This window comes from Amblyomma mixtum, chromosome 5 (assembly GCF_055824585.1).
Source record: "Amblyomma mixtum isolate Tamu chromosome 5, ASM5582458v1, whole genome shotgun sequence".
Lineage (NCBI taxonomy): Eukaryota > Metazoa > Arthropoda > Arachnida > Ixodida > Ixodidae > Amblyomma > Amblyomma mixtum.
Window position 1 is genome coordinate 70,956,432 of NC_143016.1, and position 127,454 is coordinate 71,083,885.

Below are 127,454 nucleotides of genomic sequence, written 5' to 3' on the forward strand. Positions count from 1 at the left end.
AAAGAATACTGACACACTCACTAAGCTAAAACGCACGGTAGAAGCGACGGCGCGATTAATCCGCCGCATAGCTAACCGCAGACAAGGGGTGAGGGAAAGAGATTTATGCCGACTAGTGCAGGCCTTTGCGCTAAGCAGGATACTCTATGCCACCCCTTATCTCAAATTTTCGAAAGCAGAAAAGGACAAATTGGATAGTATGATACGGCAGGCCTATAAGGCTGCGTTAGGACTCCCACTAAATGCCTCAACCGAAAGGCTTATGAGGTTAGGAATACATAACACCTACAACGAACTGAAAGAAGCCCATTTAATGGCTCAAACAGCGCGATTAGCCAATTCCAGAACTGGCAGGAGTATTCTTACCAGGCTCGGAATTAACTTTCAACCTACGAATAACGATGCTAAAGTAGACTTACCCCGCGACTATAGGACGGCCCTACTAATCAAACCACTCCCCAAAAACATGCACCCCGTACACCATGAGGGTAGAAGACAAGCAAGAGCCAAAGCCTTACATAACAAATACAGACAGTGCGCTGGAACACTTTATGTAGATGCGGCAGAATACAAAAATACCAATGCCTTTGCAATTGTGGTTGTGAACGAGAATGGTGACCACATCGTCTCGGCGACAATCAAAACGAAATCCTCTGAAACGGCAGAAGAGGCGGCTATAGCCCTCGCCCTAGCGCATACCCAAGGGAGCATCATCTTCAGCGATTCCAAAATGGGTATCAATAATTTCGCTAAAGGGCGAATTACAAACATCTCCCTTAGAATCCTTAACGTAACCAAATTCTCACCAAATTATTCCCAATTGATATGGGTCCCAGCCCATTCGGGGAATCCGGGGAACGAGGCAGCCCACAATAAAGCCCGAGGTTTCGTCGACCGGGCAGTGGATGAGTCTGGCTCCCTGAATTTCACGAAGGACTCCATGATCACATATCATGATCTCACCAATCATTTTAAACTAGAGAGGAGAATTTTCCCCCCTCCAGACAAAAGACTTACTAAAGAACAAGAGGTTACGTGGCGTCGTCTACAGACGAGATCGATACGCACCCCATCACTCCTCGCGCACATTTATCCAGATCTTTACAACCCAAACTGCAAACACTGTGGCCAACGTGCTACCTACGATCACATCCTGTGGGACTGCAAAATAGAGCCACCTCCGGGTGATCTAGTTACAGCTCCTTCTCTCGAGCGGTGGGAGACCGTGCTGGCTAGCTCTGACCCCAGAACGCAAGTTTTGGCGGTGGAGTGGGCTGACAAAGTCGTCGAGGGCTATGTACTCTCGACCACTTAACGCGACCTCTTGCCAAGCTCTTCCCGGCGAATAAAATGTTTTACAATCAACACGACCTCTTAGCACCAAGCTCTTTCCGATGATTAAAATTTTTTTGCATTCAGACCTGGAAGTTCAACTCCGAATCACGGAGCGGGCCGAAGAGGTCTCCGAACAACGTCGTCGGTGGGCCACCTGGCGTCCGGCCTAGAATAGGAGCCCACCGCGGGGATGGGAACACCGCCCCAACCCGCGCCTATGACCTCTTCTTTAATAAAGTTGGCCTCCACCTCCGGAATCTCTAAGTTCCTACTCTCGAGCAGTGGGAGGCCGTGTTGGTCAGCTCAGACCTGGGCATACAAACCCGGGCAGCTGAATGGGCTACCTAGGTTGCTGTCAGCCGTGGACAGATAGTCACCTAGCAAGGATCACATGCATTTTGCCTTTTCTGACGAAATAAATGTTTTGAACTCATCCTCAGTGCTCCACCCCGACCGAACTCGTGGCCAGACAGCGAGTGGTATCTTTCAATGAAAATGCGTCTCAGTATAAGGAAAACAGACAAATCTTCCCCGAACCACGCAAATCATTAAGTAAATTGCCACAAGTCTGCTGAAGGCAACTCTAGACAGACACGTACTTTAATCCGTACAAGTATACAAAATGCCCCCCCCCCCCCCTCATTTCCCCTAATAGTAGTAAAAACTTTTATTGACACAGGGAAACTTGGGGCACGCAGTCCCCTCGGCCCCCTCACGACCCCACGACATTCGAACGTTCATGTTCCTATGATCCACGACTTCGGCAGCCCGGTCCGTAGCGGTCTTCGGCCAGACCGGGTTCTCAGAGCGTAGCAGGGTTTCCCAGTCCCCCCCGCTGGTGAGGTGCTCCAGGCACCGCGGGGGAGGATCCGCCGGGCGTTAGAGTTGAGCTCCGTCAGTTCGCCTTGCGGCGACCCGAATGTGAACTCCACACAATTTATGCTTGTGCCATCGAGATGAACCGCCGGAGGGCCTGCAGCTCTCCGTCTAATCCCAGTGGGGGGCAGCGCTGTTCAGCCTGAACCCGGAAATTCGACTTCGGGTCACGAGAAGGGCCCAAAAGGATAGCCGGTCGGCCACTGGGTGTCTGGGAGGAACAGCCTTTTCGTGACCCCCATCTTTCTGAAAATAAAGTTGTTCTCTCTCTCAGTGGGCGTGGGTCCACCTGTTCTTGAATTCCTTTTTGCTTTTCGCCTTTCTAAAGTCGAGATCAGATAAAACAAATTGTATTGTTTGTGCTCAGTGTGGGCAAATAGGCCTTGACACAAGGGCAGTGGTCAGAGCTAAGCTAATCGCTAACTCGCTGTTATGTTGCGCGTGTGTGAGCCTAGGCGTGCGCGAGCCTAGGCGTGCGCAGTGGGGTGAGGCAGATGCTCCCCACCCTTTCCTACTAGGCATGGGGAAGTGGGGAGCAAATCTTGTACTATATTGTTTTCTACTACCCAGAAGACATGAAAGGGTGCTGCCATGAGCTTTGCCCCCGTTCCCCCTATATTTGAGAGACCTGTTCACGCCTACGTGCCTGAGTGTTCTGCAGTCATCAGGAGTGCAGCTGAATTTTGAGCTACACGACATAATATTTTAGAACAACACAGCACCACCACCATTTCCCGGAACGGTAGAGTGGAACCATTGTTCCAGTCATTTCGTGCTGCACATTTCCCTTGTTCGCTACCTCGTGTCTACAAGTAAACCGAATCCGACAATGCATGAAGTATTGTAAGAAATATGGTTAATGAAGCACTGTACTGCAGTATTTAGAAGCGCAGATTTCGCAGAACGAGTGCTGTGTGCCAAACGGTCAAAAGAATCGCTCGTATGGCAACCTGAGCAAGCATTCACGACCTTCGTTTCTGCATGTGCGCTGAGGTGCAGTTTCCGAGTAGTTTACACAATCAAATAATTCGCTTATTATATTTTTTTAGTGTTGAATATTACGTCTCCAGAGAGCTTACCCCAGGTCGCACGGGTGTAAAAACTTGACTTTTATGATGTTTGCACAGAAGCAGCTTGATGCAAAAAAAAAAAAAAAAAAGCTATGTGAAAACAAGATGCATGCAAAAGAAAAGCCAGCAAAACAACGCAGCGTTCGTCTCGTGGTTAATGCGAGTAGCTTTTCGTAAAGGCCGTTTTAAACGCGCAAGCTTTAGTTATTACGTTTTCACTGAGCTGCTTGGGAGTGTGTTCCATATCGCGAAAGGATGCATAAGTAGCGCTAACGCAAGCGGGAAACCAGCCGAGCTGCTTGACGTGGATCGCGAGTCGTGTTCTAAGCGCCGCCAGTAAAGGCCTCAGTTCCCCCTCGTTCATGCTGCTAGCCCTGTCACGCGCAGTGTCGTGTTATCCGACGCTTGGCCTCAGGGGCAGTTCGTGATTTCCCAGAGGGGCATATGTGTCACCCTAAAAGCAGCAACAGGAAAGCAGACACTGCATCTACATTGTCTGAGGCAATTACAATGGCTAACGGTTGTTTTCGGATTTCTCGATATTTTTAAACACGTTTGTTTGCTTTTTTTTTTTAGAGGTAGGTAGTAAACAAGTTAGTTTTGTGCTGTTGTGAGTAATCCGTACCCGTAGTGCACCGATATACGCCTCACGTGCTCCCTTGGGGGCTCCACAAGATGATATGAAAGTGGGGCAGTCTTTGTGTTGTACTATAGAACCTAGGATAAGCGCGACACAAAGGGCGGTAAAGCTCCCGAGGGGCCCCTGGCTCCCTGTTTCCAGCATATATGTCGACTTCTGTCATGAGCTAGGAAATGTTAGAATGAAATGCGTAAGTATATGTGGACAGATAATCTGCGTAAAATAACGCATTTATTCTCATGGACCACTTCTACGCTTACAATCCATCGCAGTGAATGCGGAATTTAGATCGTTACCTATTATTTTAATGTTGAACTCTAAGACGAGCGGAGCTGACAGATTTTGAAAAGTTTTCTTGCGGTAACGTTTTTTTTTAACAGCCTCTATATATTTATTTATTTATTTATTGAGAAGGTTTAAGGCGCTTTATGGGGACGACAGAGAAGCTTGCAGTCCGCATTCCAGTATGCTGGACCTCAAGAGGAGTGTGACTCAAAATTCCGGGAAACGTACAGGCACTTATTCATATAAACCTGTTAACGTTGCCTCGGTCCAGATGGTGTATAAGTAAACGGCCCTTTATAGCACACTTGACAAACCTTGGTATTCAGGGCGTTCATTGTCGGGCGTATTATATTACAGGCTTCCTACTCGTTTCCATCGTATACAATGGGTTCGGTTCCAGTACAGAGCTCAAGTGGCGTTGCCTGAACGGCTGTTGTTTGCCTCATTTTTTTTTTGTACCGATGAGGAAAGGTATGGAAATCAGGATATATGGCGGAAAACCCTCGTCAGGATCTTTCAGTTTTTGAATTAGATTTGCGGTGAGTGTAACTGCTGTCGTCAGTGGAGAGACTTCTGTGTTAGTACTAAAATGCGATAAGTATTAAGAAAAGCCGGCATCCGGGACGAAGACAATAAGGAACAGTCAGAAACGTCGAGTCAATGCTCGGTCGGCTGCCAAAACTCAGAAAATGGGGTCTAAGCATGAACAGAACACGCGGGCCTAGAAGCTTGCGCAAGCGTGCGTAACCCGATAAAAGCACGCCTTTCAAGCAACGCAGTCCTAGAGCTTCGTAAATCCAGTGAAATGTGAGGCAACGTTTTCGGGGTCAAGAAGGTTTAGACGAGCGAGATAACTGGGTTCCGAGGGGCGCACCGATAAAGAACGTCCATCGGAGAAGCTCCGAAAGGGCAGTAAATTTCATATCGAGTCAAACCGTCTGCTCTATGCAACAGCTCTAGAGGCGAAGACGAGCCTAGTGGTTGGATAGAATAGGCCATACACGACGGCTCCAAGTAAGAGAAAAAGAAAAGAAAACCAATGCTAAATGATGTAGCTCGCGCTACGCGAAAGGGCAGATGGGTTATGCTCGCATAAGTGTCATCGCTCTCTTAGCGACTGCCTTTATAGGCGACCGTTATGTTGGAGCATGTTGACGCAAGACGAAGGTGAAGATGCCGTCTCATTTGAACCATTTCAACCGTTTCCAGACTGCCAACATCCCTCCGACTTTTAAAAGGGCGCTCACCTTTCGTTTTTAGTTCTTCCACCTCGTGCTCTTCGTTTTATTACACGAATCATTTTCCTTTTTATCTTTTCGTTGCACTTGGATATCGTCTCACGAGTGCTCCGTTGTCTGCTTGCATCATTGTGGGAACATAGTTGATTCTCCATTTCGGGTTTTCCTTTTCCGGCCTATTACAGGCGCTTCTGTGCTTACACCATTTTATACATCACTCTTAGCACAGGCCGCAGTCGAGTTTGCAGACAGATTTATTTAGGCCAGCCACTTTAGCGACTACCGTTGCAGTGGTCCGCAAAGTATCGTTTTGGTTTCGATTCCAGAGGTACACATGTTGCAATGAGTATTTATCTCTTGAAATCCAGAAAAAGTAGTTGATCCGTAAGGCCTTGCTTCACACTTCACGAATTTTCTTCTTAGACTTCTATACATACAAGAGACAAATGATATGTCTTTTCTTTTTGCTATAGTCACCACGCCTTGAATAATTTAGTGCGTTGCACTCCCTCGTTAAATACAGACAGCCTCAAATGACTCGGTAACCACTTCGACCATTTTAACTTTAAGCTATTGCAAAATTTCAGTGATGGTCAACATGCAAATGCGTACTATGTAAGTGGACAGATGTGCAGTCACAAAAAGCAACTCAGCAACTATATAAGTAAGCCAGCTAGGCGTGGTTTTCCCCTTCTCTGTTCGTAGAAGAGCACGATTTTCGAACCGCTGCTCGCAAAACCGAGCAGGCAACGATGCTAAACATGTTTGTAATCAAAATATGCAACCGAATTTCGTGCTTACTCCCTAAATATTCTACAAAACAACAGAGTAGATTTTTTCAGGCTGCAGCAAAATGTGGTTCTCTCTATAAACAAGTGCTTTTCATTGCGAAGTCAAGTTTTTATCTGACTATTATATAGAACTTGAAGTGCTGCTTTGAAAACGATTTTTTTGTGTCGTCGCCTCTTCACTGTAGTAAGATTCCTATATTACGGTAGCTTCGAAAGAGGCGTCTTTGATGTGAATAAATAAAAAATAACGACAGCTACGCAGGATTGAGTTGTAGTATTATTCACACGCTTCCCGAGCAGATTAGAAACCATGCATTTACAAGCTTTACAAACCTCGAGAACCCCACCTAGGCGTCTGAAAAACACGAGACCTGTAGGCCAGAGTGATCGAGGAGAGAAAAAGCAAAAATATGGGCTTCTGAATGTTTAGAGCCATTGAAACCTTTGGAATACAGTCAAGCCCACTTGTAACGGCCACAGATATAACGAAAGGTCGATTGTTACGAACAAATGATAGAAGCAGTTGATAGCCAAAAGGTGTTAGAGTCTCAGCGAGCACAGCACGTTTCGCCTGAAAAGATTTCGAATCCAGATGAAATATATAGCAGGACTACATGGAGCCTGGCGTTCTTAACACATCGTAAAATTGGGCTTAGTTGGAATGGTGACATGTCAAACGCTGTTTTGTTGTTTGTCTTGGTTAAGGTAAAGCAGTTACTGAGAAATAAAAAAAAAACTTCTGACGAGCAATCCTCGTGAACAAGAACAAAAAAAACAAAGGGCGTTCAAATGAAAAAAAAAAAGAACGTTGCATAACACTATAAATCTACGCATTTGTGTTTGCCATCGATTTAAATTGCACAATGGACAAAGACACCGGCCAGATCCCCGGATTAATGTGGAAACGTGAAGCTGAGATGCGCATTTTTCTTAATACTTTCCCCTCTGACCACTGCTTTCTAAAATATTGCCGCATGCACGAAATGTGGTGAAGCTTCTCCAGCTAAGCCACTGCGCATTACCGCTTATGATTAAGTTCTCAAGTTTGTGGCATTATTTCGCGCATTAGGCTACGGGCGTTGGATCTGACTATTCCCTTGATACTCGCACTGCAATCGGGACCTTTGCGAGTACTACTTCCTTATCCCCCAAGGAACATGACTGCATCTCTTGTGTAGGAAAGGCCGCCCTTCGATACGACCTCGTAGTGTCCTGCCGACAATTTTCATTTCGCAAACATGTCTTTTGCCTCTCTGCAGTGCTAGAAAGATGGAAGAGTGATGTATCTGCTGGACTGTGTGGCAAGTGTTTGGAAGACAGGAGGGAGTAGGGGTGTAGGACGGTGAGGAATTTTGATTATGGATAAGGGCACAGATTCGTCGTCCTTAGCAAAGCCTTCAAGCCAGGGACAAACCAGAACCACACTTAGTTATCGAACGCTGCTGTCGTTGCTGCCGGAACAAATAAGTGATAAAGACGAACTGACATCACGCAGTTCCGGATGCTAGTTTTCTCCTCTTAGTTGCTCTTATTTCGTCATTTCCGCCTCCCTACGTGCCTGTCGTGAAAAACGAGCCTTGAGCGAACTCTTTTCTTTGGAGGAAAAAAAAATGATGAACAGAAAACCGGATGATTGAGGCTGACAGGCGGAAGAAATCTGGTCGCGTTCGTAAATACGTCTGGCCAGTCAAGATGAAAAGAGTAAAATGAACCAGAAGTGACCGGGAAAGAGGCAGCAAAAAGAAAAGAAAAACACGCAAACGAAACCGGAAAGGACATTGATTTGTTTGTGCACATCCGGCCCAGGCTCAGGGGACGGTCAAAAATCGAAGCTGCCGGCTGCCCATCTTTGTGCCCGCTCGCCCTATGCAGTGGATTGTGAAAGAAACTCGAAAGTTGAATGTTGGTCAGAGTGCTGGAGCTCATCAAGAAATCAGTGCGCGCGTGCTGCCACAGATATCGGTAGGAAGGCCCTTTCTGTTTGCGGTAACCACAACAGTCCACCAACCCTTCCCTCTTTCGCTCTCTCACACACCCTATACATACGGATGCACCGGGTCGTTCATGTCAGTTAGTTGAAGAACGGTGTGGGCCCGGGGCCTGATCCCTAATCTAAAAAAGTTTCCGTGCGTTTGCGGCCAGCTGACCAGCGCTGCCGGGCCTTATTTCCGGCAGATGGTGTGAGCAACAGTCGCTCTTCCCCGCAGCCAGTCGCCGTAATGAACTACTATTTCCCTCAGATAGGCAGTCTTCGTTAGAGCAATAGCCATGTCCTCTTAACTACCCGCTGTGGGTTTGAACATTTCCGAACTTTTTTTCTTCGCATGACCAACTCTGCTATTGTTCTTTTTCTGCTTTGTCTCACTTTGGACCAGAGCACGCTGAAAGAGGACAGGAAGATGGGATTCTTGATAACACAAAATAAAGAGAACAAAGGTTGAGGGGAAGCCTCAGCCCACTAGACAAGTTTTCGACAAGAGGACGTGGCTTCATCTGTGCGATCACAACAGTGTTTTTTATTTATCTCTGACCGTATTCTTTCACTCTGGGCTTAGATGCTAAAAAAGCTTAAAAAACGTCTCTTTTTTGATAGGAAATGTCTGTGAATTCCTCGAAATTGAAAAAAAAAAACGAAAACAAAAGCGTGACACAGGAAATCCGTTTTTGCGCCTCATAAGAAATCCACACCAGTTCGTAACGCAAAAATACAAAACGGCCTCATAATTTTGCTTTAACTATTCGTTGTAATAGTTTAAATTGTATATAATATAAAAAATACAGAAAGATATCTTGAACTGATTTACGCTTATTATGTCACTTCAAATTGTAACGTCGTCATGCTCCTGTTGTTGTCCGCGATATATAATGGCGCATACCCACAACGGGGATTGGCCATGGCCAGGTGGCGACTCATGTCTCCTCCTCCTCGCGGTTATATTGGCCGTTGTTCCTCTCGCCATCTTCGGATGTTGGGCCATTATATCTGATAGTTTACAAAGACTAAGAATAAACGTATTCAGCAAAGTTATTCCAGAGGAATACTCTTAACCATACATGAGGATGTTAAATAGCAACAAAAAGCAGATTTAAGACTTTTGACGCGCTTTCATAACCCTGCAAAAGGAAATTAATCAGAACAGAAACCGCACAAACAAAAACAGGACCGCATTATTTGCGGAAAAAAAATGAAGTTTTTCCATGCGGTTTGGGAACCGTTTATAATGCATATAATGCAACAGAAAATGAAGCAAGGGTGATGTCATAAAGAATAAGGAGTGTCAGTTTATAGGACGAAGTACCTATAGCAAACGCCATGGGCGAATGCTAAATATGCGGAGTTAAAAGTGGCAATGATGTTTGCAAGCGTGCGAAGTTCACGAAGCGTGAAAAGTTCAAGCGTGCAAAGTTCACGAAGCAGCAGCCTGAAATTTGAGCTTGAAGACCCTCTACTTGCGTGAGCTGCGATGGGAGTATCCCTCATTACTTCTGCTTCAGTTGTTTTTTTTTTTATTATGATGGGCTTGAAATGTTGGGTCAGAATGACAAAAAAGAATATTAAGGGGTTAAGGCGGCAACATTTCGCGGCACTGACTACTTTCGGCGCGAGAATGTCCCGCGAAGACGGACAGCCTGCGTTAAGACGATATGATAATGGTTCCTAAGTGGAACCTGGCATGCGACCAGTGAGGCGCTAATGAGTGCTTCCCGGCTGAAATGCTCCGGCTCAGCAATCCAGCTCAACAGACCGCACCGATGTTTCTCTCGTAGTCCTTAATTTAGAATCTGTACAAATTAAAAAAAAAATCACCCCTTTATACCTAAAGCGGTGGAAATATGGGTAAAATTACGATTAAAATCACTACACAATTCACTTCATTCGTTTTTGAGCGCTAGCAGCACACGTGTGTCTTTCATTGAACTGCTTGGTTGCCAGCAGGAACGGACAGTGGTGCTCGCTGTACACATTCGCCCACTTTCTTGGCAGGAAATGAACGGCCAAGCTATAAATGCACACCAGCACGTAAATATTTTCTGACAGACGTGCGCTACTCGAGACTAATGATCTCTGTAGCGAATGTCTTTCCGCTCGTCTCTGAAAGGCTGTTTCCTATTTTCGTCTTGAAGAGGAAAAACAAAAAAGATTTCCTATTCTACACAGATTCTTTTTTTTTAAAAGAAACTAATTACGATTAGACAGTGTGAATATGCATAATTTCTCCACGAAAAATCAAGTGCGCCACTTTCCCGACCATTCAGAAATAAATGAAGTAGCGAAATCGATTAGGCAACGCTAGAAAGCAAAGTGCAACATCAGACGCTCCCTGCTCATTGATTACCATTTTAGAGATGATTCACAAGCGTCTTAGTGTTCACTGTCATGCTTAGAACAAGATGTAAGGCCACGCTTCACTAACGCCTCGTTACTTTTTTAATTACTGCAGCTTGAGGCAACTGAACGCCTCCGGTCTATGCGGAGAGTTCTCCGAGCTCCTCGCCCGTGTTCTTTCGCAAGCATACACAAAAGCGCGGAAGTCATTGTCGGATTCACAGCATCGCTATGGCGGCCGAGGACCCCCAGCATTGTTAAGCGGGCGCATCCGCCAGCTTACCAAGATAGCACGCGTGGCGCGTATAAAGAGTAGTAGGTGGCAGGCGGCGTCGTTTGATCCGGTCTGTCGTTTCCACTACAGCGCATACTCTTACCACTTCCGCGGAAAAATGCGAACCTGCGAAAAGGTTTGCGAGGGGCCCTTTCGTTTGCAGGCATTCATGCCAGCACCGAAGCGTCGCGAGGCTCGTTTCCTGCCTCCGCCATCCGACAATTCCGCGATGGACCAGCAAATTACTCGCCCTGTCAGTTAGCGAGAAGAACTCGTCATCCTTCGAGAAGTGGCACGCAGGTGCAGCGGCGACAAGCCGGACGTGAAGACGCGCGTGCAGAGTGCAAAGGGAGAGAAAATCACGCGGAGAGGGCGAGAAGTCCCGCGTGGAGAGGATATTCGGAAGGTTTTCTTGATGTGTTTGTAATTTTTTTTTGCAAAACTCTGGATTCCAAGTTGTGGCCAACCGACATTGGCTGTAGCTACTTAGTATTAAAACTTCATTGGTTAATCAAAGCGTAGGGCGGACCTCGGAACATAACCGCCTTAAGCTCTTTGTTTGCAAAACGTATAAAAATGCTAGAAAAAGCACTGGACAGCAGTCTGTGCGAGGACTCTGTGCTTGGCACGTACTTCTACACGTACCTATGCTTTAACCTTAGGTCGATAAGTAAGGTCATCTAGAGTGTTTTCGCTGTGTGAGAATTTCCCATTAAGTTAGTTTGCTCAGATTCTCTGCGTGACTTTGCTTCTGTAACTCATAATTTTTACTTGTATGTTCATGTAAATATAAAACTCCTTTAACCTTCTGCATCTGCACATCTTGCTTAATGATCGCCGAATCATCCACGTTTGGAAGGGTCTGAGCCCTTCCGAAGAACCCAACGGACCATTCAAGAAATTACTCCTGTGCTACTAACTGCTGCTTCATTTCAATTAATTCGTGAATAACGCGTTTCTTCTGTTTGATAGGGAGTTCATGCTGCCTTTGCAGACAAGTTTCATGGTAGATGAAGATATACAAGACTACTCGCTCGAGGAATCCGTGCAGCACCTTGCGCACTCCTCAAAGAGCCTGTCAAGCTGGCTTTGCCTTACTGTGTTTATTATTGTGGGGAAGCCAATGTGCTGGTACTTAGCCTTGTCCATTTTTGCAGCAATCAAAATGCTAGAACGAGGCAGTTCTTCTCTCAACAGGTTAATGAATGATCGCTTTAATGAAAGCGGCGGTCCCACTTTTATGTGAATATTCATTTTTTTTTGCCAAAATTGCCGGCGGCTATGGAGGAAATATTTGCAACTGCTAGTTAACGACGGGCTGGATATGCCGAAAGGAACGCATACTTATTAGACATAGTTTTAATGTGAAGGCCGCACACCATAAAAGAGGTCTACCTCGAGCTCCGCCTAGACAAATGCCTTTACCCTCCCCCTCATCAATCGCTCACGGTGCCGGAGGCTCGCCTTCTTCGGCACATCCAAATGAATGCAGTTATCACCCCGTCTCGCCTCTTTCTCTATCGCTATCGATCGGACCCTTCCTGTCCCAACCGCCCCTGTATGTATGCGGACCTGGCCCATTGCCTCTTCTATTGCCCGGCTGCTCGGCAGTCGGGTTCCTACCCCCACCCCCTTTCTCTATCCATCACCACCTGGCTCGACTGGCTTGGCGCTGAAGGGGAGGAAGAAAAGCGACTTCTGGTCGCCCAGGCGGTCGACATGCTCGGCCTGTAAATTACGGCCGAATAAAGGTCTTGTACGACTACTACTACTAGTCCCATTACGAGAATAGCCAGCGGCGTGTGTGTGTGTGCTCGCAGATGGTTCAGAAAGCCCCAGCAGTGGCAAGACAAATAAGGTGACGTGATCAAGCGGCCGTAGGAAGCACACAGCAAGCCGAGAACCACTATTTAAGACAATCATATTCATTCCGTGCGTCTATATATATCCCCACTGGAGGACCTCAATGTGGCGCCAGTTTTACCGACTACATTCCTACCAAAATTGTGAGCAACCGTTCATCGTACAGTGTTCCGGGTGATGTGGTATGATTTCTCGTTGCATATAGCTTAACATGCGCTCGTAAAGTTGGAGATTAGCTTACGACGGGAATTCAAGCCCACAACGTATATACGTTCAACTGTATACCTTCCCAGACTCTCTACTTATCCCTTAAGGCGCGGTTGAGGTGTCCACCGAGATGTGCGTCAGTTACTGTGTCATATCCTTCCCTCAAAAGCTAATTTTCGTATCAAAATTGTGACGGAACCATTCGTTGTACACCGTTATGGTGGTGTCATACGGTTTCTCGTTGCATACAGCATACGTCTCTTAGATTGGAGGCCAGCTCACGACAAGTATTCTGGCCGAATGAGCGAGTGTTTCACTCGGATCTTTGGGTACCCAGAGTTTGTGGAATCAGCGTTCGGAGGCGTGCGTCCGTTTCAATTCTCAGTGCGCAACCTGCGTCGAGGTCAAACGCTGACGATGACACACTAATGCTTCCGCCTGCAAAGAACGTAAGTAGCCTTAAGTGACCTATGAATTTTTCGTCGCAGTATACGGATTCAAAATTGGGCTATCATGACCACTTGTAACATGGAGCCGAGAACTGATGAAGCCACTGTGATGCAGTTTTACACCATCGTATTTTGATTTAGTCTTACAGAGTCATGCCTCGGTTCAGTTAGCGGTATTCACAAATAAAACAAAAAATCTGAGCAGATATCCTCTTTAGTCTTTTTGAAGTGGCGGGCCTTTTCAAGTTCACCTTACGGAAACATCTTAGCGAATAAAACCGCAGTCGTCAATGAGGCTTGCTGCACTTCACCAGTGGTCTATGATTGCTTAAATCACACCGCTGAGCTAATCTCAATCTTCTTCTGGCGCTGTGACCTTCTTTTTCGCATGATAAAGTTAACAGCACTAAATTTGGACGGGGTTTTTAGTTTTAATTACTTTTATAGTTTCACTTAGTATTCATCGATCTGCAGCGACTTTAGCGTGCACATGCTTTTAACAAATGATATCCGGCGATGCTGCAGTGCGACGAAGTGGCATGAAGAGGCTGACTAAAAGGCTCAGTTGTGCATACTGAACTCGCACCTGATGCAACAAACAAACTCGCTCATACATATTTAGAGCCTCACATGAAGTGTTTGACGAAGGTTTTCTAATGTCAGAAGGTAAATTTGGATAATTATTTTTTTAACATTCCTAGGCAGCTCCTTGTGGGTAATTTTGTTATGCTACGCATTGAGCCACAGCATCGACAGCTGCGGATAAAAGCCTACCAAAAAATGCCCGAAAAAAAAAAAAATGGAACACGGCCAATAAACCTCGCAATTATTAGTCGTATCCATTATTATCACCCCATAGCAGCGATGATGGGCCGTCGACCATCGCTGCGTCAACAATTTTGAAGGCATCTTACTCTACAGGGAGCAGGAACGTCGGGAAAAAAAGAGATTGAACAAGGAAGAGATTGGTCTCAATAAATTAGCGCATGACGTGTATCCCGGAGCAACTTTTTTTGGCCACCGAATTTCAAACCTTCAGACACGCCGGCACACCACTGTTGAGCTGTTACGCTTCCGTTAAAATGATGACGCGATCTTTGATCTTTGGAAGATCGCACCGCAGACTAGACTAGAAAAGTTGCAGTACCACGCTGAACAAAAATGTTAATGTGGCAAGCAATGTCAGAACCAGAGGAGTTTTGGAGAGCGGTGGCCTTACTGTTTCTGCGAAAGACGTTCGCAACTGCTGCAAGATATTCGCTGATGCCAGCGTGTTTGCATGGAGAATGAGCTCCACGGCGGCCGTAGATATAGAAAAGAACACAAACTAGAGATGAAAATCCTTTTTAAATCTGTAATTCCCGTTGTTCTTTTCGCCTAGAGCGCAGCTGAACGCGCATCACTTTCCATACAACGCGGAACCGTTGGTAGAGGATTTAGTGAACAGTCATCCGATGTGAAGCAGCACCGACGGCGACAGCGAAGGCTCCATGGGCACGCCTTGCGAATGATCGGTGTAGATATCGGCTGCCTCTGAAGAACAGAGATATAATGATCTCTGAGTCGCGACACGAAATGGAAGGCAAGAAAAAAAGCGAATAAAAGTAGCCTTCTACTTGACGCTTCATGTATGTGTGTAGATAATGTTTTTTCGCAGTTTCATTTCAGTTCAGTTCTCTCTTTATCGGGTAAAGTGACGCATATGTGCTAGAAAAAAACAATAAAGAAAAGATGAGCACAGGGAGAGAATCTTTGTGCGGATTTCGCGTTTTTACAGTAGTTACTCTTCGTGATGTTTCTCTGAAAATAACAAAACACAGGGCATGACATCTGAGAGGAACGTAAAGTATTACACATGCACTCGGGGTTTTCGGTGCAACCGCGTTGTGCGTTAGTCTCCACAAAACCGAGGCTTGAGGTGAAGAAGACGGCAGAGGGGGGTATAAGAGTTGATTCTTTGCACGCGCCGTCTCCAGAAGGGTGGTGGAATGCGTGCGACGCGCTGAGTAGGTGTTCGCAAATAAAATGTTTGGCCCGCTGGCTCACAGTCTGGGAGTGTTGCCTACATTTTGAGTGTCCTGTCGACCGGTTGCAAGCGCGGCGCGCTCAGCGCGTCGGCACGTGCTCTATTGGTTAGGCGGGAGCACGCGTGCGGCGTTTAAGGGGATATCGATCTTGGCGGTCCATGCGTCTCGGTACGCGTGACGGCGGCGGTGGTGGAGCAGAGGTTCGGGTGCTCTCGTAAATTATATAGATGTAGTCTAAATTAATCGGCTGGTTCCTTACCACTCTCATCCTTTATACTACCAAGTGCCTTAAACATCAGTGTTGCCTTCGCAATGAAAACCAATCAACCGATCAATCATTCTGTGCACCCTGTTTGGAGATGGAAGACTCGATATTGATGTTGGGATGAGAACATTCGAAGAGTGGTCTGAGAAGGGTGGTGATCAGTGTAATGAGAGCCATCCACGTATCTACAAAACATGTGACATCGCATTCCAAGGGAGAAAATTCAGACGTTGCGGTGCTCTCGCGAATGGGGATAAGGAAGAAGGTGCTAACTTCACTGCCATTTGTACGCAACTGGACAAGCAATCCGCTCGACAAATGCAGCAGCGCCGCATGGAGTTTCGTTACGCAGACACTTCTGCACGATTTCATAGAATTGCGTAAGCTGTTATGGCAACCAATGCTGGGAAGAATAAAAACTCGCAGTAATCCTCTATTCCTCCCAAGGCGCTGTTAGCAACTTTGAATAAAGTAATCATAAAATGATGGGCGAGGGGCATAGAGTGCCCCACGCATAAAGCGGTTTATTAGCTATTACCGCCATTCCGCAGACGCTGTGGGCTGCTGTTGTAGACCAACCGCACCGTCTAGAGTGCGTTCACACGACGACGGCGACATGGGACGCAAGCGGTGGAGGCATGTCCAGGGCACAGTTCACTGCCAAACACGTAGCGTCGGCGTCGATGCGCCGGACAAATGGCCGGAGAATTGCGGACGAATGCGATGAACTGCTTCCCAGTCGTGAACGCGCAGTGTCCACCACGCCAAAAGCCACAGCCAAGTCGTGCTATTACGACAATCGCAGTCACACTTGCACATCATGGTTGAGAACAACAGTTGAGCTCGTGCACAGCAGTCACCAGTGCGGTCCGGGGTCGCTAAGAACGGCTTCGAAGCAGGCAGTGTAAAGAGTGGCCGTCAGTCGGTGAGAGCAGAATGAGAACTGATTCAAGAACCGCGCCTATGCTTCTTGCAGTGAGTTCATCCACAGCATGGAGCGGCGCAAAGAGCTCAGAAGTGTGGAGAATTCGAAACCACAGAAGCTCGATTAGTATAACGCAACAGTGGAAAATACGGGGACACTGTTGACGATGGGTTCGTTTTTCCCACTTGCGAAGGCCCGTGCCAAATAGCTGTGTAATCCTTGGCAACGTCCGTGGCTCCATGCAGATGACCTTGTCTGAATTCATGAAGTGATGAAAGTATGCAGAATACATGCCTGCGCTTTTTCGGATAAATAGATTTTAAATTCGATTTCATCGCAATCGTTCATTTTGTTTGCCGAGGAAAGTAATTGCCGATATTATTCAATTGAGGCCCTGTGGTCAGGTGACCGGGGATGCTCTCCCGTGTCCTCAGACACAGGGCCGATACTGTTTCAAAACGAACTCAGTCCAGACGGAGATTAATGATAATGAAATTTCCCGGCAGCTCGTCGGTTTGAACTGTCGCGGTCCGACGAGCTCCCGTATGAGTGATGTGGCGCGCACGGGGCCCGCTTCTCGGGTCTTGGCAGGCTGCCGTGGTTTCGTATCGAAACACAGCAGCTTGCACCCGAGAGGGCCCCCTATCCAAGCACCGCAGTCTCACGCTCCAGCTTGTGGGGCGTGCGACACTCGCCGAGGACCCCGCGGGCCGAGGGGTCGTCTCCATGCCGAGCATTACGCCGCTGCTCGCGATCGCCCCTTCGGCAGCGGGCCTCAAGGCGGAGACGACAGTCAGCCCGGACGAGGTCACACCTGCGTAAGACGGACATACAGAGTACACCTGTGGACATGAGCAGGCCTAAAACGAATGCGTTGTCAAGCCGTATACCTCAGTAGCATTAGTGATCACTTTGAGCGTTGTTCAGTTGAGTCTCTGTACGACTATTTTGATTTAAATGCTACTTAATGACCAAAATCCTACTTTGCGCAACTACACAGAGAATTTGTAAGCCCGCAAACCTCATTATCAGAATTATATTCCTTGATGTGGCAGAATTTCAGAATTGAGGCTTGTGAAAGCTCCCTGCAGCGACTTGCTGTGGCCAGTTATAACAAGCGCAGTTAGCCGATCATTACTATATCAGGTCTATAACGCAGCTCCTTTGCGTTCTAGAAAACAATCTGTGCCACTTTTAACACTGCGTATAGGGAAGTATCACGGTCTCACGGAAGTGCCAGATGCTACCGATATAGACTGCTCGTGAAAATGCTTCGCGAAAATCCTTCAAGATCATGTCTGACTTTCAAATGCAGCTACTTTTACTCGAATCGGCGCAAGAGTGACTTATTGAGAACACTTTTTTATTCCATACCTTCGCATGGAGAAACCCTAGTCGGGCCCTAGTCAAACCCGGTTTTATGAAGCTTGCCGTTTCAGACTTTCTGAGAGTTCTCTCACTTATGAGTAGTGCAGGAAGCTTCAATTTTGAGTTCTGTGCTCTACGTATAATACTACCGAGACCCAGCCGACAACGCCGGCGCGAGCGGCGCTTTGTGTTACTGCCCTAGATTTACTGGACCTTATTTACACACTTAGGTGCATACGTACTATCAGCAATAAATGAAACGCGAACAAGACAACTGAACCACACACTGCAAAATAAGCAGATCTTAGCCAGGGGAAGCTGAATATTAGCTCCTGCTATATTCATTTTGAAGGCACGAGGACTCACCTTTAGAAGTGTCATTCAACCGCGCTTGTATTTCCAATACAGGAGCTAATACGTTGTTGTTTTTGTGTTGCCACCTCAGTTTTCTTGTTCGCGTTTCATTCGTTGCTGATAGTACGTACCAGTAAACGTACATATATTGGAGCACATTCAAGGTAGTCGCGTTAGAAATGACATTTTATCATGGCATTCACAGAACGGTCACAAGTTTCTAGTGTTTTTCTCCTGATCCTTGTCCTTTTCGTGAATCATGCGTGCCCTGCTTCACTTACCTGCAACGCGGATCAGCACTGAGCTGTTTGCTGACTTGCTGCCGGTGCGAATCGGCGTGGTCGTAAACTGCCGGTACCTCGTCGATGACGGCGTGCAGCTGGGTGTTGGCGCTGTCTCCATGGTCTTGTTCGAGGAAATTGAGGGCAGGCTGCACGGCCGCGCCTACGTCCCCGACCACCTGCATGAATTCACAGCGAAGTCAATTTCAAGATGACAGAATACCGGAGCCACATCATCTCGCAGCCACCCTACTACAGAGCTACACTGTAACGACTTCACTGTGATTTTATTTCGTTATTTTCTTGGGTGAAGCGAGACCATATTGTCGTTGCAGCCAGGCTTCAGCCAATCACAAAAAAAAAACGAAAAAAGAAATGACGGCTACAAACCTAACAGTCACCGAAACCAAGGAGCAAAGGGGATGTTACTTTTAAATTGTGGTGCTCATCAATCGGATATTAATACGTAATTATTTAAAGGCAACTGATCAAAAAGCGGAAGAAAAAGAGCCAGAAGCCGCCGGTGGGATCCGAACCCACGACCTCCTAATTTCGTGTCCGCTTCTCTACCAGCTCAGCTACGGCGATGGCTGTGCAATCTGCTTTAGGGGTATGTATTGCGTGCAACCTAAACTTCAGTGTTCACCAGCGCCACCCTCGTCCACAGCGGCGGACATAGTACGTCCTGTATTACACCGAGTTCCACGTACCAATGTGATCAAGCGGTGAGGGCGGAAGCTGTGCGAGGACCCTATTTGCTTCCTATGGCATCAAGACTGTCTAAACCGAGGCGCTCGTTGCTATTGAGAAGGAATGGGAAGGGAAAAGAGGGTCTCCTTATGACATTCATAGGTTGGGTAGTGTATGACGTATGTCATGCGGTATGACCTATACATGGTGTTGGGTAGGATTGGGTAGTTTATACGGATAGCTACAAAGGATAGCCAGCGCGTTTGCGCACTACAGAAAAGCGCCGCTTCAAGTAAGATGAGGTCAAGGATAATTACAAGAAACTAGAGCGCACACTAGGCACACTGCGAATCAAGTCACCTACCACTGTGCTCATTGCCAGCTTCAGGTGCAAGGATGAAATCGGTACGCAAAGACGCCACATGCGAGACGTCAAAGGCGAAACGCCAGTCGACGACTAGGCACGCTGCTCACTCTTTTGGCCTGCATACCAGTACTGGGAATCAGCACGCCCGGTATTTTCCGCATTGAACACAGCCAATTCCTAGGTGTTAAATTTGAATTTTTTTTCTAAGAAACAGATTTAAATGTTTGCGCCAGCACCCACGTCATTGCATTCGCCTTGTCACAATCGCCGCACCAAAGAGCTCAGCTACGTTCACTGAAGTAAGCTCGGGTAAGTCCGGAGGAGCGCCTCGCCGGCTGCGACCAATGGGAGGAAGCTAGCGTAAGTTACCAGGGTAAGCTCGGCTTAGTTCGAGGAATGCCGCGCGAGATGCAGGCAGTAGGAGGAAGCGCGGGTAAGTTCGGAGGAGCGTCGCGCCAGCTGTTCGAGAAGTTGCTTGGGTAGAGTAACATGGGTCGCACAGTCCCTACGGGTGGTTGTGACAGGAACAGCCACCTGCCAGTACAGTGGCGCAAAGGTTGGTAGTGGTATGAGGACTCGCCGCCATCTATCTATGAATCAACACAAACGCACAAACCACCAACGGTTTGGTAACAACTACTGCTGCATTGATTTTGAGGAGAGGAAAGGAAAGATGCGTAACTGGTTACCTGGGTCAGTGGACATCACAGTCGCGCTTTGACGTACATGGCGGTAGGGACGCATGCGGCCAGCTGCTACAGGAGGGGTGATGAATTTTTTTGCGAGTCGTGCTTCGGCCACGGGCTTGCGACGACGGCGGGGTTTCGCACAAGGAGCCAAATAACACACTAGCTTTAAAAAGGAGACGAATGGCGTTCTAAGCACGTATATAACCCGGCTGGGAACGGTTCAAGGAGCACGGAGAGCGGCCATGCTGCTCCATGCTGGAGAGCGGCAAAGCATTTTTTGGGGACACCTATACTTTGGGCGACGATGCAGACCGCTATTTTCTGGAACGATTACTCTCTTACAGATAAAAAAAGCCGAGGCAAGTCGCCGCTGTAAGAAACATTCACGTGATCCACAAGAGATGCTGGACGCTCAAAAGAGGATTGACACGCGGATGCAAACCTCAGTCGCGACCCCTGAGCATGCCGACGAGCTCTGGGTACCCTCTCGAGGCATGGTCAGCGGGCGTGGCTCCAGCTTTCGCATGGACCGTGTGCAGGTTGTGGCAGAGCTCCAATGGATGACCGCGACGTTGTTTTAGCGTTAACCTGCAAAAAGATGCAGATTGAGAGACAGTCCGCTAGCAAGCTGTTTTGGCACTAGTTTTAGAGATAGTGAATTCGCAATCTTTGGTCTAGCGTTATGAGAAAGAAAACGAGAGATCCAAAGATTGTGCATCATTGGTCTCCCTTCCTTGTGTCTGTGCCTGTTTCGCGCCTTTGACCAAAGATGAACAGTTACCAGGAGGGTTGAGCGGCTGGTCTGCGCAGCTAGCTGCCGGAAGTACAAATTCTGACAGTGGGCTTGGCCCGAGGGCCATCTAGAGCGGCCCGAGGGCCCATCGTCGTCCTGCTTCCTCTTTTAGCCTCCAACCTGACTTGGTCCTTTTTAGAGTCATTAAAGTGGTCACCTCCCTATCAACTAGCCCAACAGGGCGCTTTTTCCACAATAGAGTACCGGCATAAAACAAAAAGAAATGTGCCGTATAAACAACTTGAATTCAATACGAAGGGTACTAAGGAAGTAAGAGAAAGCTTCCAAGAAACCGCTTTACTTTAAACGTTGCATGCCCGATGATTGAAGGAGCACAGCAAGAGACACAAGGTAAACGATGTAAAAAGTAATTACTCTTGCTCCATGCTATCAGAAGTGCCGAGGCGGATTCCGACGGTGTGGTAACGTTAAGCCCGTAATTCGACCAGAAAGAAATACGAATAATAGAGACTACCTATAAAGAGGCTAAAGCGTTCGAGGAAGTTATCGAGACACCGCAGACAAAGAAAATGAAAAAAAAAAACCATGCTAAGGTTTTTACCTGACTTGCAATCAGCGTGGGTGTGATGGCGACGTGAGTAGGAGACGAGTGACTGAGGATGCAGGCGCCTGTAATATGTCCGAGGGACGATTGAATGAGGCACCAGTGACCTGAAATCAATGAAGATGTTATCAATGAAGATGTTCCGCTAGGGAAGTGTTCATTTGCATATTGATGACCATCTTAAACACCTGATGGCACTTCGAGTACCAGTCAAACGCGGAGCTTCATCCCGCGTCTTTTCAGACCACTGGACGAGAATAATTAGCTTATACTGCTCAGCACTGTGAGTCTTGATTTATGGGTCTTGCATGCAGTTCCGAGCGCGGAATTTTCACCATTCCACGTACGTCGCGGTGGTTCAGTGGCTTTGGCTTTCGGCGGCTGACCGCAAATTTGTTAGTTCGATCTCGGTCACGGCGTCGCATATCCACGGAGGCGTGTGCTGTGCGAAGTTAGCGTACGCTAAATGTGGTCTAAGTTAATCCGAAGGTCTCCACTACGGTGTTCACGCTACGGGGCGTGAACCGCTACAATTCACAATTTACTATTTCTGTCACGTACGATGATGTTGTGGGTAGTGGTTTTGATAATTAAGCGTGGGGATTACACAAAAAGATTAAATTGCTGTTCTACAAAACGCCCCAACTCAGCAAAAAGATTTTGAACGCGCAAATAACCAGGTAGAGCGGCGCAAAAAAATTTTTTGGACGGAAATCGCTCTCTTGGCGAGAGAAGAGACGTGTTCTATCTTTTGTAAGGAAATAAAAGGCACAGTAGCTTTTTTGCTGTTTCACAGGCGCGGTAGCTGTTTCAGGGTTCTCAGAAAAATCCTCCGCTGTGCCTCAGTGGTTAGCGCGTCGGAGCACCAGGGTTCGAATCCGGGCTCAGCAGCCGCGTTTCGATACAGAAAAAACGCAAAAGGCACCCGTGTCCTCTGCGTTGTCAGTGCACGCTTAAGATCCGCAAGCAGTAGAAATTATGTCGGAGCCCTGCACTACGTACGGCACCTCTACTTTGACTCCATCCTTCCTCCCTGCCCTCACTGCGCGTTTGAGGCGACACCCTAGAAGTGAGTCACTGGAAAAATTTTCAGTGACACTAGAAGTGAGACAGTGTGCCATTTCGATTCCTCAAAATACACTAATGCGACATTTGAGCGCAGCTCATCAGCTGCTCCAGCTTTTTGATAGATTGAGGCTAAATTTTCGAGCAAGGCACGTATGTACAATTACATACAACTTGCTATTTTTCACACAGCAGTAGTAGTAAAAGACTTTTAATCGACCATAATTTACAGGCCGAGCATTTCGACCGCCTGGGCGACCAGAAGCCGCTGTTCTTCTTCCCCTTCAGCGCCAAGCCAGTCGAGCCAGGTGGTGATGGATAGAGAGGGTGGGGGAAGGAACCCGACTGCTGAGCAGCCGGACAATAGAATAGGCAATGGGCCAGGTCCGCATAGATACAGGGGCAGTTGGGACAGGAAGGGTCCGATCGATAGCGATAGAGGAAGAGGCGGGACGGGGTGATAACTGCATTCATCTGAATGTGCCGAAGAAGGCGAGACTCCGGCACCGTGAGTGATGGATGAGGTGGAGGGTAAAGGCGTTTGTCGAGGCGGAGCTCAAGGTAGACCTCTTTTATGGTGCGGCGAAGGGTGAGTCTCCCACCGTCCTCCGAGGGCTTGGGCCAGGGGATCAACGGTGCCCGGAAAAGTGTGTCGCGGGCGAGCTGATGGGCCAGCTCATTGCCGTCAATCCCTGAATGCCCAGGGACCCAGCGGAGGAAAACGATGGAAGGCTGCAGTGCGGAGACCGCTCGTTCGACCTCCTGTTGGAGAGAAGGGGTCAGGGTGCGTTTCTGTATGTGGTGTATAGCGGCTTGTGAGTCCGAATAGACTGTGTACTCTTGGAGAGAGGGAAGGAGGGAAAATGACTGGAGGGCATGCGCAATGGCGAGGACCTCGAGGGACAATGCGTCTGGAGGGTGTAGATACGGCCCGCTGGTGTGGGTTTCAGGAGCAGGGAGGTGTGGATGGTACAGGGCGTAGCCGCAGGAACCTCGAGGAGCCACGAAGGAGGCATCCGTGTAAGCTACACCCTGGGTATCAAAGAGAGGGGAATGGTGCTGTGCGGCCGCATGACGACGTCCGGCGTGCAGGACGGGGGACATGTTGGTCGGGAGGGGAAGGATACGAAGATTGGGGGCGGGGGTGGGAATAGGAGAGGTAAACGGGGAGATTGGAATGGGTGAGATACCCGCTTGAGTTAATAACCACTGACCCTGACGGGTAAGGGAAAGCCGGGCAAGCTGCGAGTCACGATGGAGACTGAGAGGAGAACGAAGAGGATGGAAGAGGCCTGTGGCAAAGAGCTTAGTGGTAGAGGTAGTGATAGGGAGGTTGAGAGCTGCCTTGTAGAGGCCCACAAGGGCAGTCTCGACAGCGTTAAGTTGAGTCTGAGTGAAGGAAGCGTAGGGTGCAAAGTACAAGACCTTGTTGAGGGCCAGCGCGTGGGCAACTCGGCACGCGTGAGCCTCGTGGAGACCTGAGCGTCGAGTGACCACGCGCCGCAGGAGGTGAGTTACAGAGTGGCAGGAGGTGCGTTCCTCTACCACTACGAGCGGACGTACGCCACATGCGCTCCGCAGTTTTTGGGCTTTTTGGCCCGGTCAACTCAGCGGAACTGCCAAAATTTTGGTGGGAGGCGACGCAGGAAGAGAAGCGGACCACGACGACACCATTTTCAAACCGGTGGGCCCAATATTTTTGGATTTATCCGGTCTTGAAGATCAACCACGTGGACGCATGAGCTAAGCCAACGCTAGGCCTAGCGACTAGGCTTCACGGGCGGCGACTTCCGCGGACTCCTCGACCTCGGCAGGCGACGGAGGCAGCGGAAAGATGGCCCAGACGCAAGACATCCATGCCAGACATGAATTTTTGGCAAACCGAATTATGGAGACCCAAGAAAGAATGGAGGAAGACCAACGAGACGCCACCGCCGGGGGATCCCACGTACAGGGCCCGACGGTGAACACCCAAATCCCGGGAGGCAGCACCCTAACAAAAACAGCGCAGGCGAGTCGCAAATACGATTCGGACTCAGACTGGACAGTAGCCATGTCGCAACGGCGGCACAAGAAAATACGGAAGAGCCAGGAAGCGACGGCAGGCCACGTGACGGGGGATCCGAGCCCCTCAAGCGAAGGGAAAAGCACAGGCGACAAACAAAGCACCGCCAAGCAAGGCGAGAGGGAAGGAGCGCCGAAGAGGAGACTCCCTCCCCTACCGAAAGAAGATTTAAAGGTGATCCTGAGGCCAAAGGGACTAGCAGTGCGAGAGCTGCAAACACACCAAGTGGCGCGAGCGGTGGTTGCAGCCACCGGGCATGGATGCAAGGCAGAAGACCTTATAATCCGGCTGCGCAACGGCTCAAACATCATAATCGTCAGCACGAATAAGGAAGAGACAGCCAAACAAGTCAGAAACATAGCGCAGCTCAACTTCGGTGGAAGAAGCTACCAAGTCACGGCACACGTGGCGGCGCCGGAGGGAACGCTACGGGGAGTCATCCACGGGGTAGACCCGGGAACCCCAGAAGAAGAATTAAAGGCCAACCTAAGGACAAGAACGCACGGAGTGAAGATTTTGGCGGCACGAATGCTAGGGAGATCCAGCACAGCAGTCATTACCTTCAGCGGCCCAATCCTTCCCAAGCAAGTCCTGCTCTACGGGGGAGAGATGTGGTGCCACCCATATAGACCAACGAGGCAGATATGCTACAACTGCTACCAGCAAGGGCATCGAGCAGATGTATGCCCAAACCCGGAAAGCAAGGCGTGCAGGCAATGCGGCCAAGCAAATCCGGAGACGCAACACCAATGCGTACCGAAGTGCCTCGTGTGCAAGGGCTCCCACGTCACAGGAGCAAGGGAATGCACACAGCGACTAAAATCATTCGGAGAGCTACGAGCCTGGGGTCAGCAGCAACGCGGCCGCAGCCAAGGCAGAAATGGAGGACGACGACCACGCTGGTTCCGGAACGAGGACCAGGAGAAACAACCTGACTACGGAAGCGAGTCCAGGGGACGCAGCAACAGCCGCAGCCGGGACCGGAGCCAGAGCCGGGGACGAGGCGAGGCGAGCCAGACCACGGCCAGCCAGCAGCAAACGCAGCAGAAGAAAAGCGGCGGAGTTAAGGTAAGCTGGGGAGGCGGCTCTCCCAAAATACTTTTTGCTCCGCACGAGGAAAACAACACAACAGACACCAAGGCAGAAAACGAAAGCCTAAGAGCAGAAATCAACAACATAAGAAAGGAGAATAGGCAGCTAAGAAAGCAGATCAGCGAATTAATCGCAGAACTACAGGAGATACGGAGAACAGGTTTCTCACCAGTGAGAACGGCAACACCACCACCACAAACTATAGAGAACCCACAAAACATGGGGGAGACCAACACGGCAGGGGAAGACCTAAAAACACTCATGCTGCAAATGCAACAACAAATGCAGCAACAAATGCAACAACTAAGCCAGAAGATAGCTTTGCAAGACCAGAGCTTCCGTAATTACGTTAAAAATCAAACAACACAGAGAACACTAAACGACGCCAGAGACCGCCTCTTTAATGAGCGGAGGTTCGGTACAGAAACCCAAGGGAACAATAGTAGCTGCAACACAGCAACATGGCAGGAGGACAACAACTAGAGATTTGGCAATGGAACTGCAGGGGCTACAGGCGCAAGCAGGGGCTCCTGCAGCAATTCATTAGCAATAGGGGAACCCCACCAGACCTAATCTTATTACAAGAAACAAACTGTACCCCAACCCTAAGAGGCTACTCATGCCAGGAAAAAGGGAAAACAGCAACACTCATTAGCGACAAAATAACAGCAATAAATCATGGGGAAATAGCAGACACACAGCTAGAACACGTGATAACTGAAATAATTCCCAAAAGGAAAAGGAAAGCAAAAAGCACCTTTGTTATAAACATATATAGCCCACCTAAAAACAGGGGAGACTTCATCAAGCTTTTCGCGGAGGCAAAGAAACTTGCAGGGCAGAACACCCTAGTTATAGCAGGAGACTTCAACGCGAAAAGCCCGCAATGGGGCAGCAAAAAAGAGGACATAAAAGGGCGGAGCATATGTACAGCAGCAGAAAACACAGGCTGCGAGCTACTTACGGATGAGAGCCAACCCACAAGGCAAGGCAACAGCGTAAGCGTAGACACGTGTCCCGACCTAACCTTTGTCAGAGGAGCTAAACAAGCAGAGTGGGAAAACACACAGGAGAACCTAGGCAGCGACCACTTTATAATCAGAGTGGCCATTGAAGCCGAAAGCATCAGAAGGAAAATAGGCAAGGCAAGACTGACAGACTGGGACGCTTTCCGCACCCACTGCAAAAGCATCAAAGGCGACATCACGTCTTTAGAAGAATGGAGCCAACAACTTAAACAAATAAGAGATACATATACCAAAGAAGTTAACCGCACAGAACAGGCACCAGAGGTAGACAAACGACTCCTCGGCCTATGGGAGGCAAGGAAAAGCCTAACCAAACGCTGGAAGAAACAGAAGCTTAACAGGAAACTAAAAAAGAAGATAGCAGAAATCACCCAGCGAGCGGAAGAATACGCAACACAACTGGCTAGACAGGGATGGCAACAATTCAGCACAACACTGAATGGCACCCTAGGCACGGCCAGAACGTGGCAAATACTAAGGAAGCTCATGGACCCATCGAAGAACAAAGCAGAAAGTAACAAATCGATACAAAGACTGATCCACCAATACGAAGGGACGGAGGAGCAGCTAATCCAAGCAGTAAAAGAGAAATGCTACGGAAAAGAACAGGTGCAACGACAAAGAACACGACAAAGGGCAACGACAAAGAACACGGCAGCGGGGGCGGACAAGATCCAGAACTCGTTGATAAGAAATCTCAGCGATGAAGCGGTAGAACAGCTCACAAAATACTTAAACAAACTCTGGGAAGAGGGAACGGTTCCGAAAGAGTGGAAACACGCGGAAGTCGTTATGATACCCAAACCAGGCAAAAAACTGCAGATAGAAAATCTCAGACCTATCTCGTTAACATCGTGTCTGGGCAAGCTTTTCGAAAGAATCATCACTAAAAGAATACAAAGACACCTAGAAGACGGAGGATGGTACCCCAACACCATGTTCGGCTTCAGGGAACATCTATCGACCCAAGACGTGCTGCTTCAGCTCAAAGAAGAAGTACTAGAAACAATGCCAAGCAAAGGGGAAAACGTAGTCATGGCCGTGGACATCAAAGGGGCCTTCGACAACGTATCCCACGCAGCAATCATGGAAGGCATCAACGCCACCAACTGCGGAAAGAAAACACACGACTACGTGAGAAGCTTCCTCACAAACAGAACTGCAACGGTGGGTTTGGGAGACCTACGAAGCGAGGTCTTTCAAACGCCATGCAGGGGAACTCCACAGGGCTCAGTGATATCACCAGTGCTCTTCAACATATCAATGATCATCCTAGCCAAAGAGCTCAGCCAGATACAAGGAATCAGACACGCAATGTATGCGGATGACATCACCATATGGACCAGCGAAGGCTCGCTAGGAAGCAAAGAAGAAAGTCTACAAGCGGCAGCCACCTGCATTGAAGGATACATGAAGAAGAGGGGACTAAGGTGTTCCACCGAAAAGTCCGAACTTCTCAGAGTAGGAAGGCACCCTACAGAGGCTAACCTCGAGGTGAAACTAGAAGGGCAGAACATACCGGAACAAAGAATGATAAGAATACTCGGTATGTGGCTGCAAGGTAGCAGGAAATGCAGCCACACACTCAGCCTGCTACGCAAAGCGGCGGAGCAAGTAGGCCGAATGATAAATAGAGTAGCCAGCAAAAGGCATGGCATGAAGGAAGAAGACACAATCAGACTGGTGAACAGCCTGATAGTCAGTCGAATAACATACTCACTACCATACCACGTAACCATCAAAGCTGAAAGAGAGCAAGCAGAAGCTATCCTTCGCAAAGCGTACAAGATAGCCTTACATCTACCAAGGAACACGTCCAACGAGAAGCTAATGCAACTAGGGCTAAACAACACTTTTGAAGAGCTGAGTGAATGCCAAATAAAGGCACAACTTCAAAGACTCAGCGACACAAGAACCGGACGAGCACTTCTGACTAGGTTGGGTCGGGAGACGGAGAACCATCACAACAACAGGGCAAACATACCAGACGCACTAAGAAGAAACATAAGCGTACAACCCATCCCCCGCAACAGGGTCGGGAGACGGAGAACCATCACAACAACAGGGCAAACATACCAGACGCACTAAGAAGAAACATAAGCGTACAACCCATCCCCCGCAACATGGACCCAAACCTCCATGCCAGCAGGAGGAGAGCCAGAGCAGAATACTATGAAAAAACAATAGGGCACAGGGACAGCACGGTATACACCGACGCTTCCCCGTACTATGGTGAACGAGGAAATAAAATGGTGGCGGTAGTCGTCAACCACCAGGGAGAACACATAACGAGCCTCACGGCCAGGGCATCAAATGTAGCAGAGGCGGAGGAGATAGCGATAGCCCTAGCAATGAGGGAGGGGGATAGAAAGGGGAGACCCTTGAATATTTTAACAGACTCACAAGAAGCGTGTCGAAACTACACAAAAGGAAGGGTAGGCAAAACGACACTCAGGATCCTCAGCGAGGGGACACCCTCGGGGAGGAGAGAGAAACATAACATAATTTGGATACCAGGCCACGCGGGGGTCTGGGGCAACGAAAGGGCGGACGAACTAGCTCGAGGGCTTACTATCCGAGCTGGGGGGTCACAAGCCCCGGAGGAGCTCTGGACTAGCCTAGGGGCTGGGTACTCTGAAACACTAAGTTTATACAGGGGGCTAAGATACAAATACCCCCCACCACACAAAGAGCTAAGCAAGGAAGAAGCCGTAAAATGGCGGAAGCTACAGACAGGCTCCTTCCCCAACTTATATATACTAAGCAAGATGTTCCCGACACAATACCGCGCCACATGCCCTTGGTGCGAAGCGAGGCCAACACTATACCACATAACATGGGAATGCGACAGAAACATATCGTTCCACAAACACGACACACCAAGTGCGGAGCAATGGGAGAGCCGGCTCACCAGCTGCGAGCTAGAGGCCCAAAGGGCACTCATAGCACACGCAAGCGAGGTGGCCAGACTCAGTGGAGCCCTGGACTAGGGGACCACCCAAGGCTAGGAGGCAACCTCAAGACTTGAAGAGAAGACTTGAAGAAGACCTCCACCGCAGGCTAAATCTTATAAATCAATAAAGTTTCTACTCACTCACTACAGAGTGGCAGGTGGTGACAGCGCGGTGAAGGGATTGCACATTCTTAGCCGCATGCAAAGGGAAGCCAAGAACTTTGCACTGTGTGACGACAGGAATGGGAGAGCCAGAAAGGTGGAGAGAGACGAAGTGGTTGTGTGAGCGCTGGTAGGAGGAATGGTTGAGAAGGAGAAGCTCGGATTTCTCAGGAGCAGGAGAGAGGCCAGCGGTGGTGAGAAAGGAGTCGATGAGATCTAGGCCACGTTGCAGGGTGTCCTGTACGTGACCGGGAGAGCCAGATGAACACCAGAGAGTGATGTCATCGGCGTAAAGTATATGATGCAGGCCGGGAATTTCAGCTAGCTGGGAGGCGAGAGGGGCCATAGCAAGATTGAAAAGGGTAGGAGAGAGAACAGCATGAGGAGTGCCTCGGGTGAGGTTGTGGGGGTCGGACAGATAGGTGTCGACTCGAAAGCGAGCGACACGTTTAGAGAGGAATGAGCGGATATAACAGTATGCGGGAGCCACAGTCTAGGGAGGCGAGTTGGGAAAGGATGTGGTCGTGGCAAACACCGTCGAAGGCCTTGCGAACATCGACGGTCACAAGTGCGTGAATTTGAGTGGGGGTAGGTGACAGAAACGTGTGCTGGAGAACCAGAAACATGTCCTGTGCACAGACGTGGCGTCGGAAGCCGATGAGAGAATGAGGGAAGAACTCCCTCGTCTCGAGAAAATTAGAGAGGCGAGTCAGGGCCATTCGCTCAAGGGTCTCACCAACACATGATGTCAGGGAGATTGGGTGGAGGTTAGAGAGAGAGAGAGGCTTGCCCGGCTTTGGAATCATAGAAATGAGGGAGGAGGTCCAGGAGCTGGGCAGGCAGCCGCTGTCCCATGCATCATTGTAGGTTTTAAGGAGGAATTCTTTGGCGCAGTCAGGAAGGTTGCGAAGTGTGGTGTATGTAATGGCATCCTCACCGGGAGCCGAGCGTGTAGCATTAACAGACAGAGCCGATTCTAGCTCCCGGAGAGTGAAGGATTGGTCTAGATCGGGGTTAGGTCCACCGCAGTACACCGGGTAGGAGGGTGCCAGAGGGGGCGGGAGATAGAGAGAGGCGAGCTGATCAAAAACACCGGAGGGAGTTCCTTGAGTGAGGGCTTTAGCTAGAGTGGGAGCAAGGGCAGGCTTAGTGCCAAGGAGGGATTTGAAGAGAGACCATGTGGATCGCGAGTGCAATGCAGAGTCAAGACGGTCACAAAGAGCACTCCAACGAGAGTGCTCGAGGGAGGCGCAGTGGGCGACGTTCTCGGCCCGCAAAGCAGTGATCCGGGAGGAAAGTTGGGCATTGTGTGGTTGGGAGCGAAAGGAGCGTTGAAGACGTTTACGGCGACGCCATAAACGGAGAAGGTGAGGATCTGGGTCTTGGATTGGGTAACGAGAGCGAACGCGACGGCTACTGGACGTGAGCGCTGCAGAGATGCGCGACGTCCAGTCGTCGTAGGACTGAAAGGAGTCGGAGGCGAGATTAGTGCGAAAAGCATGCCAGTCAGTGTGAATAATCGGATGACAGCGAGGGACGTGGGAGAGAGAGGTGGTGATATGGATGAGAAAGTGGTCACTTAGAAGAGTTTCGGCTGTCACCTGCCAGTGAAAGGAAAGTGAACCCCGAGAGAAAGTGAGGTCGGGTGTCGTAGGGCGTTGCGAGGCAGTGCCCGCTCGAGTAGGAGAGCCAGGAGTATTAAGAAGGGTGAGGTGGCGTTCCTGGGCCAGACAATGGAGGAGGCGGCCGGGTTTGAGGGTTTGTGGGTAGCCCCAGAGTGTGTGAGGGGCATTAAAATCACCACCAAAGAGATGGGAGGTAGAAGAAAGAGAGTGAAGGAATTTGCCCAGAGCAGAGAATAAAGAGGAAGTGACAGGGGGGTTGTAAAAAGACAAAAGGACGAGTGAGATGCGGGAAGAAGGGTGGTAATAAACCACACCAACTAAATATTTAAGGAGGGTGGAGGGGATGTCAATTTGCTCTACGAGCACGTCACTGCGTACATAAATAGACGCAAGTGGTGTGGCCGTAGTGGCATGGTAGGCGCGGTAGCCTGGGACATTGCGGGCCGTCCGGGTCTCCTGGAGAAGGAGAAAATGAGGTAGGGAGGGGCGGGTGAGTAGATACTGGTGGAGGGGGGTCTTACTGTGGCAAAGATTTCGGCAGTTCCACTGCACAATCTCGAGGTCCTCGCCAAACGCCATTATGATAGTGGAGAGGAACGCGATAGTACGCGTTCCTTCTTTTTTGCCGGGGGCAGTGACTCATGGACGGATTGGAGCATAGATGCGAAGGATTCCAATTGCTTTGATTGTGCTTGGAGGGTGGTAAGGATCTGGAGTACCGAAGTTTCCAGCTGAACCAAGCGAGTGTGATGTGCCTGAGTGGTGGTTTCTACAAGGTCAGCCAAAGGGGCGACCTGGGCGCTGGAGGAAGGAGTGGTGAACGTGGCAAGGTGCTCATTTAGCTTGCTAAGCTGGGAGGTAAGAGAGGAGGTGGTTGTCTGGAGGGTTTGAGTCAAGGCATGTATCTGCTGTTGTAGATCGTGGGAAATGCGCTGCTGCTCTCGCTGCTGGCGTTCCAGCATTGCGAGCCGGAGGTCGAAGGAGCGGCTCTCGTCAGTCAAGGATGGAGAGGGTGGTGTAGTGGAAGAGAGGGACGCTGGCACCGAGGATCCTTACTATGGCGGCGTAGGAGCCTGGTGGTGACGTGATCGGAGATGATGGAGATTCATGATTAGAGGAGGAGGAGGAGGCGGGGGAGGGGGGAGGGTTGGTGGGTTGAGTGACCCGGCGCAAAGCTAGGCGTCGGAGGTATTGTTGTGACTTTGGGCATCCCACCGCTGCCACCAATGTTGTGACTTAGGCATCCCACCGCTGCCACCAATGTTGTGACTTAGGCATCCCACGGCTGCCACCAATGTTGTGCCATAGAGGTGGTCCCGTTGCGCTCGCCACCCGTTTCGTGACTGAGCGTTGCCAGCTCTCTTAGCGGTAGCGAAGACTCCGAGTCAGGCGTCGGCGAGACTAAGAAAACGCTTTATACACTATGTACAGGACATAATATAGTTCAACATCGGCACGGGGGCCGAGAGCTATACAACGCGACTGTTCTCGCACAGCGACGATCAGCGAGACACCAGCACGTCACACCATCCGACTCCACTCGTGAGCAGCACTCGACTCACGGTGGGTCGGTCACTCGGTCACTCCGTCAGTTGTAGCTGCTATCCAAGCGGCAGCGGTGGCGCTTATATAGCCTCAGGAACGGTGGCCCCTCAGAACTGGCCAATCCAAAGGCAGCACTCGACGGCAGCCCGAAAGGACCAACCAGCGACCGCGCCGGCCACCCGCTTCAAATTTTGCCGCGCGCGGTGACACCATGGGGAAAGGGAAACCGGCGCCTCGTAGTCTGGCACCCAGCGACGTGTCCAGGCACGTTGCTCGCCGATGCTTCTCCTTAGACACCGCTGACTTACGGCGCAGCATCGTGGCTTGTCAAGGGAGCGTTAGGGCGCGTTGCCTTGCGGCGCATCACCAGGGCTTGTCAAAGGGACGTTCGCAGGAGAAAGTTTGCGACCTGCAGAATTGGAATCCGGGCGGGTTTCCCGGCATAACAGCACCCCCGCCATCAGATAAGGCGCCGGGAAGACGAGCTGCTTCCACGTGGCTCGGATGCCTGGCGCGCATCTTCGTCAGGCTCTTCCAAGTTCACGTCCAGGTAACTTCACGAGCACCAGGTCCCACTCGCAGGCCCGGAGCTCTGTTCTCCTCGTTGTCTCCAAGGCACCTCGACCAGCTTCGCTGAGGTCGTTCCGATTCCCTTTGCTTCTCGCCACTGGTCATGGTTGGTCGTTCTGCAGACTACAAAACCGACCGGCAAAAGGCAACACCCAACACGAGCAAGTGCCCTCTGTCTCCCGTCAAACACCAGATTAACCTAACTAAATTGATGTCCCCATTTATTCCCGCTGCAACAAGAGGCATGTGTACGATCTGGTACACAAGGTTCAAACAACCATTTTGCAAAGTATCAACACATCAAAATAGCAGGAGCACTTAATAATCAACAATAATAATGAAAATAAGATTGGTCCCCTTGAAATCATTTGGACCGAAAACACACTACTGAGGAAGCAAATGAGGTCATTCATTTTTGCCCCTTTCTTCCTTCGAACATGATAGTTTGCTGCAAAGCGAGAGAAGGTAAGTAACGAGGAGGTCACTGAAAGAAGCGAGGCCTAGAATGCACGACTTAGAGCATCGGCGTTCGCGTTCAACCTTCCCTTCTTATAGCGGACAACCAGATTGTGCTGCCGGAGGGTCATGCTCCACCTCAGCAAACGGCCGCTTTTAGACGACATGTTACTTAACCAGGTTAGAGGGAAATGGTCCGTTTCCACAACAAACTCTGAACCGGAGACATAACAAGCCAGCTTCTGAACTGCCCGCACAAGGCAGGCGCACTTTTTTCAGAGGTGCTGTATGCCTCTTCCCTACAACTTAGTTTGCAACTCAAATACAAAATTGGTCGTTCATGACCACTAGCATCTTCTTGGCATAGCACCGCTCCCATTCCGCGATCGCTCGCGTAACATTCAAAGATGAAACCTTTCGGAAAGTCTGGTGCCGTTAGAACCGGCTTATGGCTCAAGGCTTGTTTCATCATTTAGAACGCATTCTCTTCCTTCGAGTCCCACGTCACCTTAACGGGCTCCGATTTTCGAAGCGCGTCTGTCAGCGGGTTGGCAAGGTCAGAGTAGTCTCTCACATATTGTTGGTAATATCCAGCTAAACTGGTTGGCTGGGGAGAGTTTACAATAACGGCTACCTTGATGTCGGAAGGTCTACGCCGGCCGCGCCCCACCACATGGACCAAATAAGTCACTTCACTGTAACCTAGGTGACATTTAGCTGGTTTCACAGTACGGCCTGTCTCTTTAAACCTGCAAAATACGACTCGCAAGTGCTCGAGATGTACTTCCCAAGTGTCCGAAAAGATGGCAACATCGTCGAGGTATGGCAATGCGAACCCGCCGAAACCATGAATCACTCTGCCCATCAGGCTAGAGGAACAATACGGCTCGTTTCTAAGTCCGAAGCTCAAATTTTGGTTTGCATCCATCTTTCCTTTTACATCTGAGTGAATGACCAAAAAACCAAACACTAAATACAAGAAAGATGTATTGTTAGAATCCACAAACTTCAGCCGCGCCCTGCGCGGTCGCGGTCGGACGGCCGCTCGACCAGGCGACGCTTCACAGAAGCTGAGGGGCTGATTAGTCACGCCTCTCCGCGACATGCGTCCAAAGCCTAGGCAGCGCTTGGGAGGCTTAAAGCGAGAGGGGCGCTTCCTCCTTTCTCGGTCGCAGTCATGTCGTTTCCCTTTCTGACTAGCGCGTGCACTGTGGCGCTCTTTTGTGTGGCGACCGCGCACCCTTCTCAGGAGTCCATCACGCCCGTACCGAATCCTAGGAATTCTTCTGCGGTTCTTCCACAGCGGCGTAGTACGCTTTAGACCAGGCTGCGCCTGGTGAGTCCGCTTTCCTTTTACGCGACGCCTGCGAACTCTTGGGCTCCAAGGTGACAATTTCGGACTCTTACGCACATTGCCGGCCCTCGATCGTACAAGCTTCTTCCGCACTTTTCCCTTTTTAGCGCAACCATTCACATTGGTTTTTCTTCTACGCCGCCTCTTTTTGGGAACTGCCCTAGCGGATCTGTTGTGCGATTCTCCGGTTATTTCGGTGCCCTCATCCTTCAAGCTACCAGCCTTCGTCTGACCAGCAAAATCTGGTCTTAAAGAATTCATGCACTCGTCCCGAGCAAGACTTTGCTCGCGCAGCCACAAAACCTGCGCTTTTCTAGCAGTGCCAGGCGACGGTTCACCTGACGAACCGTTCGGTGCTATTTCGTTTGAGCACAATAGCTCGTTTTCCGGCAGTCTGTCACAAGACGCTGGAGTTTGACATTCACTGAGCTGATCTTTGTCTCGATGCAGCGCTGAGCGGCATTCCTCGCCTACGATCGAACTCTCAGTTGGCGCTATCAGTGCGCCACTGCCCGTAGCGAACTCAGAGCGACCTGTCTCAATTTCCGCAGAGAACAGCTGCTCGCTCTCCTGTGGCCTACATCTTGGCGCTACGCCTTCATCTTTCAGGATCGCAGCGGTAATCTCTGTAGCATAGCACTTTACAGCTAACGCTGCGCTCTGGCTTGGCGCTTCAAAGTCACCGTCATGTGAGTCACAGCCACGCTCTGGGCCGCAGATTAGAGCCTCAATGTGATTACCCTCGCACACGTGCTCAAATTTCTCGAGGTATCTATCCATATCCTCGCCGACGACCACGGGCGGCAGTTGGTCGCTTATTCTTGGCCCGTTAGAGGGAACTGTCGTAGAAGCAAGAATAGGCGTTGGCGAGGTTTCGAGGAGCTCCAGCTCCATCATTCTTACCTCGTGCTCTCTAAGCGCCTGGCGCTCCCGCCTCTCCTCTTCTTCCCTTTCCTCCTCGCGACGTTGACGTTCCTTTTCTCTCTTTTCCTCCCGTTCACGCCTTTCACTGATATCAGCCCAGGCCTCTTCGGCTTCCTCAGCCGTCACGTCCGCAGTCCTCATGACCTCAAGGATCGCATTCTTTCTTTTTGTTGAGCCCAAATCAATGCCCAACTCTTCACAAATTTGGAGAAGTTCTTTAACCTTGTAACTCTCCATCGTTCACACTGCCTCTTGCTGTTTGCCCTTTTAGAAACTACTTGCCGTACACTACTATATCGCTACTAGTTCGGTACGCGCAAGAATTTCACACACTGCCTTGTTTACCCCTTCAGCATCCCTTGGTTTTCAAAACACTCTTCCTAGGCTTGAAACACACAAGGTTAACGCAATGCTATACCAATTCTTTCTCTAAGCTACTATAACCTGTGTTAGAGAAAGTCTGGCGTTTGAGGAAAACTTCAGGCACTCACCGCGCCGAGGTAGCTGATGTCGGTCGATCCCATAGCTGCCATCCAATGTTGTGACTTTGGGCATCCCACCGCTGCCACCAATGTTGTGACTTAGGCATCCCACCGCTGCCACCAATGTTGTGCCATAGAGGTGGTCCCGTTGCGCTCGCCACCCGTTTCGTGACTGAGCGTTGCCAGCTCTCTTAGCGGTAGCGAAGACTCCGAGTCAGGCGTCGGCGAGACTAAGAAAACGCTTTATACACTATGTACAGGACATAATATAGTTCAACATCGGCACGGGGGCCGAGAGCTATACAACGCGACTGTTCTCGCACAGCGACGATCAGCGAGACACCAGCACGTCACACCATCCGACTCCACTCGTGAGCAGCACTCGACTCACGGTGGGTCGGTCACTCGGTCATTCCGTCAGTTGTAGCTGCTATCCAAGCGGCAGCGGTGGCGCTTATATAGCCTCAGGAACGGTGGCCCCTCAGAACTGGCCAATCCAAAGGCAGCACTCGACGGCAGCCCGAAAGGACCAACCAGCGACCGCGCCGGCCACCCGCTTCAAATTTTGCCGCGCGCGGTGACATCATGGGGAAAGGGAAACCGGCGCCTCGTAGTCTGGCACCCAGCGACGTGTCCAGGCACGTTGCTCGCCGATGCTTCTCCTTAGACACCGCTGACTTACGGCGCAGCATCGTGGCTTGTCAAGGGAGCGTTAGGGCGCGTTGCCTTGCGGCGCAGCACCAGGGCTTGTCAAAGGGACGTTCGCAGCAGAAAGTTTGCGACCTGCAGAATTGGAATCCGGGCGGGTTTCCCGGCATAACAGTATGCAGCTTTAGCACACTCGCGTTGCTTAGCAAGGATGAAGGGGCAAGTGGGGTCGAGGGAGGGGTGGGTGTTCACCTGGCAATGAACGCACCAGGGCTGGGCACACACATGAGCGGAAGCGTCAGCGGGTAGAGGAGCAGCACAGCGACGGCACTTGGCCGGAACGCTGTGCCGGGGGCATTGGTGGGCGCGATGGCCTAGAGTGAGACAACGGGTGCAGGTGGGAGGCTTAGGTTTATGAGGACGGCACCGGAAGGCAACGCGTTTGAAATAAACAAAGTGGGGGATGACGGTGCCAGCGAACGTTATGAGCACTGATTGAGTGGATCCCATCACACATTCCATCCTCAAGAAACACTCCATTAGCTCTTGATTTTCATGAAGGAATCTTTGTGATCGGAGAAATAGATGGATATATGCTCGACTTGCTGCACCAATGCCTGGTTCTCAAAGATGAGGCCTGCGCAAGTGTTTCGCGAGGTTGTCACAGATGTGCGAGGCGTTACGAGCGAGAGGAACGGGTTGTTCTCCTGCAAAGTCCCCACCAACCCTGCCACCCTGGCAGGTGGCAGTTAATGGTTAATCGCGAGAGTTTGCTAATCGTTGTTGCCGTTATCAGCGCTCACGCATACAACCCACATTTCTTTATCACCCCACGTACCTAAAAGCGCAATTCAGGCGTCTACTGAGCCAGGGAGCCAGTTATGCGCACTTCCTTTCCTTAAAATGATCGGAGCGTAAAGCGTTGTCAACGCCAATGCCAATGAACACAACGAACGCCGACAGCATAAGGCTTCGGTTGGTTGGTTGGTTGGTTGGTTTATTGGGGTTTAACGTCCCAAAGCAACTCAGGCTATGAGAGACGCCGTAGTGAAGGGCACAACGTTGTCAATGGCAACGCATGCAGCGCTCATCTGTCACTACCACCACGTAGCTTAAAAGCACGATTGAGGTGTCCGCTGTTCCAAGAGGGCAGTTATGCGCTTTCGCTCTGGTTCAGGTGTCCACCGAGATGCCTGAGACAGATACTACCCATTTCCTTTCCTTAAAAACCAATTTAATAAATTTAACCCTCTGCTTTCCAAGCTCCCGTTCCATGGTTTCGCGGCTTAAAGGGTGTCTACTGCTGGTTACAATGGACAACGGCAACGGCGACGGCCACGCCGCGAAACGCCGAAACGGGCACCAAAGAGCTGCGCTCTAAAAGTCGGCAAAACTGTGCAGTCATGCGCGCTCTCATTGTTTTATCCGGCGCCCTGAATTATTCCGGGAACGAAAGACATCTTCGTGCTAGACAAGCCCGGTCACATCGCTGCTGAACCGATGAAACTAGTACCGCTTAGGACTGAATGAGAGCTAAAGCCTTACGCCGAGCAGACCGTTCTCTGCCTGCTCCGGAGGAACACCACATCAGCGATTGTTGCGAAGAGAAGAATGAGGCTGAGTGCAAAAAGGTTCCCTTACTTGTCGGAGGTAGCCTTGGTCAGCTGCGAGAACGCTCGAAGGAACGGCTCCTGAGCACGAGAGGAACGCGCGAGGAACACGGGGAAGAACGCGTGGCTCGAGCTGTAGGCGAAGCGTGTGGCTGAAAAAAAAAAAAAGATAGGAGGCCAAGGCTGAAAAATGAGATAAAAGAGAGTTTGCATCGAAATCAAAAGATGTCACTTTAATTTGTGTTTTTTTTTTTAAAAGAGAAAACTGGTTTTGGAGGAAACCAAATGGCTCAAACATTCTCGGTGGAGACCCGAACCGCGCCGGAAGTTAAGGCAGGAAGGTGGGAGTTGAAGAAGAAAGAGAAAAAGAGGTGCCCTAGTAGTCTTAGCGTTGCGCAAATTAAACAGCTCCATTACCATTGCTTTCTTGTTTAACATTTTGTACACCTATCAGTTGCCGCCTGTGTCTTGGCCAATCCCCCGCAGTGGGTACGCGCCATTATCTAGAGGACAACAACAACAACAACAATAAACAGCTCCTTGTCTTCTGTCATAATTATGACAGATTCATTATCGTTGTGTTCCTCTCTCACCGCGCCTACAACATCTCAGGCACTTCGGTTACTCAAATGCTTGGTTCCACCCCACGTGTGTTCATTACGGTTGGTCTGGGTGCCTGCGCACAGAGGAATCCATTTGAATGAGGTTGCCGATACCCTGGCGAAGGCATCTCTTCAAAGCCCAGTCGTATCTGTGCTTCCACCCAGCGCATATATTACGGCGGCCAGGTTTCGCAGGTATCTGCTCTTGAAAGAATTCGCAGCATCAGCGCTGACCTCCTCTCCCGAATTCCGGCATCTCCTTTACCCGTGGTGCAGTAAAGGATGGCGATCACGCAAGCTTGAGGTTTCTTTCACGCGTCTACGTTGTCGCGTGCCTCACTTAAACTTCTACCTTTATAGATCTGGTCTGGCGGTCTCCCCATTGTGCCCGTTTTGCGGAGAACCCGAAACGATAGATCATTTCTTGTTGACCTGCCGCCGTTTCTCATCTTTACGGAGCCGCCTGCTGGAGCTTCCGCTACGACAGCTTGGTCTAAGTCTGTGAGCCGGGGTTGCTCTGTCTCTTGGCGCTTCCTCCCTTGGGCACAGCAACTGGAGTGTGCTCTCCGCCATGCAAAACTTCCTTACAGACACTAAACGGCTGCCGTCTTAAGCTCCGCTCTTTCTCATGATCAATATTTCTCTGGAACGAAAGCTTTCTGAAACGTGGGATATTTAGCCCCGTTCTCTATTTCAGTCACCGATCTCACAGCATTTGTTTAGCCTATTTCAATTACAAATCTGAGAACCTTTCATTTATTTCCTAATTGCTATTATTATCATAATTATTTTATTTTCAACACCATTATTTTCTTGTTTAACATTTTGTGCACCTATCAGTTGCCGCCTGTGTCTTGGCCAATCCCCCGCAGTGGGTACGCGCCATTATCTAGAGGACAACAGCAACAACAACAACAACAACAACAACAACAACAACAACAACAACAACAACAACAACAACAACAACAACAACAACAACAACAACAACAACAACAACAACAACAACAACAACAACAACAACAACAACAACAACAACAACAACAACAACAACAACGACGACAACAACAACAACAACATCTCCCAGCTAACAGGGCCCCTTTCGTTGCGTCGTCCAATCTGTCAGCCTATACCCTATTAATACTCCTTTTCCTCTAAAACTCCTAATCATTCCAACAGTTCACCGCCTGTGTCTTGGCCACTCCCCCGTAGTGGGTATGTGCCATTCCACTTGAGGCCAACCAACCAACCAAGGGCTCCGGATTAATTTCGACCACCTGGGGATCCTCAATGTGCAATGACATCGCAAAGCACACGGCGCCTTCGCGTTTCGCCTCCATCGAAATTCGACCCCCGCGGCCGGCTGACAGCAGGAACGGACAGCGGCGCTCGCTATACACATTTTCCCATTGTTGGTACTGAAGCGGGAGTTGCAGCAAGTGCAGGGGATGGTGGCCCGAATTCCTCTTGTAATAGTTTTTCTCTCTCTCTCTCTGCAGGGAATGAATGGCCAAGCTATAAATGCACAAAAGCAATTGAATATTTTCTAATAGACGTGCGCTACCCGAGACTAATGATGTCGGCAGCGAATGAATTTTCGCTCATGTCTGAAAAGCTGTTTCAGATTTTCGTCTGGAAGAGTAAAAATAAAACTGATTTCCTATTTCTTCGCCACTGGTAGTTTCTTTTTAAAGAAAGTTCTTACAGATAGATGTCGTGCGTAATTTCTCCACCGAAAATCAAGTCCGCCACTTCGCTGAGTGTTCAGAGGTAAATAAAGTAGCGAAATGCATTACGCAGCGCCAGAAAGCGAAGCGCAGCAGTAGATGCTCCCTATTCATTGACTACCATTTTAGAAATGACTTCCAAGCGCCTTAGTGCTCACTGTTATGCTTGCAACCAATTGTACGCACTGGCTTCAGCTTAATTAATACGTAGATAACGCGTTTCTTCTGTTTGCCTCTGCAGACGAGCGTCGCGGGAGAGAAAGATATACAAGACTACTCTACTCGCTCACGGAGCCTACGCAGCATTTTCGGTACTCCTCAAGAATCCTGTTAAGCTGGCTTTGCCTGGGAAAGCTACTGATCTGGAACGTAGGCTTGCCTATTTTTTGCAGCAATGAAAATGCTACAACGAGGCAGGTCTTCGCTCAAAACCTTAACGAATGATAACGTCAATGAAAGCGGCAATCACACTTTTATGTGCTTCTTTACTTTTTCGCCATAATTGCTGGCGGTGATGAAGGAGAGATCTGTAATAGCCAGTTAACGACGGGCTGGATACAGAAAAAGTAACGCGTTCTAACTGATTAGACATTGTTTTAATGTAAATTACTAGTCGCATTACGAGAAAATCCGGCGGCGTGTGTTAGTGCGTGTGCTCACATATGATTCAGAAAATCCCAGCGATGCAAGAAAAATAGGAAGACGCACACAAGCCCAGCACCGCCATTTCAGACAATCGCGCGTCTGAATGCGGTGGACCTGAATGTGGTGCCAATATTCCAGATACATTCGCAGCCAAATTGTGAGCAGTCGTTTGTCAGACAGCATTCCGAGTGGTGTCATACGATTTTTTGTGACATATAGCTTACATGTGCTACTCAAGTTGGAGGCTAGCTTGCGACAGGGACTCAAACGGATAACATATGCACCTTCAACTGTTTGCCTTACCAGACTCTTTACCTGTTCTCTTGTGGTCTCTACTGAGATGTTCGACAGCTACTGCGCCATTTCATTCCTCAAAAAAAATTTGATTGTACACCATTGCGAGTGGTGACGTACGATTTATAGCATGCGTCTCTTAGTCAGGCTGGAGGCGGGCTCACGATAGGTATTCGAACCGACACTCGGACATTTCCGGACTCTGAGCTTGTGGTATCAACGTTCGTTGGCGTGTCATTGTTTCATTTCTCAGTGCGCAACCTACGTCGTGGTCGAATGCTCATAATTACAGGTTAACGCTTTAGCCTTCACAGCAAGTAAACACTCTTAAGTGCTCTCTGAATTTTTCATCGCAGAATACATGATTAAAGCTTGGGTTATGGTGACCAGTTGCAACATAAATCCGAGAACTGATGAAGCCACTGTCGTTGTTTTACAGCATCGTATGGCGATTCAGTTTTACAGAGTCATGCCTCGGCTAAGATAGCGGTATTCATAAGTGAAACAAAAATAATATCTATACAGATACCATTTTAAGCCTTTTTGAAATGGCAGGCATTTTCAAGTCCATCTTAGGGAGACATTTTAGTGGATAATACCGCAGTCGTCAATTGGGCTGGCTACACTTCATTTGTGGTCTATGATTGCTTAAATCACACTGCGGAGTTAATCGCAATCTTTTTTCTCTCACTGTAACTTTCTTCTGAACATGTAAGAGCCGAAAATTTCAACGGGGTTTTCAGTTTTAATTACTTTTATAGGTTCGCCGTAGTATTAATCTATCCGCATCGATCTCCTCAGCGTGCAGATGCAGCATGAGTTCGTCAGGCATTTTTTGGCAGCTGCAATGTGCGCATTGTGAAAGAAACCTGTTTAGAGCACAGCTCTTAGGCTCCCGTTCTTGCATTGCGCGCCGTAGCCGTCGTAGGTGTCGTCGGCGTAGGCGGTTGTCCATTCCTCCGCTCTCGCCATGGCGGGTGGCGTTTCACTCTTCTTCTACCTGCCACGGCGAGAGCGAAGGATAGGAGATCCAGAAAACGGCTGCCGCGGGAAGATCCCCGATGGTGGCTAGCAGCGTAACACGCCATCTTCCAGCCGTGCAGAGCTGCGCCAAAGTCGCACTATGCAGTCTATTGTAATCGTCTGTCAATTTTTCTCCTTTAATCGTGTAAGGTTGTGCGGCATTCGACCTGAATCTGTCGTGACGACGATATCATAGAGGTCGGTGGCTCAGTAGCTATGGTACTCGGCTGCTGTCCCGAAAGACGCGGGTTCGATCCCGGCCGCGGCGGTTGAATTTCTTTGGAGGAGAAATTCGAGGCCCGTAGTAAATTTCCACAGGTTCTTCTTCTTCTTTGCACCAGAGGTGCACCGCCAGAGACGGTTGGTTTCAACTCGAAGACTGAAACTTGATCTCTGCACCAGCGGTGCCCCGTCAGAGACGGTCTCAAGATGTGTTGACACGCAGGGATAAAGAAAGGCAATAACTGAGGTTTATGTACAGATATTTACAGGATGTACAAGTTGGATACAGCGGCAAAAGGACAAACAACAACAAACAGATGGATCTGGCTAATACTAGGGGAGGCCCCTACTCGGCGTTGCCGAAGATGCGTAGCATCTCACCTTAGCGCAGAACCTCGCTTCCATCTCCGGGGCCCGGTTTTAAAGCCCTAAAGGCCCGGCCCACATTTCGTAGCTTCCATCATGTTACCATGTTCGCATGATTGGTTTAGGGAGAGCCTGACCAGCCCTCCAGCTCCCGTAGGGTGAAGAACCCTCTCCACCACAAAATAAAAACAAACACAAATACACATTCGTGCCAGCACGTGCGCGAATCGGTACCGCGGGGCGGGGGGACACCCGAATTTCCCGGCGCGTTCGCAAGCGGCCGCGTTCCGAGAAAGGAGACGCTCCGCTTTGAGCGCCCTCAGCCGCGTTCCAATGACCCCGCGTACACTACCGACCCTTTACACCCGTGTACTGTGCGATGTCAGTGCACGTTAAAGAACCCCAGGTGGCCGAAATTTCCGGAGCCCTCCACTACGGCGTCTCTCATAGCCTTAGTCGCTTTGGGACGTTAAACCCCATAAACCAACCAACCATATCATAGAGGTGGGCTGTTGTTGTTTTTGTTGTGACTGAGAGAAGGATGAAAAGGAAATTGCACGGGCCTGCCTACTGGCTCGATCCGAGCCACCACCGCTGCCTCGTGCAGATAAAGGAGAGTCAAAAGATCAGAGGAAAGAGAAAAAGGAAAGAAAAGACGCGCGTCGCAGCAACAACTGCGTCCGCCGGAGCAGACGCTGCTCAAAAAAAATTATGGCTGAGGCTTAGCTAAGGTTAAGCCTAGTCAGATGCGAAGCATATTGGTGGCTAGGCTTGGTAATACATGGCTTTCCTCGGTTGCATACTTGGTCATTTTAATACAACCACTAGAAGCCTTCGTCGTGGGGGAAGACAACGGCATGGCTACAGCGGAACGCCGACTAACCCCGAGACGCGCGTTGGGTGAGCGCCTGGATTGCCACGGAAGCCGCGTCTGCCTGCCCGGTGGAGCGAGCGTTTCACCTACACCGAGTGTGAACGCGCGTTCGAAATGCGCGGGAATGCCGCTCGAGGACATTCCAGCGTCTGTGCGATGGCATCGTCACGACGACGTCACAGTGTCACGTGGCGTGACGGCGTGATCCACGGCGACGGCGCGAGGTGGAGGCCGCCTTAGTGTACTGCACGGGCTCGGGCCGGCCCGAAAGCCCGGGCCGGGACATGATTTGTTTTGCCGGGCCTGGGCCGGGCCCGGGCCTGAAGTTGCGGGCCCGGGCCGAGCTCGGGCTTAAAGCGGCGGACCCGAGTCGGGCTTGGGTCCGTACAGAAACGGCTAGTGTCCGACTATTCATTCACTATTGCAGAGTGAAGTACACAACTGCGGCATTGGAGCAGCAACACGGATGAGCTATGGGTTATAGTAGGCGCTGAGAGAAAAAAAACTTAAGCTTTACTACTTGACTTCATTTTCTTATTTCCACGCCGCGGTGGCTTAGTGGTCAAGGCGGTTGATTACTGAGCCGGGGAACCAGGGCTTGCTCCTAGCCTCGGCGGCCGCATTTCTGTCTAGGTGGCCAGCATGACAGCCACGTACTTTGCAGTATCATTTCTCGTTGAAGAAATCCAGGTGGTCGAAATGATCCGGAGCCCTCTGCTTCGGTGTCTCTCACAGCCTGACTCCCATTGGGCCCTTAAGCCCCAAAAACATAGGGTTTATGTTACAGCTATATTTTTCTCATGTGAGAAAATTCACAAAGTAAAGCGCATTTGGTTTTCATTTTGATCAGCTGACCGGAACGTCTCGTCAATGAAACAGCCACAAAAGCTCGCGACAGTTTGTAAATCTCATCTCATAACCACATCTATCCCTCCTCGCTTCTTGAGCCTGGTTGTCATGACAAGTGTTTTGCCCTGTAAGTTATCACGCGGTTCGCGCGTTATCTTCTGCTCCAGCAGTAAGAATAAAATTCAACCGGTCTTATAATTGGCCATTGATCGTTCGTCTTCCCAAAACATACCTATACACTATTAGAAATGCATTCGGGAAGAACATATTGGTTTATGACGCTTATAGTCTTCAAAACACATATCGTGAAATACTCAAGCCTTTTAGCTTTTCGTTTCTGCTGAAAGGCGACCAGTTCGGCTATGAGTTCAACCTGTGAGGTCGCGTTCACTAAAATTGTCATCCCACTGCTTGCTAGGTAGCTTTAATGTTTATACTTCCGGGCGGCAAAATATAACTGATTAAAATCATGGGGGAATGCAAAGTAGTCTATTACGCGCGTATGCAGCCCTTTTTATTTGGCTCTCGGAACTTCCTAGTTTATCTTTGCGCACCAACACGACATCACTGTCCAAAAGACGGGCCTGGCGAGCACTACTCTTAATCACTTCCTTCTGGGTTAAAAAGAACCAACTTTCTGCAAGCCAAACTGTTTTCAGAACCTTTGTCGGCCAGTTTCTTATCGGTCTAGTAGCAGTCTACTTGCTCACAGTGAGCAGTATATCTCAAGCGTAACTGTGAAACGGGCCGGGCCGGGCCCAAGCTGGGCTTCACTCGAGGATTCACGGGCCGGGCCGGGCTCGCTAGAGCGACAATTTAGAGGGCCTGGGCCGGGCGCGGGCTTGAAGCCGCGGGCCTGGGCCGGGCTCGGGCTTCAGGTCTCGGGCCCGGGCCGGGCTCGGGCCTCAGATTGAGGCCCGTGCAGTGCTCTAGGCCGCCGCCTCTCTCATCCGATGTCACGTGGTGTGACGTCACGGTGTCACGTGGTGTGACGTCTAGGGGTCCTACGCCGACGGCGTGAGTGGTAGCTCTAGCAATATGCTTCGCATAAAAACAGATAAGCGGCTGAAGCCGCGCTCGCCGAAGCGAGAACAGATAGAACGTCGGAAGTGTTTTTATAATATCGCGCACTCGAGAAACTGCAGCAGGTGCAAATAAAGAAACACCTGGACAGGGTTAACTATTTTGCCTTTCTTAGGGCTTTAGCCGCGAATATTTTGCCGCTTTTCTACTCCTACTGTGGAGGATGAAAAAGAGGAGGAACAACTTTATTTTAAATAAATAACAAAACGTCCTCAAGGGTGGGCTCCTACTTGTCCAAGAGTCCACTGGCCTGGAGTTCACGCAGAGCTCTGTCCACTAGACATGTTTGGCCAGCTGGTTGAGCAGATCGCAGTGCAGCCTCCCGTGAGGAGGGGGATGGTTTCGGTATGCGGTAACTGCCATGGACTGGGGGCATTCCCCCCGGGAGTGCATGAGGGCGGCCTTGGACATCGGACATGTTGAGCAGTGTGTTTGGGTCAAGGTAGGGTGGTACCAATGGAGGAGGTATGGTGACATGTGGCAGTTTGTCTGCAGTTGCCGCCAGACCGCACTGTAATTCATACTAGTGCGCAGTACGGATATTGATTGATTAAAAACATCTTTAGTTAGTACAAAATTGAACCATTATATGTGTTGCATTCGAATTTGCACATAAAGCCATCCTCCCGTCTTCGGTCTCCCGGATAACAGGTGCCCTGTCGTTGCGTCGTCGAATCTGTCAGCCTATACCTTATAACTACAACTTTTCGTCTATAAACGTTCCTCTTTTCAGCAGTTCACCGTCTTCGTCTTGGCCACTCCCTCGTAGTGGGTATGTGCCATTTTATTTGAGGCCAATCAACCAACCAAATCAAGGAGGCACTTTGTTGACCTAAAGTGCGGTGAGGCGAAAGCCTTAAGCGCAGTGCTGCTGCTTATGTCACCGATGTGTGGTTAAGATGTTAAGCTTCGCCTCTTAAGAGTGGAATCGACAGCGTCTTGCAACGCTGCCAGGGTCCACAGAATGCCATCGCCCATTAGGCTCTACCCCTTACTCGACAGTAAATTGGTAAATTGGTTTTTGAGGAAAGGAAATAGTGCAGTATCTGTCTCACATATATCGGCGGACACCTGAACCGCGCCGCAAGGGAAGAGATGAAGGTAGGAGCGAAAGTAGAAAGAGAGAAAGATGTGTCGCAGGGGAGGTCTCTGGAATAATTTAGACCACCTGGGGGTCTTTAACGTGCACTGACATCGCACAGCACACGGGTGCCCCTTGCGTTTCGCCTCCATCGAAACGCGGCCGCCGCGGTCGGATTCGAGCCCGGGTACTCCGGCTCGGTAGACGAGCGCCTTACCATTGAGCCACCGGGTGGTGGTGAAAACACTTATTTAATCATAGGGAGAGGTGTTGGGGGTCGTGACCTGAGGGGTCACGCCCTTACAACCACTAGGTGGGATGCCTAGTCAGGCACCCCATTGGCGTTTGCCGCATCCCGCGCGCACTGCGTTAAGGCCCTTTGGGCCTCGAGGGTGCAGCTACCGGACAGGGTCGCCTCCCAGTCCTCTAGGGTGGGGTTTGGGATAGGGGGTAGGAATGGGTTCTGCTGGCAGGCCCACACCATGTGGTAGGTGTCAGACACCTCCCCACAGAGTGAGCACCGCCTGTCGAATTGAGGATCGAAATGCTGTAGGGTTGCCGGGCACTACATCATGTTGGTGAGCAGGCGCAGGAGTACGCGCTCGTTGACCTTCCCCAGCCATTTGCACGGGGTGGGAAGAGTTTGGTGTGTGGATTTGTAATGATCACATATTTCCTTAAAAGTGTAAATCGGATTGAAATCGAAGTCCTGGTCGGCGTCAGCTGCCTTCTTTCCGTGGAGGCCTTGGTGACCTGGAACCCAAACGAGAGATCGGTGCGCGGGATCCGAGTCTCGGCTACAATTTTGCTAAATGCGATAAGCTAGGGGAGTAACCCAGCCTTGCGTGATGTTTCGACAAGTCCCTCGCGAGTCGGTGATTATGTATTTGGAGTAGGTGTCAGAGGCTGCCAAAGCGATGACAACCTCTTCTGCGTGAATTGCTGACTGGGCCTTCAAAGTAAGGGCTTCTACTGTTTTACCCTCGCGGACGACCGCGGCCGTGTACCATCCCCGGACGCGTCCACGTAGAAGACTCCTGGTTTGCTCCGAAAATGGCGGTCCAAGGCTTCCGCCCGCGCCAGGCGCCTGCTATTATGATCCTCTTTGGACATATTGGTGGGGAGAGGCCACACGTGGAGGGCGCGTCACCAGTGTACGGGAAGGCGGCATCTCTTCTCTGTGAATTGAGTGTGCTGGATGTGAAGTCCGGCTAAAAGGCGGCGACCCGACCCTGCCTTTGTAAGACGTGTGTATTGGTTTTAAAGGTGGGCCTCCCGAAGCTCCCTAAAAGTGTTCGCCATCCCCAGTACCATAAGGCGGCTGGCGGAAGAATTAGTGGCACTTGACGGAGCCTATATGGCATGCGTCCCTTCGCGTTCTCGCGGAGCGCTCTCCTCCCCATTGAGCCACCGCGGCGGCTATGGTAAATTGGTTTTTAAGGCGAACGCCTTTAATGCCTCATACTTTTCATTAGCAGCCGTGTCGGCAGTCGCATCGGCAGGTTTGTCGGCGTTTCGGCGACGCTACTTAAAGGGCAACTCCGGCAATTTTTCGATGTGCATCGATTGAAATGAAATTTTGAATCTGTATTCTTTATGATAGTCTGATATCTCATGCAAAATTTCGCACCTGAAAGCGGCGTAGTTTTTCCGCAAGCGAATATTGAAGACAAGCGCTCCTCGACGCGAGCTGACGCGAGCGGCACCCACTGATCGAGCAACTTCTACAGGCCACCCTGTTCTGTGACGTCACTGGCGGGGCGGCGTGTCAAGCTGGTTGGGCGCGCGCTGGCAGTGCAGGGGAAAACTGAAAATTGGTTTTGAGGAAAGTAAATGACGCAGTAATGAGTACCCGAACCGCGACGTAAGGGTGGAGTGAAAGAAGAAAGGAAGAAAGAGGTCCGTAGTGGAGCTCTCCGGAATTATTTCGACCACCTGTGCAATTTCGCGCCATCTCAACGTGCCTGATGGGATGTGTACGCCAGAGTGATGGGTCACGGCAACGTCTGTTGTGCTGTGAGATGCACAAACTCTTGATCTGTGACAACGGGCGTGATCTAGCGTAGGTTTCCTAGCGATAAGAACCTTCGCGACAAGTTGGTGAGAGCTGTCCGCCGTGTAAACTGGTCTCCGAGGAAGCATTCCCGTTTGTGCTCGGAACATTTCGCGCCAGATTGCTATGAAGACAGCGTGGTGGTGGTGAAAACTTTTATTTTGTGAAAAAGAGTTTGGGAGCCACAGAGTGGCCCCGCTACATGGTCGGCGTCCCTAGTCCGGGACACCGCACGACGAGGCCCCGTCTCTCGCCCGTTCCACCAGAGCCCTTTGGGACTCAAGCGAGGAGCAGTTGAGGAGGGCAGTCTCCCATGCCTCTCTGGAAGGGGTAGGGGAAGGGGGGAGGTGGGGATTTTGAGTACATGCCCACACCATGTGGAAGATATCACAGGTCTCCCCACAGTGTGGGCATCGCCCATCCGTGTTAGGATAGTAATGTTTTATTATTGCAGGACAGAGTAGAGTACCTGTCTGCAGGCGCCTTAAAGTTCGCTCCTCCGTCTTACTCAGCCCTTTTGCAGGGGCCGGGAAAAGGCGGTGGTTGTCGCTATAATGTGTTAATATTTCCCTGAATCGCAGCAGCGGCTGGTTAGTCTCCGAGCCAGAAGAGCTGGGATGAGGAGCCCGGTGAGTAAGCGCTCGGGCAGCCGCGTCAGCGGCCTCATTACCTCGTAAGCCCTGGTGGCCAGGAGCCCAAATGATTCGTTTGTGTGTTGGATCAGTGGCAGTCCGTCGTAGAATACAAGCAGCTAAGGGGGAGATCTCCCCTGCCAAGTAATGTTCACATGCTTTTCGGGAGTCCGTGATGATTATTCTCGAATTGGCGTGGGCGGCAGCAAGCGCTATCGCTACTTCCTCGGCTCGCATTGAATTCAGGGCTCGAAAGGAGAGTCCATCAACGTGCATTTCCTGGTGAACGACAGCGGCCGAGTAAAATCCCGTGGGCGATGGCCCTGCTACGTCTACATAATATACACCGGGTCAGCTTTGGACTCGCTAAGGCTTCGCTCAACTGGCGCTTGAAGGCATATTCTGTACCAACGTTATTCTAGTACAACCGTCTATCGCAGCGGCCAGCTGAACGAAGCGCGGCCGTCAAGAAGAAGCGGCATGTTGGATTGTAGAACTGTAGCTGGCGTGAACTCACTTCCAAAAGCTCGTCGTCGAGATAAAGCTTCGCAGAGAGGACTGTTGGTGATGCATGCCCCTGTAAAGACGTTGTGCACCGCGGCAACGTTCCGGCAGATTCTTTCATCAGGCTGGGTCGGCCGGCACTGGCCACACGAACAGCTGTCGGCGGGAGCATCTCATTAACTTTTGTTCTGACGACTCTGTCACAAATGCATGCACGAGAAATGACTCAAGTAATCACTTCTCCGAGTTCAGACCGTCTCCGTGCTGCAGGTGACGCGGCCTGTGGTGTGACTCGGCTGGCTCGCGCGGCGGTGGATCATATCTGAAAGGCGACTCGTCTAGTCCAAAATCGTCGAATGAGTCGTCTTCTAAAGACTCGCTGGTCTCGGAAAAGCTGTCCTCCGCGCTTTCAGTCATGTCGACAGCGCGGCTCAGGGTAGTTGTGTTATCTTCGGGGACTTCACAGCGCGGCGAACCCGCTCGTGACGTCACAGTCAATACCGCACGAAGGCACCTCCCCGGTTTCGGTTTTGCGGTTTCGGTTTCGAGTTTTGCGTTTTTTGCTGTTTAAAACTTATTTTACGGTTGCTTTTGAAAACCTTGTATCGTACACGTTACAGGAGGTTCTTAGGAACACAAAACAGCCATTAACTTAAAATGGCTGAAAAATCGCCGGAGTTGCCCTTTAAAAAGGATCTGCGTCGAGGCTGGGAATCGAACCAGGGCCTTTGGCGTTTGAAGCGGAGGCGCTACCACTCCGCTACGAAGGCTCAAGGTTTGAGCATTAATAAAGGCACATGTAGTGAATTCATGGGTTTCATAAATAAAATAAAAGGAAGAAAAAAATTAAAAAGAAGGAAATGAAAATAGAATAAGAAAAGGAACGAATATAAAAATAAAGCTATGAAAAATGAAAGAAAACAAAAACAATAAAATAAGGAAACAAAAAATTAAAAAGTAGCGAAAAATTAAAGTAAAAAATAAACATAGGATACGAAACAAAAACAAAAATATAATAGATAAAATATGAAAACCAAAAATAAATAAACAAACAGTGCGCCAGGAAAAGCTTTCGCTTGCAGCACTTTAGAGAGCCAAAGTTCCCCCTGAATTTTTGAGGAAAGTAAATGTATCTCTCTCGCATATCTCGGTGGACACCTGAATTTCGGCGTAAGGGAAGGGAGGAAGATGGGACTGAAGGATGACGCTGTATTAGCCAGACACGCCTTTGTTCATTTCAAACCATAGAGCTGGCATGACAGAGTGGTTAGTCTGCTTTTCTGGCACTCTGGAGCCCTGGTTCGGTTCCCGAATTCGACCAATTTCCTGCTTGGTTTTATTTATTTATGTGGTCTGACTAGAAATGTAATTAGGTTAATTGCTTCTTATCATTGTTCTAATGCCATCAATCATGCCCTGTCACTCTCCTGTCAAGTGACGGAACTCTCTAGAATGTTCGACACAATGTCTTATGAAACGTCTACAAACGTATATTAACGATGATTAACGATAGTTAAATATGACGTCTCCTGTTAAGTGGTGGAACACACTAGAAAGTTCGACAGTGTCTTATGAAACGTCTACAAACGTCTATTAACGATGATTAATGATAGTTAAGCATGACACATTTCGTGATACTAGTTAATGTATGGTTAGTGATAGTTAACGTGACCTTAACTAGTACACTGATTAGTTAATGTTAGTTAAGGTACACGCGCAGTGCACTGTCCCACATGTCACTTCTTAACTACTACTAATTACCAATTAGTCATTAAGTGCAATGATATAATCATGAAATCTGTATCATGTTCCGATGTCTCTCGATTGCACCCGATTAACTATAGATTGGCTATTGATTGGCATATGCCCATATAAGGCATGCATGCGAAACGCGGACACATTTGCTAACACGTCTTGGTCACGACAGTATGAGGCATTAAAGGCTTTCGCCTTAAAACCCGCCGCGGTGGCTTAGTGATAAATGAAATGAAATTTAAGCGCACACGAAAAACGCACACAAGAGGAGATACACACAGGACAGGCGCTCGTCTACCGAGCCGGAGTACCAGGGTTCGAACCCGACCGCGGTGGCCGCGTTTCGATGGGGGAGAAACGCAAGAGGAGCCCGTGTGCTGTGCGATGTCAGTGCATGTAAAAGATCCCCATTTGGTCGAAATTATTTCGGAGACCTCCACTACGGCACCCCTTTCTTTCTTCTTTCACTCCCACCTTCCTCCCTTCCTTTACGGCGCGGTTCACGTGTCCGCCGAGATAAGTGAGACAGATACTCCATTTCCTTTCCTCAAAAACGAATTTAACCAATTTACAATCTAGCCTTCGTCCTAAAAAATTGTATTTGAGGAAAGGAAGTTACGCAGTAACTGTCTCACATATCTCGATGGACACCCGTCATTCGTTTGTAGAGGAAGGGAGGAAGTGGGAGTGAAAAAGAAAGAGAATTGGGGGACCGTAATGAAGAAAATGAAAATTGCATTGGAAGAAAGGAAATTACGCAGTAACTGTCTCGCATATCTCGGTGGACACCCGTCGTTCGTTTGATGATGTAAGCTGCTCTCGTCGATGAGACCCCAGGCGCTGGACGTAACGCCCGACGGACGGTAGAATGAGCCATTAAAGGCTTCCGCCTTAATAAATAAAAGTCTTTCAGGTGGGAGCGTGGATTAGCCTACAAGGTTTTAACTGATCGAGTTTAGTGGCTACCAAGGCGTCCGGTCGCATACAAAACTTGTGAAGCAAGCACTCGTCGGTACGGAAATGCAGCCACTGCGTTCGCCGGGTTCCTCTGCAAGTTTCTATGCATACACATGAGATGAAAGGTACACACCTGACAAACTGCTGTTTCAACCAGTTGATTGCACACACTCATGCCCCTGCGCTATGATGTGAAGCACGCGTGAGTGCCCCGGCCATATTTTGATTTCTTCTTCCACTGCTCCTCTGCACCCTTGTGACCAAAAGCTAGGAGTCCACGCTCGCATGTGATGCCTCACAACCCGCATATCTCTTATGCTAAGTTTATATAAAAAAAGAAAACAACAAATGACATGACGGTCACCACGTGTCAACGCAATATTCAGCGACAGCTGCTAATGCGATATGTTGTGGTTGAGAATATGAGCGCGACTTCTTGTCTGTGTAGTTCTATGGCGCCCTTTTCTGTATCCCACACACAAAATTTTACGCACCAGGGGATCGAGGAGTAGGTACTGGGAAGGGGGGAGGGAGGGTTATAGCTGGCGTCGTCGCTTCGGAGGACGTGTTTGTTGCGACGCGCGTCTGTTAATTATTTTATAGCGGAAGCAATACTGCGCCAGGTCTAACCGCTCGTTGCGTGGTCTGTGGACACCCCTGCTCCTCGAGGAGCCGCCGCAGCGCCCAACAGATGGTGTGACGTCAGCCTCTCCGTTGCTATGGCGACGCGTAACGTCAGCTTGCTCTCTCCACCGTAGCCAGGAGCAATCGGTCGTGCCGCGCTCTTCGAGGAGTCTCGCCATGGAAGTCACCGACGAAGAGTCTATATCTGAATCTAGTTGCTCTACTGCTTCTGAACAGTTTAACTCTAAGGCGACAGCCAAGCAAGCTAGGAAGAATGCAAGAAAGAGGTTGCAACGTTCCTAACAAACTGAAGAACAACGAGAAGAACGACTGCGCAAACGACGAGAAGTCGAAGCAGCTAAACGAGCTGTATCGGTTCAGAAGCTGAGATTAGTCAAGCTAAACGGAATGAAGCCAAGCGGCCACAACGTGCCCAGGAAAAAGAGGAACAACGAGAAGAACGTTTGCGAAAACGACGAGTATCAGATGCCGCCAAGCAAGCCACTTCAAGTTCAGAATTTGAGTCCAGCCGTGCTATACGGAATGAAGCTAGGAGACGAAGACGTGCCGAGGAAACAGAACAACAACGGGCCGAACTTCTTGGAAATGGGAGGAGGAGAGGAGAGGTTTTCGCAACCAACTAGGTTTAACCAGAGCTAAACCACACCAATTTTTTCTCTGACATCTTTCAACTCTCATCTGTCTGCACATGGCAGTGATTGTGTCTCAGCTCGAGCCAGTCGGCAGGCCCGTGCACTTTCCTTTCAATCTTTCCCTTAGTCGAGTTTGTTCTAGTAACGTTGGTCGCAGCAACAACGACAACAACGACAACAACAACGCACCAGCGTCAGCTCATTCGGTCGAAAGTGAGTGAGTGAGTGAGTGAGTGAAAACTTTATTAGCTCTAGATTCGGTTGTATTCGGCGGTTTTGAGATGGCTTCGTCCATCTTGCTCAAAGGTCGGTTGCCCTTAGTCCAGGGCTCCGCTGGATGCTGCTGCCAGTTTTGCTCGCCGAATCAGACCTTCTTGGTCGACCCGGCGATCGCTGGAGAGCACTCCCTCCCATTGTTCCGCACTCGGGTTTGTTATCACTGGTACCACGCTTATTCTCTGGCATGCCCACGTTATGTGGTACAGCGTGGGGGGTTCTTGGCACCAAGGGCATTTGTCATTGTATTGTGTTGGATACATTTTGTTGAGTACGCGTAGGTTCGGGTAGGAGCCCGTCTGTAGCTGCCTCCACGCGACAGAGTCCTCTCTGCTAAGGGGGTTGTCCGGTGGTGGATACCGCTTGCTGCAGCCCTTGTAATAATTTAGAATCGCCGAATAATCTTGGGGTACAGGTTCGTTTCCCTCGAGGTCGCCTACGTTGGATGCTCGGTAATAAGTGTACCCTCGAGCTATCCTGTCGGCCTCTTGGTTCCCTGTTACTCCCGCGTGTCCCGGCGTCCATACTATCGTATGCCTGATTGGTTCTTCGTTTGTTTGTCGTTGTGTAATGTGGCCCCCAGAGCGGAGTATGCGGAGCGCTCTGTGCCCTATTCTGCCGCATAGGTAGTTGCGGCATGCTGTTTGTGAGTCTGTAAGGATTTTTAGAGACCGTTTAGATCGATAGCCCTCCGCTGCCGCTAGAGCGACGGCCGCTTCCTCAGCCTCGACTATCGTACAGTCTTGTAGTGATGCGCTGGTGATCTCGGTGATCTCGCGTAGGGTCGAGTCAATCACCGTTGTTACCGCTGATATATTTTGCCGTACTAGTAGCGTGTCCCACCAGGCATCGGGTCCAGGAGCGCCGCCGCATTGCCGAAGGAGGAAGGAAACGTGGGCCGGAGACGGGGAGTAAGGGAAGTGAAGAAAAAAAACTGTATTTACATAGTTACAATATTAATTACATTATTTACAAGAGCGGGACTGAGAATGGCTCTCAGTGGAAGGGGAACGTCTTCGTCAACCGTAGTCGACTGGAGCTAGCAGGCTTCTTTCGGCCACACTCACGGCCGAGTTAAATATCGTTCGGTTTCCCCAGATCCCTGGCTGGGGAATGATGGTCGACGAGCACTGTCCAATCGGATGGACCGAAGGGGACGTTCTTGTTACTACCCACGGCTGGGCAGGTGCGGGTTTTTCCACTCTCTCGCAGCTGGGTCGATGAGAGGGGGAGATGCTGACTCATCCAGCCCTGCGGGAAAGAAATCTCCCGAAGTCTTCCAGCAGGTGAATGAACTTACTTCCCCGCCGATTGCCCAGAACGCGAGTCGGGGACACAGAATTCTTCAATTATCCGCCAGCGCGACCGGCGCCGGCACGTCGCCTCCACTGTGGTCGCTCGGACAATACCTCCGGCGCGTCCCCGGCCTTCGCCGCTATAGTGGTCACCTCCGCTCAAGGAATTTCGCTGGGGTTACTGCTGACAATGGCCCTTGACATTCTTGCTACACTAATCCGCTGAGGCTCGGAGGGGCATTCCAAGCATCCCACTTCCCACCGCCGTCGCGAGGTTGTCGGCCTCGATGAATGTTCACGGTAGCTGCTTGATCGGGCCCACGTGGTCCGAAGTACGGTCACAACACCGCATTGCTGTTGTGCTGCCCCGCTGTTCTGGTGTATGTGGCTGCGTCCAGGTATACCGTTGTTTCTTGGGGTGCTAATGTCTTTTGTAGGTATTCAGCCCTTGCCTCTCTGCGTGCTTTGTGTAGGTTAGGATCCATGTTCCGGGGTATTGGCGTTACATTTAGTGTGTTGCGATATTCGTCCGGAATTGTTTCTGTCCTCTGTATTTCTTGAATTTCATCGGCGCGGCCCAGTTTCTTTAGGAGCTCCCTGCCAGATGGGGTCTGTTGTAGTCTGGGCAGTTGGGAGACTAGTTGTGCCTCTCTCAATTCATCGAAAGTGTTGTGTAGTCCTAGGGTTAGGAGCTTTTCGGTTGAAGTGCTGTGAGGAAGGTGGAGTGCGGTTTTGTAGGCTTTGCGTAGAATCACGTCCGCCTGTTGTACCTCACTCTTGATGGGATTGTAGTAGGGGAGGCTGTATGTCACTCGGCTGAATACCAGGCTTCTGACCAACTTGAGTGTGTCCTCTCGCCGGTGTCGTAGTGGTAGATGCCGGCACCACGCATCGAAGAAAAAGTCTATCATGCCAACTGTTTGCCGCAGAATGTTCCAGATGGTGTTATACCAGTCAGTGTTTCGAGCTGCATAAAGGTACTAGTTAAGTTAGAGAGCTTGAAGCAGGAATTCGAACCGGCGACCTATAATGGGAGCTGCGGGCGTCTACCGAGATGTGTGAAATAGTTGCGGCAACTTCGGCACCGCGCATCGGAGAAAAAGTCTACCATGCTAACCATTTGCCGCAGAATGTTTTAGATGGTATTACACCAGTCAGTGTTTCGAGCTACATAAAGGTACCAGTTTAGAGAGCTTGAAGCAGGAATTCGAACCGGCGACCTATAATCCGAGCTGCGGGCATCCACTGAGATGTGTGAGATAGTTACGCCAACTTCCTTTCCTCAAATCTAATTTTCGTTTCCTTCATTACGGCACCTGTTTCTCTCTCCCTCTCTCTTCATTCACCCCCACCTACCTTCCTTGACATACGACGGGGTTCGGGTGTCCGCCGAGATGTGACAAAATTACTGAGGTTTCCTCTCCTCAAAAATGCGTTGCGTTCAAAGCTGTTTCCAACGGGCAAGGCGTCGCGCCGAACGGGCGATGGCGTTCCTTGGACACCCTGGCAGCGCTACAACACGCTGTCGCGTTCCACTCCTAGAGGCTGAAGCTTAAGTGCCTTCCAATTTTTCTATTTTCTTCTTGAAAAGTAAAAATAAAACTGATTTCATATTTCTTCACCGCTGATAGTTTCTTTTTAAAGTTCTTACAGATAGATGTGAATCTGAATAATTCCTCCACCAAAAATAAAGTGCGGCCCTTCGCTGAACGTTGAGAGATAAAGTAGCGAAATGTATTAGGCAGCGCCAGAAAGCTAAGCGCAGCAATAGGTGCTCCCTATTCATTGACTAGTATTTTAGAAAGGACTTCCAAGTGCCTTAGTGCTCATTTCCATGCTCACAGCTAGTGGTACATGCTGGCTTCAGTTGAATTCATAGATAACGCGTTTCTTCTCTTTGGTAGGGAGTTTCTACTGCTTCTGCGGAGGAGCTCCAATGTAATCAAGGCGGTAAGCTGGGATAGTTGGCGTGTCATCATTAATTAAAAGTACAGTGCATAAAACAAGGACAAAGACATAGAAGGAGATAGGACGAGCGCTAAACATCAACTGATAATTTACTGCCACAAACAGGTACATAAAATCACTTCGGTGGCACATGCGCACACTGAGTCAGAACGAGCACAAACTAATCAAAATGTGGCAAACTGCTCCTGAGATACACTTCTTCCTTTTTGGACAGGGCAAGTGGTGTCGTGCTGACACATTTATCACCTTCCCTGTTAATGTGATAAGCCTCACAAATATCACGGCCTAACCTTGTGCCTCCCCTACCAAGCGCACACGTGGCATCAAACGCCGGCACGCACCCGCACCGCTTACAATGCGTGGCCAAATGGCCGCCCCCCGCCAATGAATCTACCAGCGTGCGGTGCTCTCGTAGCCGGTCATTTAGGCAGCGTCCCACGTAGGACCTACCACAGGGGAGGGGTATGCGGTATACGACGACGCCAGCACTGCAAGGAACGAACTTGCACTCGCGGTTTATAGTGCAGACCGGTTTCTTCCTCTCGTTGACGGCTTTGCAGATGCGCATCAGCTTTTCGAGGGCAGTGAACAAGACGTCCACACCACACTTCCCTCCAACTTTCCTCAGCCGGTGCACGTAAGGTATGGCCGTACGCCTGAGCCGTTTGCAGCTTGCCCTGGCTGCCACGCCAGGGCGGCCAACTGCCCTGACTTCTTTCAAGAGGCAGTCCGCCACAGCCGTCACTGTTTTTTTAGGGAAACTGGCCTTCTGCAACCGGTGGACTTGCGTTTGGTTTGCAAGCTGATCCATTTTATGCTGGCATGACTTCTGGAGAGCACCACGCAGGCAACTTTTTGCAATGCCGCGTTTGACCAATTTTGAATGGGCCGAATTAGACGCTAAATTTTTTTTTTTTGTGCGTGGCTGGTACGACCAATAGATGCGTCCAGTCTGCCAAAGAACGAACATAACTCGAGGAACTGGAGGCACCCGTTCATCGTTAACTTCATGCGTGAATCTCAGCTTGCCAGAACAATCCCCAAAAAATCTCTAAAACACATTTTACAACTTGTGGTTTGTCGCTCTCGTTATCAACATTCACAAAAACAATAAAGTCATCCCCGCACCTAAAACACTTCAGAACACGTTTTTCCTCTTCCATGCACGCTGCAACGCGCTTGTCAAATTGACCTAAAAAGATTTCACTAATAATCGGTGCTATGCAAGAGCCTATGCAAATTCCACCTTTTTGCACGAACTGGTCGTCAAAACAAATGTAAGTGGATGAGAGCTAACACTTAACCAAGGCTACAAGGTCATTTACTGAAACCCCGCTACTATTTTGAAACTTGACAGCCCCCCCCCCCCCCCCCCCCCCCCCCCCCGCTATCAATCCGCTCTTTTCCAGCTTCTAAAATCTCTATTTGGGGAATGAAAGTATTTCTCAATATCCATGGATTGGGCGCATTTCCACAGGCGGTGCATGAGGGTGGCCTTGGTCGCCCCACAACTTGAGCACAGTGAGGGTGAAAGTTGTTTGGTACCGATGGAGGAGGTAAGGTGAGCTGTAGCAGTTTGTCTGCAGTTGCCGGCAGACCGCACTCAATATTGTCTATATTGAAATTGGTGTATGGTACGGATGGACCTTGACGAAACCAGTAGTATGCTAATAGGCGCGAACGAGCACCCATTAAGAATTGTAGGCGCGGTGCACGGTGGGTGCGATAAAAATTGGTTTAGATCTCCAGGACAATCTCTCCAGGATAAAACATGCTAAATTTTATAAGGAAACTGAACGCGCAGCGCAGTCGTCTTGAACTTGCTGTGAATGTAGCGAAGAACCTAAGCGCGTGCTGTGGTTCCGTAGAGTATTGTAGTAAAGCGGCTTACAGCCGCTTTTGTCCACGTTACCCTTTGTTCGCAACTGGACAAGCTATCCACTTGACAAATGCAGCAGCGCCACATGGATTAGCAAATATCACCTGGTTAACATGGAATAGTTCCGCTATGCGGATAGTTCTGCGCGAATTTTCTTCCTAAGCCTATCACGATAACCAATGCTCGGAACAATAAAAACGAGAACTATCCCTCAAAAGGCACCGTTAGCAACTTTCAATAAAATGACCATAAAATGATGGGCGAGGGGCATACTGTGCCCCACACATGAGGCCGTTTATTAGCAATTACTGCCACTCCGCAGCCACTGTGCGTTGCTGTTGTAGATCGGCCGCAAATTTTACGGCTTCCCACGGATTGCCAACGCGATCCGACTTTAAAGCCGACTTTTGTTCCGTCTGCAGTCAGAGTGCAGTCCCACGACGGCCGCGAGATGGGATGCAAGCTGTGGAGGCATGTCCAGGACACAGTACGCTGCAAACATGTAGCTTCGGTGTCGATACGCCGTGAAAATGGCCAAAGAACTGTGGAAGAATGCGCCAGGCTGCTTCCCAGTCGCGAACACGCAGTGTCCACCATGTCAAAATTCATAGCCAAGTCGTGCTATTGCGGCTGTCGCTGTCACACTCGTACATCATGGTTGGAAACAGGCGAACTCGTGCTCAGCAGTCACCAATGCGGTCTGTGGTCGGTAAAAACGGCTTCGAAGCAGGCACTGTACCCAGTGGGCATCAGTCGTTGAGAGCAGGATTAAAACTGATACGAGAACCAGGCTTAAGCTTCTTCCAGTGAGTTCGCCCGCGACATGGCGCGGCACAGAGTGCTCAAAAATGTGGAAAGTTCGAAACCACACAAGCTCAACTGGTATAACGCAACAGTGGCATATAATACGTAGACACTGTTGACGGCGGTTTCGTTCTTCCCAATTGCAAAAGGCTGTGCCAAATAGCAGTGCATTCCTTGGCAACGTCCGTGGCTCCATGCAGACGATCTTGAACGATGACAATATGCAGAATACATGCCTGCGCTTTTCCGGATAAATAAATTTTTAATGCGATTTCTTCGCAGTAATTCATATAGTTTGCTGAGGAAAGTAATTGCCAATATTATTCAAAATCAGGCCCTGTGGTCATTTGACTGGGGATGTGCTCGGGTGTCGACAGACACAGGGCCGACAGTGTTTCAAAACGAACTCAGTCCAGACGGAGATGGATGATAATGAAATTTCCCGGCAGCCCGTCGGTTTGAACTGTCGCTTTCCGACGAGCTCCGGTATGAGTGATGGGTGCACGCGGGCCCCCTTCTCGGGGCTTGGCTGGCTGCCGTGGTTTCGTATCGAAACACAGCAGCTTGCACCCGAGAGGGGCCCCCTACCCAAGCTGCACCACCTCACTCTCCAGCTTGTGGAGCGTGCGCCACACGCCGAGGACCCCGCAGGCCGAGGGGTCGTCTCCATGCCAAGCATTACGCCGCTGCTCGCGATCGCCCCTTCGGCAGCGGTCCTCAAGGCGGAGACGGCAGTCAGCCCGGACGAGGTCACACCTGCGTAAGACGGACAGTGTATACTTGTGGACACGAGTATGCCTAAGATGAATGCGTTGCATGACATGTGCATCAGGAGCATTACTGATCACTTTGTGCGGTGTTAATGTTTGGGGTATTTATAGTATTTGTAGGATGGCGAGCCCCTACAGTGTGCCAACTACGCACAGAATGTTTGAGCTCGCAGCAAAACTTATTTTCAGAATTGGATTCCTCGTTGTAGCAGAATTTTACAATCGAGGACTGTGGTAAGCTCACTGCAGAGACTTTGTGTCCATTATTACAAGCGCAGTTTGCCGATCACTACTGCATCAGGTCTATGCACACGCAGCTCCTTCACGTTTTAGCGAAACAATCTGCTCGAATTTCAACACCACGTTTCGGGAGGCACCTTTCCCTCATGGATGTGCCACATACGGTCTATATAGACAGCTCGTCATAACGCTTTGCTAAAATTCTTCAAGGTCACGTCAGATTTTGAAATGCAACCAATTTTACTCAGATGGGCGCAAGAGTAACCCAATTTTGCTCAGATGGGCGCAAGAGTCACTTTCTGAGAACTGTTAAGAGTAGTGCAGGAAGCTTCAGTTCTGGGCCCTGTGCTCTTCGTAGAATTCTACCAAGACCCAGCCGACAACGCCGGCGTGAGAGTCGCTTTGTGCTGCTGCCATTGATTTACTGGACTGTCATTGAACATATATGTGAATGCGAGTGCACGTCAATACACATACATAGATATGGGCACATTCGATGTTGTCGCGTCAGAAATGTCACTATCATGACATTCACAGAATTATAACACGTTCCTAATTTGCTTCTCCTCTTTACAATCACACGTGCCCTGCTTCACTCACCGGCAACGCGGATCAGCACTGAGCTGTCTGCTGACTTGCTGCCGGTGCGAATGAGCGTGGTCGTAAAGTGCCGGTACCTCGTCGATGACGGCGTGCAGCTGGGCGTTGGCGCTGGCTCCGTGGTCTCGTTCGAGATCATTCAGTGTAGGCCGCACGGCTGCGCTGATGTCCCCGACTATCTGCATGCATTCACAGCGAAGTCAGTTTCAAGATGTAAAAATACTAGAGCCAGGACTTCTGACCACGACAGTACTACACTGCTACGCCATCACTGTGATTTTATTTCTTTATTTTCTTTGCTGAAGCGGCACCATAGTGTCGTTACACCTGTGCTTCAGCTAATCAAAAGAAGCGAACAAAAACAACTTAAAACGTAATTAAATTAGACTCGTTATGGCATGCTGGTGGCACTGATTAACTCTCTTGGTACTGAGCAGATGAGGGATGGGAAAAGAGGAGCTCTTTAGGACATACATGACGTAAGCTAACAGTCACCGAAACCAAGGAGCATAGGAGATGTTTCTATAAGTTTGGTGCTATCAATGGGAGATTAATAGGGTTATTATTTAGAGATAATTTCTTAGAGAGCAGAAGAAAAAAACAAGCACATGCCAGTGGTGGGATCTGAAACCATAACCTCCGAATTTCGCATCTGGTGCTCTAGCAAGTGAGCTATGGCGACGGCTGTCCAGTGTTCTGCTTTTGAAGGTATTAATGTGAAATTTAACTGAACATTGAGTGTGTTAAACAGCGAACCGTTAGTTCATGGAGGCGGACGTAGTACGTCCTTTATTACCGCGAGTGCCACGTGAAACGTGATGGAACGCTGGGGGAGGAAGCTGGGCGAGAACCCTCTTATGCTACCTATGACTTTAAGACTGCCAGAACCGAGTTCATCATTCATCGTTAGCTATTGAGCAGAAAAGGAAAGGGAAAGAGGGACTCAGTATGACATACATTGGTTGAGTTATGCATGACATATGCCACAGGGTTATGACGTATACGGTGTTGATTAGGATTGGGTAGCCTATGCAGGCAGCTAAAAAGGATAACCAGCGGGATCGCGCACTACAGAAAAGCGCTGCTTCATGCAAGATAAGGTAATGGGTAATTACGAGAAACTAGAGCACACACTAGGCACAGAATAACTGAGCTGAAGCGCGTACCACAGCGCTCATCCAGGATGCTTTGCTTCTTAAGCTCATGTATATTGTAATGATACTGAGGTAATGATACCGATTCACCTCGCCATCAAAGCTGCTGAAGGTCATAGACCGTTGTTATGTCGAATTCTTTCCTAGTATTTTTTCTAAGTTATACTATCTAAAGAAACTTAACAATTTCCTTTGTATTTTCTACAATTACGACACTGGTCATCTTTCTCTCTGTACTTACGAGCCCCTTTCCTACTTCAATTTTCATAGCTGTCGATCGCGAAATTGCATGAAATGTGAAAAGCCAGCGCGGATGAATTAAAGAAAAAATTTCGAGAGGTTATCCTTTAACCTTTGTTGATAGACATGCGCATTAAGTTTCGTCTCGCTTTGATCGCTCCCTCAGTCTACAGTACTTCATTGCGCATTGCGATCAAGTAGGGAGCACTGCCTTTGCTAATCTTGTTCACTGTTCACTGGCAATTTTAGGCTAGCTACACACCTGTCTTTGCAGGTTACCACGGGAAATTGTGTGAGAATCGCTTTTTTTTCGAAGAATATTTCAGTGCTGCCCTACAGCAGGTTTGAAACCTAAGACAGTGATTTCGGTATTTTAATCTCTAAGTATTATCTACCGTAACAACTTATGACCCAGCCTACACAAATCTGTAGGTGCATCAAAAGAATTTTCAAATGCTAACGAAAACATTTGCGGCGCTAAACTCACAGGCTTAGCGCATTAATCAGCGAAAGCTGTTATAGTTTCGATTCAGACATTTTGACCAATCCCACCCTTCCATCCTCCTGCGTTCATTACCCTTTCTCAACCCTTTCGCACCTGCCCTCTCCAGCCTCTTCCCAATCGTTGAAGGACAGTTCCCTCTCTCCACTTTGCTACCTGCCACTGTTGGCAGGTGAAGGACACTTACTTTAATTTATGCAATTAAATTAAATTAAAAAATAGAGGGGACTCGAAGTCTGCGATAAGGGTATGACGTGGTCATGTTAACGGGTGAATGCCCATATACGCGGAATTGGCCATTTGACTTTACATTCCGGGATACCTAGGAGTCCTCATACCGTTCCTGGAGCAGTGGTGCAGCGGTTAAGCGATGCGCCACTGCCCTGCGATGGCAGGTGCTGCCACGGATGGAGCTTGTGCGAGAAAGGCGAGCGACCAGCCATTAACAGCCACCTGCCGTGGTGGTCAGTTTGCTCACAATCTGGTGGGCAGGTTGTGATGACGCCACGAGGGTCACGTGACCTAGGTGGTCCATGTAGGGTGCTTCTCCGCAGTAACTCTGTTACTACGGCTGACGCTGTAGACTCCCCGGCAGATTGCAGAACTATATGGCTAAACCAAAGCTATAACAGCTTTCGCTGTAAAATGCGCACTTTCTGGCCCAGTCCACAATTTTGTGAGGTTTTAAGAAATAAACCTGTCAAGCTAGTTCCGGAAAACACCAAAAATATTCCTCCCATCTCTTCATCGGGCGCATATTAGAAATCTTCCCGGTTGACTTTAGAGGACTTCAATCCACTGCAAGAAGTGTGACGTTTGCTTTGCTTTGCTGTGACCTTTGCAGAATGAAGGAAACTTCTTAACATTTTTTTATAGAAATTGTAGGTTTCGCTGCTGCGGTGGCAGCGTGGTTATGGCGCTCGGCTGCTGACCCGAATCGATCCCTTTTGCGGCGGTCGAATTTCGATGGAGGCGAAATTCTAGAGGCCCGTCTACTGTGCGATGTCAGTACACGTTAAAGAACCCTAGCTGATCGAAATTTCCGGAGCCCTTCAATACAGCATCCTTCATAGCTTGAGTCGCTTTGGGACATTAAACCCCATGAACCAAAACAAAGCATAGGTTTCTTCTAACTTAATGCATATTCGATCTCTATTGTGACGACAGCTTTATGAATAAAAGAGCTACCGAGATATTTGTGTGGATTCATTTTCTCAGTTAAATATTTAGGTTTTCATGTTTTAATATTAGTTTTTCTGTCGCATGACCCTATAGCAGTAACTGAACAAAGAATTCAGAGCCACCCGGTTAGTTTCCTTATGGCCATGAAAGGGATTACCATAGGTGCACATTTTAGTTAACTGTTGTATGCGTCACAAATTTTAGTTTCTTTGGTTTTAGTAGCCGAAATATGACATGCTATGCCATGCCCTTGATTTAGAAAAGAACGTGGCACTCCGTGAGAAGTCTTGTGAGAAAGGAACCGGCGTTTCGGGGCCGGCGCGGCACCTTGTTCAGGTTTGACTGGAAGGGGCGAGAGAGGCGCTTCTTAAACCTTTTTTTCTATGCTAGGCTGGGTTGGGAAGAATGTGCGTTGTTCTGGCGGTGAGGGGCGGCCTTTGCGGCGTCAAGGTCATGTGAGTTTGCCTATGGCAGGCAGCCTTGAGGTCTGTCTACCTTTCCTATTTAAGTGTATTAGTAGGAATGTCAAGCGGTAAATAGGTGGCGGTAACGATCGAATGGAACCAGAGAGTCTGCCGACATGAAGCACACATGGGAGACCGCAAACGCGTTTCACATACCTGCATCGTGGCGTCGGCACTGCTGGGCCGTGAGCAGGGACATAGTAGCGTGGCGTGCACGTCTCGGAGCTGGCGGTGGCTGCGCGGAGCCGCGGACTCGACCGAAGTAAGCAGCGCGTCACTCAGCTGCCCGCCAGTGTTCCGTGAGTCGGGCCTTTTGCGGCTGTGAGGATTAACTGCGGCGAACAGGTATGCTTCTCTGTTAGCCTATGGAGCTGAGCAGGAAAGCGTTAGTCACAGCAAATGAAAACTCACCTGGAAGCAAAACGATGACAGCAGCCCGGCCTGGAGCAAACTTGTCTTTGGCTGCGTCCAGGCTGCAGAAGTAGAGGAATGTGCAAGGTATTTTTGAGCTAACGTCGGAGGAGAACCCAGCAGCTCTTACACTTGGAATACAAGCTTCGTTTCAATGCATCAAGAAAGGCCATACACTACGCTGACAAGAGCTTCACGTGAGTGCGAGTCATGGAAAACATGACCAGGATAGTTCCCGACTGACAACCAGAAACTACCGATGGGTCCATGCAGCCAAAAGAAAGTGGGGTGCTAAGAATTGTAAATTTAATTCTGGGGTTTAATGTTTCGAAGCCACACATGGGTTGTGAATGACGCCGGAATGGAAGTCTTCGGATTAATTTAGACCACCTGGGATTGTTTATCGCACGCTGACGTCATTCAACACACAGGCGCCTTTGGCGTTGCACCTGTGCCCACACGCCGCTGCTACACGATAGTGCAGACTAGCGCGTCTCGGTCAGCATCACCCAGCTGAGGGGCGGGCTGAGATAATGGCCGCAGCTGGCGCGGGTTGTGGTTAATTTGAGGCCAATGGGGCAGACAGTTGTCCTGCTGTGGACGTTATTGGGCGCATGGGGACGACGAATAACAACACGACGGTGCTGGACACTGCTAAAACGTGGTGCGGTCGGTATGCGGCTGTTACTACCGTGAATACACATCACGAGACATTTGTAGGCAATGGGTGCGCAATGTTTCGTTTACACCACGGAGAAATGATGCCAAGGAATGCGTCGTTAATTCGAACTCTGAATTTCCAGTACATATGAACCAACGCTTCGCTCCTTTGAACATAATGCATTCCTAAATAATCCTTTCAATTCAACTGCCACATTATTCCAATAGATTTTCGGTACCCTTCGCGGTAAAATCACCGAGAGTTGGTCTGCGCCAGCAAAAAAGAAAGAAAGTGAGTAGCGGTAAGGAGAAAAAAAAATCTCCACAAGCACAACTAGCTATTGCTGGTGCAAACACATCCTAAGGAAGCATGTCTCATATACTCACTTTTGCTCACGCTCTTCAATCTTGTCGAAGGACTTGAGCAGGCAGTAGGCGATGCGGAATGTCTCTTTCGCTGTGCCATGGTGGTAGAAATGGAAGTCCAGCAGCTGTCGACAAAGCAGACAGTCTATCAGTAAAGGCAGTCCGACCTGTAGACGAGGCACAGGTAATAAAACGGAGAGGCTTCCCTTTGCTTTAAATTACCGGCCATGTCTAAAAATATGCTAGACATAATTCTGCATCCTGTAATACACTTCTGTTTAACTCAAGACTGCGCCAAAACCTAACCTCGACCATTATGATTTCAAGTCATACAAAATTTATCTAATTTTAGCGAGGGCAGCTAAGCAACTTGCATTCTCACTCCCAAACTTATTCATAATCATCCAGTTCACTGCTACGCCCACCCTGTAATGTTCCAGCTGTGTCCACTTTATCCTTGCAAACTTCTTTATCTCATCCGCCTACCTGCCGCCTCCTGCTCCTCTCGTTTTGCTTGGAATTTCTCCGCCACCCTAAGGGATCATCGATAATGTGTTTGCCACCTTACACGCCAATGCCATGTTCATTTCCTTTCCTTGATTCAAGCTAGGACATCCCAAACTCACGTTCGTGCCCTTACTTTTTCTGCTCTCATTAGAAGCAATGCACAAAAGAGCCACAACTAAATACAGAACAAAGGTTAACAGAAGCAACAGAGCTTTGAAAATACGATACATCTGAAAAGGCACAGTATTAAAATTGCAATAGCATCATCATAAGCCTGACAGGAGGGTCATAGGTGAGCAGAAACTCAACCACGTTGTCGACCACTGTAAGGGTGGTATCTTGAATTTGTGGACGGAGTAAAACAAACGAAAAAAAATTACATTATGGCTAAGGCATTTTGGCCGAAAATTCCAGTCGCCAGCTGTATATCGTTCCAAATAATGTTGTATTAATCAGTTTGTTTTGACGTTTTCTTTGGATCTTTCTTGCGCGTTGTAGATAGCCGGCGAAATATGAAAAAAAAAGTGGCAATCCTTTGCTGCGTCGCAACCGCAGTGACCTCAAGCGCAAGAGGCGAAACGCCGGAAGACGACTATAACCGTCTCACAAGCTGTTTGCAGCACTACGAAAGGTACAGCTCTCTCGTCCAATCAGGATGGCGCGCACTACATTAGTGTGTTCCTACGCGCCTGTGGTTCGATCCACCTGATGTCCAGGTGGCTTCTTTCTACCTATAGCAGGGGGCGCTTGATGTCTTTTTATTCTTTTCTTGGTTTGTTTTTGGACAGGCGGACGCCCGTTCCAAAGGGACTAGCCCCACTTTTTTTTTTTTGTCGCAACCTGTTCTCATCAGTTCCTCTGTTGTCGCGTCGCAGTAAATTTCAGTAATCGTGTCATGTGCATATAAATTTATTTACTCCAGCGTGCCGAGGCAGCCGAGTGTCGATGGTGGCGCAATGCAAAACAAGCCCCTGTGCTGCGCGAGAGGCAACGCACGTTAAACGGCCCGCGTTCAACAACACTCGGCCCGCGTTCAACGTCTCCGTTGTCCACTTGTAAAGCGTTCGCTCGCTCACCTGCGTGAGTTTTGCCGTCCTCTTGATGAGCGCATTTGTACTCCAACTGCCCCGCACTCGACGCGAAGCGCTTCAAGAACATTTAAAGCCACCTGCTTCACCTGCTTGGGGAAACAGCGCACTGTCGGTGTAGAGCACACAGGAGACAACAGACTCGACCGACGCCATGTTGGAAAGTGGCGACGCATCACTACCTCGCAGCAGGCCTCCGCAGAGCTGTGTCCGTACGGGCTTTGTCTGGTAATTTCACCAGTGATTGAAACACTCCCTACCATTTAAATATACCTGTCCAAATCATGTTTTTAGTTGCAATGCTTATTGTTTTGATTAATAGTCATACACTCCTCAAATATTCGAGGGACTATTTTCTGCGTTTCTGCAGCCCTGATTGGACGAGAGAGCTCTACCTTCCGTAGTGCTGCAAACATCTTGTGAGACGAAGTTATATAGGCACGCTGCTTACCGCTGCGAACCCACCCTGCCACCCTGGCAGGTGGCAGTTAATGGTTGATCGCGAGAGTTTGCTCACCCAGTGAACGCTGCGGCCTATTGCAGCAGTGCGGCGTGTCTGCCTCAACATTGTCAGCGCTAACCCATGCAGATCTCTCTCATCTCTCTCATCGCACCACATAACCATAAACGCGATTCAAACGTCCATTGACATAGGGAGCCAGTTATGCGCGCCTTCTTTCCTTAAAATCATCGGAGTGAAAAAAATTCTCAACGCGAACCAAAAGCAACACAGTAAACGCCGACGGCTTCCTTCAGTCCCTCGGACTTATTTTCCATATCTGCCGACGAATCCCACCGAGCCGCCCCGTCTACAGGAGGAACGCCGGTGGCAGGCAGCGCGAGCGGTCGCACGCCACGTCGGCTCTACCAATGATCGCTGTTATTTGCGGTCCTCAACTCTTTCCCGTAGAAAGCTTGGCACCATCGTCTCCGGCAACCTAAGCGGCATTCGTGGACACCACATTTGCCAAGGTGCGCTGAATTTTGTTCCATTTTCAGTGCTTTGAAGACCTCGCCCCATCTCTGCGGCGCTAAGCCTGACGGTGGCAAGGCCTGCGCCGGCAGCGTTCGGGGTTTCCTCTGGGATTCCTCGGCAATGGCGGTCCAAGGCCAAGTCACCGGATACGATCCCACCTCCATAGGGACCGTTAACATGGAAACCGTTCAACATGAAGAGCCTCTTCCCAGCGAGGAGGAATACCTCCAAGACATGGTCCGCGTATGGCGCGGACGCAGGAAGACTAAGGCCTCCAGGGACGCCAACACGGACGCCGGCCAGCAACGGGTGGCGGGACGCTCTGCACATGTGCAGGGCGAGAACGCTCAACATGCAGCTGTGCAACAAGCAAAACAGCCCCGGTGGCGGCCGCAACACACGCCCCGCATCGGGAAAGACGAAATCATTGTGGTGCTTAAGCCACGAGAAACCATCGACCTGAAGGCCACCTTAGGTCCCGGACAAGCCGGCGCTGCCGTTCGCAGCATCCTCGGGGACGCCGCAAGTGTGGGGCTTGCAGTGTGGCCCGTGTGGGAGCAAAATGTGCTCGTGTGCACACTGAAATCAGTGGAAGCTGCGGAGAAGCTGCTCCGGGACGTCATGCTGCCGGTCGGAGGCCGCACGCTGCTATTCCGGGGCCACCCTAAGCTCTCCGGCGAATTCTGCAAGGGCGTCATCACCGTCTCCCCGGACGAGACATCTGAGACTGTCAAGAAAAAACTCAGTGAGGACCCCAACGTACTATCCGTGCGCAAACTGGGCAAAACGCAGGTTGCTGTGGTCACCTTTGTGGGGACAAGGGTGCCGCGTACCGTGCTTTATAGTTGCGAGCGTCTCCCCGTCCGCTTCTATAAGAAAACGATCCCTGCCTGCCCTCGCTGTGGCACGGTGGGGCATCGGGCCGACGCCTGCCCGCGGCCGCAGCCTGGACGCTGTGAACGCTGCGGGGCTCAGGTTGCTGCTGCTCCTGACGGTGGCCCAGCTGAACATCAATGCTCCCCGTGCTGCCTCATCTGCGGAGGCAGCCATCCCACCGGAGCGCCTGGCTGCGCGGGCAAGTACCGCAAGGTCGTCAAGCCGGGACGCCCACACACCCCAAAGCAGAAGCAGACGCCGGGACCCAAAAAGGCCCAGACGCCCACGGCCGGACCCAAGCAGGCCCCGGGGCCCAAGCCCGAACCCAAGAAGGCCCAGTCCGGGCCGCCAAAATTTGTGAAGTCCGGGAACCCGACGAGGCCACCGGTCCTGAAAGCCGAGGATTTCCCACCTCTGGTACCGCGCCAAAATCAGGTGAGCAGTTGGAGTGGGTTAGTTTCTGGGCCCACCCCCCCTCCCTCCCCCACCGAATCCGCCCTACAGCGGCAGGTAGAGGAGCTCAGGCGCCAAAATCAAATTCTCGCCTGTAAAATTCAAGAATTAGAAGCTAAGCAGGCCGGGCAGTCCGAGCCCATGCAGAACGCTGAGCCCGAGGATAGTGATGACGGATCCTCAGTATCATCTTGCCTAACTAGCGTCTCGCGGCAAACCGCGGACACGGTGGTCGATTCGGCCCCCGCGGACGCCGGCCGCTTCGAGGCCCTGGAGCGTAAAGCCGAGCAGTTGGAGGAGCGGGTGGCAGCGCTCCCGAACCAAATTATGATTGCGGTCCGCGAGTCCTTTCAGGACATGTTCAGTTCCGCATTTGCTACAATGCTTCCCGACATTGCGGCCCAGGTGACTGACTCTGTCCTTAAGGCGGTGCAGCCCTGGGTCAGCTCCCAAATAAAAAATTATCTCTCCTGCGACTCCCCGCAGCTAAAACGTAAAATAGCTCCTCGACAGGCAGCGGAAGAAAGCGGTTCCGGGCCGATAGCCGCGGCGTTGATGCAACCCCTACCTGGGGCTGCGCCGGCCTCCGAACCGAGTGGCTACCCAGCACTGTAAAATAAAAACATCAATATGGCTGGCAAACCTTCTCAGAAAGCTAAAAAATTAGACCAATTCGAAATCATTCAATGGAACTGCAGGGGTTTCAGAGCCTGCAAAAAATCTCCAGCTCTACCTGCAGTCCCTTGGTGACATGCCGGCGCTTCTTGCTTTGCAAGAGCCCGGCAATGATGCTAAATTCTCTGGGTATAGCTCGTTTCAGGGGGGCCCCTCGACCTGCATCCTGGTGCATAAAGCATACACCGCGATTCAGGTCGATCTTGATCTGGAGACTGAGCAAGAATACACCATGGTGAGGGTTCTGCCTCTCAGGCGTCGCGACCCGTCAATACATGTGCTTAATGTGTATTGCCCCCCGCATAAGCCGCGTGTTACTTTCAGCGAAATTTTCTATCGTGCTCTCAAGTCGGCTGACAATGAACCCCTGGTGATCATTGGGGATTTCAACGCACCCAGTCTACATTGGGGCTATCACTTCGAGAAATCCAGGGGACGCAAGCTGGCGGAGCTCATCTCCACCCTTCGTCTTACGTTGCTCACGGATCCGTCTTGCCCCACACGTGTGGGCAACTCGGTCACCCGTGACACGTGTCCTGACTTATCTCTGGTTAGGAACACTACAAACGCCACATGGGAGAACCTGGGGGATACCCTGGGCAGCGACCACTGCCTTCTCCGCATCACGCTTTTGGCGAAGGCAGCCCGTAAAAAATGGGGCCAGGCGAAAATAACCAATTGGCACCAATTTCGAATTCAGGACGTCCCTCTGGTACTATTCTCTGACGGCTATGCGGAGTGGGCAACACAGGTCACCAACATACAGAAACAACACACGCAAACACTTCACACCACCGACGAGATCCCCGCAGTGGACAATCACCTCCTGCATCTGTGGGAGGCGCGCCGGAGCTTAACAAAACGATGGAAGAAACACAAGACGAATCGCAAGCTTAGAGCTCGTATTGCACAACTTACGGAGCAGGCTGCGGCATATGCCGCCCAGCTCACAGACACCAATTGGATAGAACGCTGCAACTCGGCAGCGCGTCAGATGAGCTCGAAGGGGACTTGGCGTCTCTTGCGCAGCCTCATCGACCCTTCTCAAACGAAAGGGGAGACGCAAAAACAGCTCCGGCGGGCTCTGCACGGGTACCAAGGTACGACGGCGCAACTTGCGGACACTTTGTGCGACAGGTATCTCTGCCGCACAAACGACCCGGTTGGGCCCGAGTACACGTACTCCGGCAAGCCAAATCAGGATTTAGACGCCCCTTTTGAGTTGCATGACCTTAAGGCGGCCCTGGCTAAAATGCGCCGAGGTGGGGCACCGGGTCGGGATTGCATAACAGTGAAACTGTTGGCGAACCTCTCCGACTGTGCATATCTCCATTTGCTACAATACATAAATCAGATCTGGGATGGGTGTCCGCTCCCACTCGAATGGAAAACATCCCTTGTAACGTTCATCCCCAAAGCAGGTAAAGCCGTGACTACGGACAACTTGAGACCCATCTCATTAACCTCGTGTGTGGGAAAGCTCATGGAGACGATGGTTCGGGATCGCCTCTCTCCATACATGGAGGGTAAGGGCCTCTTTGCAGACACTATGTTCGGGTTCCGCCCGCACATGTCTGCACAGGATGTCCTACTCCAACTACACAGGGACATAATACGACCCACAGCCATGCAACAAAACGACAAGGCCATTCTCGCCCTCGATCTTAAGGGGGCGTTTGACAATGTTAAACATGCCACCATACTCTCTAACTTGAACACCACTAACTGCGGGGCGAAGGTCTTCGCCTATGTCAGAGACTTCCTCTCTGCGCGTCAGGCACTCCTCCGGATCGAGGACGAGGAGTACGGCCCGTACTCTATGGGTACACGAGGTACACCACAGGGGGCGGTGTTATCACCGCTCCTTTTCAACATCGCCATGATGCACCTGCCCGGCCGACTGGCTCAGGTAGATGGCATAAAACACGCACTCTACGCAGACGACATTACAATCTGGACCACCGAGGGGAGCCTTGGGGATATAGAGGACCGCCTTCAGCAGGCCGCCACCATAGTCGAAGCATATGCTGCCGACTGTGGTCTCCAATGTGCTCCCGCCAAATCAGAGCTTCTACACGTCAGGACAAACCACAAGGACAACACGTCTCTACACATATCTCTGTCAGGCGGTCCCATCAGAGAAGTGGCGGAGCTCCGGATCCTGGGTCTGTTCATCAATAACAAACTTAGGCCGGACTCTACTATAGCGAAACTCAAGAGCATAGGTGAACAGGTAGGGCGCATGATCCGCCGTGTTTCCAACAAGCGGGGTGGTCTGCGGGGCAGGGACGCGCTACGGCTCGCCTATGCCTTCGTGACCAGCCGGATCCTCTACGCCGTGCCGTACCTACGCACCACCAAACAACAAGACGAGCGCATTGACGCCATCATCAGGAAGGCAACAAAGCGAGCACTGGACCTCCCGGTGGCTACCTCCAACGCCAAACTGAAGGCGTTGGGAGTGGTAAACTCCTATCAGGAGTTGCGGGAGGCCCACCTCGTGAACCAATATACGCGGCTATCGCAGACGGTGCCTGGGCGCCGCCTGCTAAACCGCTTACACATCCAACACACATGCATACCAGAGGGGACGGAGAACATCCCGGTGCTGTGGCGCCACATGCTCTTGGTCGCTCCGCTCCCGCGTAACATGGACATGGCTTCACATGAAGGCAGACGACAAGCGCGGGTTCGCACGCTTGAGAGGCAATATGGGTATAAAGAGGGCGTCTATTACGTGGACATCACAGGGCCGTCGCCCGCAGGATTCTTCACGGCTGCCGTAGTCCACCGGGGAATGAATGTCGATGGGCTATCTTTTCGGGCCCCAAATTCAACACGAGCGGAGGAAGTCGCAATAGCTCTCGCTGCCGCCGATCCAAAATCGAAAACGGTTATTACAGACTCTCGCCGGGCCTGTGAACATTATCTTGCAGGCGAAATATCACCTCTGGCCTCGCAAATTCTAAGACGCGCTCTCGCCGATCCAACTCGCACAAAAGTGATCTGGGCTCCTGGCCACCAGGGTCTACGAGGCAATGAGGCCGCTGATGCGGCCGCCCGAGCGCTCACACACCGGGCTCCTCATCCTAGCTCTCATGGCTCAGAAGCTCATAAACCGCTTCTGCGGTTCCGCGAAATCCTAATTTATTATTGCGACAGCCACCGTCTCTACCCGGCACCTGCCAAGGGGCTGAGTAAGGCGGAGGAGCGAACTCTGCGGCGCCTGCAGACAGGAACCGTTCTCTGTCCTGCAATAGCAAAACACTTCGATCCGAACACAGATGGGCGCTGCCCGCACTGTGGAGAGATCTGCGATATCTTTCACATGGTGTGGGCATGTACTCAGAATCCTCACCTTCCCCCCTCCCCCACCCCCACCCGAGAGGCATGGGAGACTGCCCTCCTCAACTGCTCCACACTGGAGTCCCAAAGGGCTCTGGTCAAGCGGGCGCGAGACGGGGCCTCGTCATGCGGTGTCCCGGACTAAGGATACCGACCATGCAGCAGGGTTATTTATTTTTTTTTAACCCTCAAGCTCTCTTGATTAAAGTTTTTCACCGCCACCACCACCCCGTCTACACATACCATGCAACGCCGGATGGCGCTGCGAGTGGCTCTGCCAGCTGCGGTGGTTTCTAGGCTACGGCTAAGCTCGTGGTGTGGCCACCGGGCACAGCGAAACGGTGAGAATATGGCCAATGGAGCTCTCGCTACGGAACATTCTCGTGATCCAGAAGACATGCTCAGCGCTGAAAAGGAGATTGACACGGGGATGCACACCTCAGTCGGGGCCCCTGAGCACGCCCACCGGTTCGGGGTATCCTCTCGAGGCATGGTCAGCGGGCGTGGCTGCAGCCTTCGCATGAACCGTGTGGAGGTTGCGGCCGAACTCCCACTGAAGACAGCAGCTTTGTTTTACCGTTAATCTGTAAAAAATGAACATTTTTGGTTTTATTTTTTTGGTTTTATTGGGGTTTAACGTACCAAAGCAACTCAGGCTATGAGGGACGCCGCAGTGAAGGGCTCCTGAAATATTGAACGCCTGGAGTCCTCTAACATGCACTGACATCAAACAATACACGGGCCTCTAGAATTTCGCCTTCATTGAAATGTAGACAGTTCTGTGGTATTGTTTTCTGTAGTTCTGTTTATAAAAACTAGGTGGCGCTAGGCACGCGCCCTATCTGGTTAGCTGACTCATACATCTGTATATAGATTCATCATAAACTGTGAATAAAGGGGTTGGTCGAAGTACGTGGCGGGTGCTTGACGTGGTGGTGCTCCGGCGGCTCCGGCGCATTCGGGCCGGGCAGTTCCCCAACGGTAAGGGATACAACAGTTCACTAGCAAGCTATGTTAGCAGTAACTTTGAAGAAAAAAACTACGGTAGAAATAGTGAACTAGTAGTCTGTGCTCTAGCGTTAAGAGGAAGAAAAGATATTCAGAGATAGTGCATCTCAGTTGACAGGCGCAAGGTAGACGGGGCTGAGTGCCTGTAACCGGGCGCTCAGTCCCGTCTACCTACAGGGCGTTCTTTCAATGATAGTGGTGACAGAAAAAAATGTGCCGTATAACCAATTTGAATTCAATAGGAAAGCTACTGCAGAAATAAGAGAAAGCTTCCAAGAAAAGGTAGACAATGTAGAAAGTAGCTATTCTTGCTCCATGCTAAGAGTGTCGTGGAGGATACAGACGGTGTGATTACTTTAATAAAATTAAAAAAAAAGATGTTAGGATTTTCACCTGCTTGCAATCAGCGTGCATGTGATGGCGACGTGAGTAGGAGACAGGTGACTGCGGATGCAGGCGCCTGTAAAATGTCCGAGGGGCGACTGAATGAGACAGCACAGACATGAGAACAATGAAGATGTTCCGCTAGGGAAGTGTTGATTCGCATATTGATGACTCTCAAAATGTGCCATAACTGCTCTTAAGCACCTGAAGGTGGTTGGTGTACCGGTATGACGTGGTGAGTAAGACCAGCCTTCTCGCCGTTCAGATTTCTCGTGTTTCAAGGGTGCCATATCCTCTCTGCGACACGGCTCAAAATCGAACCATAGGGCCTTCAGACTTTGCGAATAGTGTAAGTTAGACAACGACTACATTAAAAATGAGGAACTACAGTGAGAAAAAGCATTGAGTGACTGTGGGATTGTTGTCTTGTTACTTTATCGAGAGCTGCGAGGAATATAATAATGCCGGTGAGAAACGTACAACTCTCTCACTGTTGTTAAAAACAACCAAAATCAGAAGCATTGTTTTCTAGTCCATTCGGTCTGGAACTACTTCCACTGAAACGCGCTTACAGTTCTATGCACTGTGCGGAAAAGTTTACGGAAAATGGGTCTCAACGCCCCAAAGCGACTCAAACTATGACGGACGCTGTAATGGAGGGCTGCGGAAAATTTCACCCACCGGGGGTTTTTCAACGTGCACAGACATCGCACAGCACTCGGGCCTCTAACATGTCGCCTCCATCGAAAATTCGACCGCCGCGGCGGGGATTGGACGACATGAGCTAAGGTGATCTCTCTAGGCCTAACGTAAGCGTGTTGACGTGCGCGTGGCTTCGTCGCAGCCTATTTGTGCTTTCAAAAAAGGCGGCAATGCTGCGCAGTCATTCGCGCTCTCTCTGTTTTATCTGACACCCTGCATTATTCCGGAAACGAAAGATACCTTCGTGCTAGAGAAGCCTGGTCGCATCGCTGGTGAACCGATGACATTCGTTTCGCTTAGGACTGCGTGAGAGCTAAAGCCTGATGCCGAGCATTCCGTTGTCTGCCTGCCCCGGTGGGACTCGACATCAGAGGACTTTGCCAAGAGAAGAATGAGGCTTAGTACAAAAAGGTTCCCTTACCTGCCGGAGGTCGTCTTGCTCAGCTGCGGGGACGCACAAAGGACCGGCTGCTGAGCACGAGAGGAACGCACGAGGAACACGGGGATGAACGTGTGGCTCGAGCTGCTGGTGAAGCGATGATGATGATGATGCGCGGCTGAGAGAAAGAAAAAAAAAGCCATGGCTGAAAAGTGGAACAAGACAGTTTGCATCAAAACCAAAGGATGATGCTTTAATTCACATTTTTTAAAGAGAAAATTGACTTTTCAGGAAAGCAAACGGCTCAACAATTCTTGGTGAACACCTGAACCGCGCCGTAAGAGTGAGTGAGTGAAGAAACTTTATTTCCGCCAGAAGAAGACCCGTGCCCCTCCGGGTCCGCACGCAGGCGTCCGGGGAGGGGCAGCGTCGCAGCTGGAAGACTAGCAACGGTATAGTCGCGCAGCTTCTGCTGCCAGGCGGGTAGCGTATCGTTGTATGCTAAGGTCGGCACTTCTGAGTATGGTCTCCCATTCCTCTGCATTATTGATTCTGCCATATCCTGGGGCACTGGGGCATCTCCATAGTATGTGTTCGAGTGTAGCGGTATGCCCGCAGAAATCGCACACCTCCGCATCCTCCCTCGTGTCACCTCCTGTCCAGCTCCTCCAGAGCGGGGATGCGAAGTTTCTAGCTTGGAGTCTTCTCCAGTCATAGGCCTCAGCCGAGCTAAGCGATCTATCCGGAGGAGGATAGATCCTTTTGTTCTTTTTCTGAATGTCTGTGATGCTATTAAAGGTATTGGTTTCCTCTTTAGTGCTGAATTCGTATGAGGTGTCCACGGCTCCCCGAGGTAAAGAGGAGCGGGCGAGCCTGTGGGCGGCCTCGTTTCCAACCAGACCCGAGTGGGCTGGGGTCCAGATAATTAGAATATTGTGGGCTGGGATAAAGTCTTTTAGATATTTAGCCGCCATTTCGTGGATGCGTCCCTTGCTGTAATTTCTAATTGCGGCTTTGCAGTCGCTTACTACGTATTTGGTACCTGGCTGAGTTAGAGCGATCGCTATTGCAACCTCCTCCGCCACAAGGGGTTTTAAGTCAAGGTGTCTTACAACGCGTAACGTTCTGCCTGAGTCCCCGACGGCTACGGAGACGGTGTCTCCTAGCGTGCCTACCGCGGCATCAGTGTAGGCCACGGTTCCCTGTGGCATCTTGCCTAGCTTAGCAGTCAGCTGTGCGACCCTGCTTTTCCTTCTGCCTTTGTCGTGGATGGGATGCATGTTTCTAGGTATGGGAGCGATAATAAGATGCTCTCTTATTTCTCTTCCCAGATCTGTTCTGGTGTTCACTGTGCTATCTACGGTTGCCCATTTCGCTAGCTCTAGGTATTTCCTTCCTGCGGGTGTGGATGTTAGCCTTTCGATTTGCGATGTTCTAACCGCTTCAGTCAGTTCTCTCCAATTGTTATGCAGGCCCATTTTCTCCAGTATATCATTGGACGTGGAAATGGGCAGCCCTAGCGCTCGTTTGACACATTTTCTGATGATTGTGTCTAATGCCTTTTCTTCGGTTTTGTTTATTTTCAGGAATGGGGTTGCGTAGCATATCCTGCTAACGATGAAGGCCTGCGTGAGTCTTAGTTTGCTGGACTCTGAGAGTCCTTCCCCCCTTCTAGATACCTTTCTGAAGGCTCTGACGACAAGTTCAGCTTGCGCTTTGAGCTTGTCTAGCGTACTTTTGTTTTTCCCTTTTCTGTTAATATACATGCCTAGGATTCTTATTTCATCGACAATTGGTATCGTTCTATTTTCAAGTGTAACCTCGATTGCCGGTATCCTTTGACTGCGCTTGCTCATTGCTACAAATAGCTCAGACTTTTGCGGAGAGCAGCTGAGACCCACGCATTTCGCATGCTCGTTAATGATATCCGCTGCCTTCTGTAGCTTTTCTTTCATTTCTGATTCGCCTCCTTTGTTTAGCCAGACATTTACATCATCTGCGTAGAGGCTGATGTTTAAGCCTGCTATCTCTCTAAGCTTGCGGGGAAGGTCCCTCATTACCAGATTAAAGAGAAATGGGGAGAGGACAGCCCCTTGTGGGGTTCCTCTGCATCCCATGGGCAACTCATCGGATGTGATGCCCTGAAAGGTAATGATAGCAGTCCTGTCCCTTAGGAACGATCGGATGTAGTTATAGGTGTTTTTTCCTACAGCTATCTCATTTAGCCCATCAAGGATGGCGTCATGGCTGACATTGTCAAAGGCTTTCTTAAGATCTATACCTAAGATCGCCTTCAGGTTGCCGAGGTCCAGCTGATCTACTATATCTCCATAGAGCCTTAGCATTGTATCTTGGGTGGTGAGCCCAGGCCTAAATCCGACCATTTCATCTGGCCAGAGGCCGTTATCCTCCATGTATTTGGTCAGTCTGGTCAGGATGACCTTCTCAAGCAGTTTCCCTACACATGATGTTAGTGAGATGGGCCTGAGGTTCTCCAAGCTCGGAGGTTTGCCTTGCTTGTGTATAAGCGTGATCTTGGCCTTCTTCCACTCCTCGGGGACAGCGCCTGCTTTCCACACTTGGTTGAGATACCTAGTGAGGCTATTTATTGATTCTTCATCCAGATTTCTCAACATTCTGTTTTCTACTCTGTCGAGCCCCGGGGCTGACCTTCGTTTTAGCTTCAGCAGTTCCATCCTGACCTCGGCTCGTAATATGGGGGCATCCAACTCCTCATTTGTTTGTAAGAGAATGCAGGAAAGTGGGAATGAAAGAATAAAGAAGAAAGAGAGAAAGAGGTGCCGTAGTGGAGGTCTCCGGGATAATTTCTACCACCTGGGGATCTTTAACGCATACTGACATCGCACAACACAAGGGCGGCTTTGCCTTTCGCTTCTATAAAAATGCGGCCGCCGCAGCCGGATTCATTCCCCGGAACTCCAAATCGGTAGCCGAGTGCCTTAGTCACTGAGCAAGCGCGACGGGTACTTTTGCGTTTGCCAAATTGGTTTTTGAGGAAAGAAAATGGCTCAGTATCTGTCTCACATCATGGTGGACACCTGTTTTGCCTGCATGGAAACGCGGCAAAGAAACCGGGAACCTCGGCTCATTAGTTGAGGGCTCTAACCACTGAGCCACCACAGCAGTTTTTTTTTAGAGTGAGAGAGAACAAATATTTAATGGCCAGCAGAGAAGGTGCGCTCCCCAAAACCCGAGGCCGCAGGCCGAAGATGTCAGGGTTTGGTTTGGTTTGGTTTGTGGGGTTTAACGTCCCAAAGCGACTAAGGCTATGAGAGACGCCGTAGTGGAGGGCTCCGGAAATTTCGACCACCTGGGGTTCTTTAACGTGCACTGACATCGCACAGTACACGGGCCTCGAATTTCTCCTCCAAAGAAATTCCACCGCCGCGGCCGGGATCGAACCCGCGTCTTTCGGGACAGCAGCCGAGCACCATAGCCACTGAGCCACCGCGGCGGCGAAGATGTCAGGGGAAGACACTGCTTTTGGCTTTTGATGCTGGCCGGGATGTGTTCTTTGGCAGCCTCCTCAGCCAGTCGGACGAGTTTCCGCTGGGTCTCGGGGTCCGAGTTCCGCAGCAGGGCTTCCCAGGCTACTTCACTATCGATATTCAGTGTCCTTCACACGGAAAAAGATCATTTCCAGACAATGCGGTCGAGGGACCCCCCTCGCCCAGTGTTGGCATTGAGCCGATCTTAATTCGGGGAACATTGCGTTCAGGAGAACTGGATTCGGGTATGTATAGGCCACCAGGCTATCGCCTGTTTCTGTTCTAGCGACTTGTCCGGCGGTGGCGCCAGCCTGCGCTCTAGTCTGTAGTGTTGTGAAATCTCTCCGAATTTTACCATGCACTCTTCGCTCCCTTGGTTGAGGGGTCCAGAACCAGTCTGGGGGTAAATACCTCGGGCAAGCTAGTGTGCCGCCTCGTTGCCAGGGGCGGAGGCATGGTCTGGCGTCCAGATTAACGCGATTTTTCTCGCAATGCTCCGTTGTGATAAAATTCTCGCCGCAGAGGGCAAAATCATGCCGCTATCGAAATTTAGGACCACATTCTTGCTATCGCTGATTATGAAGTTGCTTCCGTGCTCACGCAAGCTAGCGCTATTGCAACTTCTTCCGCCTCTACGGCTGCCCTGGTTCTGATCGTTGCGGCGGTAACCGCTTCCCCTTGCTCGTCCACTATCACGGCGACTGCCTTACGGTCTCGTCCGCACTCCGCGTGTGTGTACGCCACCAGTTTGTGCTGCAAGTTGTAGCGTCGGCCAATCCCAAACCTGTAGAGTAGCGCCCGGCCAGTTTTTTTTTTACCACTGAGCCTCTATATCTCAGCTACACGCGCCGCTTCTTCCATTTCTGCCCAAATGTTGTGCACACCGAGCGACAAGAGCCTCTCGGTGGACGTACACCCAGGTAGTCCTAGAGCTCACTTTACGCATAAACGCATCGGCGCATCTGTCTTGGCTTTTTCAGCCATCATTAGGTCAAAATACGGCGTCGCGTATACAATCCTACTGAATACAAAGGCCTGCACTAGCCTCATCAGGTTCCTTTCTTTCAGCCCGCGTCCTTTGCTCGATATTCTTTTGTTGATGTTCGATGTGTGCACCAAATGGCGTCAGGCCGAGGACTCTAATTTGCTCTACCTTCTGGATCTCATTCCATTCTAATGATACTCGAATATCTGCTTGCGTCTTGCATCTGAGCCGTTTTGGATTGTATACGAAAATTTCTGACTTATTTGGGGAGCATGTTTGACGATTATGTCAGTTGTCTTTTGTAGTATAGCTTCGATTTCCGAGTCACTGCCGCGATTGATCTACATCGTGATATCGACAGCATATAAGCTGAAGTTAAGTCCCTCAACTTTTTCCAATTTTGCCGGAAGCGCCAGCAGGGCTACGTTAGAAAAGAATGGTGATAGCACCGACCCTTGCGGGATACCCTTGCTTCCTAGTTCAATGGCTGGGGATTCCGCATATTGAAATTTTATTCGAGCCGTCCGGTTAGAGAGGAAGTCCCTGACGTACCCGAAAGTCTTATTTCCGATGTTTAGGCTTATATGACCCTCTATGGTAGCCTAATGTTTGACATTATCAAATGCCCTCGTAAAGTCTAGTCTTAGAATTACCTTTGCGTCCTTTGACCGCGAGTTTATTATGTCGTGCTTTAGTTCCAGCGTTTTGTCGTGCGCGCATAAGCTGGATCTGAATCCAATTATGGTGTGGCGCATGAGTCCCTCGGGCTCGAGGAATATGAGTAGTCTAGTTTGCAGTACGTGCTCCATGAGCTTTCTCACACAGGATGTTGGCGATATGGGTCTGAGATCTCCGATTATCGTCCGGTTGCCCGGCTTGGGTATTAATAATACGTCCACGGTTTTCAACTGTTGCGGCAGCTCCATTTTTTCCCAGTATTCCTGCATATATTTTGTTAACCGGTTGACTGATCCGTCATTCAGGTTCCTAAGCATTCGGTTTGTTGTCCCATCTTGACCGAGGGCCGAGTTTGTGCGGAGTTTCCTTAGCTCTGCCCTGAACTCTGCCTCTGTTATAGGGCTGTTGAGTATTTCGTTTGGTTTCCCGGTATACTGCGGGAGTGTGTCCCGCGAGGTGTCACCTATATACGTCGCCGTCAGTTGTGCCACGAAATCTTCATCATCTCCCTGGAATGCATGTCGGACCTTTGCTAGTGTAAGGATTACCTGGCTTTTTGTCTTTTCAGGCTCCACTAGGTGTCTGAGCATGTTCCGTGTTTAGACCAGGTTCATTTAACCATTTATGGGATCGCACCTATTGCCCCAATTCTGTTCGCATAGTTTGAATGCCTAGTGTTCTATTTCCATATTATGTTTCGCTAATCTCCTGCGGAGATTGCGTTTCTCTTTTTGTTTGTTAAGACACCTTTCCAGACCCTGTTTCGCCTCCCACATGTGTAGGAGTCGACTATCGGCTACTTCTGCGTCTTGTACCTCCGATATCGCAGTTACCCTCTCCACATCTGATTTTAGTTGCTCCCTCCATTCTGCACTGTCGCGAATGGGCTCTCTGAAGTGATCCCACTTTATCACAGTGGGCGCCTACCTTCTACACCTCTTGAGGTCTTTCGGTACAAAGTGATCGCTGCCGAAATTCAAGCCTGAGTTGTACCACTTTGAACCATTGGTGTTTTTCGAGATTGTGAGGTCCGGGGACGAGTCCGGACTGACGCTGTTTCTAACCCTCGTCGGATCGGAAAGGTCAGTGTGTATTGTTAGCCCGAGATCTTGCAGATCCTGCCATAGCTGCCTTACTTTTACGCAGTGTTCAGGGTATCCCCATGCTGGATGATGCGCATTAAAATCCACAATTATAACGATTGGTTCTTGCCCACTGATTTTTAGTGCATTACGCAGCAAGTCTCTGAACAGGGTGAGCTCACGGGCTAGTTGGTCATTCAAAATAATTTCAACAGCGCATGCTACACAAGGACACAAGACGAGGAAACACTGCAGCGCTCGTGTGTGTGTTTCCTCGTCTTGTGTCCTTGTGTAGCATGCGCTGTTGAAATTATTAAAGGTGCACTGAAGAGGAATCTGAACTTGTCTTTTTGCCGCGGGAACTCGATCTACACGTTCCGAGCTTTCTTAGAAACTGCGATTTACTGCCCTGTGTGGCCGATTTCCCCAATTAAATCGAATTAACGTCCGGCTCCCGCCTTTTTTTTGAATTCTGCCTCGTACGGTGGGCGGAGTCGACCAACGCGTGGAGCGCCTTTCACCCAGTCCCGTGGCGGCTTGCCGCTCTGCCATCGGCGGAGTAATACGTAATAGTCCGTAGTAGCAAATAGTCTGCGCGTATTTTTATTTCTTCGGGCTTATTTTGCGGCTATATTATCTGCGAATGAAACTATTTAATAATGGAAACCTAAAAAACAAAATAAAGCGAAAGCAAAGCCTCCACGGGACTGGGTGAAAGGCGCTCCACGCGTTGGTCAACTCCGCCCACCGTACGAGGCAGAATTAAAAAAAAAAAGGCGGGAGCCGGACGTTAATTCGTTTTAATTGGGGAAATCGGCCACACAGGGCAATAAGTCACTGTTTCTAAGAATGCTAGGAACGTGTGGATCGAGTTCTCGCGGCAAAAAGACAAGTTCAGAATCCTCTTCAGTGCACCTTTAAGTCTCTGAATTTTACCTTCCTCTGCTTTGGTGAGCTATACACGTTTAACACAAACAGTTTCGGCTCTGTGCACTTGCCTGTGAGAATTTCTATGATTATGAATTCTGAACCTCTCGCTAATCAAGCTCGTGTTGTATTGCCGGAACCTTTCGTTTTACTAACGTCGTTACTGTCGATTTTGTGCTCTTATCGCTGTGAAAGGCCTGATACCCAGATAGCTCTGCCGGACCCCCGGTTTCCTGCAATCAAACACTAGTGGCGTAATGGTTAGCAAGGCCGGGTGTTCTTGCAATATCGCACCGTAAAACAGCGCGCTAACATGGAGTGCTAACATGCGTTAGCACTCCATCGATGGCACTGACAAGAAAAGAGATTCAACCTCGACCGTCATATTCTCTTCACACACCGCCGGTGACGGCTGCGGTGCCGCATTTTGCATTTTAGACGCGGGAGTGGGCAACCTAGCCTTGGTTTTCTTGAGATTTTCATTCTTGCGCTTTTGACCTTCTATCTCTTTACTGAGTTTCTCGATCGTACTTTTTAGTACCCCGATCGTTTCCTGCAGTTTCCCTATCATGCCTCTGAGATGCTCTATCTCCTTGTCCTTTCGATCTTTTTTAGCCAGGGGAGACCCTACCGAGAAGCTGACCTCCTTGCGCTCCTGGCTGTTCGCCCTCTTCTTCGCCGACGCATTTGGAGGGTCCTTGGAGCCAGCACGTCCCCAGGACTGGTCTCGCCCCCTGGAGCTGAAACGTCCCCTGGCCCGGTCCCCTTCTTGAGTCTGGAGCCGGAGCTATAGCGTTTTCTGGCGTCCGTCAACTTTTCCTAGAAACGAGAAGGGCTACCTTGCATGCGATGAGTCCTTCCCAAAAGTTGGAAGCGGTAATGTCGACGGTACATTTTGGATAATTATTTTTTCAAAATTTTTAGGCAGCGCTTTGTTGGCAATTTTGTTATGCTATGCTTTGAGCCACAGCGTCGACAGCTGCGGATAAAAACCTACCAAGCAATGTCTGAAAAAAAGCGGAACAAGTCCAGTAACCCTCACAACTCTTAGTCCTGTCCATTAACGAGAGAGATAGAGAGATAACTTTTATTTTTCAGCTCAAGTCCGAGCCTTCTTATCTGCCCGTTTGGTGGGCGTCCATTAACGACCTGTCCTTAACGTGCCAAGAATGTCACAATCAGAAGAGTTTCGGAGAGCGGCGGCTTTACTGTTTCTGCGAAATTCGTTGCCAACAGCTACAAAATATCGCTGATGCTAGCGTGTTTACGTGGAGAATAAACACGAGTTCTTGGTACGCGTGGTGGCGTGGTAGTGGTACAGATGCTCGGTTGCTCTTGTAAATCAATCAGATGCGGTCTAAATTAATTGGCAGGTTCGTTTCCACCTCTCTCCTTTATACTAACCTGTGCCTCGTACATCAGTGTTGCCTTCGCAATGAAAACCAGTCAATCGATCAATCATATTATTCACTTCGTTTGGACATCGAAGCATTGATACTGATGGTGGAAGGAGCTTTGGAGGAGTGGTCCGAGTAGTGGTGGTGATTAGCGTAACGAGAGCCATCCATGCATCTACAAAATGCGTGGCATCGCATTACAAAAGAGGAAATGGTGGTGTTATTGTGGTCTTACAAACACCGTGAGGAGAGGCGTGGAAATATGCCTGGTCAATCTTACGACACCGAATACGCCTATCGGATTAACCAATCTCAGGACGTAATATACAACACCGGTACAGAGCTCGCCTATCTTGCAACCATTCAGCAATCCCTGCTGTGACCTGCTAAGTTTTTTTATACAGAGGCAGAAGATTGCGGTATCCCCCACCGCACAAATCTCTCAGCAGAGAGGAAGCTGTCACTTGGAGACAATTACAAACAGGCTCTTTCCCAAACCTACATATACTAAACAAAATGCACCCTACCATATACGCGGACAAATGTCCCTGGTGCGACGGAAAACCTACTCTCTATCACATCACATGGGCCTGCCAAAAGATAGACGTGGTCCCCAAAATACAAAACCCGAGTGCGGAGCAGTGGGAGACTCTGCTGTCCAGCGACCGCTGTGAAGACCAAGAAGGTCTGGTACAGCGAGCTCAACGGGCGGCAGTGGCCAGCGGAGCCCTGGACTGAGGGCAACCGACCACTGATTAGAGGCGGACGACTTCGACAGAGAAGACTCCTGGGGGTAAAATCAAGGAGAAAACGTCTCTGAAGATGCTCCCAAACCGCAGGAAAAAGGACTAGAGTAAAATAAAGTTTTTCCTTCCTTCCTTCCTATACGCAGCGGCATTGACCCTGTCGTCCGACTTGCGTATTAGGGAGGGGGAAACCCACCAGTGACTTCAGGAATTAAGGCATTGTGGCAGGTGCCTGCTGTGTGCATCACAGCAAAGCGTACGCTTGAGAGTGACTGTCACAAGCACGAAGGGCAGATAGTGCAGTGCACTAAGAGCGTGGGCTATTTCCCAGCCCAGAATTTATTTTGTAGCGAAAGCTGCATCGGCCACGAGCTTCTGCTTTCGGTGTGGCGGTGCTCCATGGAGGAACGGAGACCTACCTTGAGCCGTTGCCTAGCAACCGCCGCAGCTGGCGGACGCCGCGCGCTCGCCATGCCTCCTGGCATGACGTCACACCACGCGCCTCGCCGTGGAGCCGCCGCAGTTTGGTATGACGTCACACCACTTGCCTCGTCGTTGCGCTCGCCTCCGCTCGCTTTGCCAGCTGTGTCGCAGAATAACCTTGACTTGCAATCAAGATTAATCAAGGCTAACAAAGCTATGCCTTACGTTTCGCTACCTATATCCTGGCATAGCCGAGCTAAGCCACTGCCAATTTTTGAAGCGAAAAGCTTCACTACGCGGGTCAGAGCCAAGCTTCGCGTGAGCCGAACTGGTGAGTTATGCACATGCGCGAAACCGAGTGACGTCACGTGTCGTGCAGGTGGTCCCTCCTCGCCGCTGCCGCAGCCGCCGTCGACTCCGTCGCCTGAACGTTCGGCGCAGCCGCGCGCTACTGAGCATTTTCGCCGCTTCCTCGCTGTCGCTACGACTGCGGACTTCGGCTCCTCGCCCACCGTTTGACCTTTCGTTGCAGCCGCGTGTTGCCAGCGTCGTGGCCGGCAACCCTCCTCTCCGCATTGCTGCGGGCAATTTTAACTGCGCCGCTTTCTGTCTCCTCCTCCACCGCCGTACTGGCAGTGTGTGGACGGCCGTCAAACCAAGCATAACTGAAGCTTTTCGCTCGTATATTCAGGCTTAACCAGAGCTAAGCCACTGCCTATTTTTTTTTCCCAGCCTGTATGAAGGAGTTCTGTAAGAAGCCTGATTTAGGGAAAAGCTTGATCATGCCTTTTTGTCACAGAATTGTTCCTTGTGTGAAGGAGAGCACCGACAAGAGCTCGTCAGGCATTTTTGGCTTCTGCAATGTGCATATTGAGAAATAAACCTGTCTAGAGCGCAGCTCTTAGGCTCCCGTTCCTGCATTCCACGTCCTAGTTGACGCTGGCGCTGTCGGCGTAGCCGGGTGTCCACTCCTCCGCTCTCGTAGTGGCGGGTGCTGTTTCGCTATGCTACTGCCTGCCACAGCGAGAGCGGATGAGTGGACACCCGGAAGGTGGCTGCCATGGGAAGATACCGGAGGATGACTAGCAGCGTAACATACCTTTCAGCCGTGCAGAGCTGCGCTCAAATCTCGCATACTATTGTAACCGTCTGTCAATAATTTCTGCTTTCATCGTGTAAAGTTGTGCGGAATTCGACCTAAATCTGCCGTAACGACGACGCCACAGAGGTGGCGAGAACGTGGGGATTGTTTTATGCGAAGCATATTACTAAAGCTACACTACAGCCCGTCGAGCGCGGCGGTGGAGCTACCATTGATCTTTAGCGTGACCACGTGACACCACGTGATAACATGACGTCACAGCAGAGAAGAGATGGGCTGCCGGCTCGCGCGGTCGGCCGCGGCGGTGGAGGCTCCACATCAGAGGCGCGGCGGCTGACCACGTGACGCTAAAGAAGCGGTATAGACCAGATTTTTTTACCCTCGCACGCAGGCTGCGGACGCGCGCCTACTCTCGACGCCAGTCGCCATCTGTCGGCGCGCGCGGCCCGAGGGACTGCGGGTCGCGCCGGCGCCGCGCATAGAACGCATGTTTACGTGTTCGCTTCTGCCGTTTTGTGCTCCATCAGCTAACGTATGAGGGTGTGTGCTGTGCGTCACTACTCACATTTGACCTCTTCCAGACAGTGCTGCGGTTATCTAGTGCGCAGTTACTCGTTAACGTGACATCCGAGAGTAGTCGACCAAGTAGTGTACGGACTGGAAACCGGTACTTCTAAGCAGATTTCTGCGCTGTCGTGTCGTTTGTCGTCGCCTTTTACGTGCGATATCATCTATGATAATTTTATGCATCAGAATGTAGATCTATTGATTTGACTCAGTGGAGTAGTAACTGGATAGGCGAGCTGCAGACTGAAGGTTGTCCCGACGGAGCGCGTGTTTTCGATCACCATGTACGTGTTCGGCACCCTTGCGCTGAGCTTGCTCTTGTTCCCATTAAACACATTTCATGCAGATGATTGTAAGCACGACCACTACCGATTTCAGCTGCTTTTTCCGCACGCATGTTAGAGGTATCTGGGGAAAGGTTTATCTATAGTATCTTTCTGCTGTTGGTATCTACCTTAGCTTGGTTTGGTTTATTAAGGTTTTACGTCCCAAAGCGACTCAGGCTATGAGGGACGCCGTAGTGAAGGGCTCCGGAAATTTCGACCACCTGGGGTTCTTTAACGTGCACTGACATCGCACAGTACACGGGCCTCTAGAATTTCGCCTCCTTCGAAATTCGGCCGCCGCGGCCGGGATCGAACCCGCGTCTTTTGGGCCAGAGCAGAGAGCCGTAACCACTGAGCCACCGCAGCGGTGCGGTATCTACATTATTCATAGGAAAATATGCGCGATTTCATTACATTTTCCACACTTAGCCAAACGCCTACGCAACGCTCTCACACGCGGCGAGAGCTCCTGAATAAAATAACGCGACTTCGGACCTCAGAATTAGTGAAAGCTGGATTAGCTGCTCATATCTATTCAAGCTTTTATAAATTAAGCGGAAGTACGTTTTTATGCACCAGGTTGCATAAACCATGACAAAATTTGTTTTTTGTTGGCGCTGCGACTCAGTTGAGCTCACAGCGGTAATTTGTTGATAAACTGGCGCGGCGACAAGAAAGCCGTTTGTGGAAGGGGGTGGGGGGCTTTATGGCCGGCAGGAAGGAATAAGAGTGCATGGAGATTGGAACTGCATACTAGCCGCACACCTAATTCTTGATATTGAATAAAAAGTTTCTTTGCGGTGGAGCACCAAGACGGAATTCGATTAAGCACGAGCGCGTTCTAAGCGCCGGCACAATTAACTTGAATGTCAAACTAAATGTCATTAAAACGCGTCAATGTTATCGCTTTGATAACGTAAATACTTCCTGCAACACAGCCACGCAGCGGAAGTATGCTCGACAATGTTTTTTTAGCGCCCGAAGCGCGGCTATATGCAGGCGCGGCCGCGGAACTGCCGCAGCCCCGCAGTCCCCAACGAAACGCCCGCACCGCGGCGCGCCAGTCGGTGCAAAATGGCCGCGCCCAGGAGAGGCTCAAAAATCTGGTCTATACATGATTTTAGTTTCGATACCTGGGCGCCGCCATGTTTGTTTTACTCGAGCGCCGCCTACCGCCGACGCCATCTTGGGCTGATAATTTGCAGCCCATGGGCTGCAGCCGAAGCAGTGTGCGGTCTCTGAAAGTGTCATTCGCCCGTTTAATTCCTGCCAAGCCTACAAATTTTGGGTGGGCGTTCGCCTCGTGTCCATCCTCGTGTGTGCTATGCCATTAGCTCCTGCAATAACCAACTGGGAGCAAGCGACCATTCCTCGACGCAGCGAACGATCAGCATCGGTGAGTGCCATGCTCGCAGTTCACGCGTGCTTTTTTGTCGCCGGTTGCCTGTAGGGCAAATGCGGCACGGTGTTGCATGTTAGAAAAACGAAAGCAAAATGTGTTGAAACACAAGATCGCGGAGACTAATGGTTATCTAGTTTTTCGTGGAGCGCAGTTTTTCATGAACGCTTTCGCTGCCTGCTTGGACATGGCGAGTGTGACAGTTTAGATGCTGAGCTTGCGACATGGTACCCCGTTTACAAACTGAACATCTTAGAAACAGCGAGTGCATGACCGAAACGAATCCACTTCTGGTGATTAGAATGTTTGTTTGCGGAGATACGCGCTATGAAATTGAAATTCGGCCCCTCCTGCCGCTTGCGTCGGGCTGTTCGTACTACGAGCGAGACAAGCCAGTTGACTGAAAGCAATTCGCATTCTCACCTTCTCCGCACCCGCCAGTACTCACTGGTGCACATATACCAGAAAATGTGCAATTACACGATCTAATAGGTTGGTACGCTAATGGAACGCTATTACCACTTACTGACAGGCAGAATCGCCGCACCTGTGTTGAGAATTCCAATCTCAATCGGGTCGGGGCACTGCTCAAGTCGCTGCGTTTGCTGTATCTCTGGCACGGTTATGCATAGCGTGGATTTTTTTTTACAGTGCATTCGATGTGATTTCAGTCGAATAATTTATTACAATGCATGGCAGAGCTTACCGTCCTGTGCATGCCGTGTATTTTTTCATCTTACGTTGCCATGGCTGAATTTTTCCTCACTTTGCAGTTGGGTAAAAGTTCATGTCGCCGCTTCTGTTCATGTCATGCTGTGCAAATTAAATTAGTATTTTTTCACTAATGACATGTTTATTTTTTTCAGGTGGCGATCCCCACACCCTCCCGATATTGACGATCATGTGGGGCGGCGAAAAGAAGTTGTGGCCAAATTTATGAAGTCCTCACATAGTGTACTGCTGAATTAAAAGAGCTCTGCCAAGGCCGTCGAAATACTTGATCTCTTAAAATTATGCGCAGATTATAGTTTGGTAACCCAGGCGCTGCGCTTCGTTCCGCGCCCGATATTAGGCACAGACAGTGAGTTTGTTTCTGTCTGCATTTCGTTCACCAAGTGCGCTAACGTTTAACCTTTTCGTTGGCGCAAGTATTTTTTGTTCACCAACTACGTCCACTGCCAATGCAACTCGGCACCGGCGGAAAAGCGGTGAAGAAATGGACACCGCAGACGTACTGAGACCTTCGCATAACATGGTGCGCGTACGTACTGGCGGAGTTTTTTTTTCTACTTTCGTCGACTATTTCCGAAACCGACAATAAACAATGATGTCTAGAAGACGTTGGTGTTCCGTACAACATTGCTGCTTTCGTTGTACAGACGCAAACACGCGCTTGACCGGTAGCTAAGCAGCCGCGGACGTTGCTCCGCGCGCCGGATTATCAGCCCAGAGGAGGACGGCAACAGTGGGGTGTCGCGCAGCGCACGTGTTTGAGAGTATTTCTCCCTCTCCTGCTCGCTCCTCGTAAAATGGTGTATAGACCAGATTTTTTTACCCTCGCACGCAGGCTGCGGGCGCGCTCCTACTCTCGACACCAGTCGCCATCTGTCGGCGCGCGCGGCCCGAGGGACTGCGGGTCGCGCCTGCGCCGCGTGTAGAACGCATGTTTACGTGTTCGCTTCTGCCGTTGTTGTGCTCCATCAACTAACGTATGAGGGCGTGTGCTGTGCGTCACTACTCGCATTTTCCCTCTTCCAGACAGTACCGCGGTTATCTTGTGCGCAGTTACTCGTTAACGTGACATCCGAGGGTAGTCGACCAGGTAGTGTACGAACTGGAAACCGGCACTTCTAAGCAGATTTCTGCGCTGTCGTGTCGTTTGTTCTTGCCTTTTACGTGCGATATAATCTATGATAATTTTATGCATCAGAATGTAGATCTATTGATTTGACTCAGTGGAGTAGTAACTGGATAAGTGAGCTGCAGACTGAAGGTTGTCCCGACGGAGCGCGTTTTCGATAACCAGTACGTGTTCGGCATCCTTGCGCTGAGCTTGCTCTTGGTCCCATTAAGCACATTTCATGCACAGGATTGTAAGCACGACCGCTACCGATTTCAGCTGCTTTTTCCGCACGCATGTCAGAGGGATCTGGGGGGTAAAGGTTTATCTGTAGTATCTTTCTGCTGTTAGATTCGTTTGGTTTATTAAGGTTTTACGTCCCAAAGCAACTCAGGCTATGAGGGACGCCGTATTGAAGGGCTCTGGAAATTTCGACCACCTGGGGTTCTTAAACGTGCACTGACATCGCACAGTACACGGGCCTCTAGAATTTCGCCTCCATCGAAATTCGGCCGTCGCGGCCGGGATCCGACCCGCGTCTTTTGGGCCAGAGGCGAGAGCCGTAACCACTGAGCCACCGCAGCGGTGCGGTATCTACCTTATTCATAGGAAAATACTATGCGCGATTTCATTACATTTTCCACACTTAGCCAAACGACTACGCAACGCTCTCACACGCGGCGAGAGCTCCTGAATAAAATAACGCGACTTCAGACCTCAGAATTAGTGAAAGCTGGATTAGCTGCTAATATCTATTCAAGCTTTGATAAATTAAGCGAAAGTACGTTTTTATGCACCAGGTTGCATAAACCATGACAAAATTTGTTTTCTGTTGGCGATGCGACTCAGTTGAGCTCACAGCGGTAATTTGTTGATAAAGTGGCGAGGCGACAAGAAAGCCCTGTTTGTAAAGGGGAGGGGGAGGCTTTATGGCCGGCCGGCAGAAGGAATAAGAGTGCATGGGAATTGGAACTGCATGCTAGCCGCACACCTAATGCTTGATATTGAACAAAAAGTTTCTTTGCGGTGGAGCACCAAGACAGAATTTGATATAAGCACGAGCGCGTTCTAAGCGCCGGCACAATTAACCTCAATGTCAAACTAAATGTCATTAAAACGCGTCAATGTTATCGCCTTGGTAACGTAAACTCTTCCTGCAACACAGCCACGCAGCGGAAGTATGCTCGACAATGTTTTTTTAGCGCCCGAAGCGGCAGGCGCGGCCGCGGAACTGCCGCAGCCCCGCAGTCCCCAAAGAAACGCCCGCACCGCGGCGCGCCAGTCGGTGCAAAATGGCCGCGCCCGGGAGAGGCTCAAAATTCTGGTCTTATGAGCTTGCCTCGCTCTCCGGGCACTTACGAGGCGGCCAGGTGTTGGGATGCCGCCTAGAAGCAGGGCTGATTTGAACGAGAAGCGAAAGCTTCAGCGTGCCACAGAGACCGATGAAGAGCGGGATGAACGTCAACCAAGGAAAGCCATGTATTACGAAGCCTCAATATGCCAATATATATGCCAATATGCCAATAGTCAATATGCTTCGCATCTGACTAGGCTTAACCTTAGCTAAGCTCAGCCATTTTTTGTAGTACTGAGCACTCGAGAGAGTGCAGCAGGTGCAAATAAAGAAAAACATGATCAGGATTGACTAGTCTGCCTGGTTAGGGTTTTACCCGCGAATGTTCTGCCGCTTTTTTACTATTACAGAGGAGGAATAGGAGCCACAACTGTATTTTAAGAAAAGAAAATAAAGCGTCCTCAAGGGTGGGCTCCTAGTTGTGCAAGGGTCCACGGGCCTGGGTTTCGAGAAGAGCTCTGTCCACGAGCCAGCTGGTTGAGCAGCTCGCAGGGCGGCCTCCCGTCGGGTAGCGGTGGGTGGTAGCTATGAGGTAGGGTGAAAGCGATAGAGGTGGTAAGGTGAGACGTAGCAGCTTGTCTGCAGTTGCTGCCAGACCACACTGTATATTGAATCTGGTGTATGGTACGGGCAGACCTTGACAGAACCAACAGCAATAGAACCGAATAGAACCGATTTTGTGGGTGTGGTGCCCAGCGGGTGCGGAATTGATTGGTTTTAATCTCCATGGCAATCCCTCCAGGGCAATACCTACCGACGTGTGTGCAGACGAATGTGCGAGGGGGCAACGCACCAGTGACCGGGAGTGAAGGCTTTGCTGCAGATGCCTCCTGAGTGCATCACACCAAAGCGTACGTTTATACGACTGCGTACATAGTAAAAAAAACTGAGCTAAATGTGGAAAAGCGGCTTGGGTTGCCTTTTAGCCACAGTGCCATTTGTTCGCAACTGGACAAGCAATACCCAACTAATGCAGAAGTGCCGCATGGATTAGCAGATGGGTTAACAAGGAACTTTCGTTATGCAGGCACTTCTGCGCGAGTTTATAGAATTGCGTAAGTCTTATGTCAACCAATGCTGGGAAGAATAAAAACGCACAGTATTCCTCCCAAAGCGCCTTTAGCAACTTTAAATAAAATAATCATAAAATGATGGACGAGGGATATAAAGCTCCTCACGCGTAAAGCAGTTTATTAGCTATTGCCGCCACTCCAAAACTACTCTGGGCTGCTACTGTAGAGCAACCACACCTTATAAGAGTACGTTCGCATGACGACCGCGAGACCGGATGCAAGCCGTGGAGGCCTGTCCAGGGCACAGTTCACTGCAAAAACGCAGTGTGGGCGTCGATACGTCGGACAAATGGCCGGAGAACTGCGGAGGAATGCGCTGAACTGCTTCCCAGTCGCAAACGCGCAGTGTCCACCATGTCAAAAGCCACAGCCAAGTCGTGCTATTACGACTGTCGCAGTCACACTCGCATATCACGGTTGGAAGCCTCTGTTGAACTCGTACTCAGCAGTCACCAGTGCGGCCTATGGTCGGTAAAAGCGGCTTCGAAGCAGTCGGTGTACCGAGCGGCCATCAGTCGCTGAGACCAGAATGAAAACTGATCCGAAAACGCCTAATCTTCTACCAGTGAGTTCACCTGCCGCTGGGCACGGACAAAGAACTCGGAAATATGGACAATTTGAAACCCCAGAAGCTGGATTGGTATAACGCCACACTGCAAAGTGATACGTAGACACTGTTCACGGTGGGTTCTTTTTTTCCCACTTGCAAAGACCCATGCCCGAATAGCAGTGTATTCCTTGGCAACGTCCGTGGCACCATGCAGATGATATTGTCTAAATTCATGACCTGATGACGATATGCAGAATACATGCCAGCGCTTTTGTGGATAAATAGATTTTTATGCGATTTATTCGCAGTCGTTCATATTGTTTGCTGAGGAAAGTAATTGCCAATATTATTCAATTGGGGGCCTGTGGTCAGGTGGCTGGCCATTCGCTCCAGCCTCGCCAGGCACAGGGCTGAAACTGTTTCAAAACAAACTCAGTCCATACTGAGATTAATTATTAGTATATTTCCGGGCAGCTCGTCGGTTTGAATTGTCGCTGTGCGACGAGCTCCCGTATGCGTGCGATGGCGCAAGCGCGGGCCCCCTTCTCGGGACTTGGCAGGCCGACTGTGGTTTCGTATCGAAACACAGCAGCTTGGGCCCGAGAAGGGGCCTCCTATCCCAGCTGCGCCATGTCCCGCTCCAGATTGTGGGGCGTGCGCCACTCGACGAGGACCATGCAGGCCGAGGGGTCGTCTCCATGCCGAGCATTACGCCGCTGCTCGCTCTTGGCCTTTCGGCAGCGGGCCTCAAGGCGGAGACGGCAGGCAGCTCAGACGAGGTCCCACCTGCGTAACACGGACATAGTACACTGAGGAAACGAGTATGCTCAAGACGAATGCACTGTCGAGCCGTATACCTGAGTAGCATTACTGATCACTTTGAGCGGTGTAAGTTCTGAGTGGATTCTATTAATGGGATTCCACTGTTAAGTGGAGTGGATTGCTTGCAAGAGAAGGAAAGCGTCGCAGACGGCGGCAGAAAATTAGGTAGGTGGATGAGACTAAGTTTGCGGGGATGCGGTGGTCGCGGCTAACAAAGGAGAGGGTTAATTGGACATGGGAGAGGGCTTTGCCCAGCAGTGGGCGCAGTCAGGCTGATGATGATGAAGTTTTCAATCTTTGTACGACTATTTTAGTTTAAATGCTACGTAGTGACGAAGCCCTAAATTGTGCCAAGTAACAGAGTTTTTAAGCTCGCAAAATTTATTTTCCGAATTCGATTCCTTGCTGTGGGAGAATTTTACAATTGAGACTTGCGAAAAGCTCACTGCAGCACTGGGCTCACTGGGTGCAGTTTGCGGATCATTACTATATCAGGTCTATGCACGCTACTCCTACGAGTTTTCAAGTAAAATCTTCGCCACTTTCAACATCGCGTATCGAGAGGCACCTGTCTCTCACGGAAGTACCGGATACTCTGAATATTGACAGCTCGTGAAAATGTGTAGGGGAAATTTTTCAAGATTATGTTGGACATTGAAATGCAATCAATTTTACCCGAATCGGCGCAAGAGTCACTTACTGAGAACACTTCTCTATTCCATACCTTCGCACGGAGAAACCCAAGTTGGGCTCGAGTCAAACCCGCTTTTATGAAGCTTACCATTTAGGTGTTGTCGAGCGTTCGCTCACTTAAGAGTAGAGCAGGAAGCTTCAGTTTTCGGCCCTGTGCTCTACACAGAATACTACCGAGACCTTGCCGGCAACGCCAGCGTGAGCGGCGGCTTGTGTTACTGCTTATGATGTGTTCGACCGTATTTACACATATATATGCATGCGTATGCACCAGTACACATACATATATACAAGCACATTCAAGGTAGTCGCGTCGGAAATTACATTTTATCATGAAATCCACAGAATGATCACACGTTTCTAATTTCCTTGTCCTTTTCGTAAATCATGCGTGCTCTGCTTCACTCACTGGCAACGCGGATCAGCACTGAGATGTGTTCTGAGTGGCTGCCGGTGCGAATCGGCGTGGTGGTAAACTGCCAGCACCTCGTCGATGACGGCGTGCAGCTGGGCGTTGGCGCTGTCTCCGAGGTCTCGTTCGAGGCAAATGAGGGCAGGCTGCAGGGCGGCGCCTATGCCCCTGACCATCTGCATGTAACAGCGAAGTCAATTCAAGATGTCAAAATACCAGGACCAGAGCTTCTGCCTGCGGCCTTACTACAGAGTTCCACTGTAGTGACTTCACTGTGATTTTATTTCCTTTTTTTCTTGGCTGAAGCTATATTGTCGTTGCAGCTTGGGTTCAGCCAATCACAAAGGTGAAAAAAAGAACAACTATGAACGTAGCAAAATTCGAATCACTATTGTGTGTTTGTGGCACTGGTTAACTCTCTCAGAACTGAGCAGATGAGGGAAAGAAAAAGAGGCGCTCATTACGACATGCAAGACGGAACCTAACAGTCACCAAAACCTAGGAGCATAGGGGATGTTTTTATAAATTGTGCTGCTCATCAATAGGAGGTTACTAGGGTAATTATTTAAAAGTTATTGATTATAAAGCCGAAGACAAAACAAACAAGCTTTTGACGAATCCGAACCCGCGACCTCCGAATTTTGCATCCAGTGATCTACCAAGTGAGCTATGGCGAAGGCTGTCGAATCTTCTGCTTTCGAAGGTATTTATGTGTAGTGTGACCGAACCTTGAGAGTGTTCACCAGCGCCCTCCTCGTCCATAGTGGCGGACGTAGTACGTCCTCTATTTCCGCGAGTGCCGCGTGAAACGTGATCGAACGTTGATGGAGGAAGCTGCCCAAGAACCCTCTTACGCTGCCTAAGGCATGAAGACTGCCAGAACCGAGTCCATGGTTAGATATTGAGCAGAAAAGAGAAGATAAAAGAGAGGCTCGTTATGACATACATGGGTTGAGTAGTGGATGACATGCCACAGCGTTATATCCTATATGGTGTTGGGTAGCATTAGGTAGTCTATGCAGGTAGCTAAAAAGGATAACCCCCGAGATTGTGCACTATAGAAAAGCGCCGCTTCAGGCAAGATAAGGTAATGGGTAATTACGAGGAACTACAGCACACACTAGGCAGAGAATAACTGATCCAAAGCTCGTACCAGAGTGCTCATCCAGGATGTTTTGCTTCTTAAACTCATGTACGAGGTCTGTTAGAAAAGTATCCGACTTTATTTTTTTTTGCGAACACCCGATGGATATGAAACAAGCGCGCTTGCACCAGCCGACCTGGAACCTTCGTGCGCATGTACGAATATTTTCCGGCCTACCGATAGCGTCAGTCGCTGGCAAGCAGCGTTTGAGTGAGGCAGTGCGCAGTGCTCTCGTCGGTTTTTTATTCCAAGGAAAATGGCGGAGCGACAGGAGCAGCGCTACTGCGTCAACTTTTGCCAGAAATGGGATGACAACCAAGTGGAAACTGTTCGGAATATTCAGTGTGGCTTTCGGTGATAATGCTATGAGCAGCACACAAATTAAACAGTGGTACAATTGGTTTAAAGATGGCCGCACATCGGCGGAGAGCGAGCCACGCTCCGGTCGGCCATCAACATGCCGAAATGACTAGGTCATTGCCGAAGTGAACGCTGTGGTGATGCGGGACCGTCGTGTGACTATCCGAGAAATTGTGGAAGAGGTGGGCATCAGCAATTTTTCTGCACATTCCATTATCCCCAAAGATTTGGCCATAGAGAGAGTTGCGGTGAAATTCGCGCCGAAGCTGCTCCCGCCGGAGCAAAAGCAGCTTCGTGTTGAAGTCTCGCAGGACATGCTAGATTCCACAAACAGTGACCCCGACTTCATAAACACCATAATCACTGGTGACGAGTCTTCTGTGTACGGGCACGACCCGGAAACCGAATCCCAGTCGTCACAGTGGAAGCATTTCATGTCACCGAGACCAAAGAAGGCCCGCCAAGTGCGCGGCAATGTCAAAGTGATGGTGACAGCTTTTTTTTGACTCCCTCTGTGTGGCACACCACGAGTACGCACCCTACAGGGTCAAACAATGACCAAAGAGTACTCATGGATGTTCTCCGTCGCCTAGGTGGTGCTGTGCGGCGCAAGAGACCGGAGTTGCGGTCAATAGAAAAATGGCGCATCCATCACGACAATGCTCCTGCACATTCCTCGCACTTGATTCAGACTTTTTTGGCGAAAAACCAGACTCCTGTAGTTCAACAGACTCCTTACTCTCCTGATATGGCCCCTGCGACTTCTGGCTGTTTCCCGAAGTCAAGAGGCCATTGAAAGGAGCGCGATTTCAGACAAGAGAGGACATTATGGCTTCAACGACAGCTGAGCTAAACTCCATTCCGAAAGAGGCCTTTTCGGAATACTTCCAACAATGGCAGCACCGCTGGGAGAAGTGTGAGGAGTCCGAAGGACACTACTTTGAAGGTTATTAGGTTTCCAACGCTCCAGTTATGCCAGTTTTTTTTCTACGGCCAAAGGTCGGATACTTTTCTAACAGACCTCGTATATTGTAATGATACTGATGTAATAATACCGATTCGCCTCGCCATCAACGCTGTTGAAGGTGATATAGAATCGTCAGATAGAGTTCTTTCTCAGTATTCTAGGCGGTCGTAGGTCTTTCGCCGCAGGCTTGCTGCTTTTCTATGCTATTTCTTCAAAGTTATATTTTCTAGAAAAGCTGAACAATTCTATTTTTAGTTCCTTCAATTACGACACGGGGCTTCTTTTTCTCTGTACATAAAAAGCCCCTTTCGTACCCCAATTCTCATAGCTGCCTATCGCAAGATTGCAGTTATGGTAAAAAGCCAGAACATACTATGTGGAGGCGCCCACATGACGGGCACTAGAGGATGCAAAGGCAGGGGACGCCGCTCACCGCGCGCCTCACTGCAACAGCATACCTGCCGCACAGCGGACCGAGACGCGGACCGCACCAACGTTCGTCGCTCCAGCAAGTCGCGTTCATCATCTCGTCGCCGCCAAGACCAACAGTCTCGACAACTTTCCTTGGCGGACAGAGTGGCTGGCAGAATTAACAATGCCAGCAAGCCCCCCCTCCCGCCCACAGAGGTGGATCCCCGTTACCGGGAGCTCCAGGCCCTGCGAGAGGAGGTGAGTCGTCTTACCTCTCTTATCAAGAGCCCCACCTCCGTCCTTCCACAGCTTACACCAACCGTGCCTCCCGCCCAGCACACTCCACTACCTCAAACATCAATGGAAAACATAGAAGAGTCCGCCTCCCAATCCCAATCCGCACCCTCAGCCCCACCCAAGAAAAAACGGAGAACAGAGATCCCACCCGTTACCCAGACCGACCCTACATCCCTCGAGGCCCGTCTATACGCTAAACTCGCTGAGATGGACGCGCGCCCAGAGGCAAAATTCAATCACCTCATCGACCACCTCTCCCAACGCTTCGAGCAACAAATTGAAGTGATATTTACGTGCATGGTGCACACCCTAGAGATGAACCTTGGACAGTACGACGCCCGCCTCCAACCCTCGCTACACCTGAATCCGCCACATCAATCCCGCCCACCTACCCCACAGAACTCCCCAACCAACCCACCTACCCTCATCCCACCAAAGCTCAAGTATGGCAGGGCTACCGCCTAATTCCTTATCAATTCTGCAGTGGAACTGCCGCCGCTTCCGGGGGCAAGCGCGCACCCCTCCAACTCCTCCTCCCCACACTTCCCATGCCCCACATCCTTCTCCTTTAGGACACACATAGCCCTGCCACACTTCCTAGCTACAAACCTGCTCACTCGGACGCCACGAATACATCCAGGGCGTCCACACCCATACATCGTTCCATTACACACCAAGCCCACCACATCACCACCGAGACGTCCTGCGTAATCACAGAAATCATACAAGATACACACTCAATACCATCGATTTTTACCGCCAAGATATAAAACTCACCACCTCACCCGACGGCTTCATTGGAAACGCTACTGCGAGATCTCCATCGTTTTGCAGGCAAGCACCATTGATTATCGCAGGGGACTTCAACGGTCAGCATACTGACTGGGGCTACTGCACCACCACTGTACGAGGCCGGCGTCTCTGGCCCTTGGTACCAGAGCTCCGCCTCGCAATACACAACAACTTTAACAGCCCCACGAGGATCGGTAACAGTGTCAGCGCGGACACCAGCCCGGATTTGACACTGAGCCGCAACATTGTTGGTATTACGTGGACCCCAACACGTCATACATTAGGAAGCGATCATTACATCCTCTCCGTTCCAGTACCGTGCAAGCAAACAAAGGCCCGTCACATTACACAAAATTACCAACTGGGATGCTGTCTGCTCCGCACGGGCGGCCCTCCCTGACGCTCCCATTACAGACTTCGACCAGTGGGTGTCATCACTCATGAATGTCTCCACACACACGCGAACCCTTGTCACAACATCAGATACGCCAACCCTCGACACTCGCCTGGCCCACCTATGGGAGGCCCACCATAGCATCCTAGAGCGCTGGAAAGGGCAAAAGCTCAATCGGACCCTTGAAAAGCGGCTTGCCGCGCTGCAAACACAAATTACTGAGCACGCTGAGGAGCTCTGCCGATCAAACTGGGGTCAGATTTGCGATAGTCTGGCTGGCAATCTGTCCTCCAAACGTAGCTCTGGCAACTCCTCCGTCACTTAATTGACCCCACGCAATCCAAAACGCCCACACAACACCACGTCACAAGCCTTATACACAAGGCAGACCTTTCTCCCGACGCACTCATCAATACACTTAGAAACACACATATAACTCCCTGTGCCTCAAACCCCCTGCCCCCCTAACAGGTGCCCCGATGCCAGCTTCGACGCAGAGATCACGGAAGCAGAAGTCAGAGCGGCCCTCCTGACTCTCAATTTTCTAACTCCACCCCAAGAGTTGAGCGGATCTCTAATGCCAAGTTCCGCAATTTGGACAATCAATCGATTGCTCAGCTCACGGGGTACTTCAACAAATGCTGGCAGGAGGACACTCTTCCCCAATCCTGGCGTCACGCCAAAACCGTATTCATACCAAAGCCCCACAAATATCCTACGCCTTCTAATCTCCGTCCCATTTCACTAACCTAATGCCTAGGCAAGCTTTTCGAACATGTCGCACTCGCCCGGTTCACCCAACACAAGGCGAAGCAAGACCTCTACCCGCACGGCATGGTGGGCTTCCGTCCCCATCTGTCAGCACGCAGGACATTTTCGACCCCCTTAATCCGGGTCACACAGAAGCTGTCCTAGCCTTGGATTCAAGCATTCCTTAGTAACCGCACGGCCGAAATTCACTTCGGTCCCCACATATCTCCCCCCCCCTCTGATACACCCTTATCGGGGTCGGAACCCCCCAGGGATCCGTCCTCTGCCCTTTTCTCTTCAATGTCACTCTCATTACCCTTGCCCGAAATTTACAAACCATCCCTCACCTTCGGCATACACTCTATGCCGATGATATCACGCTATGGACCACCCATGACACTGATGGAGACAGAGAATACTCTACAGTCGGCAGCTACCCTTACCCAAACACATGCGCGGAGTATCGGACTCTCCTGCTCCCCGGAGAAGCCGGAGCTCTTTCTCATCCGCCCCACAACCCGTAACTGCCCCACAGCCCCCATCACCATGACACTGAAAAACCGGCACATCCCGGAGGTAAACACTCTCTGGGTACTTGGCCTCCACATCCAGAACCATGGGAAAACACTCACTATACGGAAACTCAAGCAGACAACTGTGTCGATATCCCATCTAATCTGCCAAGTTTCTACAAACTACCGGGGCATGAAGGAGCATGACCTATGTCGTCCCATTCATGCCTTCGTCCTCAGCCGCTTTATCTTCATGGTCCCCTACCTGAAACTCAAGGCCGGGGAAATCTCCACCTTGGATGCCATGATTCGAACAGCATTTAAGACAGCACTACAGCTACCTCTAAAGACCTCAACCGAAAAACTCCTTAACTAGGCCTGCACAATACGATAGGGAAGCTTATCGAGGCCCACTGAGAGACACAGTCTCGCGAGAACACTCACCGGGAGAGACATCCTACACACCCTCGGTATCCGCCTACCGGCCACGGATCCCACACAGCTGCAGGTCCTCCGTCATATTCACCGCGAGCTACTTATCAAACCTCACCCCAAAAACATGCACCCCACCTACCACGAACCCCGACGCAGAGCTCGTGCTCGGGCGCACCACAAACACTATAGTACGGAACCGTTTGCCCTTTGGGTGGATGCTGCATGCACAGGCGAGGACGCGGTTGTAGCCATCACAAACCACTCCCTCCAACCAATTGCCACACCTCACATAGTCCCCGCTGCCGCTTCCGAGGAGGCCGAAGAGGCCGCCATTGCCCTGGACATCACACGCACAGAGGCTCGATATATACTGTCAGATTCTAAAACTGCCATACTAAATTTTGCTCGCAGGAGAGTTCACGTCCCTGCATTTCGCATACTGGACTTCCTCGCCACGCACCCGCCCCGTCATGTGGAGCTGATATTGGTGCCTGCCCACTCCGGGAATCCCGGAAGCGAGGCCGCCAACTCTTTAGCCCGAGCGTCTATCAGCCGGGCACCGGCGACCTCCGATCTGGAGTTCTCGCGGAAGCGGATGCACTCGTTCAGTGAAATGACGCAGGCCTGCAAAGCCGAGTGTCGGCGCAACCCCCCCCCCCCCCCCCCTTGATTTCTTCCCCGACAATTACCATCAGACATATTGGAGGAGCTCCAACACACACACTTTACCTTCCCCTTATATGCGCTCGCGATATCAGCAAGTCCCCACAAACCCTTCCTATACCCTCTGCCACCAGTCCAAAGCCACTCTCGACCATATTCTTTCCCCCTGCCCGGCGGATCCTCCCCCGTGGGGTCTGGAGCACCTTGCCACTTCGGAGGCTTGGGAGACCCTACTGCGCTCTGAGGTCCCGGCCAAGCAAGCCATCGCCGCATGCCGGGCTGCCAGCGTCATGAGCCTCCGGGACATGAACGTTTGAGTGCAGTGGGGCTGTGCAGGGGCCCAAGGACCTACGTGTCCAAAACTTCCTTGTTCCAAATAAAGTTTTCGTCATCATCATCATCATCCTCGCTTCGATTGCTCCCTCAGTCTACAGTACAGCAATTGTTTGAAGGTGGTGCACAAATGCATAAGGACCAAAACTGTGTAGCAAAATGTCTATGTCTGCTTCCTTCTGGTATGTTTTTTAGTTCGCACAGTCTCGAGGGTCATGTTCACGCAGCCGCATTGCGATCAAATACGGTGCATTGCCTTTGCAGCATTCGCTTGTTCACTATTGACTGGGAATTTCAGGCTTGCTCCACACCCGCCCTCTAAAGGTACCACAGGGAGTTTCGTGGCAATCACTTTTGTTTCGAGGAATCTTCACTGATGTCGTGAAAACCTTCCCGACAGCAAGCTGTATACCTACGACAATCATGTTGGTATTTTAATCGTTGTAAGTATTATATATAATATCATTTTATGGCCCAGTCTATGCATCTGTTGGTGCATAAAAATTATTTCGGAATGCTAAGAAAAAAGTTTTAGAACTAAACTTATAGGCTTAGCGGATTAATCAGCGAAAGCTGTTATTGCTTTGGTAAATGAATTAGGCAGAGTAGAACGGGGGGGGGCTAAAAAATTAACATGCAGAAAACCAAAGTAATCTTCAACAGCGTGTCAAGGGAACATAAGTTCGCAATTGGTATACCCAGGTGCTAGAAGTAGTAAGAGAATATATCTATTTACGGCAGGTAGTGACAGCTCATCCGTATCACGAGAGGGAAACTAGAAGAATAAGAATGGGGTGAAGCACATATGACAGGTTCTCTCAGATCATTAATGGCAGTTTACCAATATCCCTCAAGAGAAGAGTATACAACAGCTGTATCTTACCGGTACTCACCTATGGGGCAGAAACGTGGAGGCTAACAAAGAGGGTTCAGCTTAAGTTAAGGACAACGCAGCGAGCTATGGAAAGAAAAATGATAGGTGTAACGTTAAGAGATCGGAAGCGGGCGGAGTGGGCGAGAGAACAAACGCGCGTTAATGATCTCCTAGTTGAAATCAAGAGGAAGAAGTGGGCTTGGGCAGGGCATGTAATGCGAAGGCAAGATAACCGCTGGTCCTGAAGGGTAACGGAGTGGATTCCAAGAGATGGCAAGTGTAGCAGGGGGCGGCAGAAAGTTAGGTGGGCAGATGAGATTAAGAAATTTGCGGGAATACGGTGGCCGCTGCTGGCGAAGGACAGGGTTAATTGGACAGACATGGGAGAGGCCTTTCTTTGCCCTGCAGTGGGCGTCGTCAGACTGGTGATGATGATGTGTATGATGCCGCCCTTCCGTCCTCCCACCTTCATCACCCTCTCCCTTCCCTTTGATCTTGCGCTCTTCATCCTCTTTCCAATCGTAGAAGAAGATTTTCCTCTCTCCGGTTTGCTACCTGCCACGGTTGGCAGGTACATGCTATTGAGTTTAATTTAATGCAATTAAACTGAATGAAAAAGTTGGAGAGGAGAATTAAGGCTCGCCTTAAGAGTATAAGGTGATATTGTTAATGGGTTAATGCCCATATATACGGAATTGCCATACTTAACATATACGGAATTGGAATTGCAATATGAAATTGGAATACTTGACATTCCTCGATCCCGAGAATCATCATACCACTCCAGGCGCAGAGGTGCAGCGGTTAAGCGATGCGTCATTACCCTGCGATGGCAGGTGCTGTCATCGGCAGGGCTTAGGCTAGAGACAGGCTGTTCTTTCCGAGCGACCATTCATTAATTTAACTGCTATCTACCGCGATAGACATTTTGCTAACAATCTGGTGGGCAGGTTGTGATGACGCCAGAAGGTCACGTGACCAAAATGGCCCACCTAGGTTGCTTCTCCGCGGATTTTTCACCCAGAACACCTACGTCGTCAATGGCAACGCCGGATATTTTACAGAACGACAGCCTCAACGCAGTGGCTTTAATATTGATTGAAATTAAATTACTTCACAAAGTAATTAAGGCCCCAGGGCTGACGCTGTAGATTCGATGACAGAACTCAGAACTATATAGCTAACACTAAGCTAATTTTATTGCAGCTTACTCGCCGCGCTGTTTTTTTACTCTGGCTTATCCTCATAACAGCATCTCTTATCCTGTTCGTACTTATGACTCTGTTTTGCTTTCATGTTCCCCCCTATGCAGTGCTCTGATGGGCCTCTAGCGTATTTCAAGAAATAAATCTACAACTACTCTCGCTGTGAAGCGCACATATTCTGGCCCAGCCCACACATTTCGGAGGTTTCAGTAAATAAACCTGTCAGGCTAGTTCTGGAAAGCACGAAAAAATATTCTTCCCATCTCCTTATCTGGCGCATGTTTGATAACTTCTCGGTTGACTTTAGTGGACTTCAGGCCGCTGCAAGAAGTGTGACGTTTGCGCTTTGTTTCTCAATGAAGGAAATGGCTCAAACGATTTCCCGTAACGGGATGTATCTGTGATCTCTGCTATGACGACTTTTACAATAAAAGACCAACCCACATATTTGTATGGATTAATGTTCCCAATTAAGATTTATGTTTACATATTATGATATTGGAGGTTAAGTCAGATGACCTTGAAGATCAGTAATTAAAGAATTCAGAGCGATCCGGTTAGTTTGCTTATGGCCCACGAAAGGGATAACCTTGCGTGAAGATTTTAGTTAACTTTTGGTTTGGTCTTCGTTCACGAGGATTTATGGTCTCAAAGCGACTTAGGCTATGAGGGACGCCGTAGCGAAGCGCTTGTATAAGTTAGAAATCTTGGTTTCTTTCGTTTTAGTAGTCAAATATGACATGCGCTGCCATATCCTTTAATCAGAAAAGAACGTGATACTTTCGTCCAAAGCCTAATGCGGGGCCGCCTCAGCACCTTCTTCAGATTTGACAGATTGGGGCGAGAAAGAGGTGCCTGTGAAACCTTTTTATCCCCTGTGGGGTTGTGAACATTGTGCGTTCGCCCAGCGGCAAGCGACAGCCTTTTTGTCGCCACGAAGGCCGTGTGAGTTCGCCGATGGCAGGCAGCCTTGAGATCTATGTTTGCGGGTGTGTTTTGAATGTGCGGAAGCTACATGTCTTAGAATATATCTGGGTTTATCAGTAGGAACGTCAAGCGGTAAATAGGTGCCCGCAACGATCAAATGTAACATGTCGGTACACTTCTGCTTCTAGAGAAAAAAAAAAGCAATGCGTTGCATAAACAATGTGCCATATTTAAATCCTTCAGCCGCGCTATTTCGTCAGCATCATGTCATCAATATCGAGTTTCTTTATAGTTACCGCCTCCTCTATCACTTTTATTTTGCCAACGAAATGTATCAAGAATTCTTACTCTCACTCTCAGGTGCAACGTTACGCTGTAATATTTTGAAAACATGTGCCGCTGAAAATAGGTTGATTCCACACCACCGAACTAATTACCTTCTCCAGTCATTAAGCTATACAGTGTCAATGCTACTAAATAAGATCACTCTATCTAGTTTTAATAACGCTCGAATAACACGCAAAATTTTGCATTCAATGTTTCTGGAGTGACCCATGTTTGCTGTTTCTGGTGTAAAATGGTAACGTGTACAATAAAAACATACACATGGCAGTTTAACCTCTCATATGTGCAATTATCGCTTTTGTTTTTGCAATTTTATGTGCATGTTAACCCTGGCCATTGTACAACATTCCAAAATCTTTTTTGATTCATTTACTTCACCTCTTATTTTTGAAAATTTGTGACAAAATTTGACCGTGATAAAATGTGATAGCAATTGATATCTTGTATATATTTTTTTTGTACTGCTGTCACGGTTGCCTGCCGCCGGCTTCAAGGCCTCGTCAAGATGTTACTACATGTTTTTGCCTGGGAGACCGTCAAGATTGTAAAATGCTGAAAATAAAGGTGAATGGAATTGAACTGAATTGAAAGAGTCTGCCGACATGACGTACACACGGGAGACCGCACGTGCGTGTTTCACATACCTGCCTCGCGCCGATGGCAGTGCTGGGCCGTGAGCAGGGACAGAGCAGCGTGGCGTGCACGTCTTGGAGCTGGCGGCGGATGCGTGGAGACGCGGACACTACCGACGTAGGCAGCGCGTCACTTAGCTGCCCGCCAGTGTTCCCGGAGTCGGGCCTTTCATCGCTGTGACGCTCCACTGCGGTGAACAGGTATGCTTCTCTGTTAGCCTGTGCAGCTGAGGAGAGAAGCGCTAATCACAGCAAGAGGAAACTCACTTGGAAGCAAAACGTCGACAGCAGCACGGTCTGGAGCAAACTTGTCTTTCGCTGGGCCCAGGCTGCTGAAGCAGAGAAACGTGCAAGACATTTTTGAGCCAACGCCGGAGTAGAAGCCGGCAGCCCTGACACTTGGAATACAAGTTTCCTTTCAATGCACCAAGAAAGGCCAACTACTACGCTGCCAAGAGGTTAACGTGAGTACGAGTCATAGAAAACCTGACCAGGACCGTCCCCGACTGACAACCAGAAAGTACCGATGGCGCAACGCAGCTAAAAGGAAGTGGGCTACTAAGATCTGTGAATTTAATTGTGGCGTTTAATGAACCGAAGCGACAGAGGGCTGTGAGAGACGCCGTATGGAAGCCTTCTGATTAATTTAGACCACCTGGGATTGGTTAAAGTGCGCCGACATCACTCAGCACACGGGCGCCTTTGGCGTTACACCTTTAGTGAAACGCGGTTGCTGCACCAAAGTGCAGACAGGTACGTCTGGATCAGCATCACCCAGCTGAGCGGCGTGACCAAGGTAAGTGACCACAGCTAGCGCGGGTGGTGGGTAATTTCTGGCCAATGGCGCTGGCGTTTGTCCTGCTGTGGAGGTTATTGGCCGCATGGGAACGAAGAATTAAGATCGCGACGCTGGACACTGCTAAAAAGTGGTGCATCTGTTCGTTTGCGGCTGTTACCGCGAAAACACATCACGAGACATTTGTGCTCAAAGGGTGTGCAGTGTTTCGTTTACGCCACGCAACAATGGTGCGGCGGAATTCATCTCTCATTCGAACTGCAAACTTTTAATTCAGAGCGTTTGTACCAACGCTTCGCTCCCGTAAACATAATGAGCGCCTAAACAATCCTTTCAATTCGAATGCCACATTGTTCAAATAGATTTTTGATACCCTTCACGGTAAGATTACTAAGTTGACCGGACCACTCAAAAAGAAAAATAGTAGTGAGGCGAAAATATTATCTTTACAGGCGCAGTCAGCCACATGCAGCTACCTGACACTATTGCTGGCGGAAACACATTCAAAGGAAACATGTCTCTTATACTCACTTTTGCTCACGCACTTCAGTCTTGTAGAAGGACTTGAGTAGGCAATAGTCGATGCGCAATGTCTCTTTCGCTATGCCATGATGGTAGGCATGAAGGTCCAGCAGCTGTCGACAAAGCAGACAAAGCCCGTCAGTAAAATCCCTCCGACGAAAATAGACGAGGCACAGATAATAAAACGGAGAGGTTTCCCCTTGCTTAAACTTCTCTGTTATGTCTAAAAGTGCACTAGACATACCTATACTCCCGTGGATGGTTCATGGGATTTAATGTCCCAAAGCGACTCAGGTTAGGGGGGACGCCGTAGTAAAGGGCTGTTATGATTCAAAGGCGTACAAAATTTATCTAGCTTTAGCGGGTGTTTCTAAGTAACTTCACTTCTCACTCCCAAAAATATTCAACGTAATCTGAATCACTGCTATGCTCAACATGTCATGTTCCAGCTGCGCCCACTTCATCCCTGCAGACTTCTTCCTCTCATCTGCCTACCTGCCGCTTCCTGCTGCTCTTGCTTTCCCTTGGAATTTCTCCGCCACCCTAAAGAATCATCGATAATGTGTTCGCCACATTACACGCCGAGCCCATGTTAATTTCCTTGCCCAGATTCAAGCTAGGACATCCCATATACGTCGCTGCCCTTATAAGCTTCCTCTGTTCTCACTCGAAGCAATGCGCCACAGAACCAAAACTAAATACGGTGCACAGGGTAACAGAAGGAACAGAACTTTGAAAATACAACACAAGTCTGAAAAGGCAAAATATTTAAAATGTGATACAGGCATAAAGAACTTGACTGTGAAAATAACAGTTGTGAATAAACGCTGCTTAGCAGCTACTTTGGTAAATTGTTTTATTCCCAACTATACATGATTTTATTGTAAATTAAGTGATTTAACATCCTGAAGCGACACATGGGCTGACCGCGGCGGTCGCGTTTCGATGTAGGCGGAAATCAAAAGGCGCCCGTGTGCTGTGCGATGTCAGTGCACGTTAAAGACCCCCGGTGGTCGAAATTATTCCGGAGACCTCCACTCGTCTCCACTACGGCACCGCTTTATCTCTCTCCTTTCACTCCCACCTACCTCCCTTCCCTTACGGCGCTGTTCGGGTGTCCACCGAGATATATGAGACAGATATTGCGCCATTTCCTTTCCTCAAAAACCAATTAAATTTATTAATATAGGGGACACCGAAGTGAAGGTATTCTAATTTGAGCCGGTTTGGACGTTAAACCTACATAAACCTAAACCTAATTTAGACCGCCTGGGGTTCTTTATCTTGTGGACACATCGTACAGTGGATCGGCGTTTTTGTATGTCGCATGTGTCGAAATAGAGCCGCTGCGGCAAGCATGGGATCCGCAGCCATGGGATCACTTTGAAGAGTATTTAAATGCGGTATTTCTAGCAAAGTAAGGCGTCAGTGATTGGTCGTGGTGGTTCCTTGTTTGATGGGCTGGGAAGTAGTTCAATGAAGTAGTTTTAATCTCTCTGCGAAGCCGCCGCATCTAAACCAGGCCGACCACGTGCAGATGACGATATTAACAGAAAAAAAATATCAAAACGCTGGTTTCCCTTGTGTTTTCCTTTTATTTTGAGGCGGAAGCCTTTAATGCCTCATCGTTGTAAGCAGGAGTTGTCGACTGAAATGTCACGCTTTTCAATTGGTCGTGACGTCACAGTGCGCGAATTTCAAATGGGGCATTGTACTTTGGCTAGTAACCATGCAACCAATGAAAGGGATCGTATAGTGATGCTCCAAGTGGGACTGAGTTCAGTTAATTGTTTAATTAACCAATTAGCCTAATTAACCTTTCTAATACGACCAGATAAATAAAACCGAGTAGGAAACTGGTCAAGGTGGGGAATCAAACTAGGGTCTCCGGAGTGCGAGACCAGCATGCTAACCACTCCGTCATGCCAGCTCGATGGTTTGGAATAACAAGGGCGCGTCTAGTGAATAGGGTGTCTTCGTGCACTCCCATCTTCCTCCCTTCCGGTTACGGCGGGGGTCAGGTGTCCAGCGAGATATGCGAGACAGATACATTTCCTTTCCTCAAAAACCAAAAACACGCTGTCGCGTTCCACTCTACAGGCGATGCTTAACATTTTAACAACAAATCAGTGACACAAGCAGCAACACCGCGTTTAAGGCTTTCGCCTCACCGCACTCTAGGTCAACAAAATGTCCCCCTGTAATTTTTTCTTAAAGTTTTCTGGTTTGGTTCGGTTTGGTTTATGGGGGTTTAACGTCCCAAAGCAACTCAGGCTATGAGAGACGCCGTAGTGAAGGGCTCCGGAAATTTCGACCACCTGGGGTTCTTGCACTGACTTCGCACATTACACGGGCGATTCATGATTTCAAGCTGGCAGGCACCACGTGCCCCAGCCGACTCTTGCCGAGCTTTCAAAACTTACGGGACCACAATAGATGAGCAGAACCTCAACCACATTGTCGACCACTGCAAGTGAGGATATTTTTACAATTTGTTCGATTAGTAAAATAAATTAAAAAATTAAAATAGTGGCTAAGGCGTTTCGGCCGAAAATTTCAGAAGCGCTCGATGGCGCTGGGAATGTGACCGGCCAAAGAAGTGGATGCTGGCGATAATGCTGAATTTAGCGCTCACTACATTGCCACGTTCAGTGCGGAAAACAGCAGACGCGGTGGTTAGCGATGCGATATGAAAGCCGAAACGCTAAGCAGCTTTCCGAGTTATCAGTCGGTCGTTTCGTCTGCTGGTCCACAGGGGAATCACCCTTTCAGGTGATAGGATGGCAATCGGAACGCTGACACGCCACATGCGAGACGCCAAAGGCCAAACGCCGGTCGACGACTAGGCGCGCTGCTTACTCTTTCGGCCTGCATACTGGTGCCAGGAATCAGCACACCCGCTGTTTTCCATACTGAAGCCAGCGAAGTCACATGCGTTAACTTTCAGTCTTTTCGCCAGTACCCAAATCATTGCTCTCGTTTCGTTGGTTTCGTTTATTGGCGTTTAACGTCCCAAAGCGACTAAGGCTGTGATTAACGCCGTAGTGAAGGGCTCCGGAAATTTTCACCACCCGGGGTTCTTTACTTTCGCCTTTGGACATTCGCAGCAACACTAAGGTCAACTATGTTCACTCAAGCAAGCTCGGGTATGTTCGGAGGTGTGCGGCGCAAGCTGCAGCCAATGAGAGGAACCTAAGGTGGTTACTCGGCTATGCTCGGCTTAGTTCGGAGCAGTGCCGCGCAAGCTGCAGGCAGCTGGAGGAAGCTCGGGTAAGCTCGGAGGAGCCTCGCGGCAGCTGTTCGAGAAATTGCTTCGGAAGAGCTATATGGGTCGCACAATCCTTACGGGCGGTTGTGACAGGAACAGCCACCTGCCAGTACAGTGGCGCAACGGTTGTTAGTGGTATGAGGACTGGCCGACATCTATGACTGTTTAGGGAATGACCGATTCTGCATATACCGGCATTAACCCACGGAGGTCCGAATGGTGTGTGGTTTGGTGGCCAACGCGAACTGTTACACAGACGCACAAATCACAAACACCTACAAACATTACGGAAACAGCAGTAGTGCACAGTGCTTAGTTATGCGCCTTTCCTATTCTCAAAAAAGCAGAAAGTTTAGACTCTGTTGATTATGAGGAAATGAAAGGCGCATAACTGGTTCCTGGGTCAGTGGACGCCTCAGTCGCGTTCTCAGGAACACGGCGGTGGGGACACCTGTGGCCATTTGCTCCAGGATAGGTGATGACGTTATTTACGAGCCATGTTTCAGCCACGGGTTTCTGATTACGGCGGGGTTTCGCACAATCAGCCAAATATATGCACTCGCATTAAAAAGGGGACGAACGCCGTTGTAAGCACGCATATAACGTTGCCGAGGACGATTCAAGGCGCGCGGAAAGCGGCCATGCCGCTCCTACAAATGATTTCATGGTGGCACCTATACTTGGGGCGACGATGTAGACCGCTATTGAATGATCACCCTCTTCAAGATAAACAAGTCGTGGCAAGTCGTCGCTGTAAGATACTTTCACGTGACCCAAAAGACATGCTGAGCGCTCAAAAGGTGATTGACACGGGGATGCAAACCTCAGTCGGGGCCCCTGAGTCCGTCCACCGGGTCTGGGTTTCCTCTCCAGGCATGGTCAGCGGGCGTGTCTTCAGCTCTCCCTTGGGCCGTGTGTAGGTTGTGGCAGAACTCCAATGGAAGACAGCGGCTTTGTTTTAGCGTTGATCTGTTAAAAAAATGGAGATTTAGAGACAGTTTACTAGCAAGCTGTTTTAACAGTAACCTGAAAGGAAAAAGTAGTTGTAGAGATAGTGAACTAGCAATCTTTGCTCTAGCGGTAAGAGGAAGTGAATGAGAGATTGAAAGATACTGCACCACTGGTTACAGGCGCGGAACACAGACACAAGGAAGGTAGACGGGGCTGAGCTCCTGTAACCAGGCTCTCGATCAGCCCAGTCTACCAACAGGACGTTCCTTTAAAGATAGTGAACTGCCAAAAAAAAAAGTGTACCATATAAACAGTTTGAATTCAATAGGAAGGCTACTGAAAAAATAAGAGCCAGCTTCCAAAAAACCGCCTTACTTTTAAAGTAGAAAGCCGGATGATTGAAGAAGCATTGCAGCAGACAAATGGTAAACAATGTAGAAAGTAGTTACTCTTGCTCGAACTAAAAGTGTCGGGGCGGATATAGACGGTACGATAACGTCAAGCCCATAATTGGATCAGGCCTCGCCGCTGAAAAGAAAATGAAAAAACGATGGTAAGGTTTTTACCTGACTTGCAATCAGCGTGGGTGTGATGGCGACGTGAGTAGGAGGCGGGTGACTGAGGGTGCAGGTGCCTTTAAGACGTCCAAGGGGCGATTGCTGAAATCAGAGAATATGTTCCTCTAGCGAAGTGTTCATTTGTGACTTTTAAAATGAGGCATCACTGCCTTTAAAAGGCTTGCGGAGCCGAATGTATACCAAATAACGCGGTGAGTAAGATGAGTCTTCACGCCGTTCACTTTCCTCCTATTTTATGGTTGCCATATCCTCTCTACAACAAAGCTAAAAATCGAACATTGTAGCATTTAGATTTTGGTTGGTTGGTTGGTTTGTTTATGGGGTTTAACGTCCCAAAGCGACTAAGGCTATGAGAGACGCCGTAGTGAAGGGCTCCGGAAATTTCAACCACCTGGGGTTCTTTAACGTGCACTGACATCGCACAGTATACGGGCCTCTAGAATTTTTCCAAAGAAAGAATTTTGCCACTAGTGTAGGTTAGACAACGACTACGTGAAACATAAAGAGCGACCGTGAGAAAAAGCGTTCAGTGGCTGTGGCGCTGTTGCTACTTTATCGACAGGTGTTGGCTATGGCGGTGAGTTCCTCTCTCCCGCTGTCACTAAAAACAACCAAAGCCAGAAGCATTGTTTTCTAGTGCATTCGCTCTGGGATTAAATCCACTGAAACATCGTTACAGTTCGATGCACTGAAAGCAGAAGTCCGGAAGCGACTCAGGTTATAAGGGACGCTGTAGTGGAGGGCTCCAGAACAATTCGGCCACCGGCGGATTTTTAACGTGCACAGACATCGCACAGCACGTGGACCTCGAGCATTTCGCCTTCATCGAAAATGCGACCGCCGCTGCAGTGATATAACTTAAAGAGGAGCTAGGGTGATCTCTTAGGCCTAACGTAACCGTGTTGACGTGCACGTGTCTCCTTCGTAGCCTGTTTTCGGTTTCTATAGAAAGGCGGAGATTCAGTGGAGCCATTCGGGTTCACCTTGTTTTATCCGGGGCCCTGCATTATTCCGCGGACGAAAGATATCGTCGCGCTAGAGAAGCCTGGTCGCATCGCTGGTGAACTAGAGACACTCGTACCGCTAAAAACTGCTTCAGAGCTAAATCCTGACGCCGAATAGACCGTTGCTTGCCTGCTCCGGAAGAACTCGACATCAGAGAACGTTGCCTAGAGAAGAATGAGGCTGAGTTCAAAATAGTGCTCTTACTTGCCGGAGGTCGTCTTGCTCAGCTGCGAGAACACACAAAGAAATGGCTGCTGGGCACGAGAGGAACGCACGAGGAACGCGGTGATGAACGCGTGTCTCGAGCTGGTTGGCTGGCCTCAAATAAAATGGCGCATACCCACTAGGGGGGAGTGGCCAAGACAGAGGCGTGGAAACCAGCTGTTGGCGAAGCGAGCGGCTGAGAAAAAAAAAAAAACGAGGTTGAACATTGAAAGAAGACAGTCTGCATCAAAAGCAAACGAGGTTGCTTTAATTCAGATTTTCAGATTTTTTTTGTTTAAAGAGAAAATTGGGTTTTGAGGAAAGCAAATGGGTCAACAATTCTTGGTGGACACCTGAACCGCGCCGTAGGGGTAGGCAGCAAGGTGGGAGTGAAAGAACAGAAAAAAAGAGAAAAAGAGGAGCCCTAGGGGATGAGGGCTTCGGAAAAATTTTGGCCACCTGGGGATAGAGGTATTTAACGTGCACTGACATGGCTTCGGCCGCTTATCTTTTTCGGCAGCGTCCGCTTCTGCGGACGCGGTTGTTGCTGCGACGCGCGTCTTTTCTTTTCTTTTTCTCTTTCCTCTGATCGTTTAATTCTCTTGTATCTGCAGGCGGCAGCGGTGGTGGCTCGGCTCACCAGTAGGCAGGCCCGTGCAATTTCCTTTTCATCCTTCTCCCAGTCACAACAACAACAGCACGACACACGGGAGTACTGGGGTATGTGTTGCAGCCGGCGTCGTCGCTTCGGCGGACACGGTTGTTGTGACCCGCGTCTGTTCTTTCAATCTTTCCTTTCATACCTTTCAACTTTTCCCTATCTGCACGTGGCAGTAGTTGTGGCTCAGTTCGAGCCAGTAGGCAGGCCCATGCAATGGCCATTCCATCCTTCTTTCAATCACAACAGCAACAACGACACACGGGCGCCGTTGCGTTTCGTAAAATTGGTAAAATGGTTTTTGAGGAAAGAAAATGGCGCAGTATCTGCCTCACATATTTCGGCGGACACCTGAACTGCGCCGTAATTGAAGGGAGGAAGGTAGGAGTGAAAGAAGAAAGAGAGAAAGAGGTGCGGTAGTGGAGGTTGGTTGGTAACAACTTTATTCATAGTCCTGCAGAGCTTTCGCCGACGGGGCCTTAGGTCTCCCACGTGGGGACGTCGGTCTCCGGGAATAATTTCGACCACCTGGGGATCTTTAACGTGCACTGACATCGCACAGTACACGGGCGCTTCTTGCGTTTCGCCTCCATCTAAACGCGGCTGCCGCGGTCGGGTTAAATCCCGGGTAAACCGTTTCGTTTCGCCTCCATAGAAATGCGTCCGACGAGCCCAAATTCGAACCCCGGAACTCCGCACAGTAGCCGAGCGCCCTTAGCCACACAGCGACCATGGCGGGAGCCTTTGCGTTTCGCTTCATAAAAGCGTGAGGCGTGTGCTTACCTTCACACAAAGCCATAGACGATGATGATGATGTCCTCAGGCTTACTGGCACATACCCACGGCGCCACGGATGAGCAGCGTGCCGGAGCTTGTGCTTCCATGATGTATCGTCGTCGTCAAGCGGAATCTGATAACCTTTACGGTATAGAAAAGCGTCAGATTGGAAAACCATGCTTAAGAATAGGGTAAGAGTGCGGGCTAGTTGGTGATCCGTTACATTTAAATATCAGCGCAAACCAGGAAGACACACGACGAAGAACGAGGACACACACGGCGCTTTGTGTGTCCTTGTTCTTCGTCGTGTGTCTGGCTGGCTTGCGCTGGTATTTATACATGCTTAACAGAGCTTTAGCTCGTCTTGCTATGTACAGCCGGGTTGAACCTAAGCTAATTTTAAGGCGGAAGCCTTTAATGCCTCGTCGTTGTAAGCAGGAGTTGTCGACAAAAATGTCACGCTTTTCAATTGGTCGAAATCGTCGTGACGTCACAGTGCGCGAATATCGAACTGGGCCAATTGTACTTTGCCTAGTAACCATGCAACCAATTAAAGGGATGGTATAGTGATGCTCCAATTGGGACTGAGCTTAGTTATTAAGTTAATTAATTAATCAGCCTAATTAACCTTTCTAGTCAGATCAGAATAATAAATAAAACTGAGTAGGAAATTGGCCGAGTTGGGGAATCGAACCAAGGTCTCCGTAGTGCGACGAGCACGCTAACCACTCCGCCATGCCAGCTTTTTTTTTGTCTTCTCGGTGGTTGGGAACGAACGGCGCGTCTAGTGAATACGGTGTCTTCGCTCCCATCTTCCTTCCCTCCCTAACGGCGAGGTTCAGGTGTCCACCGAGGTATGCCAGACAGATACATTTCCTTCCCGCGAAAACAAATTTACCGATGAGCAAGGCGTAGACAGAACGGCCGACGGCGTTCTGTTGAATGCGTGGCAGCGTTGCAAGACGCTGTGCGCGTTCCACTCTAAGAGGCGAAGCTTAAGATCTTGTTGTTGTCGTTGTTGAAAACTTTTATTGTCCAACAGATAAGGACCACACCGCCTGGGCCGCTCTGTCTCACCCCCCTTTACGGGGGAGGGGACTCAGGAGCGGCCCAGCCGCACGGGATGGTCGCAGTCGATGCTGGCCGGGTTGGTTTCGCCGGCGGCCTCTTCTGCCAGTTGGACGGCGGTGAGTTGGAGCTCAGGGTCCGAGCTCCGCAACAAGGTTTCCCAGGCTGCCCTACTGCTAATGTTTTGATTTTTTGGTTTTTGTTTTTTGTGGGGTTTAACGTCCCAAAGCGACTAAGGCTATGAGAGACGCCGCAGTGGAGGGCTCCGGAAATTTCGACCACCTGGGGTTCTTTAACGTGCACTGACATCGCACAGTACACGGGTCTTTAGAATTTATCCTCCAAAGAAATTCTAGCCGCCGCTGCCGGGATCGAACCCGCGTCTTTTGGGTCAGCAGCCGAGCACCATAGCCACTGAGCCACCGCGGCGGCTTAATGTTTTGAGCCCTGACTGGGGAGTAAGGACACTTTCAAATTATATGGTCGAGGGTTCCTCTCACCCCACAGTTTTTACATTTATCGTCCTGGCAGTCCGATCGGATATGTTTATTTAGTACTGGGTTTGGGTATACTCCAGTCTGCAGGCGTCTCCACGCTGTCTCCTGACTCCTATTTAACGCCGTGTTTGGTGGGGGAAAACACCTCCGGCATAGCCTGTAGTGTTCTGCAATCTCTTGATACGAGATTAATCGCCCTTCTCTATCATGTTCGGCCTGAGCCAACCCTTACTGTACAGCTCGGAGGTAGAGATCTCGAGCTGCACTGTGGGCCGCCTCGTTACCGCTGACAGACTCGTGCAGCGGGGTCCAGATGATGTTGATCGTCCTATCAATCGCTCCTTGTGTTAAAATATTGGTGGTGACAGGGTTTACCCTCCCTCTACTGAAATTTTGAATTGCAGTTTTACTGTCGCTAACAATGTATCTAGCTTTGGTGCCAGCGCAAGCGAGCGCTATCGCGGCTTCCTCCGCTATCTCCGTTTCTTTCCCTAGTATGGAGGCCGCCGTGATGAGAGCGCCCCCCCCCCCCCCCCCCCCCAACCCCATCTGCCACCGCTACGGTCATATATCGACTGTGTCTGTCCCCTGCCGCATCTACGTAGGCGACTTCATTTCGGGGTTTGCCCCGATAAATTTTTTCTATCGCTTCCGCCCTTTTCTGTCGCCTTTCCTTATTAATCTCAGGGTGCATGTTTTTGGGTACGGGAGGGATTCGTAGGTGCGCCCTGATTTCCCTGTCAATGTCGACCCTATCCTTGTGCCCCCTGTCTGTGGCCATTCCAATATTACTGAGCGTAGCCCTTCCCACTCGCGTCGTGCTGAGTCTTTCAAGTTGCGAGGTTTTAACAGCTTCCGTGATTTCTGCACTCGTCTTCTGCAGTCCTAGGGCCAGTAGCTTCTCCGTCGATGCACATGTTGGGAGCCCTAGAGCCTTTTTTACGCATTTCCTGAGGAGCGCGTCTATCTTGCTCCTCTCATCTGCCTTTAGGTTCAAATATGGCGTGGCGTAGCTCACTCTACTAATGATGAAGGCCTGTACCAATCTCAGGATGTTTTTTTCCTTGAGGCCGCCTCCCTTACGTGAGACCCTCCTGATGAGGTTTAATGTCTGGGTCGCGTGGTTTTCTAACTTGTGAATTGTGATCGTGTTTCTCCCATGTGTTTGTAAGTGGATGCCCAATATTCGTATTGTGTCTACTTTTGGTATCTCCCTTCCATCCACGTACACCTGTGGGTCAGAGGGAGGTTTGTTCCTGAGTGTCTTGTCATTATACACGAAGATTTCTGATTTTTCAGGTGAACATTTAAGTCCTCTGTCCTCCGCGTACTTAGAGATGACGTCTGCTGCCGCCTGCAGCGTTTGATTGATCTCTACGTCGCTCCCTCTGTTGATCCAGAGGTTGATGTCGTCCACGTACAGGCTGTAAATTAAGTTGTAGATCCCAATTTTTCGTAATTCCTTCGGGAGACCTCTCATGGCCAAGTTGAAAAGGGTGGGTAACAGTACCGATCCCTGAGGTGTCCCCCTGTTACCTAGCCTGATCACTGCGGATTGTATTTCCTGGAAAGTTATAACCGCCGTGCGGTCCGCTAAGAAATTTCTGATATAACGATAGGTTTTTAGCCCTATTCCTGCCTGCTGGAGCTCCTCCAGGATGGCTTCGTGCTTGACGTTGTCGAAGGCCTTCTTTAGGTCCAGTCCCATAATGACTTTCGCATCTTTGGTTCTGGAATTAATTATGTCTTGCTGCAGCCGCAACATGACGTCCTGTGTGCTCAGATGGGGCCTGAAGCTATACATCTCGTCTGACCATTTCTCGTTTTCCTCCATATAATTTGAAATTCTGGTCTGAATGATGTGTTCCATTAACTTTCCTACACATGACGTGAGTGATATAGGCCGGAGGTTTTCCAGCTGCGGTTGCTTTCCGGGTTTTGGGATCAGGATCACGGTAGCCTCTTTCCACAGCGGTGGGATCTCTCCTTTTTCCCAGCAGTCCTGCATTTAGCTGGTAAGGGCCTCTATAGAGTTGTCATCTAAGTTCCTGAGCATCTTATTCGTGATTCCATCTGGCCCTGGAGCCGACTTGGTTTTGAGTTTCGCTATCTCCGCCCTTACTTGAGCTCTCGTGATGGGCGCGTCTAACTTCTCATTTTGAATTCCCTGGTAGTCGGGTAGCTGTCTAATTTCCGTGTCGCCTATGTATGTCTCGACAAGTTTTTTCATGAATATGTCGTCGTCCTGTTCTTCGCATGCGTGTCTAACCTTAGCCATTTTGACTCGTGCTTGTGTTTTGGACGTTGTAGGGTCTATTAAATGTCTTAGGATATTCCACGTCTGGGGGAGGTTCATATTCCTTTCCATGTCGCTACATTTGTTAGCCCAATTTTGTTCACATAGTTTAAAGGCGTAATCTTCTATTTCTTTGTTATGACGCGCCAGCCTCCTTCTGAGATTTTTGTTGTTTCTACCTTGTTTTTTAATTCGACGTTCCCTGCCCTGTTTGGCCTCCCACATGTGTAAGAGTCGGGCATCCACTATTTCCGGAGATTTTTCTCCTTCTAGCGTCTTAGTTGTTTTCCTGGTGTCTTTCTTTACCGCTTCGCACCAGTCCTCTATATTTCCTATCTTTGTTATGTCTCTGTTCCCCCTAATCTCTCTAAATCGGTCCAAGTCTGTGATTTTCGTCTGGAAGCACTTTTTTCCTTTGACTTTGCTCCTGATTTCAACCTTGGTTTCCAGTAATGAGTGGTTGCTCCCCAGGTTGAGTTCCGTATTTATCCATTGCGTCGTTTCTACATTTTTAATCAGGGTCAGGTCCGATGAGGTATCGGCAGTAACGCTGTTCCCCGCCCGCGTGGGGTGTAACGGGTCAGTCAGCAATGTTATCCCCAGGTTATGCGTGTCCTCCCACAACTCTCTCCCCTTTGCGTCTTCCCTAGTGCACCCCCACGCCGGGTGATGGGCGTTAAAGTCCCCCACTATAATTAGCTGTTGGTTTCCCACTATTTTAAGTGCCTTGTTCATTATCGCCCTGAAGCGGACCTTCCGTTGTCTCGGTGGGCTTTAAATATTGAGTAGGAAAGTGTTTGATTCGTCTTTTTTTCCTGTTAGAATTTCTAAAAAGACGTTTTCAATGACGTTGTCTTCTAATTCGTGTGCGATCGTTGCTACGTTTCTCTGCACCAGTGTGGTAACTCTCGATTTGTCCCCTTTCCCACTGTGGAAGGCGCGATACCCTTGTAATTTGGCCGGGCCGCCGGTCTCTTGTAACGCTATAGCAAGGGGGGCTGATTCGCGGAGCGACAGCGTGCTCTGCAATACCGGTCGCTTGCGCCGATACCCGCGACAGTTCCACTGCCAAATTTGGATGTTAATGGACGGTCTGTCCATTATTCAACTTTGTCATGTTCTCCTCAAGTAGAGTCACTCTCGCATTTAGGTTGGCGGTTTCCCCCTTTAACTGCTGGAGCGCCTCCGTCAGGCGGTGAAGTGATTTTGAATCTGTATCTGCATTTGTTGAATCTGATTGGCTAAGACGTCAAGTTTACTGTCTCTTTCCTTAGCAAAATTCTTGAGACTTCTCTCCAGTTTCGCATATAATGTTTCTAGCTTTTCGTCCACTAGCTGGTCCGAGTTGTTTTCTTCCCTAACTTTGCGTTTAGATGGGGGTGGAGAGGTATCCTCGACCATCATATTATTCTCCGTTCCCTTGTTTTCGGCTTGAGGGGTAAGAGGTTCGCTCTCGATTTTGTTGGGCGCCCCTATTTTAGATCCGCCTGCTTTTGTTTGAGACTGAGTCGCCACTGTACTGCACACCTGCAAGCTTAAGTGCCAACTCTGCGGGACAGATCACATGCTGGGGGACAGCAAATGTAAGCTGATCCATCGTACACCGTACGAAATCAAAAAGAGACTCTGGGGAAAGAAGATGAAGGAAGAAGAGGAAACGGGGGGAGCAACCAACCGGATCGGAAAAAAAACCAAGAACACCAGAGCCGCCCAAGAGCCAGACCAGACGGGGAGAAGCAAGGATTCAAGCCCAGGACGAGCTCCTTCCCTAGACTAGGAAAGGAGCAGCGGACAGCCTCCAGGGGACGAAGCTCTTCCAGGAGGAGGAACCAATCCAGGAGAAGGAGCCAATCCAGGGGGAGGAGCCAATCCAGGGGACTATCGAGCTCGAGAGCCAGGACCCCCAGTCGAACCTGAGGCGAATCAACAGCCAAGAATGGTGAGAGCAAAGGCGTGAGCTTCGCAAGCAAGGTAACACAGGACGGAAATATTAAGAAGGGCAAAAAAGACGAAGAAATAGAAAAATTAACAAGCATTATTAAGAGCATGAATGCAACGATCCTTAGTTTAAAGGGGGAGCGCTTTTAGACAGCTGGCATGACGTCACGTACAGCGAGCGCCCCTCGCGGCAGCGCCGCGCAGCTGCGGCGTGGAGGATTCACTGGGACGATCGCGACGAGCCGAGTTGGGGCCCCGCTTTTCCACAGCTGGTATGACGTCACACATAGGTCACGCTAGAGGTCAATGGTGGATTCTCCGGGACGACGGCCAAGAGCGGAAACCTCGAGCAGTATTGCTTTCGCAATAAAAACCTACCAAGCAGTGTCTAAAAAAAAAGTGGAACAAGGCCAGCAACCCTCGCAACTCTTAGTACTCTCGATTATTGTCACCCCGTAGCACCGATGTTTGGCCGTCGACCACCGCTGCGTCATCTTTGAAGATACTTTGCTCGACAGGGAGTAGAAACACCGAGAAACATGCGACTGAACACGAAAAAGATTGGTCCCAATAACGTAGCGTGAGAAGCGTATCCCGGAGGACATTTTTTTGGCCACCCTATTTCAAACCTGCAGATACGCCGGCAACCCAGCTCGGATGTCAATTACGCTTCCTTTAAAATGATGATGCGATCTTTGATCTTTAGCAAGCCGCGCAGCTGAGTAGACTAGAAAAGTTGATATACCGCGCTGAACAAAAACGTTAACATGCCAAGAAATGTCACAAGAAGAAGCGTTTCGGGAGCGGTGGCTTTACTGTTTTTGGGAAATTCGTTGCCAACGGCTACAACATATTTGAGGACGCGAGCGTGTTTGCGTGGAGAATAAAATTCAGGGGCACTTTGTTGACCTGAAGTGCGGTAAGGCGAAAGCCTTAAGCGCTGTGCTGCTTCTTGTGTCACTGGTGTGGTTAAGAGGTTAAGGAAATGTATCTCTCTCGCATATCTCGGTGGACATCTGAACCTCGTCGTAAGGGAAGGGAGGTAGATGGGAGTGAAGGAAGACGCCGTATTAGCTAGACTCGCCTTTGTTTATTCCAAGCCATCGAGCTGGCATGGCTGAGTGGGTAGCGTGCTCGTCTCACACTCGGAAGACCCTGGCTCGATTCCCCAACTCGACCAATTTCCTACTCGGTTTTATTTATTTATGTGCCCTGACTAGAAAGGGTAATTAGGCTAATTGGTATTTAACAGTGTTCTAATGTCATCCATCATGTCCTGTCACTCACCTATCAAGTGATGGAACTCTGTAGAATGTTCGACACAATGTCTATGAAACGGCTAGAAACGTCTAATGATAAATGATGGTTAATGATAGTTAAGCATGACTTGCACATTTAAGGATACTAGTTAATGTATGGCTAGTGGTAGTTAGCGTGACTTTAAATAGTGCACTGATTACTTAGTGTCAAGGTACAGGCGCAGTGCACAGTCCCACATGCCACTTCTTTACTACTAATTACAAATTAGTCATTTGGTCAATTAAATAGAATGATATAATCATCAAATCCTTTTATATCATGTTCTCATGTCTTTCGATTGCACCCGATTAAGTATCGATTGGCTATTGATTGGCATATGCCCATATAAGGCACGCATCCGAAACGCGGACACATTTGCTAACACGTTCTCGGTACGCGTGGTGGCGGTAGTGCAGATTCTCGGGTGTTCTCGTAAATGAATCAGATGCGGTCTAAATTAATCGGCAGGTTCCTTACCACGTCCCTCCTTCATACTAACATGTTCCTCATACATCAGTGTTGCCTTCGCAATGAAAACCAATCAATCGATCAACCATTTTATTCACCCCGTTTGGAGATCGAAGATTCGATATTGATGGTGGGAGGAGAACATTGTAGGAGTGGCCTGAGTAGTGGTGGTGAACAGCGTTACGAGAGCCATCCATGCATCTACAAAGCGCGTTTCATCGCATTCCAAAAGAGGAAATGGAGGTGTTATGGTGGTCTTACAAAGGCCGTGAGGGGAGGCGTGGAAATATGCCTGGTCAGTCTTGTGGCACAGAGTACGCCTTTCGTATTAACCGATCTCAGGACCTAATGTACAATGCTGGTACAGAACTCGCCTATCTTATAACCATTCACCAATACCTGCTGCGACCTGCTAAGGCTTTATACGCAGCGACGTTGACCCTGTCGTCCGGCGTGCGTATAATGGAGGGGGAAACACACCAGTGAATAGCCGCCATTCTGTAACATTTGTGTGTGTCGGGCGACAATAGTCGCGGTTCTGTATCTTTCTGTGTCGGGCGACTAAGTCGACGTTCTGTATTAGTATCGGGCGATGTCAGTCCCCACACTGTAGCTTGGTACAACCAACGGACGGTTGTCCGTTTTAAGATAACGGTCCAATAAATTCTCTTCACTACTTCAGGAATCAAGGCATTGTGGCAGGTGCCTGCTGAGTGCGTCACACCAAAGCGTACGTTTGAGAGTGAGTATCAGAAGCACGAAAGCCGAATAGTGCAGTACACAAAGAGCGCGTGCTATTTCACAATTTAGTTTTCGCAGCCTGTATGAAGGAGTGCTGTAAGAAACCTGATTTAAGGAAAAGCTTTATCACGCCTTAGTCACAGAATTGTTCCTTGCGGGGAGCAGAGGACAGAAAAGAGCTCGTCAGGCATTTTTGGCCGCTGCAATGCTCATATTGGAAAAGAAACCTATCTAGAGCGCGGCTTTTAGGCTTCCGTTCCTGCATTCCATTTCCTAGTGGTCGTTGGCGTTGTCGGCGTAGACGGTTATCCACTCCTCCAGCCTCGCCGCGGCGGGTGGCGTTTCGCACTGCTTCTACCAGCCACAGCGAGAGTGTATGAGTGGACATCCGGAAGGTGACTTCCACGGGAAGACCCCGAGGGTGGCTAGCAGCATAACACACCACCTTCCAGGCGTGGAGAGCTGCGCTGAAAACTCGCATTGCCGATTATTGTGATCGTCTGCCAATTCTTTCTGCTTTCATCGAGTAAGGTTGTGCGGAATTCGACCTACATCTTTCGTGACGATGACAGAAAGTGCAGCAGGTGCCAATAAAGAAAAACCTGGTCAGGAATAACTATTTTGCCTTGTTAGAGTTTTACCCGCAAATGTTTGCCGGTTTTCTACTACTACGGAGGAGGATGAGGAAGAAGAGGAGCCACAACTGTATTTTAAGAAAAGAACAAAACGTCCTCAAAGGTGGGCTCCTACTTGCCCAAGAGTCCACGGGCATGGGCTTCGAGAAGAGCTCTGTCTACTAACGAGCTGGTTGAGCAGCTTGCAGGGTGGTTCAGTTAGGTAGCGGTGGTTGCTAGCGGTGAGATAGTGTGGTGGCGATGGAGGAGGTAAGGTGAGACGTAGCAGCTTGTCTGCAGTTGCCGCCAGACCGCACTGTATATTGAATCTAGTGTATGGTACGGGTAGACCTTGACGAGTGCAATAGCTAGTAGACGTGAACGAGCATCATAGAACTGATTTTGTTGGCGCGGTGCCCGGTGGGTGCGGTAGAAATTGGTTTGA

The 127,454-nt window shown here is 49.8% G+C and overlaps 4 protein-coding genes and 1 long non-coding RNA gene across 10 annotated transcripts; 2 read left to right on the top strand and 3 right to left on the bottom strand.

Moving 5' to 3' along the window:
* Positions 1-15,825: 15,825 nt before the first annotated feature.
* Positions 15,826-21,786, bottom strand: LOC149342598 (uncharacterized). The gene is made up of 4 exons (XM_089542195.1): positions 21,677-21,786; positions 20,764-20,909; positions 18,576-18,754; positions 15,826-17,386 (listed from the first exon to the last, which is right to left on the bottom strand). The coding sequence occupies exons 2-4, from the start codon at positions 20,845-20,847 to the stop codon at positions 17,215-17,217; spliced, it is 435 nt and encodes a 144-aa protein (XP_089398321.1). The 5' UTR covers positions 20,848-20,909; positions 21,677-21,786; the 3' UTR covers positions 15,826-17,214.
* A 38,387-nt stretch (positions 21,787-60,173) lies between these two features.
* On the bottom strand, positions 60,174-79,319 carry LOC149342599 (uncharacterized). The gene is made up of 7 exons (XM_089544968.1): positions 78,446-79,319; positions 76,369-76,514; positions 68,032-68,135; positions 66,985-67,046; positions 66,730-66,905; positions 63,032-63,210; positions 60,174-62,177 (listed from the first exon to the last, which is right to left on the bottom strand). The coding sequence occupies exons 2-7, from the start codon at positions 76,450-76,452 to the stop codon at positions 62,006-62,008; spliced, it is 777 nt and encodes a 258-aa protein (XP_089401094.1). The 5' UTR covers positions 76,453-76,514; positions 78,446-79,319; the 3' UTR covers positions 60,174-62,005.
* On the top strand, positions 70,178-86,879 carry LOC149342600 (uncharacterized). Its single transcript, XM_089544967.1, has 2 exons — positions 70,178-71,892; positions 86,200-86,879. The coding sequence occupies exons 1-2, from the start codon at positions 70,702-70,704 to the stop codon at positions 86,224-86,226; spliced, it is 1,218 nt and encodes a 405-aa protein (XP_089401093.1). The 5' UTR covers positions 70,178-70,701; the 3' UTR covers positions 86,227-86,879.
* Positions 86,880-91,304: 4,425 nt separating this feature from the next.
* LOC149342601 (uncharacterized) lies at positions 91,305-92,538 on the top strand. The gene is made up of 2 exons (XR_016283043.1): positions 91,305-91,541; positions 92,411-92,538. It is a non-coding gene; the product is annotated as an uncharacterized LOC149342601 (long non-coding RNA).
* A 4,263-nt stretch (positions 92,539-96,801) lies between these two features.
* LOC149342602 (uncharacterized) lies at positions 96,802-118,386 on the bottom strand. 6 transcript variants are annotated; one of them, XM_089544970.1, is made up of 9 exons: positions 118,095-118,386; positions 116,654-116,849; positions 115,433-115,525; positions 114,739-114,884; positions 110,657-110,760; positions 109,597-109,661; positions 109,342-109,517; positions 98,286-98,464; positions 96,802-97,147 (listed from the first exon to the last, which is right to left on the bottom strand). In XM_089544970.1, the coding sequence occupies exons 4-9, from the start codon at positions 114,790-114,792 to the stop codon at positions 97,132-97,134; spliced, it is 594 nt and encodes a 197-aa protein (XP_089401096.1). In that variant the 5' UTR covers positions 114,793-114,884; positions 115,433-115,525; positions 116,654-116,849; positions 118,095-118,386; the 3' UTR covers positions 96,802-97,131. The 6 variants fall into 6 exon arrangements, with proteins under 6 accessions (XP_089401096.1, XP_089401098.1, XP_089401101.1 ...); XM_089544972.1 differs by lacking the exon at positions 116,654-116,849; XM_089544975.1 differs by lacking the exon at positions 118,095-118,386 and having other exon boundaries at positions 109,597-109,658; positions 116,654-116,963.
* Between the last annotated feature and the right edge of the window lie 9,068 nt (positions 118,387-127,454).

Excerpts from the sequence above, each read along its gene's own strand:
- LOC149342598 (XM_089542195.1), bottom strand. The coding sequence starts at position 20,847 with ATGCGAAAGCTGGAGCCACGCCCGCTGACCATGCCTCGAGAGGGTACC. Across the intron at positions 18,755-20,763 it reads GCTCAGGGGTCGCGACTGAG|GTGGTCGGGGACGTAGGCGC; the intron begins GTTTGCATCCGC and ends GAATTCATGCAG. Across the intron at positions 17,387-18,575 it reads AGTGCTGATCCGCGTTGCAG|GTGTGACCTCGTCCGGGCTG; the intron begins GTAAGTGAAGCA and ends CGTCTTACGCAG.
- LOC149342600 (XM_089544967.1), top strand. The coding sequence starts at position 70,702 with ATGGCGGTCCAAGGCCAAGTCACCGGATACGATCCCACCTCCATAGGG. Across the intron at positions 71,893-86,199 it reads TGGTACCGCGCCAAAATCAG|CCAGGGGAGACCCTACCGAG; the intron begins GTGAGCAGTTGG and ends GATCTTTTTTAG.
- LOC149342599 (XM_089544968.1), bottom strand. The coding sequence starts at position 76,452 with ATGCGAAGGCTGCAGCCACGCCCGCTGACCATGCCTCGAGAGGATACC. Across the intron at positions 68,136-76,368 it reads GCTCAGGGGCCCCGACTGAG|CTGCTGGACTTCCATTTCTA; the intron begins GTGTGCATCCCC and ends CTTTGTCGACAG. Across the intron at positions 66,906-66,984 it reads TGTCATCGTTTTGCTTCCAG|TTAATCCTCACAGCCGCAAA; the intron begins GTGAGTTTTCAT and ends TGTTCGCCGCAG.
- LOC149342602 (XM_089544972.1), bottom strand. The coding sequence starts at position 114,792 with ATGCCTGGAGAGGAAACCCAGACCCGGTGGACGGACTCAGGGGCCCCG. Across the intron at positions 109,662-110,656 it reads ACTGAAGTGCGTGAGCAAAA|CAGCCTGGGCCCAGCGAAAG; the intron begins GTGAGTATAAGA and ends TCTCTGCTTCAG. Across the intron at positions 109,518-109,596 it reads TGTCGACGTTTTGCTTCCAA|TGGAGCGTCACAGCGATGAA; the intron begins GTGAGTTTCCTC and ends TGTTCACCGCAG.